Source organism: Rhinolophus sinicus, linkage group LG05 (assembly GCF_036562045.2).
Source record: "Rhinolophus sinicus isolate RSC01 linkage group LG05, ASM3656204v1, whole genome shotgun sequence".
Lineage (NCBI taxonomy): Eukaryota > Metazoa > Chordata > Mammalia > Chiroptera > Rhinolophidae > Rhinolophus > Rhinolophus sinicus.
The window spans coordinates 169347958-169458868 of NC_133755.1; the positions used below are offsets into that span (position 1 = coordinate 169347958).

Here is a 110911-nt window from a genome sequence, read left to right on the forward strand (position 1 = left end):
GGCAAAGTTCCACACCTTTAGAGAACCTTGTACTTAAAAGGTGCTTGAAAAAAAGAAAAGGCTGATTGTAGCTACAGCGCTCACACTGGAAATAGACTAAAAATGGTCCTTTAAGATCTTTCGGGGGAGTAAGTAAGAATCTTTTCAAGGAAGAAACTGGCAGAGAAATACGGACATTTTGGACAGGGACAGAAAAATGCCGTAGTGTTTTGGACACCACGAAAGCGCTAGGCTGTTCAAATAAATATTTTACATTGTGAGAAATGTCTGAGTATTAAACACTTTTTTTCTAGAGGAAATAAAACAAATATTTCTTTAAGAAGATAGAAAGAAGTCTCCCCTTCTCCCCCCAAGTTAAAGTGTCTTTGGCTCTGCTTCTAGGATTTCTAGGAAAGTGCAATTAAAATAAAATCGAAACAACAAAACCCTTGCAGCATTTAGACTTTTGTTTTTTCAAGCGTTGGAGAAAACTCTGAGCCCGACACTTTTTCCAAGTCTCATAGCTGCGAGTTCCGAGGCTTCTAGCACATCTCCCGCACACTCTCGGGACGATTCCGGTCTCCGGCACGGGTCACCTCAGTTAGCTCAGCCGCGGGACTCCAAGGGGGTGTGTCCCCAGCCCGCAGCGACGGGACACCCACCTCCGCCGCGGGCCCACCTGCTGCCCTGGGCGGCCCCGGCCCGGAGGAGGCCCGGCGGCCGCAGCATCTCGCCGTGGGCCCGCCCCCGCCGGAGCGCGAGGCCCCCACCCCGCAAGGCGCCGCGACCACCCCGCAAGTCCCGCCGTCCGCTTCCGGACGGGCCGAGCTGACGGGAGCTCGAGTTCCTCTCCTTTCAGCTCAACTTGTTATCGGCCGCCGAGACCGGGAAAACCCTGCACTTTCTCCACACGCATGCAATCCCCCTCCAAAGTATGTGTGGCCGGGACAAAAAATAAAATACAATCCCGGGCCGTTAGCGCCAGCGCCTCCCCTCGCACTGGCCGGGCGACGGCCCGCACCACGCCGCGGCCCTGGGCAGCCTTCTTCCTTCAGCCTCCGCAAGACAGGCGCGGAGTCTGCGAGTGTCGGGGGAGGGGTGCAGGGCGGAGAAAGAGCATCCCCGCGCCGCCGCCGCTGCCGCTGCCGCCGCCGCCGCCGCTCCCCCGCCGCACGGCTGGGGGAGGCCTCGTCACAGCCGCCGCCTCAGCAGCGGCGGCAGATCTCGCGGTGTTTGCCGGCGGCCGCGCCGCCATATTGTGTGACAGTATTTTGATTTGCACTGGGTTGGCAGAGCCTCGGCGAGAGCGAGCGAGAGCTGGGGGGGTGGGGGGAGGGCAGGCGAGCGCAAGGGGGGTGGGGGCAGAGGGAGGTAGGGAGGCCGAGCGAGCCCGAGCCGAGGAGCGGGGAGCGGCGACGCCACCCAGCCATCGTTTTTGATCTGCAGCAGCCGCCGGCGGGGCGACCCAGCCCGACCCCCTCCCCTCCCCCTCAGCCACGAGCGGCGGCGGCGACGGCCGGAGGGAGTTGGCGGCGGCGGCCGATCGGAGGGGCTGAGCGGGGAGGGAGGGAGGGCTGAGGTGTCCCCCCTGCCGGGTGGAATCGGAGGCGGCGGCGGCGCTGGCGGCGGCCGTGGTGGTGGAGGCGGCAGCGGCGACGGTGGAGACGGCTGCCCTAGTGGGAGAGGCGGCGGCGGCGGCCGAGGAGGAGGAGGGGGAAGCGGCGGCGGCGGCGAAGGGTAAGCGGACAGCGCTGCCGGGCCTCGGCGGGATCCCCAGTCCCGGCTCTCCCCTCAGCTCCCCGCACCCCCCTCCGTCTGGAAGGGGCTCAGCCGATTCGCAAGGCCCTTGAGGGGCGTCCGCTTCTTCCTCTCACTCTTCCTCCCTCCGCCTCCTTCCTTCCCCCAGTGGCGAGGCAGAGAGGGAGGCCCCCCAAGTCCTCCAGACTGGGTGGGGGTGGGGAGCATCGGGCCGGGCCTGGACTCCGGGGAGTATGTGTGGAGGGGGAGGGGGAGATGCATTGGAGTCGGGCGCCCGGGAGAGCCCCGGGTGGGGGAGGGTGCCAGGGGGTGGGGAGGGCCCTGCCTGCACCGGTGCCCCCGGCCCGCCCCTCAGGCATGTGTGAGATGGGGTGAGGGGAGGAAAACCCTTTTTGGGGGAGCCGTGGTCTGGATAAAGACGACTTAGAGGCGAGGTGTTGGGGGGACCGAGAGAGTTATATGGGGGTCTAGGGGGGAAGGTCGTTGCCTTTCCAGTGTCGGGTTTCTGAAGCCTTCTTGAAGTGGGGAGCAAGCCCCGCTGTAACAGTGTGGGCCCTTAGATTTCACAAGATACTTCTGGTTTCCTGTCCGATCAGCTTCTAGCCCTTAGATTATGGTTGTGGCAGGGAGGCTGAGAGGGTCTGGGTTATTGCTGAACAGGTGACAGGTGTATCTTTCCTTGCTGATGCTGTGGGATGGCCCCGGCTGACATGTATACCAAAGTGTCAGAGGCCGTGTGAGTTTGTATTTATGTGTTTGGCCATGTTTCATTCCATATATAGTCTATTTGAGATGTTAGGTTTCCATTCTTCAAGTCAGCTTAATTGTTGTGGAGAAATTCTTCAAATGTTTCTGATAAGAGGGGTTTCCAGGAGAGCGGAGGGAATCTGCAGCTTCACAGGGGTTTCTCAAGTTCGGGAAATTCTAGTCCCCAGTGCGAGGGTGTTTTCAGTGCCTTTATTCATTGGAAAGTTCTTGAACACTAAGGTTGTATTCGAGGCAACAGTGAGGCAGTATAATTTTGCATCCATTTTGTCTGTTTTAGGTAAGTTTGTAAACTGGCGCATTTTAGGGTCAGGTTGATTCACGTATTTTATGAAAGGAATTAGTTTGTGCTTTAGCTCACTGAGAAGAGTGTTGCTCATTATGCAATTTCAGATTTGGCTGGGACTTTTGGTGGGCATGGAACAGAATTTTTGCTTTCAGTTTTTACACTACTACTGCTTATCGCACTCTTGGTACAGTAGCAGAGTATTGATACCTTTTAAAAACTACCCTTAAACTTTTTGTAACAGTGAAATCGTGAGTGATTTTAAACGCTGACAGTTTAAGACTTTAGGTTTTGAAACCATTGCATTCTGTAGTAAAGGAAGACATGCTTTTCATCTCGTTGTATGCCTTGGCTGAGCACTTAAATTAGAAACAATGAGAGGAATTGTCAGATAAATGAGCTACAAATTAAATTAGGGCCAAGTTATGTAGTTTTAAAAGGATCCTACAGCTTTTTAAGACGTGTATGGAACAAATGTATTGAATGATGGTACTATCAGTGTGTTAACAGGAAATAGAACAAAAATTCCAGTGATTCAGAACTTCGTTGGGGGTTTTTCCCCTTAAAATCTACTCAGGTTTTAATAGAGGGTGCTTACGATTTAAATCTTTAAAGGATCAACTGGAAGTTGAATGTGTTAATTAGATGAGTAAGTCATCCACTGAATGTACTCCATTATTTCATTTTTCTCTTGGGTGCATAGAATAACTTTTCCTGAGTTTAAAAGTATTCTCAAAGGACACAGATGAAATGTAAGCTTTCAGCCCTCTTTAGTGAACTGTCACTTAGTAGAACCTGTGCTTTTGTGATTCATTAAGTGGGTAAGTGATCAGAGTCTCATCTGATACAGATTTCCTGAAAAATAAATTTTGACTTGAATCATTCCCATTTGATTGAAATACTATCTATATTTGGTCCTCTCTTTAGTGGAAAGAAGTGCTTGCCTTCAGCTGAGGATGTTGTTTAAAGCTTGCATACCAATTACTACATATCATGAAATGAGGAGGTGTTTAAACTCTGCAGTGTTAAGTAGGTACTTACTACCCAGATCCCCAATTATGCCATTATTGAGTATTGGTTCTTTAGTTTTAATAACTTACTACTCTTGGGTAAATGTCTTAACATGATTAGTCTTGTGTGTCTTGATAGAAATAAAAGATTATTCTACTTTTGTAGTTTTCCCTGTAAGGAAAATTCTTTTCTTAAAATTCTGTTTAGGATGAAATATACATATGTATCTATGATCATACTGCATTTTGAAAAATAGGTGTAATGTAGACCATTTACATGAAACTCATGAGTTTCATGCCAAAAATGTCTGTGAGGAATGTCTGAATAATCTAAAATAGCATTTTTTAGTTATATGAACTGATCAAGACTAAAAGATTATTTTTTAATGATCATTAACATACTCTAAGGGGGAATTTTGCCTTGTTACAGATGTTTTGAAAAAAAAGTTCCTGATAATCTTTAAGATATGTGAAGATCAAAAATAAAACTGTAATTCAGAAAGGCTTCAATTCCATTATATCTCTACCTGGCCAAGCTCACATGACCCAGAGGGGAACAATAGTAGCACTTTTCCCATGTTTAAGTCATCTTTATTTGTTCCATCTAAGATCGGGACTCTGTAATAGAAGGATTATGAGGTAATAACAGGCAAATGTGACGATTAGGGCAAAACAATAATAAGGTGGAGAAGATAGGGGATGAGATATTGGTAGAGGATTAGATGAACAGTTTTAGGCAGCTAGGAATTTGGAGATGTGGGTAGTGATGGCTGCCAAGCAAAGTGATCATGCTGAACTGTACCAAGGAAATTTGCTCTGAATCTTTTGATAGACTCTGACAGTCTGTATATGTCATCTTATTTTAAATCCTCTGTATTAAGGTGGTAAGGATTTGAAGACACTGAAATTATATGAAATTTGACTGTATATGTTACTTACTTCTGGATCGTATTTCCAGAATTACTATTTTAACATTTCATCTTTTATGATTCTGTTCCTAAAAAATCAAGGACACTTGCTAAATCACTAAGCTTAAAGACCTGAGTAAGTACTTTTAGGGGTAGCCAGTACTGTACTTTTTACATTCTCTTTAGTTATGTAGTAAACTTGACTATGATCTTGATAGAGTCAGATTAAGAATGGCTGTCTTTTTCTTTGTTTTCTAAGTATTCCATCCCTCAAAACACCATGTTTAGTATTAAGTAGTACTTCTAGCTGGCTACATTAAAGTTATGTATTTCACTTAGCCTTTTCAGTTGGATTTTTATTGACTCATTTTACAAAATATGCTTAGTTTCTAATTTCTTAATCCTCAGAAAAGAATGAACTACTGCTAAAAGCACTGTAAGTGTCAGCTAATACGTTGGTGTTTCAGAAGGAGATCCATGTCAGAATTGCCACAAAGTAGAATCATGGATATATATTCATAAAAGATCTTTATGAAAATTGATTACAGTTTTGGCATTTAAAAGTACATTTGTTCAAAATTTATGTATATAGACCCTCTTATCGCCTGACGATGCTTGATAAATGAGGCTTTGCTGAATGTGTCTTTCTGATTTGCCTCTTTTAACATTCTTAATGTAAAACTTTACTAAGAAATTCTATTGTATTTCAAATCATCTATTCCAGTTTAACATTTTGTATCAAAGGAGTGATAAATTTCTTTTGACCTTTAATACCTTAATGTTAATCTTTTTGGTGTTTCCTATATAATAAAAAGGAAAAAAATTAATATTTACTGAATGCCTATTGGGTACCCAACATTCATTAAGTTTACAAATATTCATTGAGCATTTACTATATACCAGGAACCTTTGAAATGCTAGAGAGGCAGCAGTGAATAACGGACAAAATTTCTGTCCTTGTCTAGTTCACATTTTAGTAGTGGAAGACATAATAAGTAAGTAACATGTGGTATGTCTGGGAGAAGAAACTACTGTGTTGAAAAATAAATCAGAAGGGGAATGGGGAGTAGACATTGCATACAGAGGGTGCCAAAAAAATGTATACACATTTTAAGAAAGGAAAACTGTATTAAAATTCTAATACTCAATATATACCGATAACAAAAGATGAATACAAGTCACGTTTGCCTTCTGCAATCACAAGAGATGCTCAGAGTGGTTACCATCAGCATCCAGACACTTCTGATTATGGCGAACTACTGCTTGAGCAACGTTGACCAAAGTGTCCACTTGTATACATTTTTTTGGCACCCCCGATATTTGCTCTTTTGAAAACTGAATAATCAATATTATCCTTGATTTCAAAAACAAAACTATCCCATACATAAATTTTTTCTTTGATTAAGAATACACTTCATAACTTGAGAGCAGGATTATATTTGTACTTAAGAGTTACAGAGTTTCAATTAATAGCTGCTTTGTAGCACAATAGAAAATTTGGAGTTTACTATCCTGGTTTTGACACATCTTTGTGATTTGGGGCCAATTACAATTTCTTAGCTTCTCTGAGCTTGTTTTCTTCTCTGTAAAATGAATGATAATACTACAAGGATGTTGTGATGATAAATTATACATTATATGTAAATTATCTAATATACAGAAGGGTCTCAGTAAATTGCAACTTTTTGTACACTGCCTATCTGGTTCTGTAAGACATAGTTGAAGTTGTTGGCTCTCCCAAGAAGTTTTCATAGCTATGGAACATTATTTAATATACATTTCATTTGAACAACTAAAGCAGTTTTGTCTGCAACCTTAAAAAGGCAACTGTAACTTATAGTCACTAGTACTTTCTCGGAGTTTATACATGAAACTGAAATCTTTCTTTTTCTGGTGAAGGAATATTGTGATACATCTTGTCATACAGGTTGATGACAACTAGACACAAATATTGTTTAAGATTCCAATTCATGGAAATATTTGTAAAACATTTAGCACAGTGCCTGGGATATTGTAAATATTCAACAAATGTTTGCTTTTGTTATTGCTTATTACTCCTTTATTATGTGAAGATGGGTAATTCAAAGTATTAAGGAAAACTTTACAAAGTTAAAAGAAAATACTGCAAATTGTGAATTAGCTTTTCTTTTTTTTAGAAAAGAATGGAATAGCCAATCAAATTGCAATAGTTGTTTTTCACTTTTCAATTGGGAGATCACTAAACTGAGTTTCTCAAGGACAGACCATGTCTTATTTTCTTTTCAGCCTTGACTTCACCATCTCTTCAGTGCCTAGTCTGTAGTTAGGAGCTCAAAAAATACTGTGTGTGATAATTTTTCTATGTATCACAACTCTTTTTGGTGGTAGGTACCTTCTGAGTCTGAAAAGTAGCTGCACTGGACATGTCTTTGAATCTCTGATTTTAAACACAGACTAAGATGACATGCAAAGTCTTCTTAATACCATTTTTTTAATCTACCCAAAAATTTAAAAAACATCCTAGAAATTGAAAGGAAGAAATCAGTTATTTGCAGCCAGATTAGTATTCATTAACCTATTCACTGTGAGTTGACATTGAAATGAATAGCAGTTTTAAAAAGCAGAGTAGAAAAAATAATTCAGGCATAATTATATGCTCTTACTGTTAAAAAGACAAGTTTATTTTGTCTCTTTAAGGCAGTTTCAATTAAAGTGTAGGTTTACACTGACCTTTAATATCTTAATGTTACCCTTTTTAGTATTAGCAGAATTAAGCACATCACAAGTTTGCTGCCTATCAGTTTGCTAGCCAGACAGGCCGAAGATATTGCTTGTTTTATTAGTATAGAGCCAATGGCAATTGAGTGGAAAGATTTTCCATCCCTTATCAGTGAGAGAAAACACCTAGCAATACAAACAAAAACCTGAAATCAGCATCTTGACCTTGCAAAACATGGTTCTCACACCAGGCAAGTTTTGTTTAGTCAGAGAAATCAACAAAAACAATTCTGATATGAACTGGGGGAATTGGAGTAGAAGAGGAAGTTTCCCTAGATTTTAATTCTCTTAGCAACTGAAGAAAATACTGCTTTTGATTTTGAGTTACTCTTTCTGTCAACTTGCGACCTGTACTTCTCTAACTAAATATCTTAATTTTACCATGTTGGGAGTCAGTGAAGTATGTATAATAAGAAAAGACCGGGGCTTTAAAGTCAGATGAGCCCAAGTTCAAATCTGAGCTCTATTGCTGACTGTAGTTCTTGGTCTCAGGCTAATCACTCAAACTCTTTGAGCCTAAGACGTTTCTTTAGAAAAACACATACCATGTTTCCCCGAAAATAAGACCTAGCCAGACAATCAGCTCTAATGCATCTTTTGAAACAAAAATTCATATAAGACCTGGTCTTATTTTACTATAATATAAGACCGAGTCTAATATAATATAATATATAATATAATACTGGGTCTTATATTAATTTTTGCTCCAAAAGACGCATTAGAGCTGATTGTCTGGCTAGGTCTTATTTTCGGGGAAACACGGTATGTATACTTCACACTTAACTCTGCATGATAGTTTTAACTGCATTCATTATCTGCGTTTCTTATGTTAGCTAGTGCTGTACCTACCTGGAATCTAGTAGGCATCAATAAGTAGTAGTCAAAATATAAAGTACGCATATCCTATGCTGCAGTTTTTGTCCCCTTTAACTTGTTTATATTGGCTTCATTTTTGAGCACCTTCAGTTATAAGCTTAATTTTTAAAAGTACTCATCTTTCAAATAGAACAAGGTGGATTCTTGTTCTAGTTAATTAGATATCTGTAGATTAAATAATGGGAAGTGATTTAATTGGGATTTTGCTTTTTAGGTTTTTCATTCAGGGTACCTGTTCACTTCATTTTTCCTCAGCAAATAGAATGAAAAGGAATTAATTTATATACTGTTTAATTTACTGGAACTCTTTAGACCAAGGATGAAAGAAACAAAATATTACTATGGGTTTTTTTAATCACAAAAGAAACATGCAAATTATTAATTATTCCTAGTTCCTGTGAAAAACCCCACATTTTCAATTTGAAAGTAGTCCACAATGCATAATTTAATTCTTTTGTGTGAAAATCATTAGAAAATTGGCATGGATCAGATTTTGAAAACACATCAAATATGAGGTTAAACTTTAGGTTGGTGCAAAAGTAATTGCAGTTCAAAAGGTTAAAAATAATGGCAAAAACCGCAATTACTTTTGCACCAACCTACTATAAAATGTGCCACTTTATCTGTATAAAAAGATCTTTATACATTTTCTGTTTTAACTTGCTAATTAATATTTTTCCATTTCAACAATGCTCTTCTATGTCCATATTTCACATTCAAAAGGGATATAGTGCTAAATTTCCCAGTATTTATTACTAGATTAACTGATTTTTTACTGTGATTTTTTTTCCCCCCCAAAATGTATCTTAATCCATTGAGTAAACTGATGTGATTGTTGCAGAGTATTTTACTCTACTAATTACTATGAAGTGCTATTTGTATAAATAATAATTTAACATATTAATAACCCAATTTGTTTATTGATTACTCAGTAAATGTCAGACCTCTTCCTGTTATTATAGTAATACAAATAACTTACTACTGAAATGTAAATCCAGTTGTTGTGGTTAATGTTGAAACAGTTTTAAAAATGGCTTCCATTTTAATAAGTATGTTTAGAATATTTCATAGTGTATATGGGAAATCTCTAATACTAGAGGTAATACTCGTTAGTCTTCCACATGTGCAGTTTTTGTGCAGTTAGAAACACAAATAGTGATGGAGATCCAGCCATTAGTCAGATAAATGATTTATTATTGCAGAAAGTGTTCTGAGATACATATTGGTCTTGTCAGTCTTGTTTTATTGAAGAATAGTGATGCTATTAGGAAAGGCGACATGTAGTGTGAGTGACTACATGCACATACACAAAAGTTTCAGTTTTGTTTTCATGAAATGCCATTATTTTGAAACCCTAACATATTTTCATATCCTTTCAGATTGGTCACTTAATGACAGTAATAATCAGTTCAGCAAGTTAATTTTGCTTTTTTGCCATTTGCAACAGTTTGTCTTATATGCTGCAATTAAACCAATAATCGTATAAATGTTTGAATTGAAGAAACCTCCCTTTAAAAATTAATATTCAAGTCTATAGTATACAGATAGATACTTGCTTTCATATTCTGTCTTTTATACTTTGCTTTTATACTAGCAGCTCCTGGTCATAGTTTTTTATTGGTGCTAAGTCATCGTTAGAAAATAGTTATAGAGAATTTTACAGTATAGGTAAGAAAACTTGCTTTTTAAAAGGAATTCAAAACAGAGTATGTATTATTCCGTTTTAATCCATTGAGCACAAATTGTGGTATAGTTGCTTGGTTAATTTTTAAAAGGCAGTTAGTGACCTGATAAACATGGACATCTATTCTTTGGAAGTTAAGCAGATGTATGTAGGCATTACAGTTAAGCAGTTGCTAAAATTGAAGGAAAAAAGTAGTACTTAAGGATATATCTAAGGGATCATTGTCTAACAAAAGTTGGTGGAAATACAGGTATTGTATTAAGGGTAACTTGCTGTTTACCTTGTTACTAGCATATACCTGAACTGTACTTGACTAAGTACTATTTGCCACTTCACGATGATTTTCTAAAGAAAAGGAAAAACAAACACGTGTACATGGGGAATTACAAAAAAATTCCCATTTCCACATAGACGGTTCTGCTTTTTTACATATAAAAATGTATTGAAATGTATTGGTTGAGCTTGCTTTTTTCTTTTCTGTTTTTGCTTTTTTGAGATTTTCCTGGCTGAGATGATTGGTTGGCCTCATTCTCTTTATGAGATTTTCCCCTTATGAACAATGGCATGAATGTACGGGATCACTGTTCCGAGCCGTTGCTGTAGCTCTGCTAGTGGAACAAGAAGTACTTTGGGGGGAAGGTAACTAGTTCATGGGAAAATTGAACTGGTGATCTTAGCCAAACCAAGCCACAGGATTAGAACTTCAACTTTTATAGGATATCACATCATCAAAAGAATAATAAGAAAAGTCCGTAGAATTTGTTTCACATGTCTTCTATGACCCACCTGTGCAAAATAGCTGGCTAACCCAAGAAGTCTTGCCTGACTCATTCTTCCACTATGTCTCATCTCTACATTTTTTATTAGTCAATCTAATTCACTGATCCAATAGTTTTGAGTTCCTACTGTGTGCCAGGTACTATATACTAGGTGACGAGGATGGAGAGATGAGTAGGATCAGTTCTTGCCCTCAAAAGGCATATACATATGATGCTGTTTTGTAACGAATGCAGTGACAGAACACGTAAGGAATCTGCAGGAGGGAGTGCCTGGTTCAGTGAGGGATGAAGGGATATGAGAGGGAAGTCTTCCAAGGAAAAGTGATGCTTGACGTGAGTGTGTGTCAGACGGACAAGGAAGAGAAGTCCAAGTTGGGAGAAGAGAGGCCATTTCAGTCAGAACAACATGCGTAAAGGATGGCGGTAGGAAAGTCCATGTGTATTCAGTAACTGAGTAATTCCACGGTGCATTGGGCACCAGCGGTGGGTTATTAGGAAGTGAGGTGGAAAATCAGAAGACAGAGCATGAAGATATTTGTATGCTTTGTAAAGTAGATTTGACTTTACCCTATAAATGATGGAAGGTAAGTGCTTAAATTAACATTGTAGAAAGATCTCTGGCTGCAGTGTAGAGAATATTTAGAAAAGAGCCAGGCTTGGGAAGGAGTGGCAGATACTTGAAAGTTGATAAGGAGCTGAATTAGGGCTGTGATTAAGAAGAGTAGGTGATGAATTTAAGAATACTGAGTATGAAGTAAAGCAAGGTAAGGATCACACAGGCCCCGGCCTGAGTACCTGGGTGCGTAGTCTAGTGCCTGCCATTCACAAATACAAGAACATACTGGGGCAGTAACCAATGAGGAAGATATTTGCTGGTTTTCAGGTTTCTGTGGAGAGAGAGAGGGAAAGGAGACATCACTTCTCTGATTAGATGACATTTGAACAGGTACCTGAATGAAGTTGATCAAGGGAAAGAGCTTTCTAAATGGAGGCAAAGCACTTGCAGAGGCCTTTATGTGGGAGCATGCTTGCCATGTTCCCAGAGCAAGAAGGCCAGTGTAGTTGGCACTGAGAGAGAGGGAGAAGGGTACATGAGAGCCAAATACGCGCTTTTCACGTAGCACATTTAGGTTGTAGTAAGGACTTCAGATTTTATTCAGGGGGAGAGGAAGCCACTAAGGGGTTTTAAGACATTAATCTATTTGCCTTTTTTTGGTCACTTCTTACAGCATGATTTATTTGTTGGCGGTTTGTGTGTATAGTTCTATATTATTTATTATGTGTATAGATTTGTAACCATCACAGTCAGGATATAGAACTAGAATTGTTCCATCACCACAAAAAATTCCTCTATATTACCCCTAGATCGATGTTCTTCCACTTACGATGGGGTTACAGTTCAATAAACCCATCGTAAGTTGAAAATATCATTAAGTCAAAAACATATTCAATACACCTAACCTACCAAATTTTAGCTTAGCCTGGCCTACCTGAAACATGCTCAGATCACTTACATTAGTTACAGTTGGACAATTATGTTGAGTTTCATCTCAAGAGCCTGCCTCTTCTCTCCAGAAGCAAGAGACAAAGATAGGTGTTTTGTAGGCGTGATGGGATGCGAAAGCACAGAACACTGATAACACGTGCACGGTAGAACTTTGGGCACTACCCTCCCCGTAGCTTGCTGCCGCTGCCCAGCATCATGAGGCAGTGTCGTTCCACCTGTCACTAGCACAAGAAAATATCAAAATTCAAAATTTGAAGTACAGTTTCTACTGAATGCAGGTCGCTTTCACACCATCATAAAGTTAAGATATCATTAAGTCGAACCTTAGTAAGTCAGGGACCGTCTATATAGACATACTTTTTCCACCATCATTAACCCCTGGCAACCACTGATCTGTCTATTGCTATAATTTTGGTGCTTGGAGAGTGTATTCTGTAAATGGAATTATACATTATGTTATCTTCTGAGATTGGCTTTTTTTCACTCAGCTTTATGCCCTTAAGGTCTATCCAATTTGTTGTATCAATAGTTCATTCCATTTTAATGCTAAGAAGTATACCATTTTATGGACGTACCACAATGTGTTGAATCATTGACTGATTGAAGACTTTTGGGTTTCCGTGTGGGGCGATAAAAATTACACTGCTGTGAATAGTTTTGTACAGGTTTTTATGTGAAAATACATTTTTTAAAAATCCCTAGAAGTGCAGTTGCTGGGTTGTGATAAATGTGTTTAACTTTATAAGAAGCTATCGCTTTTCCAGAGTGGCTGCACCATTTTACATTCTCACTGGCAGCCTATGTGAGATCCAGTTTCTCTGGAGGCATCCTTGCCAGTATTTGGTATTGTGAATACTTGTTATTTCAATGATTCTAACAGGTGTGTAGTGACAGCTCATCATAGCATTAATTTGCATTTCCCTAATGGCTAATGATATTGAACATATTTTCATGTGCTTCTTTGGTGTCTATATATTCTAGTGGTGAAGTGTCCAGGTCTTTTGCTCATATTCTAATGGGATTGTTTTCTTCTTGTTGAATTTAGTGAGTTCTTTACATATTCTGTATACAAATTCTTGACTGAGTATGTGATTTGCAGATAGTTTCTTCTGGTCTGCAGCTTATCTTTTTAACCTTTTAACAGGGACTTTTGCAGATCAAAAAAAAAAGTTAATTTTGATAAAGTCTAATAATTTACTCATTTTTTTTGTTTATGGATTATGCCTTTGTCAAGTCAAGTCTTAAGAACTTTGTGCTTAACTTAGGTCACAAATATTTTTCTCCTGTTTCTTATAAAACTTTTCTAAAAACTTTATATCTTGCATATGCAAATCAATAATCATTTAACTTAACTGTTATACAAAGGTGTGAAGTTTAGATCAAGGTTCATTTTTTGTCTATGGATGTCCACTTGCTGCAACACCGTTTGTTGTAAAAAATCATCCTTCCTCCATTGAATTGCTTTGCACCTTTATCAGAAATCAGATGTCTGTACTTGAGGATCTGTTTCTGAATTCTCTATTCTGTTGCTTTGAGGCTATTCTTCCACCAGTACTCTCTTGATGACTGTAGCTATATAGTAAGTCTTAAAATCAGGTAGTGAAATTCCTCCAGCTTAATTCTCCTTTTTCAGAATTGTTTCAACTATTCCAGTTCCTTTCCATGTAAAATTTAGAATCTACCAGAAAATCCTGCTGGGATTTTGATAGGAACTGCATTAAACCCATAGATCAATTTGGGGAAAATTGGCGGGTTTTTTGTTTTTGTTTTTGGTGTCTTTCAATCCATGAACGCAGCATATCTCCTTATATTTAGGTGATCTTTGATATCTGTCATCAGCATTTGTGGTTCACAACACACAAATCTTAAACATTTTTTGTTTGTTTGTTTTTAGATTTATACCTAGATACAGTTTTTGGAGCAATTGTAAGTGCTATTGTGTTTTTAATTTTGGTTTCCTGTTGTTCATTGCTAGTTTATAGCAATATGGCTGATTTCTGTGAGTTGACCCTGTACCCTAAGACCTTGCTAAGCTAAACCATTCTAGGAGTTCTTTGGTAGATTTCATGGGTTTTTCTCATGTGTCTCTGAATACAGATAATTTTATTTCTTCCTTTCCAATCCATATGCCTTGTATTTCCTTTTCTTGCCTTGCTGCTCTGGCTAGTATTTCCAGTACTATGTTTAATAGGAGTGGTGAAATCAGACAAGCTTGTCTTGTTCCTGATTTGAGGGGGAATGCATTCAGTCTTTCACCATTAAGTATATGTTAGCTGTAGGTTATCTATCTATATGTTAGCTGTTTATCAAGTTGTGAAAGTTCCCTCTCTATTCGTAGTTTAAAAGTTTTTATCATGACTGCATATTGAATTTTGTCAAATGCTTTTCCTACATTAAGTGACATTGTCATATGGTTTTCTTTTTAAACTGTTAACTGATGGTAACTTTATTTTTTAAAGATTTATTCTCGCTGCTCTGTGTAGAATAAACTATGGGAGTGGGGCAAAAATGTAAGCAAGGAAACCATATTGGACATTATTGCAGTAATCCACATGAGAGAAGATGATAGTGGCTTGGACCACATAGTAACAGGAAAGGGTGAGAAGAGGTCAGATTTTGGATATGGATCAAACCCTGTATAAGCAGGAATTGCTGATGAATTGGATCTGAGGCATAAAAGGGAAGTCAAGGATGACTCCAAGATTTGGGGCCCAAACAGTTGAAAATACAGTCACTGTTGACAGAGTTAGGGAAGACGGTGAAGTAGCAAGTTTGGGCTGGGCAATCAAGAATTTGGTTTTGGGCATGTTAACTTTGAAAGGCCTATTAGACATATAACGAAAAATACCAAGTAGGCGATTTGATATATGAAATAGAATTCCAGCAAGAGATTCAGGCTAGAAATAGAAATTTCAGTGTCATCAATTGAGTTGGTATATGAGAAATTATAGTGATACTTATTAAAAACTATACCTGTAATCTTTTTATTTTCACTGTACTGTGATTTAAGGTTTATTAGCAAAGCCATATTCTAGCATGTAAAGAACATTGTGAAAATTGGTTATGTTTATTAACATACTATTGTATATCTGATATTAAGGGCACCCGAAATTACGTGATTGGGAGACAGTTTGGGAGATATATATTATAATATGTACTTAACCATACTTATTTTATAGGTAGATGGCTGTGTCTTAACATGTATCTTAATCATTTTCAGAGCTTTCTCCTACATTTTTGTAAAATGAAGTAGCTCTATGCAGTATTGTGAGAAGGGTTTGATACTGTTATTAGGTATCTGAATGTTTTTCTGTGACAACATTTCTCTTGTAGATAAAACAGACAGGACAGCCAGAGAGATAGATCAAAAACAAAAATTAAGAACAGGAATGCAAAATAGCTAGCAAGGAGAGACTTACTTACATTTCTGACTTAATAGCTGGAAATCAGAAAAGGGAGAAGGTGAGCTTCAGTTTACAGAATTGGTAAAAAGGCAGATCTTCTGAGTTCCATTCAGATATGTTTACTTCATATTAAGGTATTCTGGCAAATATTTTTTAAATGCCACGATCTTTTCTGTTGTTACTGATAAACTCTAATGATATTTCTTTCTTGGTAATTTGTACAAAGTTCTGACAATTAAGTTCACGAACTTGTTGCAACGATATTGCTAGCCTTTTTTGATATCAGAGGGATTATTCATTATGAATTTGTACCAACTGTTCAAAGAGTTATGCAAGTTTACTATTTGGAAGTACTGAGAAGGCTATATGAAAAAGTTAGACAACCTGAACTTTTCACCAACAATTCGTGGCTCTTGCATCACGACAATGCACCAGCTCACACAGCACTGTCTGTGAGGGAGTTTTAGCCAGTAAACAAATAACTGTGTTGGAACACCCTCCCTACTCACCTGCTCTGGCCCCCCATGACTTCTTTCTTTACCCAAAGATAAAGGAAATATTGAAAGGAAGACATTTTGATGACATTCAGGGACATGAAGGGTAATATGATGACAGCTCTGATGGCCATTCCAGAAAAAGAGTTCCAGAATTGCTTTGAAGGGTGGACTAGGTGCTGGCGGCGGTGCATAATTTCCCAAGGGGAGTACTTCGAAGGTGACCGTAGTGATATTCAGCAATAAGCACTTTTTCTAGGATGAGTTCGCGAACTTAATTGTCTGAAATCATATCTCTAGCTTTTTGTTTTATTTCCCTTATCAAAGGGTTTACCATATTATATTATAATAAATATTCTGTTTACTTTTCAGTTTCTCCCACAAAACATAAGTTTTTACAATGTTAGTACAATGTCTTGGCACTTAAGCTCTCTGTAAATATTTGTGAATGAATGAGTGAACACACACACACACACACACACACACAGCTAATGTTTAAAGCTAGTAAACTTACTTGCTTTTGAAAGTAAATGAGTTTTTGAGATTCCAGAGTGTGGGTTATGGTCAAATGTTTTTGAGTACCTATGCTTTCGAACAAACATTGCACTACTATGGATTTATGTAAAATCATCTAAACTTTGTCCCAGACTTTTTATATCAGATGGAGCACACATTGCAAAATAGTAGGCTGAGCTTGGAGTTTTAGTCCATAGTAGCGTGTCTCATAGGAAATTTCCTGTGCTCATTTAAAAAGAAAGTAACATTAATCTGTCTGCCTTCTGCCTACGGTAAGGCCTCCCTATTTCCAGGTAGAGGTATAGGCCAAGTTTTTTACCAGTAATAATTATACTTTAAAAAGCATTTTGGTATACCTTTTGTCCTTTGAGCTTTACAAGGCTAAAATATCCTGAGCTTTTACTGTTCCAATGCAGATTTAAGCACCAGGAGAAGTTATTTTTGAAAGGTACAGTATTTTATTTTCAGATCCATAGTGTGTTTGTATGTGTATGTATATGTGTGTAAGTATATATCTGTATATTGTGTTAGTCCATGACCGATTAATAAAATTTATAGGAAAAGTGGCTTTTTCTGGTCTTCTTGACACCAACATAGTAAGAATGTGGATTGTTTAGTGCTCTGTTTTAGGAATCATGGGGACTAAGGGGGGGAGGGTGCTCTATAAAATATTGCTCCTCTCTGGGAGAGAACAATGTGTAGTCCGCTGAGTCTGACAGAGATACCTACCTCCCATGATTATTGGGAGCATTAAATGAGTGAATGCATTATCAGTCTTGGCCCAGTGCCTAGCACATAATAAATTCTTAATCAGTATTAGCTCTTCTTAGGGAACCTTCTGCTATGAAAAACATGAAACTGTGTGATATTGTTACACCTCTTTTCATTTGGCTCTCTTGCTCCCATTATTGCCTATATTTTATCTAGTTTTTCTGATCCCTTTGTAGTAAGTTCTTGTTCTTCAAGTCTTCTCTTTTCCTGTCTGACCTCTTTTCCGTTATTCCCGAGGTCAGTGTCAGCACCTTCCTCTGAAACTCAGTACAGTATAATTCTACAAAATCTCTTAACCTCTTGAGGAGAAACATCCAGCTCTAGTTTTAGGAGCTATAAAGTTTGTTACCACTGTGAAATACAGCTTAGAAAGGCCTGGGAATGGAATAAGCCATCAGATAAGAGATTATTGTGTTACTGTCATTGTCCAGGTAACAGATACCTGCACAAGGACATGTGAGAATAGAGAAGGGGATGAATGCAAAAATATTTCTGGGAATAATAGTGGAACTTTGCCATTGATTGTATATGGTGAGGAAAAGGAGATTGACTATCCTGAGATTTCTAGCTTCAGAATCATGTTCTGTTATTAATAACAGAGATACATTATTGGGTGGGGGGAGCAGTGAGTTGAGTTTTGGACAAGATGAGTTTGGGATGCTAACGTGGCATTGTCAAGCTCTCAGTTTACTTGTTCCAGCCTCACCCGCCCACCCCCTCTTCCCTTTCACTCACTTACCCTCTGAATTCCATCGCTATTAGTCTAAGAACTTCACTTTGGGTCTCATAATCAACAGTAAAAATTGAAATGTATACCAAGCAGTCCCTTCTTTCCTACCCACATTCCCATTATCCTGTTTTGCATCCTTCCCTCCATTGAAAAAGATTACTTAGAATATTTACCACCATCACTACTACCACCCCACCCTACCTCTGGGATATTGATAGATAAATTTTTATACTTTATATGAAATAAATGAAGCAACTTGGCATACCCCTTTAAAGAAAAACAAAACTTTATGAAACGTTTGTGATTAAAATCTTAATCAGTCAATGAGTAAATAACACCTCACTCATTTAGTATCATTAGGCAACAAATATTCTGCATAAGATAACTGAAACTTATCCCCAAAATCTGTTTCTTTTAGATTTTATATGGAGAGATTTTTATATTTATATATCCATCTCTCTATATATACATTCTATGTAGATTTTATATATACATATCTTAATAGCTATGTAGATTTTATATATATATATATATCATAATATCTGTGTAGATTTTACATCTATATATCTTAATAGCTCCAAATCTATTTTTATAATATTTTATATGATTTATTGCCTTCTGAAATAGAGAACATCCCCCCGACCCATACTTAACCTTTTCTGAAAGATAGAAATGGTTTTTTGCTTTCAGAGCTTCAGAGAATCAGGAGCCCCAGGTTCTAGTCCAAGGTGTGACAGTAAATTCCTGTGTGAGACATTTTGCATTTTTACTCCTAAATCCGTGGAATCTGAACTAGGACCTGGCATGTAGTAGGTGCTTAGCAAATATTTTTGGAATGAATCATTGTTTTATGCCTACTTTAGTACCCCTTTCTGGATTTGTTACTTGGAATTTATTACTGCCTAGTAAATTAGCTTCTGAGTTTTTAATATAATGGGAGTATCTAGGTTCTGATTGAGGTGAAGTATTAAGTTTAATTTACAATGTATGTTTTAGCTGGTTGGTGGAAACTTTGGCCTTTTCTTATTGTATTTTCTGGTACTTGAAGTTGCCAAACAAACAATATTCTAATACTTGGTTTACTGGGAGTAGGTTATTGCATACATTCTATATGCCTATGTTATGTATAGGCAGTGTCCTAAATACAAGCTTATAGCCCAGGTGCTCAGGGATCTTATGCCCAAGATGAAGAGACACAGAAGTGGAACTGTAAGAGAATAATTAAATGTTGAATCGTGAGGCAAGGATCCACAGGTACATTAGGAGTTCTGAGAATAAAGAGATCTATAGAGGCTGAAGCAGTAGAAAAAGGATTCAAGAAGGAAATGAAACTCAAATTGGTTTTGAAAGGGTAGTTAAGATTTTGATAAACATCAAGGTGGAAAAATGACATTGTAAATAAGGAAGGGCAATAGCATTGTCCAGAAAGAAAGTGGGGTTGAACATGTTCAGACAAGCCTGCCTGGATTTTTATGGTGAGGATGCTAGTGAGAAATGGAAGGACGTGGATTTAGTGGAATTCTACTCTAGGCTCCATGACCCCTAGAGGGGGCTGAGGATAGAATTTAGAGGAATCCATGCATTTAGGTGAGGGAGAAAAATCACTAACAATAACCTCTACTGAAACTTGGCATTTCTTTCTATAACCGTAGTAGTAGAAGTAGAAGTAGTAGTAGTGCCTATGACTTTATTATTAATACAAAAAGCAGGTATTTTCTTACTAATTTACTATTGTGGGTATTTCTGAATATAATGCAGATTGCTACTTCAAAATTATAGTAGTTATTAGACCCGTGCTACATTTTATTGTGTTGAGTGTTAGTAAAAGTGTTACTGTGTTGTGCTAATATATCACAAACATGGATTTTAAAAACACTTGGTAACTGTTGCGATATAATTGGTTTTCTCTGTAATTATGTATTTTACGCATCTAAAACCATTCATATTTTTTTAATTGACTATATTTCAGTAAAATTGGCTCTTTGTAATCCTATGTACTGTGTTTTATGCATTTAAAACCATTCTGAGTAGGAATCTGTAGCTTTTTCCTGACTGCCTAAGGAGTTCATGGTACCAGATTTTGTGAAACCAATCTGGAGAAGCCCTTGAAAACCATACCAGTGAGTTTTAGTTGAAATGATAAGCAGGGGAGGAGCCTAGTAAATTTTTAATTTGTTTGTTTTAATTACAGAATAAATATGTTAATTTAGAAATTTTTAAAATTTCATTACTTTTTGAAAAGAGGGAGGACCTCTTTTTAGTTTACATCTCTAGATACACTAAGGTTTCAAAGGTAGCAGGAACTCGTCTGTAATCCCACAATCACCTTTTGTTACCTCTTATTGTGTATCTTCCAGTTCATTAAGTTCTTGTGCAAGGCAGTGAAATATTTAAAGTGGTTACATAGGAGTGTTTCCTAATCTGCTATCCTGTACTTGATAGGTCAAGTGAGAAGCCCTTGGTAGTGGGGGGAGGTAAGCTACGGGGCCTGTAGATGTTGGTTGGCTGGGATAGTGGGGTAGCAGGAGGAGTGGGGTAGGCCTGGCAGTTCTCAGTGGTGTTTGGAAAGGACTCACAGGACTTGGTGAATAGTGGAGCTGAAATGCACGGAGCGGTGTAAGGGAAAGAAATGTAAGCATAGGGCGCAAAATTAGGATTCTGGGAATAATTTGTACAGGTTCACAATACCTTATCTGAAACCCAGCGGCCAACTGTGTTTTGGAATTACGACTTTTTTAGTTAACATGGTATGTATATTGTATATAATATAATGCCCCCAGCAATGTCTGAGGCATCATCCCGTAATTAAACACTAATATTTCTGCAGTGAAACATGGAAATACAGTGAGTAGGCCACCAAAGCCTTCAGATAGCCTCATGTCAGTTCAAAGCAGATTTTTGCCACTACCAGGTGAGTTTTGACATGAAGCTTCATGCAAAAAGTATTTTCAGAACTTTTTAGATTTCAGTACCGTGAAAGGATTGTAGACTATATTGACTAGCATCCAGTGAGGAGAGTGTCAGTAATTTGTGTTTTAAGGAATGATCGTTAGGAAATGGGTAGGATTTGAAGGAGTTGAGAACAGTAAAGGAAGGCAAGAGAAGACTTGAGGTAACTTCAGTTTTCAGGCTAAAAAAGAGAATTGCTACTCCTGATTGAAGTAGGAAGTTGAGAAGGCCAGCTAGTTTGGGGAAGAGTTTAAGTTTAAACTTGCTTCACATGAGATTCCCTTTTATTTTTCATGTATTCCATATGGGTATGTAAGCTGAAAACTTCAGATGTATTGGAGTATAAAATTTCTTTCTAAAATGAGCTCTTGATTTTCAGAGCCTTCAGACTCTGATGTTGAGATATTTAAAGTGCTTCTGGGTTGGGAGCAGTTGGAAAGGTCTTGTGGGCCTGCTCAACTGGAAAACTCACCAAAAGGAGTGGAGTGAGGTACTTGTACCCGAACAGGATTCTTTTTTGTGTAGTTGAATCATTAATATGGCCACATTTTAATGATGCAGATATATTCAGAAGTAGTCATTGTTGCTGCAGCAGAGGTAGCTACTGACATGTTTTGAATGCTTACCACGTGCCGTGTACTGATCTAAGTGCTTTCCAGCAGGCATCCTGTTGGAATCTGTTTCTGCCTTGTAGATTGTGTCATGACATCAGCCTAGGTGGGAAGGATTAGCAGAGGTAGTGGTATGATTTTAGATTCCCACTTCACTTCAAAAATCTGGAATATAGATAATTAATGCATGAATATGTAGAATTGAGTAGGTTTTAACTATAGTGCTGTTCTGTGATTTTTTTTTTTAATCTACTTGGACAGACTTAATATGTTGATACTGTCATGTAAATAAAATGTCTTAGAAATAGGGACAAATCTTTCTTTAACACAAATTAAATAAGGTCCAGTAATTACACTTAAAATTAATTACTTCATATTTACTGTTTATAAATATGAATTTATTTTGTGATTCATAAGTTTAAAATAGGCAAATTTTATCTTAAACTTTTATTCAAATTCTGCTACCAACTTGTATGATTTGAACTTTGTTTTTCTTCTATTAGATAAGGGCTAGATAATCTATAAGGCTTCTTTCAATATCAAATTTTATAATTCTGAATGTTTGTGTTTCATCAAGTAGAATAGAAAGCTTAAACTACAATTTAAAGGAGGTTCTTCTTAGATTATGCTATAAGTGTAGATGAGATGCCAGAAAAAGTGAGACAATGAATGTCATAACTGCACCTGCATTCTTTTGACAAACAAGAAGACACATGGAAATAAGGATCCTGGGAAATTATAAGAATGTATAGTGGTGACGAGAAAAGTTTTCAAGGAGAGGATAATCGGTAATCATTAAGTTAGAATCAATCAAGTTAATCCAATATAGAGCAAGGAACCCTGGACCTAGAATTAGAAAGCCACAAATACATTTCTGCCCTACCTCTTCTGCTTATTGGGCGTTTTGATAATCAGTAAATTACTTAATATTCTGAACCCTGCAAAATGAGAGTAATAACTACCTAGCCTTCCTTGGTGGTTTTTCAAAAGGATCAAATGATATGATGAATTAGAAGTACCTAATAAAATTTAAAGATATTCTGTGAACCTGGTATTGCAAAGTGGTGGGTGAGGATCCTTACGAAGTTACTGGATTTGGTGATTTGAATAAAAGTACTCAGCAGAGAAGTTTGGCAAGGCATGACTGGTAAGAGATAAACAGCCAGGGACAGCATACTCATTCCTTCCATTGCTATTGCAGTGCTTTGTCTGCATGTTTGTGTTTCTTCCTGGATTAGGAGGAGGTAGAGGGGCAGGAACTGCAGCTCATTCTCTCTTTCCTCAGAGCCTTGAGTCAAGTAGCAATTTTAATAAATAGCTTTGTGAATGAGTACTCGCTAAACAAGTCTTAACTGGTAAGGGAAAATTTTGTGGTACGAGTGAGTGAGTGTATGGATGTTTAAGATGGTTAAGACTTAAACATGTTTGTAGGTTGAAGGGAGATATTGAAAAGAAGGGGCGTTGATTTCCTCGAGGAAATGTGAAAGAAAGGGATAGGATCTGGGGCCCAAATGAAGATGTTAATCTCAATAGTAAGAGACTGTTCCCGGCAAAAAGCACCAGAACCAAGAGGTTTTACCATTGAATTCTTTAAAACATCAAGCACCAGATAATTATTTCAGAACATAGAGGGGGAAAAAAGGAAAGCTTCCCAGTTATTTTTACAAAGTCAGCGTAACATGACAAAATATGAGCATGAAAGACGGTTACGTACCAGTCTCTTAAAAGTTGGTGCAAAAATACTGTAAAACTATCAAATGGAATCTAGCGTTACGTTAATAGGATAATACTATAACCAAGTAGGATTCACTCTAGGAAAATAATATGATAAATCTAATTAATTCGTATTAGTAGGTGAGAGGGTGGTTATGAATATCTTGAGGGATATCAAAAGAGGAACTCAACATTTATGTCTGATAAGAATTTTTAGTTAAACAAGAATAAATTAATATACCTAAGATTTGATATACCTCAGATGAGAAGTCAGTATTTTGTATGGTAATATACTAGAATTCCTATTTTAGTATTTAGTGAAATATGAAATTCCTCTTTAAAAAAGCATGAATCAAAAAAGGTCTGGCCAGCATTACCATTACATAACATTATATTGGGAATGGTGGCCAATGTAATTAGGAAAAAAAACAAAATAGGAGATGTAATTATTTGAAAGGAAGGCAAATTCATTATTTGTAAATGATACTGTATATGTGGAAAAGGCAAAAGAATCAACCGAAACATTATGAATAATGAGATTGCAGTATGATAGCTAAAGCGTGTCTTTTATTTTTTCTTTGTGGGGGGGATGGCATTTAAACTGAAAGCCTATCCATATAGGTTAATGAATGGGCGTCCTCATTCTTAAATTCCTTTTTTTTTTTTTTTTTTGCATTCTAGGGAATACACAAACTTAATTTAATCTTATCTCTATGTAAACTGCAGTCTATTTTGAATAAGACACTTTTCATGTTAATTTTTAAAAACTTCTGAAATAAAGTTGCAGCAGTGAATATATTTAGAGTGACTTTAAGGGAAAAAGGTTTTTTTTTAATTTCTTGTGGCTTGTGATACTTGCTCGATTACTTGGTAATGCCAGGGAAAGTGTAATCTGATCTTTGAGCCATATTTGGTAAATAATAATTTTGTGTGGAACCCACTGTTCTATCAGTAAGAGGGAAATTATTGCACAAATGTAAGGCTTTTTTTTTGCCGTTAAAGCATTTCCTGACTTAAAGACCCAAGTTATATGTTATATTGATTATTTTGTTTTTTAAAAAGCACCATGTTCCAGATCTATAACCTTTTAACAAGAGGTGTGTTGACAAAAGTATTTTCTACTTTACTTGGAGAAGAATTACATGTCTTCTTGTTTACCACTAATTCTCTTTATATCCTAAAAGTAAATTGCTATATATTTTTACTTCATCATCAGCTCTCAGAGCTGAGCTCTCTCACACATTTGCTTTGTAGTTGTTCTGAAATCAATGATGATAAGTTGTTCTGAAATCAGTGATGTGATAAGTTAATTAAAACTAAACCTTGTTACACAGCTCTTGCTTTAGTATATGTTAAAATGAAAACTTAAGTCTACACATATGCTTAGAACAAAAAAAAATGTGTTTCATTCTTTAGTGATGAAAAAAATGTATTGAATACCTACTGTATGCCATGTCATGACAGTGCAGAGAGATTGGGGGCGGTGTCCCATTTCATAGAAAGAAAACTTCTGCAGAGTTTTAGTCCCAGGCCGTACTGAAACCAGATTTGAACCTACATTTGTCTCTCCCAGATGTTTTTCACCTACAACATACCATCCTAAAAGATGGAACTATTACATTTTTCTTAAAAACTACTTTTATTTTTCTTTGTTGTGTTGCTAGTTACTAAAAATGCAGGGAGTTAAGTTCTTTGTATCCTTGTCTTCACTATTTTTTTAGTCCTGTTAAAATCCTCACAATCTGCCATCATTTGGCAGTAGCAGAGAATTCAGTTTATTTTGACTGCTGTGGGATTCGTTTCTTGGAGAAACGACTTAGGGTGCCAGCTCACCAAGCATAAGGACATTGTTTCCAGGCCCTAGTAATCTAATTAGTACAGCAGTCTACCAATTTTAATATCCTACCATCTCTGTAACTTTTGTAGTTGCAAGTTTGTTTCTTTAATATGGACCTAACAATTTTTTTAAATCATTGAATCTATTTTGGTAATGGAAACAAGAATTTCCAGTGTGGTTAAGAACCACATCTTATGAGCTGTTCTTTGCCTCCCTCTTTAAGAATTACCAAGTATTTTTTAAAATTGGAACTTGAAATTCAGTTCATTGCTTGGATGTATCTAAAGTATTTCTTAAGAAACCTCTGAGAATTGATTTTAGGATATTAGGGGAGCAGTTAGAAGACAATTGGAAATAAGATAGCAAAAGAGCAAAGCAAAATGACCTGAAAATGAGGACTTTACAATTCCAGTTTTACCATTGAAAATGGGTTTATTGTTGTTTTTCTCTTTCTGTTACACTCTGTGGTCTCATGTTGGACAGTCCGTTGCTAAAAGCCACTAGAGATTTCATAAAGGCTACTGTTTAAATTTCTAGAATTGGGAGTCCAGAATAGAGTTGGGTAGATTAAAACAAATACTTAACTAATGTAAATAGTGTCTTCTGGTAACTTATAATTTAAGAGATCCTTTTTCCACTTCAAAATATTTCATGTGAGAGACCTTGGGGACTACCTCACCGCTATTAGACCTCATAATGTTATCTGGTCACGTTTCTTGTTCTGCCTACCTCTAGTTTACTCTAGTTTCTCTTCTGCTTTCAAGGCTCCAGACCCAGTTCCTGGACCTGCCCTGGAAAAGAAGTATCCAGTAGAGATGAGCTCACTGCAGTTACTTAATTAAAAATTTGTAAGCTGCAAAAATGGCAATGGGCCAACCAAGAACAGCTACAATTTGAATTTTTCTATTTCCAGGTATGCTAAAGACCATGGCACCGGTCAAGCTTAGTCTCTGTAACTGCCTTACCATGAAACCTGTAATAACCGAAACTTTACTTTCAACACTTGTGGTCATCTTGCTTCAAAGTATAGTAGCATCCCTAACATCTAGGTAACTTGTGGCTAGTATTGACTTTAACATAACTTTTGCGTGAATATTTCTAATTTAACTTGTTTGCTAGTCGTAGCAAACTAATCCAAAAACAATTTAAGAAAAATAAATTTGAAATGCTATCGAGTTAAGCCCTGTAAGTGTACAAAAATTAGTCTGGTCTTTATTGAAAAGTAAACATTAACAACAATAAAACTGTCTGCCTTTAGGAGGTTCACATATAATATAAGTAGTATAGGGAATTAAATAAATGAAACTGGCTCTCCATCCTGAGTTCCTCATTTGTTCTACACTATGAATGCTTTCACATAAAGAGTTAATACAGTCTTCAGTAATTGGAAGTCATAAGTAAGATTTCTGGATAGAACCGAATAATGTATTATATAATACTTTTACATGAAGAATTAAATTATATTTTAAACATAAGTATAACTAATATTTGCTATATTTTTACTTGATTGCTCGAAAGAGACCAGACAATATGTCACAAGTAGTTGGAATTATAACAACAAAATTAAAATAAAATGTAACAACAAAACTGAAAACTGACGTTTCCTGCTGCCTTAGATTTTAGCCAAGAGAAAACTACTTATGAATGATTTGAGGGTGGAGTTAACTTTTAAGGACATTTATTGCTTTTACCAATTTGTATAGATTTAAAAATAGAATTAATCCATAAAAGGTGACTTAATTTACTAAATGCATAGATAACTCTATCTACTCATATCTTTTGATTTTAATGTTCAATTCAGATAGGTTAGAGATTACCCAATATTGAACAGAGGAGTTTTATATTCCACTTGTTTTAAGAGATGATCCTGACATTCTAGCTTATGCTTTATATTCCTCCCTCCAACGTTAATGCATAATGAGTTTAATGTCAGCCAATCTAGTCAGCACTAGGTCACTGATTATATGCCACATTATTTGTTTGGTATTGAAAGAGTTTTATCTCATTGAGTGTTGCATTAGGACTGGAAGAGAAACTACTACTAGAGCTGTAGGAGCATTACCACTGTTAGGTGAATGAAAATGACAAATTAAAGAGAGAATTACATCTGAATTTCAAGTCTTATTAGTTATAATGGGCTATTAGTAATGGTAAAATCTTCTGTATTATTGAATGCAAATTGTGTTTGAAACACTGTGCTAGACATAGTAGGGATGTCAAAATGAATAAACCTTACTTTCAGTGACCTTATAGACAAGTAATTTTTTTAAAGTATCATAATAGAGATGCAGGCAATGTACTTGAGAGTACCAGAGAGAATCAGTTTTGTGGGGAAGGTAATGTTTTCACTGAGCCTTGAAAGATAGAATTCTTTAGAGAGAGGGGTAGGAGTATTTCTAAGTTATGGAAATAAAAATTGCGAGCACTCCATTGTGCCTAGAGAAGAGGGGGGTACAGAGGGATACGACGAGCGACGGAGTTGTGTCATACATGCTTTCGAATATCAGGTGAAGGGGTTTAATTTCATGCAGTAGGAAATGAGAATCCACTGAAGATTTAGCGTTGGTGCACTTAAAGCAGTGAGTCTTTTGAAAAGCTGACTGGTAGAGTGAGTGTTGCTTGATAAAGTTAGAGATGAGGCAGTAGCAATACCGAATAAAGGACAACACTTATTATTATATGTGTCAGGCATGTGTGAAGAGTTTTACCTGCAATTGCTCATTTAATCCTCACTCTAGGGATGTTGCAAGACGTGATTGAAATAATACATGTTAAGTGCTGAGCCGTAGTGGTTATACTATAAGCTCAAAGAAAAGTTTCTTGTCCACCTGTTATGTATGATAACTTTCTATAAGAGTATTTGTTGTATTTATTGGGAGACTCTTAAGCTTAAGATAGTAACAATAAACTTATTTTTCTACTACCCCTTACCTCTTTTAAACATTTAAACCATCTCATTGGTGGATGAGTACTACTTACTCAGTGTAAGGACTGTGTATTAGTTGACATTGAGTTAGCCTTTTGATGAAAGGAAAAAGGCACCTGGCCTTTTTTTTGTTTTAAACAGTAGGTCATAAATTAGGAGACAAAGCATAGAGATAGTTAGTCATGGACCTAAACATATAAGCCCATAGATAACATTTAAATTACGACATAGCCGTAGATCTCATCTGTCAAGCATCCTGAAAATTGATCATTGTTACAGCTGTTAACTATGTCAGTAACAGTTTCAACATAGATAACATAGCCTTTCAGTTATTTGAAAGTTCATGTAGTTGGCTAAGTACAGGTACTTTGAAATAACTCATTTCATTCCACTGTTACTCTCCTACCCACATATCAGAATACAAGTAATGTTATGTAGAAATATATAGGAAATAATTTTATAGGGGAAATATTCTGCTCTACTTGATCTCAATTGTTTGTGATTAATTATACAAGTAATACATGAATATATATTCTTTTAAAGAAAAAAACGAAAACATAACAGAGATGACTAAATCTCCTTGGACCATCTTTCATCCATGGGTCCTTTTACCCAACCCCCTCTTCAAAATAATTAGTGATAGCTTTTCAGAACCTTTCCTCTGCATTCATATAAAAATATCTGTTTAAAATGTATCTGTTTTTTGGTATCTTTTTAAAAAAAATACAAAGGGTATTATTTACATACATGGATTTTGCATCCTTTTTCATTCAGTAATGTCTTATAGGTCTTTCCGTGTAATTATTTGTATATCTTACTCCACATAAAAAAGAGAGAGAGAGAGAGAAAGAAAACAGCTACATGGTATTCCTTAGTGTTACCATACAATAATTTATTTATTCATTTCTCGATGGACATTCAGGTGGTTTTCAGTAATACACACTGAGTTGACCATTCTTGTATGCTCCTCTTTAAACACGTGTTTGTCTCTAGATTAGATGCTTTAATTTATATAGACATGGGTAGAGAGATGGACTCTGGTACTTTATTATTAGTGACAAATTTCATTAACCCATCTCACAACTGATTGCAGTAGCAGTGGGTAGTGACACCACAGTTGTGAACACTGGCTTAGAACACTGATCTGCTACTGACTTAGTTGAAACTGGATATCTCTCTTAATATGTCGCTCCATGATTCTCTTACGTTAAAAAAAAAATGGTGTAACATTTGTCTTCTCTGCTTCCTGTGTGGGGAGGATAAAATGAGATAACGCATATGTGCGATAAGAAGTACAATATAAATATGAATTCTACTAGATTATAATCTCAGAAGCAGGAACTATATTTTATTCATCTTTGCATATTTAGAGCAATATTGCTTGGCATGTAGTGGGCGACGTTTGTGGAATGGATCCCAGAAATGGTGAACCAAAAAGTGGATATCTATGAGAAAGTTCCAGACCAGTAGAATTTTCTTAGATGTATCTTTTACATTATCTGAAATCTGTGTATTTTGCAGTGAAAATTTCCTACCTTTTCAACCTTATTTCATTTCCCTGCTATACTACAGCCATAATTTCTCACATTTGTCATGTTCTTTCATGGCCTTTTCCCCAACACAGTTGTCAGTGATGTCCTGCAAGACTTTTAGCATTCATCTCTTATGACTAAGCTCAAGCACGCACTAGAGTCTTTGTGAAGTTTCTCCTGCCTGTCCTAATTCCTAAATTTTAGGCATTTCTTTCTCTTGACCTTCATTGCAGCTTGTATACCTCTAAATGGCACAGACTGAATGTTGCTGTGAATGCATGCCTGTGTCTGGGACTTAGTGGAATGTCACAGAACCAGGCAGGGCCTAGAACTTGAAAGATAAATTATCTGAATTGAGAAAGGGAGAGGCACGTTGTTTTTGCTGACTTGCGGGATGCAGCATGCATGGTGCAGAGGAGGGCAGTTGCGATCTTCCATGATATGACCCTACCTACCCTAATTCTTCAGCTTCATCTTGCATCACACATTCTCCCTGTAGTTTCCCAAACTTACCATGCTCTTTTACTCCTTTAAGTCTTTCCCCAGGCAACTGCTTGTGTCTGAAATATTCTTTCCCTCTCACCTATCCACTTAGTGAACACATTTTTATCCTCCAAAACCCAGCTTAGCTGTCACCTTCTTTAATGTATCCTTTCCTTAAATCCTCCCCTTACCTCAGAATTCACTGGTCCCTCCTTGTTTCCCTTGTATACTGCATATTTCATCTGTGACAACTCAGTTACTACATTTATTTGTTGATATATTTGTCTTCTAAAATATAAAGTTTTTGAACATAGGCAACTATGCTTTTATTAATTTTAATATTTTCAGTATCCATTGTATAGAGTATGTAGTAAGCACTCAAGTTTATTGAGTAAGCAATATGTATATAATACTTATAAAAAATATATAAAATAATACATTAGAAAATATTTCATAAATAAAAATGTTAAGTAGATGATCACTTTTTTATAGTTTATATTTCATTAGAAAAGTCTTCCTAGATTTACGGATAAGTATTGTAGGATGAGATTTCTGGTTCTTTTTTATTCAGTTATACAATTTCAAATATTAAATTGAATATTCACCAAGGGTATCTATAATTGTTTGGAGAAACGTAAGATAGATTTATATATAATAAATCTGAGATATGAGTTTATGTACAGTTCTGAGATTATTTTTGACCATCTAACAAAAAATTCATTCACCATAACTATAGTAAGACTAACAGCCAACTATACAACAGTTTCACAGTGTTAGATTTGAAAGACTTGCACATACTTAAAAAAATTATTGTATCATACATACTGTATTTTAGAAACTTGATTCAGTTTAATATGTTTTACCAGTTTTAACTTTGCTCACTTTGAATTCTGAGTACTAGTATAGTAATGAAATGTTTTGTTTAAATGTTTTCCATTGCATATAGATTTTTATATATTTTCTTTGTTAGCAGGATTAGCAGTCTCCTGATTCACCACAGTTGTCAAATTACCAATCAGGTGTTTTTGTATAATTTAAAAACTGCTAATTTAACTTTTTGTTAGTTATTAAAGGATTTAAGAGATCAATAATAACTATCCATTTACACTATGTCTAATTTATGCACTTAATCTTTACTCTCCCGGTACATTAACACACAGCTAGCAGCTGGTCATCAGTCTACTCTGAGGAAAAGTCAGCTTGACATTAGAGGGTCATGACATTGGAAAGAAGATGGGCAAAGTTTTATGAGATGAGCAGCAAAACATAGGGCCAAGAAGAGATTGATACTGCATGGGGATCAGTTGGTGAAACTTCTCATAACTTTCTCTGCATCTTCATATCAAGATGCCATTTTAGATTAATATTTTAACCAAATTATAATTTTCACATGTCATTGAGTTCATTGATTCATTACAAAAGTTTATGGTTGTTGTAAGATGAAAATTGGTTCTTTCGAGTGCTTTCGTTATCTTTCCCCTTTTTTCCCATAAATAGGAACTTATTGTCATGTTTAGATCATGTTTTTTAAAGATAATACTTATGCACAGGGTGGATTATCCAGAAATTATAGTGGGGGGCAGGGGGCACTGAATGGTAACTTTGTTTTCTTTCATAAAGCCTTAATGTATTGGAAAATAATAATGGGCTATGAATTGGAAAATACACAAAAAGGTAGTTAGTTATATAATATGTTTTGATGAATTATAACCATTCTGTCTTAGATTTGTTGCACTTTTCTTGATCCTTAGAAAATGGTAGCACTCACCACAAAACCACAGTGCATAAATTGCCAAGTGTGGCTGACTTGCACATTCCTTTTAGAAGAACTTATTACTGGTAAGCCTTTTAACCGTAAGAAATGGTCAACATTCATGGACTTGAGGCAGTATTAAATGAGAAAATTGGGAAATTTTCTTTTTAATAGAACGTAGTATGGATTATTGTTTCTTCAACTATTAATGTTTATTGTTTTTCTTTAGAAAGTAAATTATTATAGGCTTGTAAAGTTGAGAACCCATTTTTTGGTAACGTGATCCTTTGCTCCGTTCAAGCTTTTAAATAACACTAAATCTGAATATAATAGTTAAAGTAAGTAACATTTAGATGATAGTTAAAGTAAGTAACATTTAGATGATTTGGTATGTTTCTATTTTTTTTTTATTTTTTTGCAAATAACTGGTTAACTATGTAAAATGATTCAATATGACAGCTGTTTTATGCTAAAGATTATGCTAAAGATGGAGTGTAATTATCTTGTTTTTAATCTTAAATGGTGATAGTATTTGAATTTCAGATTTTTAATTACATAGCTTTAATTCTTGTACTTTAACTCTTAGGAAAATAAGTGATACAGATTTTGGGGGAAAAGTTTGCTTTGCCTTCGTTAAGTTGTAACAAATATAAATTGTAAATATAAATTCTATTCTATATAAATATAACTTCTATGTAAGTTCTAAATATAAGTTCTATTCTAAATATAAATTCTATTGTAAATATAATTCTAACAATTTTCTTTTAAAAGCAATTTTGAAATTTTCCATGTTCAATTGATGACATTTGTAAATTCTTTTAAAGTTAATCAAATGTGAAGTGCATCAGCTATTACCTAACTGGCAATTAATGAGATACTTATATAATACATCAATAATGTAATAGATGTTTAAAATAGAGTATGTAATTAGGGAAGTAATACGATTTTTTTCCTGTTTAATCCTAAAATCTTAAGAGGCTGAAAAGTTTCAAAACTTTAATTTTTAAAATTATAACATCATTCAGCTATTTTTATTCCATATGAATACATCTTTCTATGATGAAGATATTCTTTAAGAATAACTCACTGCACAGTCTGATAATGTCAGCCAATCCACAGAACAGACACATTATAATTAGTAATAAGAAACTTAACATCATATTGACAACCAAACAGATTAAGTTGAAACATTCTGCCTTCCTATTAGGCATCCTGGGGAAGTCAGTATCAAGAGTTGTTGAGGTCAGAGGGGCTTTGCAGTACAGACAGTTCTGTTAAAATTTGACATATGTTGCTTCCAAAAATCACCATGCTTTGCAAATTGTAAAAAAAAAAAGAGAGAGAGAGCAAGAGAGAAGAAGAACCCACAGGGCTTGTGGAAAAAATTGAATTTGGGGTACAACACTCAAAAACTTCATCAATGAATATTTTTAAAAGATAGGAACCTTAAAAAACCATGGTAGTGTATTTTTTTTTTGGTAGTGTATTTTTATAAATGTTAAATGGTTCAGAAATATGTAAATACTTATATAATATTTATCCAAATAAATATTGTTCTTTGCTCTGAAAAAGCCTGAAGTTTGCTTATGGAAGTGAGCGTCGATGTGGCAGATTGTTATTGTGAAGTAGTCAAAGAAGGGTTTTCTGAAATCAGAAGGAAAGTTGTCACACAAGATGTGGATAAGTGTAACTGACTGCACGCAGATGCAGTGAGCTGAAAGTAGCTAGCAGATAGATGTTTGAGGTGCGTTGTATTTACATGTTGTGTATTCATATGTAGCTTTGTTTCTGCTGAGTATGGGTTTCTTTATTCACCTAGTGTTTATCACAGACAGAATCACAGCAAAATCCACTTAGTGCTCACATTGTTTCCTAATATATCAATTGCATTGGAATAGATTTGCAGTGTCAAAACTAGATTGCTATCTCGCCATACACCAAAATTAACTCAGAATGAATCAGAAACCTAAATATAAGACCTAAAACAATAAATTGCAAAGAAGAAAACATAGATAATGAACTTAAGAATCTTGATCTTAGCGAAGATTTCAAAGGCAAGGGAAGTAAAAGCAAAAATAAATGAATGGAACTTACCAAAGTAAAAAACTTCTGCACAGCAAAAAAAACCATAAACAAAGAGGCAACCAACCAAATGGGAGAAGATATTTGCAAACAGCACCTCCAATGAGGGACTAATATCCAAAATACAGAGGATGCCAAAAAAATGTATACACATTTTAATAAAGGGGAAAACTATTAAAATTCTAATACTCAATATATACTGATAACAAAAGATGAATACAAGTCACGTTTGACTTCTGCAATTACAAGAGGTGCTCAAAGTGGTTACCATCAGCGTCCAGACACTTCTGATTACGGGGAACTACTGCTTGAGCAATGTTAACCAGTGTCCATTTGTATACATTTTTTTGGCACCCCCAGTATATAAAGAACTCATACAACTCCAACAAAAAACAATCCAATTTAAAAGTGGGCAGAGGACCTGAATTGACACTTCTCCCAAGAAGACATACAAATAAATGGCCAACATATATGAAAAAATGCTCAACTTCACTAGCTATTAGGGCGATACAAATCAAAACCACAATGAGATACCACCTCACACCTGTTGGAATGGGTATTATCAACAAGACAAGTAATAAGAAGTGTTAAAGAGGTTGCGGAGAAAAAGGAACCTTCATACACTACTGGTGGGAATGTAAATTGGTACAGCCACTATGGAAAACAGTATGGAGATTCCTCAGAAACTGAAGACTAGAATTACCATATGACCCAGCAGTCCGTCTTCTGAGTCTCTACCCCAAAAATCAGAAAACTTTTATCCACAAAGATATATGCACGTACCCCAGTGTTCATTGCAGCATAATTTACAATGGCCAAGACATGGAACAACCAAAGTATCCTTCGATAGATGATTGGATGAAGATGTGGTACATATATACAATGGAATATTATTACTCAGCCATAAGAAAAGGTGAAATACTGCCATTTGCAACAACGTGGATGTATCTCGAGATTATCATGCTAAGTGAAATAAGTCAGAAAAAGTTGAGAACCATATGATTTTTGCTCGTGGGATATAAAACTGAAAGCAAACGAACAAGACAAACAAGCAAAAACTCATAGACACAGACAACAGTTTAGAGGTTACCAGAGGGTAAGGGGGGGAGGTAAAAAAGGAAAGGGGGGGTCAAATATATGGTGATAAAAGGAGATTTGGGTGTTGAACACATAATGCAATATATAGATGTAGAAATATACACTTGATACATATATAATTTTATTAACCAATGTCACCCCAGTAAATTTAATTTAAAAAGAAAAAAACAAAGCATTATAGCAGCAGTGACTTATACCTGAGAGTTAGGAAAACACTTTAGTTTGGAGGGATATATACTTCTTTTTTTACAGTAGTCTTTAAAATCTAGATGTATTCTCATGGGTATTTAGAGATTTATTGCAACAAATATGTACTAAGCATCTACTACTTTCCATACACTTTCTCAGTATTTAGGATATAGCAGTGAACAATGTAGTCTCTGTACTTTGGAAGTAACGTTACTTGTTTAAAGAATTTGTTTATTGCCAAAGGTTGGTGTTAAGAGGTAAAATTGGACAGGTGTGTGAAAGAGGAAGTCTAGCAAGGATTCTACTGGACAGCAAGGTTTTTCTCTAACCTCTTAAATTACATACTTTTCCTAGGGTCCTATCCAACTCAAGATTCCAATAGTCACAGAAAAGATTGTCATCTATAGATGTTACTATGGAAACCAGAATTAAATTTTAGGATCGTATATACAAGTATGTTCAAATGGGAAGACCTCCTTACCTTCTCCCTAAGCTAAAGGAGACCCATAATGCAGTTGAGAAGTGAATTTTAGTTTTATATATTTCATCTTATTTCTCTTAGACATTCAACATGAACTATGTTTTTGTTAAAAGGATTAAAAAATGTGTTCCAGTTACATTTAATCACGTAAGAATGGGGCAAAGATAAAAGATGTGTATAGTTTTACATAATACTGAAACGTCAGTGTCAATGTACGCCAAGGCCTTCTGTCATAAAGGCCACTAAACACTTGGAACCTTTGTTGGCCTTTCTCGTCTTCTCCTGTAACTACTCCCCACCCAGAACTCCTTTTTCACAATCCCCTTCTTTCCTCCTGTCCCTCCTTCCTTCTAGCCAGACAGGTGACTGACTCACTGTTCCAGAATCTTTCTAGTGTTTGGTTGCCTTGCTTCATACTTTAACCTTCTTATTTCAATACCCATGATTCAAGACTGCCCCTCTCAGCCCAGACCATGGCACCTATAGCACAGTTTATACCCCTTATCTGGCACTTATGTACAACCCAGTATTGTTTGGCTTTTCAGGCAGCTTTGTCCAGTTCCCCCGTTACACAAGTTATTTGTCTGCATACATGGAAAAGGAAGAGCTCAGCTGTTCAATCAACTCCTTCAATATTCTGCAACCAGAGTAGCATACAGCCCTGTTTGCTAAGGTTTTGTTCTTTGTACTTTGTGGAAATTCATAATATTTAGAATAAATAAATATTTGGATTTATTTGCTCCAGGCTAAGCAGGTGCAGGTCAATTAACTTGCGCTGTGTTGTCACTAACCCTTGACAATTCTTTGAGTTGTTTTCTCCATTTTACAAAGAAGAAATAATATTATTACTGGATACATTTACATGAGCTATTTTATTTCTTGTGGACTTACTGTGTTCTTTTTCATTATCTTACCTGTATTTCTCATTTAATTCTCATAATCATATGAGGTAGCTGGCTACTCTATCATCACCATTTTATAGATAAGGAAACTGAGGCACAGAGAAGTTAAATGATTTGCCCAAAAAGACACTGCAAGTAAAGGGCGGATTAAATTTTGTAAATAAATGAACACAAATTATAGCATCCTAAAATTTATACTTAACCAGCCATCATTATGTTTCAAATACTGTACACTTCATATACATTTCCTCATTTAATTGATGCATATTATTAAATGAGACAGTGTCCACTAATGTAGAATTGAGGTTGAAATACTTAGCAATGTTAGGTTATCTCTGTTTTTAACTATTAGCATATTGTTCTGCCAGAAAATTTTAGAAACAAATGGCTAAAGTAGAGCACTGTTTCTTTAAATTCTACTCTTAGGAAATTCTACTCTTTAGGAAAGTTTTAAGGCTGTGTATCAGTGATATTTAATTTATTCACTAAATTTTTAATAAGATTTTAATAGTAAAAGCCAATACTTTGACTATAAAGTGTGATTTTTATTTTCTCAAAAGAGTGGTCATTTTGTATCTTTTCATAGGAAATGTCTCCATTTATTAGAAAGAATTTCCAGATTAAGTTACAAGGTATTTCTTGGCTTTCCTTTTGAATGTAAGTAGATACCTGTTTGTTTGTTTCAGTAATGTGTTTAGTTGTAAAACGTACCCACACAGACAGTTAAATATAGTTATTTTGCCTTGTCCTTAAAGTTTACTTTTGCTGGATATAGAATGTAGGCTGTATGTCTGTCTTCCTTTTCAGCACTTAGAATATGTCATGTCACTATTTTCTGGCCTCCATTGTTTGATGATGAGAAGCCAACATTCATTCGATTGTTGTTCCTGTGTGCCATTTCTTTGGCTGCTTTCAAGATTTTCTTTTTCTGTGATTTTCAGCAGTTTGACTGTTACTCCTGTGTGAGGTTTTCTTTGGCTTTTCCTATTTAGGATTTGCTGATCTTCTTGATCAAGATCTTTTTGTTTTTGTTCTGTTTTGTGTGTTTTTTTAAACAATCTCTGGTCAATTTTATTAAAGAAAAATTTTCCATGGATTACTTCTCACTAATCTGTTCTGGCATGCTTCTAATGATACCAGAGTTCCCTGAGTCAATGATAGCCAGTTTGCATACTCTAGTATATTCCACATGCTATGCCAATTCAGTATTATTGCCACTGTAATGATGGTCACCAGTTTTGGCCAACATGACATACATAATGCTCTGTTTCAGATTTCCTCAAAGCTGGGCAGTTGTAGGTAAGGATGACCAGTTTTACTTTGCCTTGTCTGATCATTTTTAGAGTTGGCTTTTATCCCAGCAGGTACTTTGCACTTTTCATAAGGAGTGGGGGCTGTAGCTGATCAACTCCACTGACTTTTTTGTCGTCTTTGCAGCCACCATTATCCTGCCTTAGGTACAGGATGGTCCCCAACCAAGAGCAGCCACCACAATATCTGGGGAACCCATCAAGATCTTTTACTAATCTGCATCTTTTACTAATTTGTGGAAGATTTTAGCCATTATTTCTTTAAATACTCTTTTCTACCCCATTCTCTCTCCCCTGTCCTTCTGGATCTCCAATTACAGGTATGTTAGAATTTCTGATATTTTCCCACAAGTCCCTGAGGTTCTGTACACCTCTGACCCAATTTTTTTTTTTCTCCATCCTTCAGGTTGTAATAATTTCTTTTGCTTTGTCTTCAAGTTCACTGACTCTTCTGTCATTTCCAATCTTTGGTTAATCCATCCAGTGATTTTTTTTTTTTTTATTTCAGACATTTTATTTCACTTCATGAATTTGCATTTGGTTCTTTTTTTTTTTTTTTTTTTTTCAATATACTCCCCCCACCCCTCCTACCCCAATAGACCCAGGCATATTTGCCCTTACTCCTTGAGCATAGTTAAAATAACTGCTTTAAAATCCTTACGATGTAATTCCAGCATCTGGGTCATTGGGCTTGGTCTCCGTTGGTTGCATTTTCTCTTGAGTATGGGTCAATTTTTCCTGTTTCTTATGTATAATTTAGATTGTATCCTAAGCATTACGAATGACACGTTGTAGAGACTGTAAGTTCTATGATGTTCCTCCAATGACTATTGATGTTTGGTTGGTTTGTTTGCTTGCTTGCTTCTTTGTTTTAGGCAGTCAACTTGGCTGAACTCAAACTACAGACGGAAATCTCAATTCCATTATTTTAGCCACAGCCTGGCTGCTTGGAATCGCTCACATATGTGTAGTTTATTGATCAGAGATGTGTGCAGAATGCGTAGAATTTGGTGCTTTTCTTTCTGTGATTTACTTAGTAGGTTGTGGTTATGCCAAAATCTATCCTTTGGTTCATTAATCAAGTAAGACTACAGCTTCTCTGTTTAGGTTTTAGCTATCCGCACCAACTGGGGCCTGCTCTCTAGCTAAAAGCCATTAAAAAAACTGAAAATCACCCCTTCTTCTTCTCCACACCCCCAGCACCACCATCACCATCAGCCCATTGTTGTTTCTGCCTTCTGCCTTCAAGTAGTTGTTTTTTTAATACTTTGTTGTTTGTAGTTGTACTTGGTGAGAGAGTTGGTCCAGTAGGAACTACTTAGCCATTAGGGGACATAGAACCCCTAAAATACAATTGTACATTTGAACAATTTCCTCATTTGTGTACTTGATAGTCTTCATTAGAAAAGCAAGCAAATGTGATGAGTTTTTTAAGGAACTTTAGAGATTTCTGAATATGTTTCAATAATGGAATAAGTTGAAATTTATTTGCATGATTCATCTTTTAAATAATAAAAGTGATCCTGAATTAGACTGAGCATTTACTTATTTGCTTCTTCCTCAAATTATACATTTCCAAATCTAGATCATTGGAAATTTGTTTTGAAGCAAGGTAATATGAAGAAACAATACAGTAAAACCTTCATTTTATCAAATGTTGCATCTTTGACCTAGATCCTGGGGACACAGCAGTCAACTTCAAAGTTCTTGATCCTGTGGCGCTAACATTTTGAGGATAGATAAACAATAAATAAGTATATGTCAGGTATTGATAAATATTACAGAGAAAAAGCAGGGTATGAGAATGTGATGGGAGCGTAGACACATGGCATTATTTTAGATAGAGATTGATCAGGGAAGCTGTCTCTGAGGAAGTGATGTTTGATCAGAGACCTTAAGTAAGAGCCTTGTGAGTATCTGAGGGAAAAGTGTTCCAGGCACAAGGAGCGTCAAGTCCAAAAGTCCTAAGGGAGGAATGAGATTGACTTCTTTTGAGAACTAACCAGAACTGAAGGAGCTCAGTTTAGAACTGAGGGAACAAGGAGAGTGAGAGGAGATGAAGTCCGAGGAGCCTTATGTTGTAGGGTTTGAGCAGGGGAATGATTGCTCTGATTTACTTTTCACAAAGATCACTCCGTTCTAATAGAGTCAGCGTGCAGGTGGAGCAGAGAGTGAAGGCAGGGAGGACCAGTTAGACCTTTGTTTTCAATTTAGGTGAATTAAGATGGTGACTTAGACAAAGATAGTAACAGAAGTGTGGAAAGTGGTAAGATTCAGAATCTTTTTTTGCAAATACAGCCAACAAGATATGATGATGGATTAGATATGGAACGTTAGAGAAGGAGCAACTGGATGAATGATGTTACTATTTACTGAGATGAAAAAGACTGGGAAAGGGTTGGTTTGGATGGGGGGAAATTAAAAGTTTGATTGTGGACATACTAAGAATTTTAGGTATCCAGAGGGTATGTCAGGTAGGCAGCAGGCGATGTTAGTCTGGAACTCATGGGAGAGAACTCCCTTGGCGTTGGAGATAGAAATTTGCAAAGCCTCGTTTAATGTAGTCTGTTTGGATGAGATTACCTTGAGGAGGAGTGTAGATATAGCTGAAAAGAAACCCTAGATGTGCATCCATAGCCCACCAACATTTAGATGTCCAGAAGAGGAAGAGGATGTGACAAAGAAAGCTGAAAAGAGCTGCCAGTGGGTAGGAAGAAAACCAGAAGAGTATAAATCTCAGAAGCCAAGGGAAGAAATTGTTTTAAAAATGCAGGGGCGGCTGCAGAGAGGTCAGGTAAGGTGAGGGCTGAGGACTGCCCTTCAGGTTGGACAACCCGAGAGTCTATGACGGCTTTGAGAAGTGTGGTTTCAGTGGCAAAAAACTGTGATTGGGGTAGGTTTAAAAGCGATTAGGAGGAAGGAAATGAAGACACTTAAGTAAATGCAAATTTTCAGTGAGTTTTAACCCAAAACAGGGAAGGGGAAGAGAAATGAGCTCTTATAGCTTGAGTGAAGTCAAGGGTGTCAGTACTGTTGCATGTTTGTCACGCCTTAAATTACTTTTGAGTATCGTTTACTAATTTTCAGTACTTCTGTCCTGCAAGCCTTTTGTAGGAACACTACTTTGAGTGCTAAAATGTGTGTGTGTGTGTGTGTGTGTGTGTGTGTGTGTTACATAGAAATAGATTTGGGAAATCTAGAATGCAAACACCTTGGTTTGGCAGTGCTTAACCTGTGAGCTGGAACCAAGCTAATGTCACATAAACAAAAGAATTCAGTAAAATTTAATCAAAGGATAATTAAAAAGCTGAAAGGCTTTACTATGCATGATACCTAAGTGAGCTTTTATTCTGTTGAGGACTCGAGTTCTCAGCAGAATAAAAATGTACTCAAAATTTACTCAAAAATATTTAGTATCTACTGTTATTCTGAAAACTGTTTACAGAGTGCAAGGTACACAATAATGGACCAAAGAGACCTATATTCCTATATTCATGCAGTTTACAGACTTATTTTTTTAAGCTTATGTTAACAAGGTTAAAAGAGAAATACTACAGATAAGAAATTTGTTTTAAATGGATTGTCTTATTGTTAAATTTATTCTAAAGTCAAATGTATTTTAATTATTAAGCAAATGCCATGATTTTAAATATATTAATATACTATTTAGATTTAATATGCTTATATACCATTTATATCCCAAAGAGGCTTTCAAGATTCAACATGATTTACATTAGGAATGAAAATAAGGTAGATAGTTTCATCTTGGCCACACATTAGAATCATTTGAGGAACTTTTAAAAATCCATATGCCCAGGCTGCTGACCAGCCAATTAAATCAGAACCTCTGGGGTTGGGGCCAAGCATTAGTGTTTTTTAAATACTAATTTAATAGAAACACAGGATGAAAGGCTACTAAACCCCTGAGAATGAATTGATTACACACTTAAGGATTAAGTATATCTGAAAATTAAGAGAAATATCAAATGTGTTGGGTTATAGATCATTTTTAAATAAAGCATACAAAGTCATTTGTAGAACCAAACTTTTTCAGGATCTGAATTGTATGTGAAGTAAATAAGAATTACTCCCCTCAGGCTGTCCTGTAATCATTAATAAAAATATTAGTAAAATTATTCATTTTCCCCTTTTAAAAGAATGAGGGAAGACCACCTTGACAATAATTTCTTATTTGAATGTTTTTTGGCATAATCATTATAAAGCATACGAATACATAGGAATTAGATAGACAATTTAAAGTTTGCCATCAGGAGTTATAAACTGAAAATATAATATAAATATATGGAAACCATTGTAGTACTAAATATTTTTATAGTTTATATTAAGTGTTAGGTAATAACATACATTAAGCACCATACCCTTTTGTACTGAAATTTTAAATCCACAAAAATATTCATTCTATAATCAGTTCTCATTAAAATTTTTTTTCTTTCTTTCACAGAAAATGCTTGGACAGAAGAGATGAGTACTATTTCCACTAAGGCCTAGAATTGCCTACTGTACAAGTAGTCCTGATCAGGCAATATACGAATGGCCCAAGGAAGCCACCAAATTGATTTTCAGGTTTTACATGACCTGCGACAAAAATTCCCTGAAGTACCTGAAGTTGTTGTATCCAGGTGCATGTTACAGGTCAGTGTTCAATGATTTCTGAATTTATTAATACAAACCGGGTATTTTTCTAAACATTGGAAGAAAACTCTTTTATCTTCTTGTTGGCATTAATGAGCTATGATCAAAAGAGATGAGCTTTGGTGTCTGATAGTCACATGGCCTTTAACAAGTTATTTAGGCTCTGTACGCCATCTGTAATATGGACAGCACCTACCTTGTAAAGTAGATGTGAGGATTAAATGAGATCCCAATATAAAGCATTGATACATGGTTTACACTTGCTATGAGCTTGATTTACTTTCTCCCCTCCTATTTTGCCAGAATTCCAGACCTTCATATGAAAGTGAGAAAATCATTAAATAGGAGTCAGGACTCTTGGGTTCTAATCCTAAATAGGCATCCCAAGCATATTTGGCAAGTACTATGTGCTTTCTTATCTGTAAAATGAAGGAAATTAGCTAGACAATGCCTAAGGTCCCAATTCTAAAGAAAAAAAGGTTTTATATACGTGTATTCTTAATTTAATCTGTAAGTTTTCCAATTAATATCACTAAACACCTAATAAATTATTACATGCTTCTCAGTATGTACAATTTTAGAAATCCATAATTCTAAGTATTTAGTGATAGTTGTGCCTTCTCATTTGATTCAACTGGAAATCTTTCTATCAAAAACTATTATTCCACTGTTAAAATAGAGATATAAAATAGTAATTTGGGCTCAGATATATTTACTCTTCATAAATTATGTTTAAAGTTTGAAATTGTATGAAATTTTTAAAGACTCAGTATCTATACCTGATATCAAGTGACTCCATTTTGTTAACGCCCTTATCACCTTTTATCTGTATATTTAATTGGTGCCTTTATTCTAACCTACTTTTGGTCTCTCCCATCCATCCTTCTCACTCTGCCAAAGTGTCTTTCTAAATGCAGATTTTATCATACGTTTACCTGGTTAGACCTCATTATTGTTCCCCATACCTTCAGAATAAAGTTCAAGTACCTAGACTTGGGAACCCTACGTGTGTGGTCGGAAATCCTGCCTCCTGCAGCCTGATCTCGCGTCCAGTCCTTCTTCCTCACAGCCTGTGTCATCCTCAGCTGATTGGAATTCTCCAAACATGCCTGCCTCTTTATATTGTAGTGTTTAAAAGCGTATGTTTTGAGTTAATAATATTGTATTATATACTTGAAATTTGCTAAAAGAGTAGATCTTAAGTGTTCTCACCACCAAAAAAAAAAGTTGACTCTGAGGTGGTAGATATGTTAATTAACTTGATTGTGGTAATTTCACAATATATACATATATTAAATCATCACATTGTACATCTAAAAAAAATCACATTGGGCAACCTGAATATATACATTTTTTATCTGTCAGTTATACCTCATTAAAACTGGGTGGAAATAAAAATAAAATTTTAAAATAATAATAAATAATATATGTTTTAGTGCTAAACTTGAGTTCAAGTTTTGACAATTATGATCCCCTCATTTTTGATAGTATGATCCCCTCATTTTTCTCAGCTGTACAATGGGAATAAAAAACTTCACAGAGAATTAAATGTCATAATGTAGATACAGCAACTACTAGGATACGTGACTCATGAGTGCTCAGTAAATGTTAGCATACAGTACTAATAACAGTAATAATAGTAGAAGACCCGTAGTAAATATTTGGTGAATGAATCAATCAGTAGTCATTTGTTAATATATGATGCGAAAGAATAAAAGGGGGGAAGTAATAAGAATGGAGTCAGAAGTTAAAGAAAACGTGGGGAGGAACAGAGATAGTGGGAGAAGTCATCTCCCATAGAACACAGGTACCTTTTCCTAACATTTCAGATAGCCTTTTGTGATAAAATAAGACTAGACTGAGTGTTCACTGAGTCTGAAAAATACTGTTGATTCTTCCATAAAATTTTATAAGACTTAATTTTGAAAGAACTGCCCAGAACACTTGTCCAATAACACAGCTATAGAGATTTTCAGGTACCTTAACTGGGAGTAAAATATAGAGCCTTTTGTAGAATTATTTAAAATATTTTCAAAAAAATAAAGAGCTCTGTGTACTCTTACAGAAGGAGGATGTATTAAATTAAAACAAAACGCAGATCAATATATATACATGAGAGCAGAGGGAATATATATGCACACAGATGCATATTTGCCCATGTTTACATAAACAGATACATACTATAAGGATTAAAAACAAAATTAATAAAAGGTGGTTACCAATAGTGGGCAAGAGGAACAACACAGATGGGGATAGATAAAAGTAAGATTTCTAAATGTGTTTTTTGTGTTTTGCTCTGTGTAAATGAATTGCCTATTTTTAAAAAAATTAAACTAGCATGTTTTCAACTTTATCAGAAAATAGATTATTTTGAATTCCCTTTGGGCACCCAGTATTATCACCTTCATCATGTTAATCTCATTTTACAAAACCAAGGCGCCCTACAGTGTGCTTCCCAACACAGAGTGATTACTAAAATGAAGTCTGTTTGCTGGCAAATTACTTTGAAGGCAGACCACACTCTTATTTTGAGTTAATAATCATTCTGGACATCTAAGTGATGTGCTTTTTAGCTGATATAATAAGAAATGCAACAAGAAAGGAATAGGGAGGGCTGTTTGGGCATACATCTAGGGTGCAAGTCTTCCCGAATTTGGAGAAACATTTTTTTAAACTGTAAAGGTAAATTAAGCTACCTCTAAATGCAGTACCTCTTGTTTGGTGACAGCCTTTATTTTGGGAGCAGCTCTCCCTTTCTCAATTGGGTAGGCCTCAGTCCTTTCTCTGGAGAAATCCTCCATATAATATACTGGTTTAGAACTTTTCTAAATGAAAAAAAACATAGTATACAAAATATAAGAAGTTAGTAGTTAAAGGATCATGCCCCGCTGCCGTTTATGTACCTGTTGTTAAACGTCTTGCTTCTTGGGAGAAGAGAAATATCTACCCTCTGTTCTCTTCTTGACTTCATTTATTGCTCAGATCCCTGTTTCTGGAACTACTCACACAATTTCCTTGTGTTGTGGATTCTCTTAAGATAGCTATATTATCACCATGTGTAATTCATACTTTAAAATTTATTAATATTTGGTGATTAAACCTTAACTTATAATAGTGTGAAAATATTGCAGAGTTGGCACTGATTTTTTTCTATTTCTAACTGAATTTTTCACTACTCTTTAATTCTCTTAATATGATTAAATCTGTAAGTTTAAAATTGCTGTTTCTTTTCAAAGTAATGCATTAAGTAGTGTTCATTCAGTATTTGTAAGACTTAATATTTAAGTATATCCTCAGAGACCTCCACCTGTAGTCCTTATCCATATTTCTATTAAGACAATTACTAGTCTGTATTAATTTGTGTACCCATTTCCTCCACTGGACCATGAGATCCTTACAAGCAGTGGTTCTAGTCCTTTCTACTTACCTAATGGGTACTTAGTAGATAACTGGTTGAAGGAGTGAATGAACGAAAGTTTGAGGAGAATGATCATAGTGTATACTTTGATACTGTCTGTAAACTTCTTGTCTGTAGAAGAAGCTTGGGGAAGAATGAAAAAAGAACTGAAATTATGATTCAGATTATTTTTTTGCTTGAAGAGAATGCAGATTTGTATATATACAAAAAAGCAATGATTCTCGACCTTTTAAAAACTTATCCTCATTTTGATACACTTAAAACGTGTCTCTGCTGTTTCCCAGTAAAGTAACCAGGGCTTCTTTGAGAAATAGTTGATTTTAGATCTGAGATAGGAAGTATACAAGACAATCTGGACATCTTGTCATTATCAGAAAACAAGGAAGTTACGAAAGACTCCTGAGTTCATGTCCTGTGTACACAGGAACCCCCTTGAAGTCATTCCCACGCACCTAAAGATAGGCTACAATGACCACAATCAGTAGACACAAAATGTTAAAGATACTGGAGTTTACAATGATACGAAAAATAAATCTTAGTCACCTTCATTACTCTAAAAACCAGTAAAGAGAGAAAGAATTCATCCTGCCTCATCTGTGCAAAGAATAACCAAATAGTTGAAAAGAGCGAGTTCTCTGAGGAAAAATTGCTGCTAATACATGAAGAAGGAACCTTATAATGGGGGTATCATCAATATCACCCTTTTTGCAACCCCTGATGAAATTAAGTTTCTAAGCAGTGATCATCAGTAGCTGCTAAAAATTATTAGCTGAATCAAGCTGACATCAGACTCTACCATTCAGCTTCAAGATCACAAAAAGACAGGCACACATTATTGTGCCTACTTGTGTGATGCAATAAAAAATAGACCCTCTAAAAGGTCTTGCCAGAAATTCATACATGAACCTGCTCACACCTATCTATAGTTACAACTACTAGTTTACAATGAGTGTCAGGGGGTGTTGACACCACAGGGTGCAGTGAGCCAATCCAGATGGGAAATTCTACTGGATAAATGGTCAAGTTTTTCAACACATGCCTAAAAAACTTTAAAAAGAAACCTAAAAGGCATATCAACCAAATAATTGGACATTGAGTAGGTCCTGGTTTAAACTAAAAAGACATTTATGAGACAATCTGGGAATTTTAACACTATTTGGATATTAGGTGGTAGTAAGTATTGATTCTTTTAAGGTATGATAATGGCATTGTGACTTTTTTTAAGTCCCTATTTTTTTAAAGATATATATTAATGTATTTATAGATGAAAACAAAATAACATCTAAGACTTGGTGTAGCTTGGTGAGGAGAATAGTTGGGGCATGCACATTGGGTGAAAAAAGATTTGCCATGTATAAATATCATTAAAGCTAGATGGTGAATATCGGGAAATTTATCATATTTACTCTATTTTTGTATATGTTCAAAATTTCTCAAATAAAATTTTAATGAAAAGTAACATTTCCTTTTATCCTGTTGTAGTTTAATACTGTGTTTCCCTGAAAAATAAGACCAGGTCTTATACCGTATTTCCCCGAAAATAAGACCGAGTCTTATATTAATTTTTGCTCCAAAAGACGCATTAGGGTGTATGTTCAAGGGATGTCTTATTTTTTCAAGTACAACAATCCACATTTATTCAACTACAGTCACGTCATCTTCTTCTGAACATCATCATAATGTACTAAATGCGTCCGTCTAGCTGCCGATCTTAACTGGGGCTTATTTTGGGGGTATGTCTTATTGTCAGGGAAACACGGTAAAATCCCCGTAAGTTCTTTTATGTTTTGCTGATAAAGTGATGTCTGTATAGGGTAATAACCTAAAGGCATGTAAGTTATGGCATAGCTGGGACTGGAACATATTAAATAATCAGAGATTATAAAGGATTGAAGGGGTTTTTGAGAGCTCAAGAGAATTAGAGGGAAACTTTGTAAATATGAGTACCAGCTTTTAAAAAGGAAGTGTGGGATTGAATTTGGTAGGGAAAGTATATTTTGATATGGGAATGTTGGCAGAGAGATGAGAAGATGGGGGTCTTTGTGAGCTTTGGCTTAGAAGAGAGAAGAATTTACTAGGAATAGCAGTAAAGTTAGCTTGAAGCAAAAAGCACCAATTACGTTTGGCTAAAGATAGGTTTAACTATAATGCATTAAATCTTTATCAATTGATAAAGATTGTGGTGAATTTTTAAATTATATTTGAAAAAACGAATATATATCAATTCAGAATTAGTCGGATAAAAGGATTTTTATAGTTTTATGTCTAAAACTGTCCCATTTCTGTCAGGCTCCTAATTCTCAAGTTTTCTTTGAACTCTCTTGTAGCCAAATTGTGTTGACTATTTGTAATCTTTCGTAATTTGTTTCCATGTCTTAGCTTCTAATTGGTCCTCTTGTCAAAAAGTTTTCTCTTTACTATTCATTTTAAGTGTCTATAGACTTGTCTTCCCAAAACACCCTTTATATCTTCACTTCTCTTCATTTGTGTTCAGTAGCTCTCCCCATTGCCTGTATTAGTGCAGACTCCAGTGTGACTCCTTTTTCAAAGTCCTCAACTATTTAATCCCAGTCTGCTTTTCTAACAATTTATTCTGCAAATTTTCCAAAACAGACCTTTAACTCCAGCCAAATCTGTTAAAAAGCACTTTGTTTAGAACATGCTTTTACTTACTATCACATTTATGTCTTTACTCATGCCATTTTCTTCACCAAGAATTTTTTTTTTCTATCTGTCCTACATATCCTGTGAAACCCATCAGGCCAGCCCTCCCTCGTTAGCAGACTCCTTTCTCCTTCCTACAGTAGCCTGTAATATTTACTCTCTGTTCAACTTCAGTTCTACTTGTTATTGGCAAATACATTTTAATGTTACCTTTTCATAACCCATGGTTTGTCTCCCTAAATGAGTTGCAAGCTCTTCTAGGGAAAAGTTCGGTTCTATATGTATGTCACTGAGTCTTCTATCTCAGAGTGCTGTGCATTTTTGTTGGTGTTCAGTAAATATTTTTAGGGATGATTTATGAATAGTGGTTAGTCATTCTCTTGAGGATTGTTTAGAAACAGTCTGGTTGGTTTTGTTTTGTTTTTGTTTTTTCTTTCTCTGGAGAAGATTTTTGTATGGTGCTATCTAAAGACAGATATGAATTCAGTTACCCTGGAGGCTACCTTGAGCTTATATTTCATATACGTATGAAATGCACATATGTGTTTTTTTTATATACACAACTTAGGAGAAAGCATGTAAGGAATTGAGATGACTTTGTTATGAATTTCAGAACTTTTTAAATTTGAACACTACAAATATAATTTTTGAAAGGTTATTTTAAAAGGATTTATATAGCACTTAAATGTGCAAAATATTTAATCATACAGTATTACATGCTTAAGTTGAATGTTCAGCATTCAAATTGTATTTTTAATTAGGTCGTAATTTTAATTTTACTGTATTTGCATGAATTCATTTTAAATAGCTCCTACAGTAGAACAATGACTTGCCTCACTTAGCTATTGCTAGTTAGACAACTTCTCCATCATATTAGCAGCATGGATTACTAATTCAACCATTTGCATAAAAAATAGTTCTTCTCAAATAAGAAGCTTCAAATATATGTTATATTAACTAATCATTTGTTAATCACATAATATTTTAGTAGTGATGAGAGTATAAGCGTTAGCTTCTGGTTGTTAATTAACATCAAGCTGTTTTTATTTTGTTTGTAGAATAACAACAACCTGGATGCCTGCTGTGCAGTTCTCTCTCAGGAGAGTACGAGATATCTTTATGGTGAAGGAGACTTGAATTTTTCGGATGACTCTGGAATTTCTGGTCTACGCAATCACATGACTTCTCTCAACTTGGACTTGCAGTCACAGAATGTTTACCACCATGGAAGAGAAGGAACTAGAATGAATGGAAGTAGGACTCTAACGCACAGCATTAGTGATGGACAACTTCAAGGTGGTCAGTCCAATAATGAACTGTTTCAGCAGGAGCCACAGACAGCACCAGCTCAAGTTCCTCAAGGCTTTAATGTTTTTGGAATATCCAGTACATCTGGTGCTACAAATTCAGCACCGCATCTTGGATTTCACTTAGGCAGCAAAGGAACATCTAACCTTTCTCAAACTCCCAGATTCAATCCCATTATGGTAACTTTAGCCCCAAATATCCAGACTGGTCGTAATACTCCTACATCTTTGCACATACATGGTGTACCTCCACCTGTACTTAACAGTCCACAGGGAAATTCTATCTATATTAGACCGTACATTACAACTCCTAGTGGTACAACTCGACAGACACAACAGCATTCTGGCTGGGTATCTCAGTTTAACCCCATGAACTCTCAACAAGTCTATCAACCTTCACAACCTGGTCCCTGGACTACTTACCCTGCATCGAATCCTCTGTCACATACCTCAGCCCAGCAGCCAAATCAGCAAGGCCACCAGACCTCTCACGTCTACATGCCCATCAGTTCACCTACTACTCCACAACCACCAACAATTCATTCATCTGGTAGCTCCCAGTCTTCTGCCCACGGCCAATATAACATTCAGAATATTTCAACAGGACCTCGAAAAAATCAGATTGAAATCAAACTTGAACCTCCACAGAGAAACAATTCTTCAAAATTGCGTTCTTCTGGCCCTCGAACCTCCAGCAGTTCCTCTTCAGTCAACAGCCAGACCTTAAATAGAAATCAGCCCACTGTTTACATAGCTGCCAGTCCCCCAAATACTGATGAGGTGATGTCCCGTAGTCAACCGAAGGTCTATATTTCAGCTAACGCCACCGCAGGAGATGAGCAGGTCATCCGGAATCAGCCCACCCTCTTCATATCCACCAACTCCGGAGCAGCTGCCGCCTCCAGGAATATGTCTGGGCAAGTGAGCATGGGGCCCACCTTTATTCATCACCACCCTCCCAAAAGTCGAGCAATAGGCAATAACTCTGCAACTTCTCCTCGAGTGGTTGTCACTCAGCCCAACACAAAATACACTTTCAAAATTACAGTTTCTCCCAATAAACCCCCTGCAGTTTCACCAGGGGTGGTGTCCCCTACCTTTGAACTTACAAATCTTCTAAATCATCCTGATCATTATGTAGAAACAGAGAATATGCAACACCTCACAGACCCTACTTTAGCACATGTGGACAGAATAAGTGAAGCACGGAAGTTGAGTATGGGATCTGACGATGCTGCCTACACACAAGGTAATGACAGTACTGAAGGTGGGACCATTTTCCATGCTGGGCTTACTGGTGTCCGTTTGAGTTCACTGCAGAAATGGGTGTCAGCATTATTAGTGCCTCTTTTAATGTTGCCCTAAGTAATACTATTTTAAGAACCTTTGCCAAGTATCCATATAAATTTTGAATTTTGATTTTATTATGGTATAACTTGAAGTTTGAATGATAGAATTATCAGCTGTTCAGAATACTCAACTCTGATTTGTTTCTTTTCTGAATGTTTACAACATGTCTTTTTCAGTGACTTCCTTAACCTGTGGTGATGCTTACTTTCCCTTTAAAATTTATGCAAATAAAAATTCATAAAAACACATTTTAGTAAGAGATTAGTGGACTAATATAGTAAATCTGCTACTTTTGACCAGTAGAATTCTCTTAATTTCTCTAATATGGCGTTGTTAGTCTTATTTTATATCCAAGTCTAAATTGCTACAAGTTCTAGAATAATTTAACTTAAAGAAAAATTTGAATCCTATTCCCAATACTTGTCTCTTTCAGCCTCTCTTAAACATAAGTTAATGCAACCTTTCTTCTTATTTGGAACTGTCAATAGAGCATTAGTTTTAAATCTATCTCACTTGAGTATCCCTTTCTGAAATCAATCGTAGATACTGGCATAATGCTAAATTATGTCTGTATTAATTCAAGTAGAGATAATTTCCCATGTTGTATTTTATCTGACCTCTTAAGTTGCTCAATCTTCAGTATGAGACTTACATTGAGATAAGAAAGTGGAGGATAAGTGTTGGTTTTCTTGAATATTGATGCAAGTTTGTAGATTAGCTGTGAGTCCTTTAGTGTAACAACATGTTTGTATCCCCAGTGAATTGTTCCAAGTGTTGCAGATTGAAAAACCTATATCATCACCCACATGCAGTGTGTAGCACCCACTACTGCTAGTATCACTTGTCCTTTTTAAAATTTCTAAAAACAGTGATTTTACTGCTGAGTTTCTTAGAGGACCCTGCTTGTTTTGGCTCATTTTGTGATTTAAACAATTATATCCTAGTGATTTCTGAACCCAAGCTGAGCTATGGTGCTTTCAAATTCCATAATCACCTATGGCGCTTTCAAAACATGAAAATACCCCAGGCTTAGCCCAAACTTGCTCAGTTAGAATCTGTGAATGGTAAACCCTAGGTGTGCATGTGTATATGTGCATGTGTGTGTTTTAAAGAATCGTGTGTGATTCTAATTGCTCTAGAAGTGGTGCTAAAACTTTTTTTATTTTTTTTTCCCATGTATCTGTGACTAAGCTGGAAACTTTTTGTTTAGTTTCAGCAGTATGTGAATTTTAGTATACCATTATTTATTCCCCTGGTATTTAATTCCTGTTCTTCCCCCAAAGTCTTTCTTCTGCTCTCCTTTCATCGAAACAGCAGATTTCCTATGTTGGAGAGTTGCTGAATTTTAAATAGAGAGTAAATTTTTTTTTTAAGATAAAGTGGCCTGTGAAAATAAAGTTGCTTAAACTTGCTATCCCACTTTCTCTCCCATTCTCTCTTGATTCTACTTTAGTCAGGATTTTTTCCATTACAGTCCACAGAAACTGGTCTTGTCATGGTCACCAGTGACAGCATTGTCACTAAACCTAGTGGTTTTCTTTCAGCCTTCATCTTCATAGCAGCAGCATTTGCCACAGGTGGGCACCTCCTCTCTGTGAAGCATTTTGTTCATTTGACTTCTGGGGTTCTATCGAGGAGTCTCACATCTCCTTTTATTCTGGGCTGGTTCCCCCACATCTCTCAGACCTCTCAGCTCTTTGTTCTTCAGAGAACTGGGATCAAAGCTGCAAAGCTCAGTCTTTGGGCCTCTCTTTTCTGTCTGTGCTGTTTCCTAGATGATCCCATCCAGCCTCATGACTTTAAAGACAGTCATATGCTGCATAACGTTTCAGTCAACGCTGGGCCACATGTACATGGTGCCATAAAAATGGATTATAAGCAGTACATTTGTTTGCTGTGTTGAAAGAAAAGGCCAGACCTGACTAAGATGTTGAATTTACTCTAACTCTAGGTGCTTGAAATAAATCAGACTTAGCATGTTGTCTCCCTGTACCCTGTGTTGCTTGGGCCCGGAGTTGGTGAGGGAGAGAGGGGAGAGGGCTGGGAGAAGGGGAGCCCAAGAGCTGGCCCACCGCTGTACACACACACGTACGTGCGTACACACACACACGCATGCACGCACATACCCACTTCTCTCTCCATTTTTTTTAATCTCGCTTTCTCCCCAGTCCTGTTTTTCTCTCTCTCCCTCCCTCTCTCTCTTCCCCCTCTCTGTTTTATTATTTCCAGTCTCAAGCTTCATCTCTGGGTCTTCTTCCGTCTCTGCTCTTCCGTTCTCCCCTTTTCTTCCTTCTCCCTCCCTCCTCCTGCTGTATACTCTGCTTCAGATCACACCTCCCTACACAGCCCTCCCCCTACCCCCTGTGCTCCCTCACACTATCTTTTATACCTTACTTTTACTGTACCTTTTCTATGTTTAGATACACAAATACCATCGTGGTACAGTTGCCTGCAGTATTCCGCATAGTAACGTGCTGTACAGGTTTGTAGCCCAGGAGCAATAGGCTATATCATATATCATAGAGCCTAGGAGTGTAGTGGGCTCTGCCGTCTAGGTTTGTGTGAGTGCGCTCTGTGTTCCTTCGCACAGCACAGCGATCAAATCGCCTAACAGCATTTCTCAGAACAAAGCCCATCAAGTGACCCATGGCTTATATGCTAATGACTTCCAAATCTGTAACTCTCACCTGGACTTATTCCCTGATTATCAAGCCAATTTATTTAAATACCTATTTAACGTGTCCATTTGAATGTTTACTAGGCATCTCAAGTTTACTGTCTGAAACAACTCCTGACATTCCCCCCAACTTTCTCTTCCTGTGATCAATCTTCCCATCACAGACAATGGCCACCTAACTTTTACTTAATGATTAAGCCAGAAACTTCAAAACATCCTTCTTTCTTTTATATTTCACAGCTAATTTGACAGTAGATCCTATCAACTCTTAACTTTCAAAGTATATCAAGAATTCTGTCTTTTTTCTTACCAACCCCCATTGGCACTACTCTGGTCTCAGCCACCGTCATCTCTCACGTGTTGCAGTGGCCTGCCTGCTTTCACCCGTGCCTCCCTGTGATCTTCTTTTAACTCAGATGTATGGTTAAAAAACATAAGTCAGGCCGTAACACTCCTCTGCACATGACGGCCATCTGTGTCATCCAGAATAAAAACTACAAAGCCTTACATGAGCCACTGCCCCTCTCCATCTCCTTTCATTTTTCTCACCATCTCAATCACTCTGTTCCAGCCCCACTGGCCTCTTGCTATTCCGTAAACTTAGAAGACATACTTACGGCCTTTGTACTTTCTGTTCCCTCTGTCTGAAATTCTCTTCTCCCAGAATCCACAATTAAGTCCTTCGCTTCCTTTAGGTCTTTACTCCAAAGTCACCTTTTCTCTGAGGTGGTCCCTGGTCTCCCTATCTAAATCCACCCCCCCTCCCCAGCATTTCTTACCTTTCCATCCTTGCTCATATTTGCTCAAAGGGGAAAAATATATAGTAACTAATATCTGCTGAAACTATAAAGTAGCACTAATAGTATACCTATTTTCAGAGTAAAGTACTTAGGAACAGACAGGTTAAGTACCTTGCCAAAGGACAAGGTTCTAACCTGGGAACTTGACAACAGCCCACACTCTGAATCAGGACACTAACAGCTTTCCAGATTTTCAAAATAAACCCTCTGGAAAAATGCTTCAGCTTTATCTTGTAGTTTCATATAACCCCTGGTACACCACTGTGGGGGGCACGTGTGCCTCAATTTAAGAAGTGTGGAGCTTAAAAGATCACTCAATAAAAAGAAATGAAACTAAAACAGGCAGCTATAAAGAAAGAAATCACAATATATACGTATAATTAGAAATAACCCGAAACAAAGTAACACCCTGGATAGGTGTAGGGAGCACCTTCTAAAGTCATCTGAATGTATGAAAACAAAAAAATTGCTGAGGAGTTGAGGCTCTGGTTTGAGAGCTCAACACCTACCAAAACGCAAGGTTCCCCAGAGTTTGCCACTCAAATGACTTCTCTTCACTAACAGCCTTCAGGCAGCTGTAACAACCATGTCACTTTCTTTAAACACGCCTACATCACCCGGAATTTCCTCACATTCAGGACGCTGTGCGCCCCTGTGTTCCCTGTGTGCGTTTTGTGCTGTACTGGGTGAGTGCTGGTCTGCACCTTTCGTCTCATCTGCTTCTGTGAACTGGTATCGGCCCAGGTGTGTGGATCACACAGTAACAAAATCTTCCATCTAGTGTTTTTCTGACTTAGTTCTAATCAAATCAAAGGCTTGTCCTTTCCTGAAAATGCATCTTGTATAATGTTAACTTACGCTTGTGTGGCGCTTTACAGTTTACACAGCACTCACTACGGTACTGAATGAGGTGACCTGAATAATACTGATCTCTAAGCAAGGATCTTGTCTGAGCTCGAATTTGTGTGGTGTGGGTACTAAGGAGAAAAGAAATCTCTCTGCTTCCTGCAGTGAAATTGCTCTAGTGAAAGCTGCGGAAACATACTGTTGCAGAGTAGAAAAGTAAGTTGAGCCAGGTACCGGAATCATAGGAAAATATTTTCTCAAATTGAGCAGGGAACATATATACATACATTTGGTAACCAAAATGCGTTATATTTTTGTTTATATTTCATCTAACATTTGAAATCTAAAAATACAATAAAAAATTTCAAAAACGAGATTTTATGCTCATAAAAGATAAATTGTTTGATATGCCCTCTGCTATAGAATGAGCAGAAGAAAAAGAGGTAAATTAATGAAACTTCTGCCAGGACCCTGCTCATCTCACACCAACTCTTACCACCACAACCACCCCAAAGGACATAACTTACACTTGACTCCTTAAAGTACTACAGGAATCTGAGACAAAAATGAGTGCTGAGTAGAAAAAACAAATTTAGGTTGGAGAGACATTTTAGCTGAAAGTCTGTAGATATGAAGAGGATCCTTATTGTGTCCGTTAAGAAGAATATTGAAATAGAAATTGCTTACCAGTAGTAAGGATACTGGCCAGACAGCTACATTTTTCCCCTTGAGTAATACCACCTGACTACCTAATTTCTGAAAATACCAGTATATACTTTATCATTCACTGTATTCCGAGGCTTTCTGGTGTTTTCTCCCATTTATAGAAATATGCTTTTTGTAATACTGGTGACTTCTAGAGGTATGGAAAACAAATGCTTCACTTCTTCAATTTTCATGCCGGTGTTTTGTTATTATCACCAGAGGCTGTTATGAAACTAACATTGCTGCCAAAAATAATTTCTCGTTTTCTATTATCTCCACAGAAATCCATCTGTGGTATTGATCTAACTGATAAACTACGATTATTTTTAAAACTTTACATATATAAAGTTAGAAACATTTTTAGTGATACTCTAATACTTTTTTCCTTATATTTATGGTCCTATCATGTTGTTAAGGAGCAGACTTGACTTTGAACCTAAAATAGAAATACAAATAAGAAAAATTGAGATGAAAATTAGCTTCTTGTAGTTTGTATTTCTTATTCCTTGTCATTTTTCACCAGCGTTTCCTTCCAAGTCACAACATCTGTCTTTCTCAAGATTTAATAAAAGTGTTAGTCATGATAAAAAGTAGGGGGGGTAAATATTCTTTTCAAAAGGAAAAATATTTCAAATTAGTTCAATTTTTTTCATTTGCTCTTTGACTTTATTTTATGCATCTGCTAAATCCAAAATGTCTTTTTTAGAACATTGACTCACTGTATTGACATTGAAATCACATTAAATAATTAACTCAATAATTAAGCTTAATTGAAGTCAAACCACTTATAGAATTTTTTTTTTCCAAATCTGCCCTCCTTCTCATAGGTTCTTCCCAGTCTGAAGACTGACTACCTTTTTAATTTGGAATTAATCTCAGAGTTGGAAGAAACTTTAAAGGTCTTCTAGAATTCTACAACAAAGGTTATCCAGTCCACTTACCCATCTAACACTTGGTCCTACAGGATCCCCATCAAGTGTAAATCCATTCTTTACTTGAATACCTTACGAGAAACAAGCTGCCTCCTAAGGTAGCATATTCCATTTTTGTAAAGCTCTGCCTACTAGCTAGTTATTTCCTATACTAAACTCATGTCTTTACAAAGTTTCATGAAAATAACATGCATATGGTAGAACTTCTAACCCAAAAAAGGAAGGATATAATAAAAATGTATCTCCTTTCAACCCCTGACCTGTTCCTTCCCCCTAGTCCTCCCACCATTTAACTATCAAAGGTAATTCCATTAGCAGTTATTTACCCTCCTTCCTTTTACACACACACGCACACACACACAATCTTTTTTTTAATGGGAACATACTATACATATATGGGTACACATACATATGTAGAATCATATATACATACTTTATAATATAATAAAATATACTCTGTACACTATGTACTATATATACTGGGATATACTCTACATTTTTTGTTTAACGTATTTTAAAATCATTGCATTTCAGCAGGTACAAATCTATCTCATTCTTTCAATTTACTTTTTGAAATTTCGGAGTCATTATTTTGATTGAGCTGGATTAACATCCCATGCAATTCACTCATTTACAGTGTACAAATCATTGATTTTTAGTATAGTCATATATGTGCAACCATCACCACAACTAATACTAGAACATTTTCATCACCTCATAAAGAAACTCCACACCCTTTAGTTATCGCCTCCCTACCCCACTCTCAGCCCTAAGCAGCCAACTAATCTACTTTCTGTCTCTAGATTTACATATTCTGGGCACTTTATATAAATGGGATTACATAATATGTAGTCTTTTGAGACTGGGATTTTTCACTTCATACAGTGTTTTAAAAGTTCGTCCATGTTGTAGCATGTGTTAGTACCTCATTCCTTCTTAAGGCCGAACAATATGCCATTGTAGAGATACATTACATTTTATTTATTCATTCATTCATTGATGGACATTTAGGTTGTTTCTACCTTTGGGCTATTATGAGTAATGTGATAATCCTGCTATAAACATTCATGTACACTTTTTTTTGTAGACATTTGTTTTTATTTCTCTTGAGTATGTACCTAGGAGTATAACTGCTGTGTTTAACCGTTGAGGAACTGCTAGACTGTTTTCCAAAGTGGCTGCACCATTTTGCATTCCTCCCAGCAGTGTTTGAGGGTTTTAATTTCTCCATGTCCTTGACAACACTTGATAATTGTCTGACTTTGATTCTTGCTGTCCGAGTGACTATAATAAAGTGGTATCTCATTTGTGTTTCTTTTATGGTTAATCATGTCAAAGATCATTTTATGTGCTTATTGGCCACTTGTGTATTTTCTTTAGAGAAATGCTTATTTATATCCTTTGCCTATTTTGTAATTGGGTTATGTTTTTATTGTTGAGTTGTATGAGTTCTTTGTATAGTCTAGATATAAGTCCCCTATATGACTTGCAGTTACTTTCTCCTAGTCTGTGAGTTATCTTTTCACTTTCTTATCCTTGGAACCACAAAAGTTTTTAATTTTGCTGAAGTCTGATTTATCTGTTTTTCCTTTCATTGTTCATGTTTTTGGTATCATATCTAAGAATCAGTCAACAAATCCAAGGTGTTGAGAATTTACCCCTATGTTTTCTCCTAAGAGTTTTATAGTTTTAGTGCTTATATTTTGGCCCTTTGTCTATTTTGAGTTAATCTCTATATAGTGGTATGAGGGAAAGGTCCAACTTCATTCATTCTTTTGCATGTGGCTATCCAAATGTCCCAGCACCCTTTGTTGAAAAGACTTTTTCTTTCCCCGTTGAATGGCCTTGGCGCTCTTGTAGAAAATCAGTTGACCATAAACACATGAGTTTATCTCTGGACTCTGGAATCTTTGTCATTGATCTATGTCTGTCCTATGTCAGTACTGCAGTGTCTTCATTATTGCTACCTTGTAGTGAGTTTTGCAGTTGGGACTTGTAAGTCATACTTTGTTTTTTTCAAGATTATTTTGGCTTGTTTGGGGTTTCTTACTATTCCATGTCAATTTTAGAATTGTCAATTTTAAATTGTATTACACTCAAATATTATTTTTCTATACATACTTTATTTTTTAAAAAAAATAATAACAGAACAAAAGGGTGTATAATAAAAAGTTTTCCTTACCAAAGACAACCAATAGGTATTCACAAATAGTTCACTGTGTATTCTTGTAGAAATTGAAATTATGTATCAAGAATATACATAATACATAAAGATATTTACATCTCTATACAAATGTTACATAGTATTTTGTTCTTCATCTTTATCATTTTTTTTGTCTTTCTGAGTATTTCAGGTCAGCAAGTATAGATCTGCTTTTGTAAAAGTCCTCATAGTATTTTGTACTATAATCTCTAGCCCAGCGGTGTCCAAACTGCGGCCCGCAGGGTCAACTGCGGCCCACGATCCATTGTTAATTGGTCCGCAGCAAATTCCAAAAATATATTTAGTTTACTTAAATAAACCAGGTGAGGCAATATGTACTTCACCTCGAGTGAGTGGCCCGGCTGTTTGTGTATTTTACCGCATATGGCCCTTGGTGAAAAACGTTGAAAAAAAGTTTGGACACCCCTGCTCTAGCCCATCCTTTTGTGATAGATCTGAAAGTCTTATTTTTACAAACTGCTGCAGAAAAATTCTGTATATACGTATTTGTGCCCATGTCCAAGTATGTTGGCAAATGATTACTAGGAATGGAATTGCTCTGTCACAGGATATGTATATTTTTAATTTTGATCGATGTATCGTTTAGGCTTGGTTATGCTGCAGTGACAAACTGTGTCTTTAAAACAACAAAGGTTATTTCTAGCTCACTTGCCGTTATAGATTAGCTGGTGGGCTCTGTTCTACATCATCCTCACTCAGGGACCCAGGATGAGGGAAGCTCAATCTCTATGTTTCCAGGATTGTTGAGGCAAGACAAAGGAAATACAGCAAATCAGCACTGACTCCTTAAGCTTCTGCCCCAAGCATGTTACCCTTTAGCTGAGACAAGTCACTTAGCCATGCCTACCGTGCGTGTTTCCTCGAAAATAAGACCTAGCCGGACAGTCGACTCTAATGCGTCTTTTGGAGCAAAAACTAATATAAGAATTGGTCTTATATTGCGTCCAGCTAGGTCTTATTTTGGGGGAAACAGGGTAATTCAGAAAGAATGGTGAGGCTCAGTTCTACTACCGTGTTTCCCTGAAAATAAGACCTAACCGAAAAACAAGCCCTAGCATGATTTTTCAGGATGACATTCCTGAACATAAGCCCTAATGCGTCTTTTGGATAAAAATTAACATAAGACCCTGTCACATTTTCAGGGAAACACGGTATGTACAGTAGTCCCCTCTTATATGTGGGGGGATACAAGGCCTCCAGTGAATGCCTGAAACCACAGATAGTACTGAACTTTGTATATACTATATTTTTTCCTATGCATACATATCTGTGACAAAGTTTAATTTATAAATTAGGCACAATACAATTAACAATACAATGAATAATTATAACAATATATGCTGTAATAAAAGTTGTGTAAATATGGTCTCTCTTGTTCACTCGCTCTCCAGTAATTTTTATATTTTTCAATCCAAACCCATTCCTGCATCTGTGTAACCATTCCTTACTTGCAGTAAATGGCTTGGTGTCACCCATTTCAGGGGTCCCTTGCTGAAGTCTTTGTATAAACTCAGTGCTTTCTGGCACATCACATTGCCATCAGTTGGAACACGTTTCTATTCATGTTTTCCACCCACAAATTTACTGCCTGTTCATCTTAACTAAGCACTTATCACACACTGGGGCCATAACTTTTGCAGTTTGAGGTATGACAGAAAAACATGCACGAATTTCTTTTTCGTTCTTCACAATTTCATAGAAGAGTCATTCTTACCATAGAACTTAGCTGCCTCAGCACACATTTTCTCTTTCCTTATTAAGTCAAGAAATGTCACCTTTCACTTAAAGGAAGCACTTGACAACTTCTCTTTCCAAATTGCTATATCACCACTCTTTCACTGTGGGACGATTAGTAAGTAAAATGAAGGCTACTTGACCACAAGCACTGAGATACAGGACAACCGAGAGGTCTACTCAGGAACCGAAGGGCAGGGAGCCGGTGCTGCGTGGACACGCTGGACGAGGGGATGGTTACTTCCTGAGTGCAGCGGTGTTAGATTCCATCGCACTGCTCAGAACGGCGGGCAATTTAAAATTTATGAATTGTTTACTTCTGGAATTTTCCATTGAATATTTTCAGGCCACGGTTGACCGAGGGTAAGTAAAACCACGGAAAGCAAAACTGGATAAATGGGGGACTGCTGTCCCTGGAAGGCAGAGCCAGAAATACTTGGAGAGAACACTGATGACTAGCACAGTGCATGGTGCCAGTTTTAATTTTGACTCTACCTGAAGAAATTCTTCTACCAGAGTATAAACTGGTACAATATTTCTCCCCCATATTTATAAATAGAGAACAGTTTTGGCAACATTTTTAAGAAGATTCTTTTCCTCCATCCCTTCCCCACCCATCACTGTGTAGGTGATTAGAAAAACATACATCTTTGTCAGTCTGGTAGGTAAAAATGTCTTGTTTTGGTTTTTGAAAATATACCTCTTTAAATGTGAATGAGGTTGAGCATCTTTTCAAGTATTTTTAAGCCATTTATGTTTCTTATTTTGTGAACTTACCTGTTTTTGTAGAATGTCTAGTCTGTTTTTTCTAATACGTTATTTTAACTTGGTCAATAAATTCTTTTGTTTTATAATTTTTTTTTTTACTTTTATGTATTCATACGTATTAATCTTTTTTCCTTCTGGTTTCTGGGTTTTATGTCTTGTTTAGAAAGCTCTTTTCCATTCCAAGAGTTTGACAAAAAAAGAATAGAAATCTTGTGTATATCTTCTCTTTAGTTATAGTGATACGCCTTGAAAACCATACTGAACTGGCCTCATTTCTTTTTCATATGTCATCCCTTCATAAACTTGAAAATAGCTACCATATTCCCTTTTAAAGTATAAATCTTTCTAAGCTATGAACATCCCCAGTTCCAATAATGGTTCATCCAGTTGTATTTCTTTGAGGCTCCTGTGGTATCTCTAGGCCCCAGTTTTTTCTCTCAAAACAGAAGTTGTAGACAATGTCTATATCTTAAAGCTGTAAGATTGCATGCAGCTTCTTATATACAAACAAATGCCAATAAAGGGGTACCAAGCAGAGGCTCCATCTATTATTACTACTAATGAATAAGCAATTTAAATTTCTTAAAAATAATTACAGAGGTTAAGCATCATTCCTCGGTTTTCTTGTTATATTTGTTGTGCAAATTGCAGGCCCATTTGCAACACTGTTGCAAGATTTTTTTTTTTCAAACTGACCTAAAAAAAAAATAGGTAAAATATCAGGATGCATTTTTTAAAGAGTAATTGCCATGTCTAAATCTTTTGTGACTCAATCACCAAATAAGTGACTGTAATTACACAGTGGTGTATAAAACAGATATCCTTGATGTCAGCAGTTACCGTCTAGAAAAATCTTGATTTATTTTAGAAGTTGGCATTGTACCTTCTTAGGTACAGTGACTTAGGCATGTACCTGACTTGGGCATATAAAATTGTCACGACAGACAAAAACTAAAATTCCAATGGCAAATTTTTTTAATACTCTCTTTCCATTTTCTTATCTATTTTTAACTTCTGGAGAAAGATATTATTTACGTTATAGAATGCCTAAAATTAGTAAAGCTTACACCATTTAGAACTTCAGGTGTGTTTTTCTGATTACAAATAAAGTTGAGTAAGAAATTGTCTTTATTGTTCATCGGAACCTGACAAAAGTTGGTGAAAACTAAACTTCCTGAAATTTCTGTATAAAACATATAGTATATTTATTGAAGTGCTTAAAAGCCCTAGTTTTTAAATTAACTAATAGTTATTTTAACAACCACAAGAGGGAGCTGCATGCTATAATTAGCTTTATCCATTAAATTTTAATTTTGACTGAAAGAATTTAAAAGGTAATAAAAATGTTTTTTCTACCTTTATTCTTCCGTTTTCATTTGTGTAAGAGGACAAAGTAGATAGGTAAGTTTAAAAAACTAAAGAACTCAGTTAAATACATCACTTATTTTATTTCTTTGTTAGAGCTATCATCTGTAAAAGCCACCTTTCGGTAATATCAGCAACTTAAGTCTTGCCATATTTTAAAACATATTAAATCTGACTAAGTGAAATATTAGAGCTAAACATTGAAGACTTGAAGTCTCAACTTTGTTTTATCAGTATTTCTATTTCTTGGACTTAGAATTTTACTCTACTATCCATTAAAAGTCAAACTATTGTCAATAATTTACATTTAATAGGTATTTATCAAGTGCCTACAATTTTCAAGTTTTAATACTGAAGACCAAATGGTACAAAATTGAATTCAGTGTTTTCCCAAGGAACTTGAGGTTTGATTGAGAGAGGTACTTGATAATGAAAAATCTAAAGTGCTGAATTTTTCCAAGTGGTAAATGAAAAGAACTTATCTTTAGTGTGATAATGATTTATAAATACCAAGTAATAATATGTAAGCTTTTAAAATAGTTGTCCAGTGCAAATATCACAAATGAAACTGCTGCACAGTCTTTACCCAGCCCTTACTATGGTTTGTTTATTTGTATATAATTGGATATTTTCAGTTTTTCAAGGTGTACATGTTTGTATACATGCATTTTTATGTTCTATATATATTATATACATTGCTTCTATGTATAGACATTGGTGTGTCTTAAGTGTAGGGCTTTTTTTTTTTTTTTTCCCCCAATATCCTTGTTCCACATTGTTAGGCCACTTTAGTTTAAAGGCTTGTAGTGTCTGTCTTCAGCCATGGAAATCCCATTCTGATTCCTAGTTTCTCCATTGTCTCCTTCTAGAACTTCTCTTGTTCAGTTATTTAACATCCTCGACCAACTTTTTATTTATTGTCATATCTTCAGTATATTCAACAGCCTTGTCTTTCCATTCTACAATTAATTTTTGTCCCGGCCCATATATGAAATTTTCATTTCAGCAGTGATGCTTAATTTCTAAAAACTAGTTCTCTGGGTCTTTTTCCATAGCAGCTTGTTGTTTTATGGGTCTTTCTCTTGTCAGATGTTCCTCAGATATGTTGTGATCCTTGACTATTGGTTCATATTTCAGAATGAAGGACTATGAAGGCTAACTGAAAGCCCTGTGTAAGAAAGTGAGATTTGTCACTTGACAGACTTTGCTTTGTGATGAATAAGTCAGGAACCAGCTGCTACAAGAGAACACTCCACCTTGACCACCTTGCGTTCTTAGTATGTAAGGATCAGCATGAGAAATGTATGTTCGGGGGATCTTACAAATAAACATACAGTTAGTTTCTTGCCCTTCTATAGGATGGGGAATTGTTGACTGTTTCATAAACAGACATCCAATTAAGCTTCTATTCCGGATCGTTCCTCACTTCTACCTCCTGGTGTTACCTGCATTCGCCAAAGTCTGGAAGCCTCTTTAGGTTTCTGAAGGGCAAGTTCTGCCTCTTTGTCTGCAGTGCCCTCCTCGCCTATGAAACTGTAGCTTTCTTACCCTCTTTCATTAGTCTATGCCATTCATCTGTTTTCAGTCTTCCAGAAACTTGCTGAAATCTCTTTGACCATTAATGCCTTCTTCCTGTTGTATCATTGTTGGATTGTACCAGTTTTATTCCTCTGTCGTTTTAGGAGGCAGAAGAATATAATATATATAAATACAATGCTTAGTCAACCATCTTTAAATGAAAGTCCTAGCTAACATAATTGATTCTTCATAGCTTGGCTTTTTAAATCCATATTAGTCTATATGTAAATAACAGGAACAGAATTTTTCCTTCAGCTTACCCACTAGAGTCCATACAAATCACCCCTTCTTCATAAGTACATATTACTGTGTGTGCATGAACTTAATTCATCTGTAAATGTTATTGGTATGATTTTGTTTATAACAGTTTCTTCATATGCCAAAGGATAGAAGCAACCCCAAAAGCCAGGTTAAGGGATTCCTTAAATCCCTGTTCACCGTCATTTCCCATAACAGAGGTGGAATTTTCTAGCCTCACTCCTCAACTGCAGCTGTCATTTTTGTAAGCCTCCCTGACTCTCTTTCCAAGTTATCCCCTTCTTTGAGAACCTGGAAATAAAATTGTCATGTTTCTTTCTTCCCAGTGAATACCCAACCCTTTTTCATTTAGTGGAGGCTGATCAGAGCAGAATTGTTTTTATAAACAAACACTATAATTATTCTTCATTATGAGTCTAAAAAAGTTATTTCTTAATGGATATGTATTGTGTAATACTTTGAACAGTGAAGTTAAAATTGCAGACAAAAACCACAACTAGAGAAAAAGAGTTGAGTTTTAGCTGAATTTTCAGTGATTTTTAGAAATTCATCTTGACACTATTTTCTTTGCAATTCATTTTTCTCAGATTCCTATCTAAAAATCCCAAACCACAAATGAAAAGTGAACTACACACATAAAAACCCAGGCACGCAGAAGAAAGCATTGCTGAGAAACAGAGATCATATCTCTTTCCTGTGATATTCAGAGCATTTTTAGCTTGTTTATAATTAACAGACATACTTAAGAGATCCTGAATAGTCTACAAACTAGGCTTGTCATTTCTAAGTAATATAGTCATTATAACTCTAAGATTTTGTTTTCATGAGAAAGAACTAGGTCTTACATAAATTCTAAGACAGTGGATTCACAATAATTTGCTTTAGGGCTTCAGTCTAAGGTAGCTTGCCTTTACTCCCAAAGGCAAGTTTTGCTATTGCAAAAACTCCTTTTTTCTGCAAATTTCCAAGGATGTAATCTTTTTTGTTTCAGAAACATTTTTAAGAATTTACTCTTTAACTTCAAAACATCCCTACAACAATACCTTCAGCAACTGTGGCTCCTTCATTTCTCCTAAGTCTTTTTTGAATCAGATTTCTGCCTGTTGCCAAACGTTACCTCCCACTAATACTGGCCATCTGTGTAGCTCTCAACTCTGGTTTACTTTCCTCTTTTGATAGGAACATTAAGAAATACAGTATTGAGGATTACTAAGGAAACTACCTGTGACTGGGAGAATGTTCAAACCAGTCCTGGAATGTATGTGCTGAGATTGAGATGTGCATTACTTGGAAAATAAATTAGAATATTCTTTTACGGTTTTCCACACAGAATGAGAATTGTATGCTAGCATTTTTTTTCCTTTTATCATTAAGTAAAGAACTTCTATCTCTCATAACATATTTTACCCTGATGTCCATTTTTTTTCTGATATTAATATTGCTACACTGGCTTTATTTCAGTATTGTATTTGCCTGGTATACAAATTTCAAATTTTTTCTAGCTGCCTTCCAGATTTTCTCCATATCTTTTGTTTTCATCAGTTTGACTACGACGTGTCTAGGTTTTGTTTTCTTTTGATACCACTTGGAGTTCTCTGGGCTTCTTGGATCTGTGGTTTATTGTCTTTCATTCATTTTGGAAAATATTTGGCTATTATCTCCTGAAGTATTTCTTCTACCTTGTTTTTCTCCTCTTTATCAATGACATGTATTAGACCGTTGGATATTGTCCCACACTTCTTGGATGCTTTGTCTTTTTTTCACGTTGTTTTCTTTGTGTTCAATTTGGGTGATTTCTATCCTCACGTTCGCTGATTCTTCTGCGTCCACTGTGCTAGGAAGCCTGTTGAAGAAATTTTGATCTCTGATGCAATATTTTATTTCTAGCACTTGACTTTTTTTTATAATTTCCATCTCTTCTCAAATTACCCATCAGTTCCTGCATATTGTCCACTTTTTTAACTAGATTTTTTAACATATCAATCATCATTACATGATTTTAAATTCCATGTCAGGTAGTTGCCACATCTGGGTCACCTTTGGGTATGGTTCTATTGATGGCCTTCTCTGTTGATGATAAGTTACAGATTTCTCTTGATTTCCTGTGTATCTCATAATTTCTTATTGAATGCCCAATATTGTGTGGGGGGGAAAGAAGAGACTGAGATAAATAGTATTTACACCCAGAAACGAGAACACCTCTTTTTCTGTCAGGTCAGTACTGTGCAGTGTTCAGTCGATTCAATCAGGAATGGAGCAGGGTTGGGTTTTGTTGTTGCCTTTGGTGCCCCACAGTCTTCAAGTATCTCCAGCAATTGGGCTGCTCTTACTATGTGTCTCTTAGAGTGGTACCTAAAGTGCAAAATATATGTTTTACTTTAGTCCTTTTACTTTGACCTTTTCTGTGCTGTGATGGGTCGCCATGTACTCAGAGTCCTTGAGATGGTCAACAAGTCTCCACATGATCTGGTACAGGGCCAGATAGACAGTAAATTATGTAGGATTTTGCAAGCCATGTGGTTTCTATCACAACTATTCAACTCTGCTGTCATAACACAAAACCAGCTATAAACAATAAGTAAACAAGTGAGTATGGCTGTATTCCAGTATAACTTCATTCACAAACAGGCAGTGGGTCACATTTGGCTCATAGCTGATAGTTTGCTGACCCCTTGTTTAGAGTCTTGTTCTTACACCACTCCCAGCCTCCACCTTTGTAATATAAGCTCTGGCAGGGCAGGGAGCTTTAACCTGTTTTGTTCATTGATTTCCCAAGTGCCTGCAACAGTGCCTAACGCGTAGTAGGCTCTTAATATTAAAGAATGGATCAGTGAATTACGTTTTAAGTGTGTTTCTTATAAACAGCATATAGCTGAATTTTTAAAATCTAGTCTGATGTATTGTATTAATATCTTAACAGATTAATTAGATTGTAGTTACTGTGATTACTGATATATTTGGAATTATTCCTGTCATTTTTTGTTGTCCAATTCTTCCCTTTTTTTCTTCCTTTTTTTCATTTAAGTTTAATCACATTTTACTGATTTTCCATTTGTTCTGTCTTTTAATTTAGAAACTACATTCCATTTAGCATTCTCTAGTAGTGATCCCCAAATCTTTAACGTGTATATTTGGTTTAGCAACATTTGCAAGTATGCTTCCTAAACACTTTCAAAACCTTAGAATGGTTGTCCTCTGCGCTTCATACTTCCAATTTCTTGTGATTCTTTTCTAATATTTTAGTTTTCCTTTGTTTTAGACAATCCGTGCCTCCCACCCACTGCCATGGTCTTTTTCCTTTGTTTATAACTAGAACTTTTTTAGATTTGTTCATCTTATTCCTTTTGTATTAATTTCCTTATCAAAAAACCTCTTTAGTAGTTCTTTCAGCAGCAGTCTGTGGTTGGTAAATTCCCCCAAACTTTATCTATAAATGTCTTTGTTCATCCATACGCTGATAATTTAGTTAGGTGAACAAATCACTCCCTTATCTTCTGGAATCTATTATTTCTTTACTTCAATTTTGGAAGATTTTCAGCAAGAATCTCTTCCAATTTTGCCTCTTCTCCATTCTCTGTTGTCTTTTTCTAGAACTCCTTTTTAAATTTATGTGAGATCTTTTACCCCCTCTTTCATGTTTTCTATCACTTTATCTCTGTGTATTTTGGGTAATAATCTTAGCTCTATCTTCCAGGTCACTAAACTGTGTCTTTGACACACTCCAATCTACTGTTTAATCTATATGACTTTTTCATTCCAGTAACTATTTTTCATTTCAAGAAGTTGTTTATGGTACTTTTGCAAATCTGTCCTGTTATTTCTTTGCTTTATTTTTGTTTCTTCTTTTATCACTATTACCATCTTAAACAGACTTTTCCATAGCTTCTTTGAGACTATTATGTAATCTTTCAGTTTGGGGGTGTCTCTTTTTGGGCCATTGATTCTCAAGGTTATATCATTTTCTTATTTGGTCATATTTTTTATATTGAGAACTTTTCTTCATTGAGGATTTTTCCTTTGTGTATTTCATAGTAGTTGCTTACTGGTAGTGGAAATGGGTTGCCAGGGCAGTTTGCATTTGCTTCTGCCAGGCACCCCAAGGAAATAACCAGCCTGGGGCTAATTGTTATAATAATTTCTCATCCTGAGGTCTCTCTCTGCCCTTATGGTATAAATTGTGATCACTCAAGTGTGGTATAAATTAGATTTCAATGTCTCAAGAAACTGTTCTCATTCTTTCTCCGTATCACAAAAGTGGATCATGTTTTCTAATTTCAGCATGAACATGAACCATCATTTAGTCATTAAAACCACTAAATAAATATGTTTAAAATTTTTTTTACATATTTAGCACAAAAAAAAATTTTGGGAGAAAATCTCTAGCATTAATTTTAAATTCTACTTTTAAATAAAATAATAATTTTAACAAATTTCAAATTAATACCATTTGAGACATGTTAGTAGGTGGTTGCAGTTTAAAAATGAAGAGAAGTATATTACTCCTAGTTTTCCTTTAACTTGCCCTTCATTCCCACTTCCTGCCTTCATATTTTCTTCTGTTATTGTCCCACTCCAAAACTAAAAGCCCACATCCCCATCTTCTTTTAGGAAAATAAATAAACCCTAATGCAGGATTCTTATGTTTTGGTAGTAGGGGGATAGAATTCTGCAGTTCAAATCAAATTAATACAGGCTTGACCAAACAAGCTTGGGTAGGTAGGTATGATGTGCAAAGACATGGCAAGTTTTCATCCAGGAACATGTGTACCTCCAGAAACACCTCCATGGGTTTGCAGAATATATATTAAATTGGCAGAGAGGGTCCCAGGATTTTAGTGTTTATCAGAATCAGCCATGCTTTTTTAAAGTTGAAACATAATGCCCTTGTATTTATTTCTTCCAATAAATAAGGAAAATTACAGAGGGGAAAATCTGTGGATTATATTAGTGTTAGGTTTTTGTTGGGGAAAATTATCTACTATTTAAAGTTAATTTTGAAGTACTTAAGCCTAATAGCCTACCCCATCCCACACCCTAATTATGGTTCTAGAATGTACTACTGGATTGAATGGCCTAGATGTACCTAAATATGCCATAGCCTTTTTCTTATTTTTTAGATTCATAGAAAGTTGAGTTTAGTTGAAAATGACTGTTCAGCATTAATCTAATCTGCTTACTCTAATTGACTTTTCCATTTCAATCACTATTTTTCATTTTTAAAGGTTGTTTATTGCACTTTTCAAAATCTGCCTGTTTTCTCATGGTAGAATCATCCTTAGCTGCCTTTTTATAGCCATAGATTCAGGTATCTTCACTTTCAGTCCAGAATCCTAAAAAGTGAGACTCACATTGTCCAGGAAAGGACCACAAGAAAATACATCAATTCTTATGGCTTCATCAGTTTCCCAAGCAGTTCATCATTCATGCTACAAGGTTGATTGCTTATTTTCTTTCTTTAAAAATCTTAGGAAAATATTTTCATAAAATGTAATTGGAATATAAGAAAATATATGTATTTGATTTCTCTAAATGGTATAGTTTCTGTTCTACAATTTGAACAACTTAATGTTAACATTCATGTGGATTAAAACCAATGTTTTATTTGTTGCATACATCAAAATGGCTTTGACCTAACCCACATTCCCTTCTAAAATAGCTATGAAATGTTCCTATTAGAATACCTTGTGCATAATCCAAACATGTCAGACTTTTTTGGAGTAGATGGGCTTATTTTTTCAGTGGGTCAGATGTGAATTAAATACTAGTAAGTAGGTTAATTGACTAGACTAGAGCCTTTAAAAAAGTAATGGGCTAAAAATGCCATCATTGGCCATAAAGTGGGCTTATCCAAACCCTAAAAAAAGAAAAAAAGAAAAAAGTGAGTGACGTTTGTCCACTTAGATAATTAAAATAATTTTCAAGTAAAAAATTTTGAAATTTTAAGTGTTTAAACTTACAGTATTTGTTTCAATGTACCTTTGGGATTCTTGGCAAACTATTATAACAGAAATACTTACTTGTTTTGTTTTCCCAAAGCTGCTTAAAGGTTAATTGACTAAAATGAGTGGGTCCTCATGTTTATTAATACTTATTGCAGCTCTATTGGTACACCAGAAGGCCAGAATGGAACGACTTCAAAGAGAACTAGAGATTCAAAAGAAAAAGCTGGATAAACTAAAATCTGAGGTCAACGAAATGGAAAATAATCTAACTCGAAGGCGCCTGAAAAGATCGAATTCCATATCCCAAATACCTTCAGTAAGTCTTTGTATAACTGTTGTGCCCTCTGTGCTTGACCATGAAAATAGGCAATCTGTCATAAATATAAAAGCTTGATCTGGTTTTCTAGAAAAGCTCTTAATTCATACTTGTTTTTCTGTTCTTATCTTCCCGTGCCAAGCTACTCTTTCTTAATTAATGACACAAGAATTCAATGTAGATCGTTCTCACATGGAATTATCTTTCAGCTCGAAGAAATGCAGCATTTGAGAAGTTGTAATAGACAACTCCAGATTGACATTGACTGCTTAACCAAAGAAATTGATCTTTTTCAAGCCCGAGGTAAAGTTCAGTGCATACTCAGCTGAAATTCATTGTATAAATTTACCAACTCTTTTCCTGTGGCTGAAAACATACTTATCAATCACAATCTTATTTTCTCAGATTTGATTTTGGAGTCAGGTAGTACTAAAGAACTACTGGGTTTTTCTTTTCTCTCTCCTCAGTCCCCTCCCCTCAGAAGTATTTGGTAGAGAAGTAATTTGATACACATTTTATATCCTTCAAATCTGCTTTAGTCATATGTTAAGGGAAGATAAGGATTAGTATCTCTGGCTGTATTGTCAAAAGTATTAGTAGAATGTGTTACAAATAGTAGAATGTGTTCTAAATAAGTAATGTTTATTAAGATTAAAACATTATACTCATACCCCTTTTTTTATTTCCCTTTTTTCCTTTTACCTTTCAAGAATTATGCTTTTAAAAACAATTTAAAAGGTAGCCCTAATAACACTAATAACACTATCTAAATTGACAAAAATAGAAAAGAGAATAAAAACATGGCTTATGCATTTTTAGAACCATGATAGTTTATTACACTTGAACTATTAATTGACAAGCAATCATCGCTTATTGTAGTAAAAAATGTTTACAATTTAATTCCAATGACAATTAAAAGGAAATTTATAACTTAAACCTAATTCTGAAGTTAGAGAAATAATAGAAATATATAAAATGGAAAAGACAGGAAAGGGAAGGAAGCCAACAGAAAAATAAATCCTTAATCACACTTTTGAGTTTGTGCCAGAGTCCATTAAACTGAAAGATGATTCATTTTATTTTTTTAAAACATCAGTAACCTATTTATTTTGAAACATTCATAGAAAATGCCATAAATTTAACTTCGGAGAGAAAAAGAAAGGGCTGATCTAGAAATTATATAGTCTTGAACTTGTTCCTTTTGTTTGAAATCTGAACCATTGTATTACATCAGTGCAGGGTTTTTATACTTACTTGGGAAGCCAACCTATTTGGTTGCTTAAATCCATGTTTGATCATTTAAAATTATATTTTAAATTGTTAAATTTTTAGTTATTTTAATTTGTCCCGTAGAACAGGAGTCTGGTTCTAATTATATTACTGTCTTATTGGAATTAATTTGACTTCTTCCCCGATTTACCACTTAGACCTCCATTATGAGTATTGTATTATACCTACCTACCTCTGCTGCTTTGAAATCCTTACATATAACCTGAGATTAGAAGTAAAAAAAAAAAGCATTTCTGTGATTATCTTTAGAAATAAAATAATTGCTTTTTTAAAAAATAAAATTAAATATTTTTCAGATATAAACATTGATATATTTATTTTTTATATATTTCAGGACCACATTTTAATCCCAGCGCTATTCATAACTTTTATGACAATATTGGATTTGTAGGTCCTGTGCCACCAAAACCCAAAGGTTAGTGTATCCATTAAGTGTGAAAACTGTTACATTTTGAAAAGCGAGATTTTAGAAAATTTTATTTTTATCAACCTTTCACTCTAGAAGTGCTTCAGACTTTGGCATTGTTGGATGGATTCATTAGGAAGATATTTGTTTATTTTTACTTACATGCTGGGGATTGGGGAGGATGCAAAAGTGTAATGTATTTAGTTCTTAAAAAGTAGTATAGATGTCCTTAAGATTCATTGTATACTCCCAAAATAGCAAGTCTTGGCCAAAAAAAAAACAAATCATTGGGTGCAAATTTTGTATACTTTTGATTTTAGACAAATGATGAGGAATATACCTTAGGGAAGTTTATTTTTCATTAGTATCCTATCTTGTTTAATTTATACATAATTCTATATAATCCAATACTCTGAATTCCAGATGAATGATTTTTGAAAATTATTACCTATATCATTTTACATCATTGATATTCACAGACTTTATACACTCCAACCTAGGAAATGTCATAATGTGTGTGGGTTTTTTATACCAGGCATTAAAAAACATCTCTAAAAAAAAAAAAAAAAAATCCATTTTGAAAAAATAAAAATTATTAATAGAAAAAAAAGAAAGAAATGGACACAAGAAAGGCTGAGTGTGTTACTGGTTCTTTGGTTTACAAAAATTTTAACATTCTCATTCAGTATCCTGTTCTCTTCACTCATTTTTGTTTAAGTATAATTTAAGCCTAACTGTATCTTCATTTTTTTTATTTAAATGTTTTTAAACATAGCTGGAATGTAACGAACTATTATGATAAAGGAGCAAAAGTGAGATTAGGAGTATTCGGACACTGGATGCTATTTGGTATTAATTGAATAAAGGAATAAAGAAAACGGTGGCATACTTTAGCTCCTTAAAATAAGCAAAGTGGGTATTTCAGACTCCAAATGAGTTGCCTCAATATAACCTTTTTACTCTTTCAACCATGAGAATTTTTCTTATAAAAAGATTACTATTTTGCTTCAACATAATTCAGTATTTATGTGTTGAGGATAGGAGAGGTGGAATATAGATAAAATAAGATTGGTCTTGACAGTTACTGAAATAGGATAAGTACATGAGAGTTTATGTTACTATCCTCTCTACTTTTATGTATACATGTGAAATTTTTCATGGTAAAAAATTAAAAAAAAAGTTCATTACTTAAAAACTTTTTTGCAAAAAATGGAAGCTTTGTATCTGGCTATTTTTGGAGAAACAGCAAGTCAATCATTTTGCCTTACAGCTAAAATGGGAGTTCTTAGTTTCACTTATAGAGGATTATTTAGTTACTTCTTAAAATAAGATCTGCTTCACAGTGCAGTTTTTTTAAACAGCTGAAATTATAAATCATCTTTTCCAATGTAACTTCCTCTTTTTTCAATTCTGGTGATTTAGTTTCCAAATACCACTAACAAAAAGATTCATAATTCTAAGTACCAAATGAGATTGTACAGATGTAAGAAAACCATTGGATGTTTTTCATTTAAAAAAATATATATATATATAGGTAATGTTTCCCAAGTACAGAGTGTGAAATAATTTTAGATGGTAAAACGTCAAACTTTTTTTAACTGTATTTATTTTAATGTGCTTTAGGGGATGCTAACTAGTATTGTCACACCCTTGGTTTTTCAAATATTTTTACTTAGCTAAGCCTTAATTAGATATTTGTTTTAAAATTATTCAGTTTTAAGAAAATTATAAATAATACTCTAAAGGTGCTCACGCATGTGGCAAAAATTGTGATGATGCTTAAAAATTGTGACCAGAGTCTGAAGTTAGGAATTTTGCAATCAAGTGTTCTTTAAGACTAATCAGTGAATAAGGTGCTGCTAAAGGGGTACAGAATACCAAACATCAGTATTTTAAATTTGTTATAAAGACTTCCTATATTTTCATCTAATAAATACAATAGTTTGTTTTTCAAAATAGCAGAAAAGGTATTTAGTTACCATCTCAGTAACTAAATGTAGTAGGTGTAATTTGCAAATTAATATACATAGTTTTAGTAGTTTAAATCATTAAATTATAAACTTTGACAGGAAAGATCCAAGAAGGCATGCTCTTTTACCTTTAAACTTCCCAAAAATAATTTGTAGGAATACAATTCTAAATTTATAATGGGAGCCCCCCCAAAAAAGAGTTTCATAAATGTATTAGTTTCATTTTAGATACAACCTTGGAGGAGTATAATTATCCCTTGTATTTAAGATACTTCTATTCATGCAAACACTGTAGAGCAGGGGTGTCCAAACTGTGGCCCGCGGGCCAACTGCGGTCCACAATCCATTGTTAATTGGCCCGCAGCAAATTCCAAAAATCTATTTAGTTTACTTAAATAAACCAGGTGAGGCAATACGAGTGAGTGGCCAGGCTGTTTGTGTATTTTACCGAATATGGCCCTTGGTGAAAAACGTTGAAAAAAGTTTGGACACCCTTGAGCTAGAACATAGGCCTCTTAAAGCTGCAGCGACTTTGTTTTATAAGTAAGAAAGATTAAACCGAGAGGATATGTGATTTTTTTTTTTAAGATCACACAGCAAAGAAATCAGGAGTTAGTAGCAGAGCCAGATGCAGAACTGCATTTTCACAACCCTCAATCTAGTGTTCTTTCTACTATTCCATAACAAACTTGATTTAAGAATAAAATATGGTAATTTTTTTATACGATTCGCTTCTCCAGGGTCTGTTATTGATATATAGTTAAATAAGATTATAGAAATTAGTTCACCTTTATATTTTATTTGTGTTGTTCAAAACTTACATTTTTAGCTGATAGAGAACACTTAACAAAAACTTCCATTCCTGGTAAAAAAACAAATATAAATACTATTTCAGTGGAAAATGAAACATAATGAGACGTAAATTCACTGTCAGTATTGCATTGTAGTAGGACACCTTTTCACAATCTTAGGTGACATTATGTGATTCTGTGCTATCAGTTACCATATGAATTAATTTCCCTTTTCTCTTGCTATAAATTGGAGAAAACGATGCTCTTTTCCCCCTTAAGGAGATAATTGAGGGGGTTACATTTTTTCCCTGTTGCTATTCTCCAGGGGAGAAGTACCAGCTTGATAGAGGTTGGTGAGGACCAAGCATGTGTGTCAGTTTCCGCTAGATGCTTCATTTGGTTACCAAGCGGCTTCATGCTGTGCAATACAAACAGTGTTTAAAAATGCCAGTAATTTATGACTTTGCAATGTTTGCTGCTAAAATAATTCTTTTGCTTCCTTGCAGATCAAAGGTCCACCATCAAAACACCAAAGACTCAAGATACAGAAGATGATGAGGGGGCTCAGTGGAATTGTACTGCCTGTACTTTTTTGAACCATCCAGCCTTAATCCGCTGTGAACAGTGTGAGATGCCAAGGCATTTCTGAGCCAAAAGGCCCTATATCTTCTATAAAATTACATCTGAAGTTCAAGAAACTAGTCTGTCATCAGGGGAAAAGCTTCACTGCTACATAGGATTTTGTCAGATTGAAGGTGTGACAAGCGGTGTTGTGCTAATGTTCAGTGTCAGCCCACAGAGCTAATAATACCTCAGTAATGTCATGGGCAGTTGAAATTCATCACATGAAAGGTAATCTGCTGAAAGACTTGGTTGCCCGCTGCCTAACCATGTACAGTGTTACCAGTAGCCCATTGTGGATAATTCTCAAGCTGTTCATGCCTAGGTGTTCCCAGTGCCTTTTTCCCCTCATGTCACTACTGAATTTTGACAGGAGGAAGGAATAGAATGATGGCCTTTTTTTTTTTTTTTTTTTAAGCTTTCGGTGAAACACTACAAACATGAAGAAAAGGAACAAGGTGTAACTATTTAAAAACTGTTTGCTGCCACATAGTGCCAATGGATAGGGGAAGAACTTCACAAATCTGTGGTACTCTGGCCTTATCTTTGTCTTCCCTGAAAACGTCTCCACTCTGAAGCCAGCATCTAGGGTCTAAAGATGAAAAGGAAAGCAGCATGCATTGTCTATACAAACATGCAGTGAAATATCCCAAAGCTTTTCCTACTGTACAGATTTCTCGAGTCTGCTTTAAGTGATTTCTTTTCTCCTTTATTATTTTCTTATATTTCTATATGTATAGTGTAATAGTCTTTTGTTAACTAATTTTCTTTTTTCCTTTAGTGATTAAGCACGATCATGTCCCTTTTTAAGCCTTACCTGAAAAAAGCAATGCCTTAAAATAAAAAAGCATTAATGAAATGAAACTATGCACAGAATAACTTTACTTATTCTGTACTTTGCCCTCATTGAGTGCTGATGTTCTGTGAAGACATACAGATGCTGCAGTGAATTGCAGAAAATATTACAAGACTTATGTCTATAAGTCACACTATATACTGACTTTAATGGTGGGTGACACAACACAGTGTTTTATCTTCCAAAGGGAAGCTTAAAACAAAAGATATTTTTAACCCACTGACAGAGCAACAAGGTTAAACTTGCTTCATCTGCCTGGTGTCCCACAGAACTTTCACAAGAGATTACTATTGGGAAAGTACAGTTTCAAAACCAGCAGCAGCAGCAGTACCTACAGCCCTTTTTTTTTTTTTCTTTTTGAGAGAAGTTTAAATGCTTTACTGTTGGGGCAATTTGTTTCTAAACCTGACGTGGTGGCAGTATCATGTGTATTTATAAAACAAGGCTAGTCATATTTAGGACAACTGAAGAAAAGCTGGAAAAAAGAAAAACAAGCAAACTTGAACACTGAAGCAACCTCAAGCATCTCTTTATTTTGATGATATATTTTTATAAGGAAAATAAATATTCAGATGATCAGGAATGTATATAACTAAATGAAATCAAGAAAAAGAAATAACAGTATGCATTTAAAAAGAATTATGAAATTATATATCAGTGCTGAGAATGGGGCTAAGGGAAGTGCTGAAATGTAGCAAAAGATAGGAGATAATGTAAACTGTCACCCACTGTAAATGTTTGGATATTTTTTAAATAAACAAGATTATCACCGGTGATCTATATGAATGTCAAAGCCTTGACTTCCAGGCTCTGCATTGTGTATATGGGAAGAATATGACAATCCTAGTTGATTAGACAGTAGACCCAAAGCCCATACATTTGATGCCTTTTGCTTTAAAAATAGGCCTTGTTTTTCAGCTTCATCTGCAGTTCTATGTGAAGATCGATAAATCAGTTTTTACTTGTTTTATTAATAAAACGTAATTTGGATATCTTGAGTTGATGGTTTTGTGATTTAGCTGGGTAAACTATCTTTGTAACAGATAAGTTATTTATAAAAATTAAAAAAACTTATATTCTAATGTGGATTTTGTGACTTGTTTTTAAAGTTTGTGGGACAGGAGATAATTTATATCCCAGCAGAACATTTGATAGTTAATTGAAGCCAGAGAAAACTCATTCTCTAGAGTCTTCTCATGACATCACAGCATTCAGCTGCATTTCTGGGATTGTTTCTATCAATTTCCTGAGGCTTCTTTTTAACTGATGAAAGAAAGCAACCATGTTCAGCTAGCAAGAAAAATGAATATAGTTTCTGCTTTTTTCATAGTTTATTATAGCTTTTCCTTTCCTTTTTGGGTTTTTAAAGTTTACCCCATTGTTGAAAACGTGATTTCTTGGGTCATTTAGCCTGAGTAGTCATTTAGTTAATATTTGCTCCCTCACGTAATGTGTAGGTGCTGAGATGGTGATGCTTCTCTTGAAGAGAACGTTTATATTAAAAGAGTTTTCAAAAAACTACGACTCAGTCTTTCTGAGCTTGCAAAGAGCAAAGTAGCATTTACTGATGTCTTTATGACATAACTGTAGAAAACCTTGCTTGGTCTTTTAAACCTAGTGGGACAAAATAATATTTGCCAAGGAATAGGAGGCCTGAACATGTTGGCGGTCTGGAGACCATCTTTCAGGAATTCGTGTACTAAAATACAGGTACAGGAACCTCAGATGGAAAGATGGACTTCTGTTTCTCGTCACTAATTATCTTCGGGTGCTGACATTCTCAGGGGACGGTAGATAATTAGAAGCTCATGTAAACTGGACTTATCAGGAAAACTTTTATATTAACAGAATATTGACCAGTATCTTAAATTTTTCATTTACTTTTTTAAATGACTAATCTGAATCAATCTACAGTCTAATACAGAGGGTGCCAAAAAAGGTATACACATTTTAAGAAAGGAAAATGTATTAAAATTACACTGATGGTAAACATTTTGAGTACCTCTTGTAATTGCAGAAGTCAAATGTGACTTGTATTCATCTTTTGTTTTGGGATATATTGAGTATTAACAATTTTAATACAGTTTTTTCCTTCCTTAAAATGTGTATATGTTTTTTTGGCACCCTCTGTATTAATAGACTTTATAATGGAGAATTGAAATTATGCAAAAAAACAAATAGTCCAAAATTATGCTGGCTATTAACTTTAAACTTATATTTGAATCAAAGCATTTATAAATAGCAAAGTTAACTGACGTCACAGTTTTCTCTATCCCAATTCAATGTTGATGGAAACTTCTAGTGAGTAATGATAGGTTTAAGAAGAGGACAACATAAAATATATTCGGTCCATGAGTAATTGAAATTAGCTGTATTGCCTTAGAAAATAATATTAAATCTGTAATGGTATCAAAGCCTATTCCATATTTAATATCTGCACACTGGATATTAGCATACTTTCCCATACAATATTACAAAATACTTCTATGTTTCTGTGACAAGCAAACATATTTTTGGCTCCAGGTTTTAGAAGCTACAATTATACCCATTTCACTTGAAGATGAAATGGCTGACCTACATTTTAACTTTTATTGCTTCCATCTGAAAATATAGTTGGGCAACTGAGAGAAAAGAAAGAACTAATAAAGAAAACACAATTTTGTAGCTTTATATTAAATTGGGTTTTCCCCCTCAAAAGCTGTTTGGGTTTGTTAGTTTGTTTGTTTTAAGGAACTGTAGTTAATCATATAAAAACGCTTGGTAATGTATTGTCTTTGCAAATACAAATTTCCTATATTATTGGTTCAAAAATAGAATTGCCATGTTACATTATAATAGTTCATTGATTTACCTGATTATGAAAGCTGTTGCATTTTTAACACTATGACACCTTGTTCCCGCAAATCTTAAGAGTCAGGACAGTTAGGGTTCAATTTGGACATCTCCCCAGATTTACTCTATTGCCCTAGGATAGTCCTTTGCTTTTTATTTCTCTGCTTTATGAAATGGAAATAATGTTAAACCCACCTCACAGGGGTGTTAAGGGGACTAATGAAACTGCCTGAGCCTCCCCTTCTGTCACTAGGAACTGGGTTATCCTAAAGCAGTCGGTCATGCTCTTGCATGAATGGGTATGAAGACATTTTTCTCAACAGCATTAATGAACAAAACGGTAAGTTTGCTGTTTATTTCTCAGAATTGGTCTAGGGACATCTCAGTGGATCAGAATTTGGTATTTCAGTTACTGTGATTGAATTTTTTACCTTATCAAAAGGTTGGTTGTTTTGCAAAGATTATAAAATTATGGTGACCTGAAGATTAAGTGTGTTTATATTTCTGTTACATGTCTAGCTATCTAAAGAATGTACGTTTTATGATGGAGCATAACAACTTATTTCTCCAGGAAAATAAACTTTTCAGAGGACTTACCCCAGTGTTTGCACTACTGCATATTTGTTTTAAGCCTAAAATTGACCCAAGGTACACTTCATTCTAGCCTCTCTTTACAGAACTTCTTTACCTTCGCTCTTTTTCTGAGGGCAGGAAGACATCCTTCCTCTGATCCCAGTGACACTACAGAACCTTTAGAACTTACTATCTGCATTCCAAAAATGTGTCTTGACCCTCATAGCACAGTAAACAAATACTGTGGTATCTTCACTGTGGAAATGCTTTTTAGAGATAGTAAAAAGAAAAAAAGGAGTTTGCCTCCCACCTGAGAGCCCACTCATTAGTTCATAGTAGGATCAGTGCCTTTTCACACTGATCTAATGGGTTCTCCTGCCTCCAGCTTCTTATACCTCCACACACTGCAGCTAGATGAGAGAGAACACCAAGTAAGATCGCACCCTCCTTTTCAGAAATCTTTACCATTGCTGACGGGGCTTCTTTATTTGTATGATTCTGTAGTCTGCTCCTTACCTACCTTTTCAGGGTGGTTGGTTACTTTCCAACAGAACACTTACACTAAATTGGTCTAATCGATTCCTTTAATGGATCGTGCACATTCCCATTTGTCCATCCCATTTTCCCTGTCTATTGTAAGTTTAGCCTCCAAGGATCAGGTCAAGGGTCAAGGTTATGAGACCTTTCCAAACCGCACCCTCTCGGAGCCCTTGCTGTATTTTCTTCCCATTTGGCATTCATCGCTACTTTACTGTCCATTTAGATATGGACAGGGCAGGAAGTATGACGTGCCCCTTTAGTTTCCCCACAGTAAATACCCTTATGCTTAGTAAGAGCTCAGTTGTTGATGGTGATAATGATTCTTGAGGGCCTTTTTTTTTTTCTTGCACTAAAAATTGAAACAGGAAAGGGGGCAGTATTTTTCCTGAGAAAAAAGGAAAGGAAAATTGAATGTAAAATGTAACAACCCTCTCCTCCCTTTCCCAAGAAAGATGGGAAAGCAGGCTTCTGACTAAAGGAATAACAGCAGGAAGCAGGGACCATCTATCTGCGTCTTTGTGAATTGCCTGTCTGTAACCCAGACACGTAAATGCCGCGAAACCAGCGCACGTTTTATTAACATGAATCGTCTTGAAGTCTTAATTACGACATTTTGGTTTTAAATAGAATGATTTCACAAACCCTTTTGCTAAAGTGCCAGATTCTTTTTGTAATAGGACAGTACACGCTAATTTACTAACCCAGTCAACCAAGCTCTAAATGTGAAGAATGTGCAGTTTCATTTCAGTGAATGATAATCGGTGATTTTTGTTAAGTTTGTGGAATGTATCCCAAAGTATAATTAAGTGACAAAAACAGCAAAGTTTTAAAAACTTGCCACCTGTATTCCTTACTAACCACAAACTCTTCTACTGTTCATTACCGTTCAACGCAATGGCTTCACATTCCGTGAAACAAATGGCCCCCACATTCTAAGACAAGTGAAATGAAAAAGAAGCAGGACTCACTGAAAACCTTAAGCCAACTGGCATTTTTTTTTGCTCTGAGCATATGTGCTCCGGCATCTACATTTGCTACAGTGCAGAAATCTTGAGACCCCCATGGAGTTAGTTAAGGCCCTCATTTTCATGGCATTTTGGCATAATCATCTGTCCACAGGAATAAGGATTTTATTGCTGTAATGAGTCGCATTGAGTCTGTTTTCTCAGTTTCCTATAGGCCTGATAACAGAAAAAAAGTCCTTTTCCTCTTCAATGCAATTTAGTAACACTTAGCTTTCTCTTCTCTAGACAGAATAACTACCCTCAGTCTTTCCTCATACGATCTCTTTTCCTTCCCTTAGGGGCCAGCTCCCTCTACCACATTTTATGAATGATGATTGGACATAGGACCTTTGGCGTCCTGATTCATTGAGAAAATGGGCTGAATGCTTGTTTTCTGGCACTTGCACGTCGTGTGCTTTTGATTATGTGTTGGGGCATATTGTGTTGGAGGCTTCTCACTGTGGTGTCATTCATCACTGCACTCGGCCTGCACTTTCCGGAGGATTCCGTGGATCCCAGCTGACATTAGAATTGTGCTAGCCAGTCACTCCCTCTGGTTTTTGCTTTGGTTGTGTTTTGTTTTCTTTTTCAATCCATCAGTGGTTTTACTTCATGGCTATGAACTATGCCATTTTTGTAGAATCATTGTTTCTAAATGTTTTAGATGATTTAAACTTTTGTTTTTCTTTCAGTGCTAACAGTCCCCCCTAAGTTCACCCTTCTCTACATATCTGAGCGCTTTCTCAGTGGGTTTGTCTTTCACCAAGAGACTGAGCAAAATGGCAGTGATGATTCTTAACCTCAGGACCAACCGTGATTCAGTCTTGTGGAGTCAGGACATCTGTACTTAGCATATCCTCACTCTAGACTGTTGACCTGAGTGGTGAAGAACACCTTTTCCTAGCCTGATAATGAAAATGCCACATGCGAGTAACTACCTCACGTTCCACTTGACCGTTTCTCTCAAAGACAAGATTTGCTTCTTCAGTAGATAAGTTGAATACTACTGTATAGAGTCTTTTAAATATGATTAACACATGCTTATTACTATGCAAGGCACTATTCTATTACAAATATTCTCATGTAATCCTTATAATAACCCAGAGGTAGACCCATTTTATAGATGAGGAATGGAGGCAGAGAGAGGTTAAGTATCTTGCCCAAGGTCACATGGCATGTGAGCCTCAGGGCCAGAACTCCAGATCGAGCCGTCTGACTCCAGTCATGCTTGGAACCACTACTATGTGCTGCTTTCAGCCTCTCCTAGGGGGCTGCAAATTGATTTTTATTTCTATTGCAAGGTAGCAAAGGTAAGTTAACAGCTCTCAGTCTCTAAAATCATCTTTATATTTGAGAAGTTTTACGTTTCACGTTTTGCTACTTCCTCCTTTTGCTAGTCTTCCTAATTAATCTTATTTGGTTCACCACCATGTAGCCTGCTCCCAGCATCTGCCTGCCTTATAAATTTGATGACTTAGTGAAACTTTATTTTTCTATCATTTTCCCCAAATGCTTCTCAATATCACATTCCTCCATTAGGCTTGGCAGTGTGTTGGAGAAGGTGAGATTAAGTCACCACCTTAGAGCTTACAAAAGGGAAATAAATTGACTGCACGTACAGTCAATCCTCATTAGTCTAATTGCGCAGGGTGAATTTGTAGCCATTCATGGACATGCACAGAACGGTGAAAATTGTGAGTCCCCTAATGTTCATATTCACAGCTCAAGTCAAACAAGCTGACTCAAGTCACTCAGTATCCGTTTTTTACTGTTTGTTTAGTGCCGCATTTTTGCATCTTTGTGTTTTGGTGATTTTGCTGTTTAAAGTGACCCCCAGACATAGTGCTGAAGTGCTGTCTCATGTTCGAGAAGTTCAGGAAGTTCGTGCAGCCCGTGATGTGCCTGCCGTACAGAGAGAATGAATGTGTTAGATAAGCACCATTCAGGCATGAGTCAGCCTTGTTGCCAGTGAGTTCAATGTTAATGAATCAACACTTATATCAAACGAGGTGTCTTTAAACAAAAACACATATAAAACAAGGTCATGTATTGCTGGGTTGATCAAAGTGTGACCAGAGGCTCATGGGAACCTAACCTTATATTTCCCTAGGAGTAATTGTTTAGTATTCACTAACTCAGTGCTGGTGGGAGACTAGAACATAACTACCATAATGACGAGAATCAACTGTAATTATCAGGCAAGTGCTGTACAAAGAGGTACAAAGTTCAGTGAAGGGAGAAATGACTTCTAATGGATGAATCAGGGGCAGTTTATGAAAGGAGGCATTGGAGATAGGACTCAAATGGGGGGCTAGAATTCGATCGCGGTGGGAAGAGACTCCAAATGCAGAAAACGGAGCCACAGTGGAGTCTAGACACTGCCGAGGCTCTGCAGAGATCAGGGGGTAATCTGGCTTGGCTGGAAGGTGAGTATTGGTGGGAAGGATAAGAAAGGTAATTTGAAAGAAAAAAAAAGGTAATTTGAACGAGTCTCTGGGGGACAATTAAGAGTGCACTTGATTTGATAGGCAAAGATGGGCCATGAAACTAATTTGGGTAATTTGCTCAAGAGAAATGAAAAATGTAAGTCTACATACTTAAACATGACTGTTGAAAGCAGCTGTATTCATAGTAGCCAAACACTGGAAACAACCCAAATGTCCATCTCCGCAGATGAAGGGATAAATAGAATGTGGTCTGTCTCTACCTCGGAATGCTACTCAGCATTTTAAAGGAAAACTAATACTGATACACAATATAGATGAATCTCAAATGCATTATGCTGAGTGAAAAAAACTGAACACAGGAGGACCATCTGTATGATTTCATTTACATGAAACTATAGAAAGGACAAAACTAATCTATGGTGACAGAAAGCAGAGAGCAGTAGGCTCCGAGTCACTGAAAAGAGCAAAGGGAACTTTCTGGGGTGATGGCTGTGTTCCACATCTCCATTGTGGCAAGGTTACGTGGACATAGTCATTTGTCCAAACATTTGAAAATGGGTGCATCTTGCATAAAAATTATGCAATTTATGAGTGCACTTTGTTACATATCAATTAAAATAATAAATTTGTTTTAAAAGAAGCTTTAGGGGAGGAAACATCTGATATATTTCAATACTTTTCCCCATCCTAATAAACACCCATAAGAAAGGCACATAAGGGAAAAAGCAGAAATAAAATGAGTTACCAGCTATGTACTCCCTCAGTAATTGTCAGGGATAAGGTAAAACCTGGTCATATCCAAAGCTAAAGACTCACAGGCATCCTGTTTGAGAAGTTCCATTCTCTATACTGTTGCTAACTTGTGTTTTATTCACACATTTCCTGTTAGTAGTATATATACCAATTCCTCCCTAATATGTCACCATTATATATCTGGCAATCAATATAGCTGGTCAGTTTTCTTCTCAAACCATAACCCTATTGGATTAATGCTGAGAGAGACCTGTGAGGTCACCTTGTGTTTAGGAGCGTTGTGTTGTCGTCTTTTCCTTCTGGGGAGCACAGTGTGGAGTCAGCGCTCATCAGTGCCCTGGAAAGTGGCCGAGTGAACTGTCCACATGTCCAGCAAGGTCAGCAGTGTCCTAGGCCTTCGGTGCTCCCGATCCTTCCAGAGGAGCACTCATTCGTAGGGAGATTGGAGCTGCGCTGCTCTCCCAGGCAGCCACCATCTGATGTTCTGTAGTAAAGGGTCACCATGGTCAGGAAAGGGTAGCCTGTGGGCACAGCCTTCTGGCAGCATGAATTCTACCAAACAAATAGATGTTGTCAGGGGAGCTGCCAATCTTCAGTTTTCTCAGCTTTGAGTGCCTTCCATTAAAATACATGTTTAGCTCTAGTAATTCTCTAGGAATATCTCTGGTTGTACTCACTGTATAGGATCTTATGCTGTCTGACAAATTTCAAACAACTATCAGAGGGTCCTACTTTATAGAGTTAAACCTTCATTTAGAAATTTCATTTCGATTCATTCAAAAAAGGCTATTTGATGTGCCAAGTGCTCTTCTGGACTCAGGATGGAATGATGAACGAGACCCAACGTAACCCCTGGGTCTGCCCCCTGGGATCGCTATGGCCCTGGACTGACTGATGCCATCTGCCTTGTCATGTCCCTTCTCTGTAGGTTGCCCGATCACTTCAAGAGTGGTCTTGCTACACAGTATCTTGGTTTCCGATTCTCTCTTCAGGAGCATCTGCTCAAATTTGAAAGAATCAATCTCTAAATGTAAGCGAACATTCCTGAAAAAAACGATAAGCATTCATGCTTTTCTGACTTCTGCTTTTGTGATGCGGTGAAGAACCTCATTAGTCAAGAGGTGTTTCTACATGCTCAAAAATTAGCTCTTAATCACTTCGGAACTGGGTTGAGTTGTAAAGCTGTTGAGGCGGGTGAAAAGGGAAATGGGCAAGTAAACAGCTTTGGGGTTCTCACCCCCTGAAGGCTGGCACCCTTGCTACGGCTCCTGCACTGGGTGTACCAACACTTGTGGTATGCTTAGCAGCGTCTGATTTTCTTGAAGTTGGATGGAGTCCTAAATCTGACATCATCTTTTGTTTCTTTCCCACTGTCTTTCTTTAAATGTTCTCTTTAATAAAGAAGAGAGAAAAGAGAGTATCTCAAAACGATGATTCCTTTCCCCCTTAAATGCTGTGTTGGGGAGGGAAACAGCACACACGTGTGGTTTCTTTCCTTGGGCTCCACTTTCTTGCTTTCTAAGCACATCAGGAGCGCGTCTTTCATCAGCTGCGCCCTATGTGGCTCCACTCCTAACTGCTGAATCAACAGACTGGAAGTCGAGCAAAAGAAAAGCACAAATACACACAGAGGCATAATTACAAGGAACGTTTTCAAGTTGAAAACATTGCTCACCCGGAAAAAACTTTACAGAGAAAAGTTTAAGCTGTTTTCAGTTTTCCCATCAGAAATATTTTCTTACAGAGTTGATATTTCCATAGTTCAAAAGAAACTATTCAAGCAGAAGATTAAAGTTTGGATTCATTCCAAAAGGCGGCACAAACGTGGCCCGGAAGGCTTCAAAGCACCTAATGTTGATCAGAGGAAACGAACACCAAGCAGAGGAAGCCATGACCGCTGGGGGGTTCTGGGCCAAGGGACCCGTAAACACCAAGGCCCCCCACACTGCCACCTCTCAGCTCCATCCAGAAGGGACTGAAAATCCACGTGAAGCTGTCACCTCTGCTGCATGACAATGAAGCTCTCCCTACAATGGGCATTTACTGACCCATGTTGGCTGCATGGGGACATTTAAACTTGAGTAAGACCATGCCTACCCCTCCTCACAAAGCACGAATGGAAAAAATACAGAAAACACACAGTAACTACCCCAACTCGGGCACAGATCTCACAGCAAAGGTGCGGAGCAACCCAGCTGAGCCCCGCGGCGTGACCTCTGCACCTGTAGCCCCCAAGTGCCAAGCTTCAAACTCACCCCAATCTGCAGCAGAGTTTTTCAGTGAGCTGTATAGCAAAAGCAATAAAAATGACAACAATGTTCTGAATTTTCATAAAGCAAAATTGATTTCGTTTTAAAGGCTGCCTTTTATTCTACCACTTTAAGCTATTTTATAGACTGTCCCCTCTTAAGAAATGGCCCAACAGTAGAGCTTTAAAATCCAAAGAGCTCCTGTGAGTTCATGCCTTCCGAGAAGCAAACACTGAGGCCAGATTAAAGGTGCTAAAGGTGAGGGGGGGTGTGGGGGGAAAGGTGGGGAAGGGCTGCAGAGCATGCGTGGGCGGTGCTCTGACCCTGGGAGGGAGGGGGAAGGGAGAACTGGGCAGACAGATCTCAGCCTGCAGCACAGATTTAAGAAAGTTTCAGCCTGGGCAGTAGGGAGTCAGAACTGAGCTGTCACAGGAGCCCTGCATCTTTGTAGGATGGGCAGTTAGCACCCGACTGGGTGTCACTGGCTGGAAATGGCCTGCAGGAAGCCTCAGCTCAAATGTGACTATGGATTCATAGGGCCGCGCATGGGGCCACCTACACTCCCCACAGCGGGACCTCTGGGCAGGGCACGTTTATGGTCGTCACACTCCAGCCAACCCCCTCACAGAGCTTTCTCTGTCGCCGTAGGTCTAGGGAGCGACTCCTCCATGGCTCCCATAGGCCTCTTCCTGAGGAGCAAGGTTTTTTGGACAAATTACAGCTACCGTCACTGCAGGTGCTCTGAGGGTCTCCCGCCCGGACTATCCTCTCTAAGTTCCCCCCACCCTCAGCTGTCACCTCAGCGGGTCTTCAGGGGTACCCGATGGTGTAATTCTTTCCTGAGAGCTCTGAGTCCTCCGCAACCACAACTGTCACAGCCAGCCTGGGGCCTGCAAATGTCCATCAACAATTACAGTGCAGCCGCGACCACCGGGGCTCATCGCGCATTCCTCCCTGACTCCATTTTTATCAATGTTGGAGCCCCACCTCCTCCCGCTGATCATGATGGTGACCCTCACCTGCTGGCTGCTGGAGACAAGGGGCCAAAGTGCCTGCCACAACACCGCCTGGTGTGCAGAGCCCAAAGGTGGGGGGAAGAAACGCACCCAATCCCCCACCCCCCGGTTCAGGGTAAGTGGAACCGCCTCTGTTCCTCCCCCATATCCTAGATCCTTGTTCTCTTACTGGAGACACGGTGCCACATGGAGATTTCTGACTTCATGCCTGACCTGCTTCTTGAAGGATGCCACATGTTTCCTGCTAAGCTGGGCCAGCCGTGCTGTTAGGACATTTCAGTGCTCTACGAAGCTAGCTCCTTCCCGATGGGGCAGTATGTGATATGACCAGTGGATCTCATGATCAAGGACCTACTTCCATACCTCTTTCTCTGTGAAGAGGACCCTTGTCTTGTGGTGTGCCGGATAGGATTTGGAGCCCCTGGCTGAAGCTCGGTGGGCAAGAAAGGCAAACCCACACCAGGAATACGTATCTGTCTTTATGAGGAAGAACCACTGGTCCTTCCAGGACAGAATGGGCCAAGTATAGGTGACTTGCTCTCAGGGCTTTGGTTTTCATCCTTGAAGAAAAGTACCACATCAGGGGCTTGGCGATGGCCTCTGGTGCTGACGCGCTAGAAAGTCAGAGGCAGCGAGTAGCTGTCTTGATAAATGAGAGTCCAGACTAGGCATATATGGAGCCTCTATCATTGCCACCAGGGCCACTCCATTCATGTGCCCATCATGCCTGTTCCAGAGGGTCAATAACCAAATCTGACCAATGTCATCTGACTAAGTCACTTTGTCTGCTTGGTTGCTCAATGCCTCTTGCATAGTGATGCTTTCTGGAAGAATGTGTGATACAAAAATCTTATTTCATGCCCAATTCCATATATCCATCGCAGGTCCCTACCCCAGACTCTTTCTCTCCCATCTTCCAGTCCTTTTCTCTCCAAGCCCCTGACCAGACAGCCAGGCCCTTGGCTACTGCCTAGGAATCAGTATATGGTCTCTAAGGCCACTTATCCTTCCACTCAAAGTGGATAGCCAGGCGCACTGCTCACAGTTCCACACACTGGGAACATGTTCCTGCTCCACTGTTTTTCAGGGTTACCCCTGGGTATAGCTGTAATGTAGCCACCATAGGTTTTCAGCTTGTACCCACATACTGAGCTAACTCACCCATAAACCAACCTCGGGCTTCTTCCTCCTCTCTTGCTGATCACATAGGACCCGCCCCTTAAGGCCGTAAGTGTCAGCTGGTGGTGACATGGGGTCTAGGCTCCATGCTCAGGCAGCCTACTCGTGCCCTCTGGTCCACTGGGGCTTAACCTGAAAGTATCATTTCCATTTTAAAATGGACCGATGGTGGGTCCTTTCAACTGTATGATTTCATGGGTCTGGCAGAACCCAGCTCATAATGGACAGTACTAGATGCATGGTCAGTTAGTGCCCCATGGTCAAGGCCCAGTAACATACCAGGAGCTATTTCTCAGAAGAATTATAATTCTCTGCTGTGGATAGCGCGACCTTGCTCCAACCTCCAGGGCTCTGTGTTGTGATTCTCCCACTGGGACTTGCCACAGAATCTACCGTGTCTTGTTCCACCACTGACATTTTTAACACCATAGGATCTGATGCCACCATGTGCCAGGGCCTCTCCCTGCCTCACATACCACTCAGAATGGAGCCCTCTCCGGCCTGAGCCATGGGCCATCCAGTCCTTAATCCTGTCTTGTTTCCTTAGCCCTCTCCTAGCTCTAGTGTGTTGGTTTAGGTCCCCTGTGAAATAAACACTAAGACAGTTTAAATGTGAGAGAGATGTCCTGGGAAAAATACTATGAAGGGTAAAGGAAGAAGCGGGAGAAGATAGAGGAGAGCCTTCCTTCCATAATGCAGACATCCATCTGAGAGAGAGACGGAGGGAAAGGGAGGAGGGAGGGAGAGAGGGAGGGAGGGAGGGAGCGAGACAGAGAGAGAGAGAGAGAGAGAGAGAGAGAGAGAGAGAGAGAGAGAGAAGGAAGAAGGGCTGAGAAGGGTGAGACTGAGACTACAGATCATTCTAAGAAAGCTTGGGCCGGGCCTGTGGGAGTCCTTGAAGGAAAGTTGTCTTGTAGCAGAGGAGACTTGCATCTCTCAGGAAGAGATCTCAACGAGCTCTCCCACCATGCTGTCACTGGTGGCAGGTTGGGGGGGTTGGAGGGGAGGTGGCCTCTGCCCAAGCAGTGGTGTACCCAGAGGGGCATGGCTGGGGCTTCCCCCAGTGAGAGGTCTGAGGGAGCATTTCTATGGCTGTCACTGCATCCCCTTCCCACCGCCACCATTAGCTCCAAGGACAGTTGACTCTCAGAGAAGAGCAGATTTAGACAGCTCCCATAGGAGGCGCTCCACGCCACACAGAGACAGGACTTCTTCCCGGCCAGCGGGGAGCCGGGTGATTCAAAATGAGTTATGTCAGTCAGAGAAAGACAAATACTGAATTATCTCACTTAGGTGTGGAATCTGAAAAAGCCAAAAGAAACAGGGTGGAATGGTGGTTGCCAGGGATGAGGGTGGGGGGAATGGGGAGCCATTGGTCAAAAGGGCACAAACTTCTAGTTATAAGATGAATGAGTTCTGGGGATCTAATGCACAGCATGGTGACAATACTTTCCAATACTCCATTGTGTACTTGAAAGTTGCTAAGAGAGTAGATCTTAAACTGTTCCCACCACACACACACACACACAAAAAGGTAAACAAGTGAGGTGATGGAGGTGTTAACCAACCCTATTGTGGTAATCATTTCACAATATATACATGTAATGAATCACCACACTGCACACCTTGAACTTATACATTGTTATAATATCTCAATAAAGGGAAAGTTGAGGAGAAAACTGAGCAGGTTGGCAAAACCATGTTTTTAGACCCTCTTGACACAGTATTAATAATGCAGAGTCATGATTTGTGTTTTACTATTGTGAAGCCACAGAGTACAGATGAGATTGACTTACATTCTGAGAAAGACCTTCATTTTCCATAAAGGAGTAGGGACAGGTATGACAGACACGGTAGGATGGTAACTCAGCCAGCTTTGGGGCAAGCGTTCCTCGTTACATGTACTTTTAAATCTCATGCTAGCTTATAGCTTTGATACGTGTAGACATGATAGCTTTTCTTCCCACCTCTTCCCACTGTTATCCAGCGGGGGTCTGAGGAGATGGAGCAGGTGTGGCATGAGTTTAATGAGGGGAAGTGGGAGTGGAGAGATCACGGGGACCCTGTGGGTCCGGGTAACATTGGAGATGAGCCCTGTACATTAATCTGGTGGTTTTGTAATGGTTTTAACTGCCTATGTCTCCACAGTCTGAGTATTCCCTAAATTATATTCTGCCAAAGGAGGGACGGGCTTCCTAAGCAGCACAATATACCACTGGCTGGATGACTTTTCGTGGGAATGTGTAGATCCAGAGAAAGCTATGGAGGTAGCTGTGGCATCTGTGAAGGGAGAAGGTTTGGGGAAAATCGTTTAACGTGTCTGCCTTAGTTTCCCCATCTCAAAACCCACTCTATGACCAGTTGCAAGGATGTAATAACATAGACAAAGCAGGGGTCTGTGCCTATGATGTAGGCAGCATTCAACAGCATGGCAAACACCTGCCTCTGCTCATTCCCTGTGGTGTGTTCTCTACAATCCTCTCTCCCTGTATTCCGTCATCCCTGTGGCCAGCTGAAACGGCACTGCATGCTTACTCCTGACCTGCCTGTGCTCTGCTTGGAGGAAGTGGCCATCTGGAGGCAAAGGCGGCGCCCACAGGCTGTGCGCTCACTCTCCCTGGACAATGGAAACGCCCACCCTCAGCTCCAGGTTTACCTGCTGGGCAGACTCTGGCCATCAGAACACAAGCCCCCACCGGGAAGACCCCTCTATAAAGTGAAGCACTGGCGAGAAATTTGTAGTAAACAGGAAGGAAGTTGGTAGATAGTTGTGGCGCAGAGCAGTGCTTTTCAATAGTTGTTTAGCAGCGGAACTTTTTCAAACAAAATCTTACCCAAAAACTCCAATAGATAAAGCAGGTACAAAGTGGACTCTGAAGTGAGTGTGGGGGCCTGCTCCTCACCTCCGCCCAGAGAAGCTTTCTCCGAAAGGGTGAAGACCCTGTGTTCTCTCCTAAGTAGCTATAATGTAGCGTAAGGCCGTCGGTCGTGTAGACTTATTAGCTCACTTATACGCTCCGAGCCTCAGTTTCTTCCTCAGATGACATTCATGACTCACACAGTGCCAGGCTCTGTAGACACAGCTGGAAACCAGACAAGCAGGGTCCTGGGATTCTAGGGGGGGTATGAGGGCTCTGAGGAAGGGGGCTTCTGTGTGTGCATGGACCAGGCTCATGAGGCCTCCCTGATGAAGGGACCCTGAGGGGCCATACTGTTCTGGGCTTGGAGAATTTCAGGAGTTGGGAGGCAAGGTGGGGTACAAGCAGAGATGACTGAGACTCAAAAACCCTGCAACAGGAAAGAGCCTGGCATCTCTGAGGAACTAACCAAAGTCCAGGCAGCCTGGATTCCAGAGAAGATGAAGGGAGCGTGGCCTGAATGCAATGAAATGTTACAGCAAGAAGGTTCAGGTCTGAGGCCATGTTATGAATCTGGGGCTTGGAGCAGTCCGTGGGGTTAAACAGAGCTGGGCCTGGCCAGAGCTGCCTCCTCCAAAAGCTCACTTTGGCAACAGGTGCAGAGAATGGATTGGAGTGGACAAGAGGATATTGCAGAGACAGCAGTCCCAAACAGGCACTTCACACGGGAGGAAAACACAACAGCCAACGCACAAGGGAAAAGACGCTAAACCTCGCTTGTAAACAGGAAAGTGCAAAGTAAAACCACAGTGAAATGTGATTCACACCCACCAAGTCAGCAACGGTTGAAAAGCTGTCAATGCCTCTGGTGAGAATGTGGGAAAACAAGCTCTGAAACCCTGGAGGAGGATAGTTAAGCAGAATCTAATGAAGCTGACTATGTCGTCTACTCAGCAATTCTACTTCTAGGAAGGTGCCCTATGGACACTCATCCCCATGCCAGAAAAGATGAGTGTAAGAACATCTATCAAAGCATGGTTTGTAATGCAAAAAGAAAGGAAATAACCTGCATGTCCACCAATAGGGGAGTAGGCATGTGAATTGGGGTAGGTACATACTATGGAATCTTTGCAGCAATTAAAATCAACTGGAGCCACTGTGCTAATGGAGCCACATCCCAAAATATAATGTTAAGTGAAAAAAGCAAGTTACAGGCAGAAGGATTACATGGCATTTGGTACCACTTACATAACATTTTAAATGCAAAATACTATGTATTTTCAGACTTAATATACACGGTGGAAGAATCAAAAGCAGAAGGGAGGACAGACACCACCTTTAGAATACTGATTACTGCTGGAGAGAGAGAAGGTAGATGACAGGATTTAGTCATAAAGAGGATTTCAACTCTACATTATTCTCCTCTAAAAACTTTGATGTGTTTAATGGCCAATGTTAGCGTTTACTAACTCTGAGTAGTAGATACGTAGGTATATGTTATAATACTTTCTGCACTTTTGTATGTTTAAAATGTTTTATTAAGAAATGTTGGGGGTGAGAGGAGATGATACAAGTAATCTGGGCAAGAATTCCACGGGAGTAATCACAGTGGAGATGAGGAAAGGGCATGGAGGGAACAGAATGGACTGGATATTTGATAGTACAAAGTGGAGAAGGGCAGGTCAGGGATGTTCTCCAGCTTCTGGCAGGGGCAGCTAGGTGGGTGGTGGAGTCAGGACGCGGATAGAGGGGAGGGTGGGGACAAACTCATGATGTCAGGTTGGCGTGTGCTGAGTCCCAGGCACCAGTGAGTCCTCCAAATAGAGCTGTCAGAGGGTGGGTGAAACCTAACGTGCATTCCAGGCTGGAGGGGCAGCTTGCAGTCAGATGATTCAAGCACAGAGTGAGATGGCCCAAGGAAAAGGTAGAGCGGGAAGAGTGTCACCTGACCAGCCCTCCCACAGTTCATGGTCAGGCAGAGCGGGAGCAAGGGGCAGAAAAAGGAGAATTCAAAATATCAGCATATCAAAACAGCCAAACTTTATAAAGAAAACAGAAGGAAATGTTCACAACAAATAGAACAGACAAAAGATGGCCTTTTTCAATATGTATAGTGTTCTTACAACGAATAAATAAGAAGCACTAAGACCTTGATAACTGAGTTTGTAAAATGCTTGAACTGACGCATCACCAAAGAAGAAACAAACGTGTCAACAAACACATGGGAAAAAAACGTTCATCAAAGATGTGGAGTTTCAACTGCTCTCCTATCAAATTGATGATGTGGTGCCGCTGATGGTGGTTTGGAGTTTTGTTTTTAATAAATTCTTGCTGGTGAGGGGGTGGTAAAGTGCGGGGCCCCGTGCATTACTGGTGAGGGTATAAATTTACATGTCTTTTTGGAAAGCACTTTGGCTATAGGCATCGGAGGCCTTAAAATATCAGTTACTTTGTTTGCTTCTAGTAATTCCACTTTGGGTAAATTCTTAAATGGTGAAAAAGCTTTATGTCAAAGATATTTATATTTATCAACAAAAAATAAATAATATTCAATAAGTTAAGTAAATTATAGCTCTCCACTGTGAAAAATATTACACAGTTCTAACAGATGATGTTTACAAAGTTTATAACAAGATGAGGAAATGCACATGTTATAATATTACAAGAAAAAAAGCGGAATTTTTAATTATATCTGGAGATGATCTCAACTGAACATCTGCATACCCACAGGAACAAAAAACATATATTGAGAGTGTATCAGACAAAATACACCAAAATGTTAAGCGGTTGATTTTTTTTTTTTTTTTTTTTGGTCATTTTTTGGCATCTCCTGTGTTTTCTATAATGGATAATATTTCTTTAACAACGGGATACATATGCACATTATTTTCTAAAGAAAAAAAATTAATGTTAGAACTTTTCACTCAAAATGGACATATGCAGTGTTCAGTTATAGTGAGGCAGACACAAATCCCCTGCTTAGAAGGCACACGAAGCAGGAAAGCCTGGGATGGTGGCCATCATGGGATTTTTATCACTGCATCAAGGTTTGGATTCAACTTCAGTTGCTCCCCAGGGAAAGCAATAGTCTTGCATTTTCTATCACATTTCCTGTAGAGCCCATTCCACTGAGGAGAACATGGGAGATAAACCCCAAGCAACATCACAGATAGGCCAGTACCAGGCACACAGCTGGGAGGCTGTGACCCACATGTAGTTATTTACATTTATAATTAAATTAAGTAAAATTTAAAGTTCAGTCCCTCAGTCATGCTAGCTACATTTCAAGTGCTTAATAGCCACATACATGCAGTGACCACTCAATTGGACAGAGCAGAACATTTCCATCCTCATAGAAACTTCTATTGATCAGTACTAATGAAGAAAATTAACTGGTTGTTCCCATATGCAAAGATGGCTCAACATTTAAAAATTATAAAATAAATGCACATTAACAGATTAAAGGGAAAAATGTAATCATCTCAATAGGTGTAGACAAAGCATTCAGAGAATTCAAGATTTATTCACAGGAAAATCAATACACTAATAGTAGACTATGGGAAAGTATAAAGAAAAAAGAACCAGTTTATAATAAAAACAAAATCTACAAGGTACCAGGAATAATCTCAATAATATGTACACCCATTCCTTTATAGAGAAAATTATAAATCATTATTAAAGGAAATAAAAGACAACCTAAATATATTTAGAGATATGTCATTTCTTAGATGGGAAGATTCAATATTGTAAAGATTCAATTCTCCACAAATTAATCTATAAATCTACAAATTCAACACAATTCTAATAAAATTTCCAATACAGTTTTTTGTGAAACTCGACAAACTGATCATAACATTTATCCAGAACAATTAAGGACCAAGGATCTTATGACGCTCCTAAAGAAACAGAAAATGGAAGAGAAGAGACTTACCGTACCATTCATTCATTCATTCATGCAACAAATATTATTGAGCACCTATGTGTGCTCTGGCTTTAAGTGCCGGGAATACAGCAGTTATCAAAACGGTCAGCAATCCCTGTCCTCATAGAGCTTAGTAACATTCCAAATATCAAGACTCGCTCTAAAGCTGTAATAACTGAGATGTTGTGGGACTAGCACAGGCACAGATGAACCAGACAGACAGCCTAGAAACAGAAACTGGACATGGGATAGTATTTGACAGAGGAATAGGATGTCTATCTGGAGAAAAATATTCCTCCACACACACACAAAACAATTATAAGTGGATTAAAGACCTAAAGTGAAATGTGAAACTTTAAAATATTTAGAACAAAATATAGCAGAATATCTTTGTGACCTTCAGATAGGGAAATAGTTCTCACAAAACACAAAAAACACAAACTGTTAAAAAATTGTTGATTATTTGACTACATAAAAATTTACAACTTTTGTTCAACAGAAGTCCCTAGAGTTTAAATAAACCACAGATTGGGAAAAGATGTTTCCAAAGCATGTAACTGAAAAAGAATTATTACCCAGTATATACAAGGGCTGCTACAAATCAATAGGAAAAAGACAATACATCAGAAGATGAGCAAAAGATATGAACAGGCAGTTCACAGAAGAGGAAACTCAGAAAGCCAATAAACACCAAAAGATAGAAATTAGGAAAATGCAGGAGAGATCCAAGATGGTAGAGTAGATAAACACTGTGCCTGCATCCTTCCATGAACACATTAAAATTACAACTAAATTATGGAACAATCAACCTGGAAAACCATCTGAAGTCTAGCCAAACAAAAGTCCTACAACTAAAAATATAAAGACGTCATGTTGAGACTGGTAGGAGGGGCATGATAAGATAGGTAAAAAGCTAACAGGAACGAGCTTAAAAATTAACCACTGGACTCTGAATCCCCTGGTTAGCTGTGGAAACAGAACAGATCCCAGAAGAAGCCAACGGTAACGGCAGCCCCCCTGCAAGTTAACAAACACCCTACATCCTGCATAGAAAAATATAACACCCCAGTTAAAACAGAAACTCAGCACAGCTGTCTCTAATAGACTTTGCCCAGTCGACTCTCTCTTCTCTTTAACTTTAATAAATCTTCTTTCTGTAACTTTTACGCCTCTTAAATTCTTTCACAACATGCGAGCGACGACCGACCACGACAGGGCAGAGACACGGAATTAGCCCCAAACTTCTGTGAGGTGGTTGAGAATCAGGAGAGATATTTGGCCACCTCAGTTCTCCCAGGAGAAGCAAGGGACCCCAGCACCTCACACCAGGCTCCCCAGCCCAGAGTACTGGTGCTGAGAAGAGGACTCTCCACAACATCGGGCTGTGAAAAACTGTGGGGATTCTGACCATTTGGGTGGGCCAGAAGACTGCGAGAAACCAGACATCCTCTTAAACAGTCCGTGCACACACTCACTCTTTCGCATGCACTCACCTTGGGCTCCAGAAAAGGGACGGTGACTCAGGAGACTTTGGAGACATATGGAGGGCAGACTGAGGTGTGTGGCTTTGGGGGGAGGACTGGAGGACAGTTGGCGTTTTCCTGGTGAGGGGTCCACCTCCGTGCAGCTGGCAGGCAGGCGCCATCTTTCCTGTGTTGAGCCCGCCCCTTCCGGCCAAATCGGAATTTGATTGGCCCGGTGAGCTCCACTGCTCCATACTGCTGACTCACCAGGAACCTACCCCACACAACTCTCTGCACTCTCTCAACTAGCAGCCAGCCCCGCCAACATTGCACTCTTTCTTTGAAAACTATCAGAGACTGACAGACCCCAGGCAGGTGGTGACTGGCCTTGGTGTGCCCTGAGACTTTTGCTGAGTTACTCTAGCCTCAGCACTGGCACCAAACCAGAATTTACATTAACCCAGTGGCCACAATTCTTCCCACTCTAGTGACTCCCTGAGACCCTGCCTCACCCAACTTGCATGCCACACAAGGCTTTATCAGTGGCTGAACTTTAAGGGAGCTGGCAAGTGGCAGCAGGTCTCAGGGTATCTGGCTTTTTGTGGAGCTACCCCAGGCCCGGTACTAGCGGCAGATGTCCTTGGTTTGTAGCATGGCCTCCCCCACATGCCTCCAGGTTTAGCACAAGCAGTGAACAGCCACAGATTGCTCTGTACCTCCTACCAGTTAGTTCCCAATCAGTCACAAGCAGTGGGTGACCTCGGGCTGCACCAAGGCCCTTCTCAAGAGGCCCCAGAACCAATATACTTGGAGGTTGGCTTCAGACCACAGCAGAACACCGCCGAATTAGCTCCACAAGCAACACACAAAGGGTGGTCTCAACAGGCACCAGAGCCCACTGGGGCAAATCCCATTCAGCGGGGTAAGCCTCCCAGACAGCAGCCCATAAGCTATGGACACGTGCAAACCTCACAGCCAGTCAGCCTAAGGGTCAATCCCACCCACTGGCATGCCTATAGCAATCAAGGCTCAACTATAACCGAAGTGGGACCCACACAAGGGACACTCCTGGAGCGCCTGGAGCAGGTGACTAGGGAGACTGTGTCACTGAGCCTCACAGGACACCTACTACACAAGGCCACCTGGCCAAGACTAGGAGACATAACAGATCTACTTAATACATAGAAACAAACACAGGCAGCATAAATGAGGAAACAGAGAAATACATCCCAAGTGAAAGAACAGGAGAAAAATCAAGAAAAAGAACTAAACGAAATGGAGGTAAGCAACCCACCCAGAGTTCAAAACAATGGTTATAAGGATACTCAAGGAACTTAGTGAGAACTTCAACAAAGAGATAGCAAGCATAAAAAAATGGCATAGAAACCATAAAAAAGAATGAGTCAGAAGTGAAGAATATAATAACTGAAATGAAGAATGCACTAGAAGGAATAACCATTAGACTAGATGAAACAGAGAATTGAATCAGAGATTTGGAAGATAACATAAAACACCCAATTGGAACAGCAAAAAGAAAAAGGAATCCAAAAAAAAAACAAAATGAGTGTAGTTTAAGAGATTTCTGGGCCATCAAGCATAACAACATTTGCCTCATAGGGGTAACAGAAGGAGAAAAGAGAAAGCAAGAAATTGAGAACCTATTTGAAGAAATAATGACTGAAAACTTTCCTAATCTGGTGAAGGAAAGAGACATACAAGTCCAGAAAGTGCAGAGAGTCCCAAACAAGATGAACCCAAACAGGCCCACACCAGGACACATTATAATTAAAATGGCAAAGGTTAAAGACAAAGAGAGAATCCTAAAAGCAGCAAGAGAAAAGCAGCTAGTAACTTGTAAGGGAGTTCCCATAAGACTGTCATCTGATATCTCAACAGAAACTTGGCAGGCCAGAAGGGATTGGCACGAAACAGTCAATGTGATAAAAAGCAAGGTCCTACAACAAAGACTTCTCTACCCAGCAAGGCTAGTATTTAGAATCAAAGGACAGATAAAGAGTTTCCCATACAAGAAAAAGCTAAAGGGGTTCATCACCACCATCATTAAAAGGAATGTTAGAGGGATTTCTTTATGATGGAAAAAAAATCAAAATTATGAATAATCAAATGGCAATAGCTACATATCTGTCAACAATTACTTTCAATGGAAATGGATTAAGTGCTCCAATCAAAAGACATAGGGTGGCTGAATGAATAAGAAAACAAAACACTTACATATGTTGCTTACAAGAGATTCACTTCAGATCAAAAGACACAGAGACAGAAAGTAAAGGGATGGAAAAAGTTATTTCACGAAAATGGAAACAAAACAAAACGAAAAAAGCTGGGTAGCAATACTTATGAGCATACCATACAAAATAGACTTTAAAACAAAGGCTATAACAAGAGACAAAGACAGACCAAGTAATCCCACTTCTGGGTATCTATTTGAAGAAACCCAAATGCTACTTGGAGGGGATATGTGTATCCATATATTCACTGCAACATTGTTTACAATGGCCAAGATGTAGAAGCAGCCTGGGTGTCCATCAATGGATGAATGGATAAAGAGGAGGTGGTACTTATATACAATGGAACACTGCTCATCCATGGAAGGGAATGGCTTCTTGCCATTTGCGGCAGCATGGATGGACCTGGAGGGTATTGTGCTGAGTGGAGTATGTCAAACAGAGAAAGACAGATGCCATGTGATTTCACTTATATGTGGAATCTAAAAACAAAATTAACAAATAAAACAGAAACAAACTGATACAGAGAACATTTTGATGGTTGCCAGATAGGAGGGGGTTGGGGGTGAAAAAAGGGGAAGGGATTAGGAAGTACAAATTTGTTGCTACAAAGTAGTTATGGGGATGTAGGGTACAGCATAAGGAATATAGTCAATAATATTGTAATAACTGTGTATGGTGTCAGATGGGTACTAGATTTGTTGGGGAGATAGATGGGAGAGGGTCAGGGCACAGGCTGAAAAAGGTGAAGGCATTAAGAAGTACAAATTGATAATTACGAAATAGTCATGGGGATGTAAAGTAAAGCATAGGGAATATAGTCAATGATAAGGTAATAACTGTGCATAGTGCTAGGTTAGTCAGGGGGATCACTTCTTAAATTATATAAACATCTAACCACTATGCTATACCCCTGAAATTAATATAATATTAAATGTCAACTGTAATTGAAAAATTTTAAAAGGGAGCAAAATGTGAAGAGGAATAAGAGGTCCAAATTTCCAGGTATAATACAAATAAGGCATAGGGATGTAATGTACAGCATAGAGAATACAGTCAGTAACATTGTGATAGCACAGTATAGTGTCAGATGGTTGCTGGACTTACCATGGTGATCAGTTATATATATATATATATATATATATATATATATATATATATATATATTAGTTTAAGGGGTACACCATAGTTATTGAACATATATATATCAGTTATGTGTGTGTGTGTATATATATATATATATATCAGTTATATATATATAACTGATATATATATTCAATATATATATAACTTATATATATATATATATAGTCAATAACTATGGTGTACCCCTTAAACTAATAATATATTAGGTTGGTGCAAAAGTAGTTGTGGTTTAAAAGGTTAAAAATAATTGCAAAACCACAATTACTTTTGCACCAACCTAATAATATTATGTGTTAGCTATATTTTTTTATATGCATTTAAACTCTTTGAAGAGAATGCCTATTTATTCATTTTTTTTTTTTAAGTGTGTTTTTCCAGGACCCATCAGCTCCAAGTCAAGTAGTTGTTTCAATCTAGTTCAAGTAGTTGTTCAATCTAGCTCACAGTGGCCCATGTGGGGATCCAACCAACAACCCTCTTGCTAAGAGCACTGCGCTCTAACCAACTGAGCTAACTGGCCAGCCCCTGTTAGCTATATTTTTACTCAAATTTTTTTTAAGAAATAGGAAAATACAAATCAAAACAACAATATAATTACTCAAATCAAATTGGCAAGGGAAAAAAAAGGAAATATGTCAGTAATATGAATAGAGAAAAAGTGTACACACCACTGATAAAATGTGAAAATTCAAATGTACATTCTCATGGCCTTCAAAAGTCCACTCTTAGGTGGAGAGAGAAACTCTCTTGCACAAAGCAACCTTTATAACAGTCACTGCACAGAAAGTAGATTAGTGGTTGTCTGGGCTGGAACTGGGAATTCATAGTAAATGGGCACCAGGCTCTTAGTGAAGTGATAGAAATGGTTGAAACTTAATTGTAATAGCAGCACAACTTGATAAATTTACTAGAAATCATTGAATTTATACTTAAAGTAGGTAAACTATATGGTATGTAAGTTATACGTAAATAAAGTTGTTTTAGATTTGTCATTGCGGCCTTATCTGCAATGAAAAAAAATTAGAAACAGCCAATAATTTTATAAATTGACTGCTGTAGAGATTCAATTGAATACAATACAGTGGTTCAAATAAATAACCAGAGTTACTTACAGCAACATGAATAAATTCCCAAAATTAAAAATAACGACTGAAGTAGTAAAAACAAATTGAAAAGTAATCCATATATTGCAAATGGTAATATTTACATACAATTTGAATACATACAGGGTGATGCTATATAATGTTTATGAGTACGTATAAATATAGTGATGACATACAAATGCACACAAGAATGATAAACACCCAATTCAAGATAATGATTGTCTCTGGAGATCAAGGAATGGAGATAAACTTATCTGCAATGTTTTGTTTCTTTAAAACAAAACACTGAAGCAAACATGACAAGTTTTTAAAATTCAACTCAAATGTTTGTTGTCATATTCTCCGTAATTTTCTGTATGCTCGAAATAGAATTGAAAGATACAACACAAAAACATTTTTATTTGCCTTTCCAGTCGCTCTTCATACCCGCAGTTTACATCTTCTGTCAAAGAGCTGTGATTGTCAGAGTGCAAACGTATGTGAGTTTTACCCTATATTTTATAACCATCTTCATCTGTTTACTGGTTACTGGCCTCAGGCTGGGCACTGCCTGACTATTGGGAACCCCACGATGAGACAACCAAGGGCAGATAAACTTGGAGCTTGGTCAACCGCCTAGAGCCCAGGTCGATACATATTGTGTACAACAGTGACACCTAATGGTCAGTGTAGGTACTTACATGCGCTCCGGAACACTGTTGTGATCGGTTCTTCCTTCCGTTAGAGAGAATGAAGGATTCCGGACTAGAGTGGATTGCAGTTGATCAGCAACTTTCTCAGTAATCTGAAACAGATAAAAGCCTCCCAGAAGACCTAAACTAATTCTGAGAATTCCGGGAGCTCAAGGAGCCGAGCTTTGCATCCTGAACTTTTCCCCCAGCATCCTCTGCAAGACCAAGGCAGCGTCTGAAGCTCTTTAAAAATAATACCTCAAACCCACATTTGAAGTGAGGTTTCAGGAGAAGAAATATTTCTGTAGTTGGGTGGCATGAAGTGGGAATACGTGCTTTTTTCCATTTCGAACCAAGTTGATTAGTGATGCTACATATGTGGGAGAGGATTCGTTTTTAAAAATCATAGCATGTCAGGGCCACACAAGACCTTAGAGTTCACATTACGCATTCCCCACAGGCATTTGGTGTCTTGAAATGTCCAAGAATGTACATGCGCCTACGAACAAAACTGACACCATAATGCTAGTATTTCTGGCTAATCACAGGACAAGTAAAATGAGAGTGCATGCCCCAAACAGGCAATACACCATGAGGTGAGCAGGTCTTTCTCCTTCCATAGCCGTTTGTAAATTCTCTAAGTCTGCACAGTAACAAGCTACTAACAAAAGTGGCTGATTATTAGCTTCGACATGGAAATCACTGCCATCCTGAGTCTTTCAAAATTACTGAAAATCAACATCTTTGTTTAAAGGTCCTTAAGTGAGCAGTGCAGTGAGAGAGCTAAATTCATCAGTATATTAGGGCTCTGCAGAGAAACAGAACCAATGGGAAAGAAAGTGAGATAGAGAAGTGAGAGAGAAAGAGAGATTATACACAATTGGCTGTCACAATTATGGTGCGTGAGAAACCCCAAGATCTGCAAAATGAGTCAGCAAGCTGGAGAGCTGATGGTTTAGTTCCCGTCCAAAGGCCAGCAGGCTTGACACCCAGGAAGAGCCAATGTTTCAGTCTGAAGGCTGTCAAGTAGGAAGAACTCTAACTGAGAGGGTCAGCCTTTTTGGTTTATTCAGACCTTCATCTGATTAGATGCGGCCCACCCACACTGGGGACAGCAATCCACCGATTCAAATTCAGTCTACCAATTCAAATTCAAATTAAGTTCATCCAGAAGCATCCTCAGGGACACATCAGAATAATACTTGACCAGATATCTGAGCACCCTGGAACCCAGTCAAGATGACACATAAAATTAACTATCACAATCAGTGACAGCTAACTTCAAGAGTGAGGGTAGGAGCTGAGGGAAGCAAGTGCCCACTGGGCCGCCTAAGCCCGCTGAGCTGTTGACTCTTCCCCAGTGGTCCTGGAAAATGGGTTGCCAGGATGAAAGCCAGACCCTCTTTCCCCTTCTCCAGGAGAAGTTCCATCCACCGTGGACACTGGGGCAGAAGGAGGGTGAATACGGTTCTTGTAGCTTTTTCGGAGTTGTTCGGCCTGGCCCCTTGCCTTCAGGGATTTGTGAGGAATCACGGTGACCGCTGTGCAGTTTGCCCAGGACCAAAACGGTTCCTGGGGATGCAGGACTTTCAATGCTAAGTTTGAGATAATCCTGGACAACCTGGATGATTGTGACCCAAGGGTCCCTTCCCTGCCTGTGAGGCTTCAAGTGGCTCCAGTTTCTTTGCCTCCCTACATTTAGATACTGAGTCAGTCCTGGACCCACAAAAGTGCCCAACGGTCTTGTGGCTGGATGGCTCTCAAGCCAGGGTCAGCTGCAACTTTGAATCCCAGAAGTTTTCTCCGTGGTGCTATAAGGATGAATGGATATTGGGCAGCTGCTTTGGGTCACTGCTTTTGCAGCCTTTGCTGTGGTAACAACACTGTCATGGGGCATAATCCCCCAGATTGGCCCAGAACAGCCCTGCCCAGGACCCAGAGCCACACTCCAATGGTTGCCAACAAGGTGCTCTCTCCTGGGCGAGACCAGGCTGTGCCGTCTTCAGCTCCCAGACAGCTGGCGGCCGCTCACTTCTCTCAGAAAGCTGAGCACAGTCTGTTCCCTCCCAGTGCAACACGCTGGCTCCCCACTCGTCTCTCACTCGTGGTGCAGCTTGAACAAGAGCCCTGAGATGTTAGAACCAGGAACGGGTTGCTGAGTATTTCTAGAGCATGGTCTTTGCCCCACGGAGAGACACAAAGAGTCAGGATGTTACACTGACCAGCTTGCTTTCTTTTCTTCTTGTTGCTTTTGTTACAGCTTTACTGAGGTATAATCCACATACCATAGAATTCGCCCATTTAAAGTGGACTATTCAACAGTGTTTAATACATTCACAGAGTAGTATAAACAACACCATGATCAGGTTTAAAACATTTTCATCATTACCAAAAGAAACCCCATATCCTTTAGTTATCATCCCCTTACTTCTCTCAACAACCCCTCCCCAGTCCTAGAAAACCACTAATCCACTTTCTGTCTCTATATGAATAGTTTAAGTTACATACTTATTTTAATGTGTACTAGGGAAAATATAGGTAACATATCAGCCCTTCAGGATTTAACATTTCAGGACTTCACAGATACGACTACTTAGAAAATGCTAGGTTAAAAATGGACAGATATAAAATCAATTAAGGAGAAATGCCAAGTAAACACTAGTACTGGTGGTCTGCCACATGGCCAGAACTGGAAAGGTGACATTTTTTTCTTTCATTCTCTTTTTCTTGCTGTCCCTCTCTCCTTTCCCCACCCTCCCGTTTTACAATTGTTCCTGGAGCTCTTACTTAGGAGGCTATATGTGTTTCTCCCTCCCTGGCTCTCCCCCAAACCTCCTCCAGGGGCTTTTCCGAGCTGTGACTGAAACAGGAGGGCTGCCACCCTTTGGGATTCACTCCCTCCCTAGGGTGTCCATGATGGGACAGGGAAGAACACACTGGATGACAGAGCAGGGCCCGGATGGAGGTCAGCGCCTCCTAACTCTAAAGCCAGCAGCCCGGCGGCAAGAGGACCTGCCTCAAGGATGGAGAGTCTGGGAACAGCTAGGACAGGCCACTGCAATCTGCAGAGGACCCAGCAGCCCTGTGCTCTCTCCACAGGCCTCCCCACGCCTGACCCTGAGGCTGAGATGGGCCCACTCCCCACTAGGGCAGCTCATTCAGTGGGAACAGACAGGGCAGAGTCACTTCCTCCTGGGCTTGTACAGGACAGAGGTGACAGGGAGGAGCCCAACTCACAAGACTGACCGTGACAGCCAGTCCACATCAAAGCCTGCAGAGTTAGTGCTTGCGGAACACAGTTTCCATGCAGGTTTTTTTCTTCTTCTGAAGAGCTTTACTGAGGTATAACTGACATCCTACAAACTGCACATATTTAAAGGGTACAATTGCTGAGTTTTGACATCTGTATACACCCATGAAACTACCACGATAACCAGGATGATGATGTCTTCATCACCCCAAATTTCCTCATGCCTCTTGGTAACCCTCCTCCTGCCCCTCCCCACTTCCTTATCTCCAGGCAAACTTTCATCTGCTTTCCAGCACTAGAGATTAGTTTACATTTTCTAGAGTTGTATATAAATAGAATCAAATTGTACGTACTCTTGGTTGACAGGCTTCTTTCACTCAGCATCATTATTTTGAGATTCATTCATGTCGCATATGCCAGTAGTTCGTTCCTATGCTCACACACTCTGTGAAGAGCTAACCCACACAGAATCAATAACAATTCCTTTGGTTCTCCCTCCGCCCCCTGGGAATGGCGGAGCAGGAGCTGGAGTGAAGATGAGGAAGACGCTGGGCTGTGGGCGGCAGAGTCAACGGGACAGGCTGCTCGGGGGACTCTCCCTGGGGGCTTCTGAAAAGGGTTTCAAGCCACAGAATGTGAGTGACATGGCCCAGGGCATCCAAAGGATAACTGCCACTCTGTATAAAATATGAGGCTGAGCCCACACCAGGGTGTGAGCCCTGAGGACAGAGGCCTGGAGGTCAGGTCCCGGGTGGAAGAAATAGGGAAACCTTCTTGGCCCTGCAGCTCCTAAATCACTCTGGGTAAACAAGCAAAGGAAAACCTCCCCAGGGCCAGGCAGTGCTTTGCCAACGAACCAAAAGCCAGCAGAGCCATAAATCAGCTGCATTTGCACCAAACAGATCATGAAGAGTTATTTTGAATAAGACGTGACCAAAAAAAAAAAAAGAAGAAGAAAAAAATCTTGAAGCTGAGTCAACTTAAGAACATAAATAAAGAATGGGGAAGTGTCCATCTCCTGCTTCTCCTGAGTGACAAAACCAGGAGGCCCCTGGGCCAGGGTCCCCACAGGGAGGGCTGCCCCCTTCTCTTGAAATCATTATCCCAAATGTTAAGTGTCATGGCCCAGGGTGCCACAAGGTGATGGGTCTCCCTCAGAATAGCCACTGCAGCTGGCAGACATGGAGATTTTGGGAGGCCTCCTGGACCCTTCAGTGTACCCAGGAACCAGGGTACACAGGCTTTTCTGGCAGTGGAACCGCAGAATGCTCCCAAGGGACTATAACGCCACTGACACCAGCCCTGGCCTGCGAGGCTTCCCTGTCAATTAAACATGCGTGCGGTCTGGAAGGATCCACACTACGGTATCACCAGAATCAATTCAAGGTGCCTGAATTTTCTGAATCTTTTACCATGAATGTATGTTTTATTATTTCTTAAAAAGCAGCATTGTTTAGCAAGGGATTGTTGTTGTTACCAAAGTTATTAACTATAGAAGATTTAGAAAAATATAGAGAGACCAAATGGGGGAGAGGGTCACCTGTAATCATGATCCCACCACCCAGATATACTCTGTTGATCTTTTAGAGAATTTCCTTTGGTTATTTTCTATAAATCTAGTATGCATTTTTAACAGAAAAAAAGAGATAGTATGGTGCATTCTTTTTTATGATCTACTTTTATACTTCATAATATGCTCAACATTTATATGTCATTAATAGCCTCCTACAGTATCATTTTAATAGTTTACAGTATTCCATTAAATGGATGTACCATGCTTCATTTAATTCACTCCTTCCTTTAAGGTTTTCAATCAATAAATGTTTCTCTCTAGTCCACCACAGGCAAATTGTCATAGTGTCATTCTCCCAATATGCCTGCCATAGGCAGACACACAGTAGGGCTGCACTTTCCTGCCCCTGCAGAGTTGGGTGTTGCCACGTCACTTGTTTTGGCGAATGCAATGTGAGCAGTGATGATATCTGTGCAGAAGCTTTAAGGGCCAGTGCACACTGGAGAATGTTCTCTTTTCCTCCCTCAGCCTCGGTCTCTGCAAGCACAACCCCCACCAACCAACAATGGACATGAAGCACAGTGTGGGGACGAACTCTGCTCTTAGTCATTGGATTGGTTCTGACTGACTGGCGTCAGGGCTGATGGAGAGACAAGATCACAAACAGAATCCCAACCCACCAAGCGTGCATGGTCTTAAATACCAGCCTAAGCACAAGGCTGTGATCCTCAATAACCAGCAGCGAATAACCATTCAGAGCAAAACTATGTCGGGGTGCCATGGAGCAGCCCGCAAATGTTGGGCCCCGACAGGACAGCACTGAGCAGGACAATCTGAGCAGAAGGATGACTCACAGGCCAGAAGGGCCTGGGCAGGCTTCTTGGAGGAGGAGGGAAGAGGAGGGCTTGGAAGGTTGAGGAGCTTTGAGGGCAGGGATGGAGGCACGAGTTGGAGGAGGGTCGGAGAGCAAAGGCCTTGCGATCAAGCAAAACATGGAGCCCAGAGCACTGCTCAGTAGGTGATTTTGAGTGAGGCAGGGATTTTGAGAAAATGAGAGCCAGAGACAGGCTCAGAGAGAGACAAAGCAGTCAGGCTGGGAGAAACCACTTCTGCAAGGAGAGGAACCTCGTCTCCATCCGGTGCTTCTGCTCAGTGTCCTTCCCTTGGAGGAAAATGCCTCTATACACTGCCTCAGCAGGAATGGCTTCGGTGAAACCGGCCTTTGAAGGCCACCATGTCTCGTTTTAATCATGCGAACACTATTTTCAAGAGTAAATCTGACTTCAGGAAAGCCAAAACTACCGTGGTTTGCTAATCCTATCGGAGTGATCACTCCCAACAGCTCCAGGTGTTGACCACACTTTCAGGGTTGTCAGTCCTCCGGTCAGTGTCATTCAGTCAGACTCTCTTAGTCAAGCAATCAATCACTGTCAGTCAGCCAGTGTCTGTCAGTCATTCAGCTAGTCAATAGTATGACACTCAGCTGGCATCTCAGCACTGTGCCCATTTACCTTTCTGTGTATTTATCCAGCACCTTTCCTGTATCCGAACATGGAGATCGGTGGGTCATTCCTCCATGAGGACAGGTGGTGTTGTTGCCCCAGGAAGTCAGAATGAAGTAATTGCTTAGCTGGGTCACGCCCTCAGCCCCCATTTCAGCTGCTAGGCTGAGCTGCTGTCATCCTGAGAGCTTCCTGAGCTCTAGAGGGCATCAGTTCAGAAGTGAGTCAAAGGAAACACCATCCCCTTTTCACTCTGAAGAGACACTTCCTCCCCTGCAGGGGTTTTTGGCCGTCTCCCACCTAAGTGCTCATCTGGCCACAATCCCAGGACTGGCAAGAGTAACACAATGATGCCTCAGGCACTGGAGCAGCAGGCCCTTCCAACTGCCTCCCACAGAAAGCTCTGCTGTCTGTGGATGGGCAGACACAGCGTTTTCCTGACTAAGGGAAAAATAGAATAAACACAGCAGCTCCTTTCTCAAGTAGGACCAGAGTTGGATGTGGAGGTAGGTGGGGCCATTTTAAACCCTGGCACAATCCCTAGATTCCAACATTATTGTGGGCATTTGTTTTGTCTGCCTGGACACAGTTTCCACTTTTTTGAGAGAACTGCTCACCATCCCCAACCCCACTCCCACCTCCACCAACAATGTGGGTTCGGGTGGGAGCTGACAGTCACAGTATATGCCCTCATCCTAGCCAGAGGCCTGAGCATGAGACCCGAGCATGAGACCCAGCTGGACCAATGGTAGTATCTCTCAGTGACTGGTCCAGGGGTGGGCACGTGATCCAAGCCAGCCAATCAGAATTCTCCCTAGGATTATTCTGAGGTTGCCTCTTGAGTCCTTTAACTGGAAGGACATGTGCCTACATCTGCCTACAGAATGGCTTTCATTATGAGAATTAGAAAAGAGAATTAGAGAGAATAATCCCACATGCAGAAGAAAGGAGAGGAGAGAGTCCTTGACAGGGTTCAAGCCCCTAATACCAGCCAGCTCCGCAGCTGCCTCCACCCTTCCCCCTTGGCCTCCTGCCATTTGCTTTGTGAGCTGTGCTTGTAACCTAAAAGCCTTGCCTAATACA

The 110911-nt window shown here is 37.9% G+C and overlaps 1 protein-coding gene and 1 pseudogene across 5 annotated transcripts; one reads left to right on the top strand and one right to left on the bottom strand.

The window, feature by feature from the left end:
* The first annotated feature begins 1330 nt into the window (after nucleotides 1–1330).
* On the top strand, nucleotides 1331–78643 carry TAB2 (TGF-beta activated kinase 1 (MAP3K7) binding protein 2). 5 transcript variants are annotated; one of them, XM_019746944.2, is made up of 8 exons: nucleotides 1333–1716; nucleotides 26099–26247; nucleotides 42553–42743; nucleotides 49884–51381; nucleotides 71467–71627; nucleotides 71837–71930; nucleotides 73252–73332; nucleotides 76591–78643. In XM_019746944.2, the coding sequence occupies exons 3-8, from the start codon at nucleotides 42642–42644 to the stop codon at nucleotides 76731–76733; spliced, it is 2079 nt and encodes a 692-aa protein (XP_019602503.2). In that variant the 5' UTR covers nucleotides 1333–1716; nucleotides 26099–26247; nucleotides 42553–42641; the 3' UTR covers nucleotides 76734–78643. The 5 variants fall into 5 exon arrangements, with proteins under 5 accessions (XP_074189797.1, XP_019602505.2, XP_019602503.2 ...); XM_019746946.2 differs by lacking the exon at nucleotides 73252–73332 and having other exon boundaries at nucleotides 1332–1716; XM_019746945.2 differs by lacking the exon at nucleotides 26099–26247.
* On the bottom strand, nucleotides 37363–38473 carry LOC141571911 (large ribosomal subunit protein eL30 pseudogene; annotated as a pseudogene).
* Nucleotides 78644–110911: the final 32268 nt, after the last annotated feature.

Bases quoted from the DNA above. Each gene is read 5' to 3' on its own strand.
- TAB2 (XM_019746944.2), top strand. From the start codon at position 42,642: ATGGCCCAAGGAAGCCACCAAATTGATTTTCAGGTTTTACATGACCTG. The intron at 42,744-49,883 runs GTCAGTGTTCAA...TTTTGTTTGTAG, and splicing joins TATCCAGGTGCATGTTACAG to AATAACAACAACCTGGATGC. The intron at 71,628-71,836 runs GTAAGTCTTTGT...ATTATCTTTCAG, and splicing joins CCATATCCCAAATACCTTCA to CTCGAAGAAATGCAGCATTT.